The sequence below is a fragment of the Bos mutus genome, chromosome 7, assembly GCF_027580195.1.
Source record: "Bos mutus isolate GX-2022 chromosome 7, NWIPB_WYAK_1.1, whole genome shotgun sequence".
Classification (NCBI taxonomy): Eukaryota; Metazoa; Chordata; class Mammalia; order Artiodactyla; family Bovidae; genus Bos; species Bos mutus.
Window position 1 is genome coordinate 46,236,539 of NC_091623.1, and position 133,201 is coordinate 46,369,739.

A 133,201-nucleotide genomic window follows, 5' to 3' on the forward strand; every position below is an offset into this window, starting at 1 on the left:
TATATAACTGCATCACTTTGGGGTACACCTGAAACGGACACAATATTGTAAATCAACTATACTTTTTTCAAAAGCCCCATCAAAAACAAAAAACAAACAAACAAAAAAATAAAAAGCCCCATCAGCTGGAAACAGGATCCAGAGGAAGAAACAGCTGGCTGAGGATTTGTAGTTGACCCCAGGATGCAGCAGGTTTTACTTTGGGTTGCTATGACAAAAATACCAAAGATTGGGGAGCTTAAACAATAGACATTCATTTCTCAGTCTGAGAGGCTGGAGAGTCCAAGATCGAGGTACCGGCAGATCTGGAGTCTGGTGAAAGCCCACTGCCTGGTTTGCAGACAGCTGCCTCCTTATTGCATCCTCACATGGCAGAAAGCACAAAACAGGCTCTCTCAAGTCTTAGAAGGGCACAAATCCCATCAATGGGAGTTGCACCCTGATGGCCTGATTACCTCTCAAAGGTTCATCTCCTTATAGCAACACTCTGGTGATCGGGATTTCAGTTTATGAATTTTGGGGGCATATATCCCTGGTGGCTCAGACAGTCAAGAATCTGCCTGCAATGTGGGAGACCTGCATTCGATCTCTGGGTTGGAAAGATCCCCTGGGAAAGGGAATGGCAACCCACTCCAATATTCTTGCCTGGAGAATTCCATGGACAGAGGAACCTGGTGGGCTACAGTTCACGGGGTCACAAAGAGTCGGACACGACTGAGCGACTAACACACATGTATGTGGGATATAAGCATTCAGTGGATAGCAGCACCCACTTTTCCTTTTTAAAAAATTCTTTTAAAATTAATTTTAATGAATTTATTTGGCTGCACCAGGTCTTAATTGCAGCACTGGGGTCTTAGTCCCCTGACCAGGGAGGGAACCCGGGCCCCCTGCATTGGGAGCCTGGAGTCTTAGCCACTGGGCCACCAGGGAAGTCCCTCTTCCTTTCCCTTTAATAATCTTTTTTTCCTTTTGGTCACATCACACAGCATGCAATATCTTAGTTCCCTGCCCAGGGATCAAGCCTGTGACTCCTTCAATGGAAGCAAGGCGTCTTGACCACTGGACCACCAAGGAAGTCTCTTTTTCACTTTTGAGATGAGGAGATGAAAACCCAACATCTAGGGCCAGAATTAAGGCCACAGGACCCACTGAGGCATTTGTCTCTAGCCTCAGTAGTACTGGCTGTAAAATGGGACTTTGGCCAATTGTGGCTATGTGCAGGCAGACCCCTCACACCAGGCCCTGGGCTCACTCCGGGCTCAGCCAAGGGGGATTGTGGCATGACAAGTCCCCATGTCCCTCCAGTTCAATCTTTAACTCTGACTCTCTGTATCCAGTGGGAAAAGATGAATGAGCTCACTCAGGACTCATCACTTATTGTATACCTGCAGTCGGGGAGGAATTAGTTGTAAAAGGGGCCCAGTGGAATTTTGGGGGTTGTGGGAATATATCCAGATTGACAGTTCCAAGACTATGCATTTCTCAAAACTCATCTAACTGTACTCTATGGTATGTGAATTATAATCTAACCAAGCAGACCTTAAAAAATAGGTATATGCTGGGCTTCCCTGGTAGCTCAGTGGTAAAGAATCTGCCTGCCAAGGCAGGAGACACAGGATTGATTCCTGATCTGAGAAGATCCCATATGCCGCAGAGCAACTAAGCCCATGCACCACCACTGCTGAGCCTGCGCTCTGGAGCCCGGGAGCCACAAGAGAGGCCACGGCAGTGAGAAGCCCGTGCATTGCAACAAAGAATAGCCCCTGCTTGCCCCAACTAGAAAACAACCCGAAGTGGCAACGAAGACCCAACACGGCCAAAAATAAATAGAAAATTTCAAAATAGGTATGTATTTTATTTTGAGACTTTGGGGATGGGGGACAGGGTCGGGGGGGTGGTGAGGCAACATAAGAACAAAAACCTAAATGGATTATTATTGGAAGTCTGTGTAAGGAAGAAAAGTGATATCTTACTATATCTCTTGTAACAGTATTTTTATTTTATTTTATTTATGGGCCACACTGAGTGGCTTGCACTAGTCACCTAGTTACCTGCACCCTCATCAGTGAAAGACTGGAGTCCCAAGTGCCAGACTACCAGGGAATTTCCTAACAATCTTTATTTTGAAGTCTCTTTTGTCTGTATTGCTACTTCAACTTTCTTTTGATTTCCATTTGCATGGAATACCTTTTCCATCCTCTCGCTTTCAGTCTGTGTGTGTCTCTAGCTCTGAAGAGGCTCTTGCAGACAACATACATACGGGTCTCGTTTTTGTATCTATTCTGACAGTCTATGTCTTTTGACTGGCACATTTAATCTGCTGTACATTTAAGGTAATTGTCGATACGTATGTTCTTATTGTCATTTTGTTAATCATTTTGGACTTGTTTTCGTAGGTCTTTCTTCTTCCTTTCCTCTTTTGTTCTTTTCTCTTGCGATTTGATGACTATCTTTCATGTGGTGCTTGGATTCCTTTTCCTTTTCTGTGCGTTTATCTATTCTAGATTTTTTCATTTGTGGTTACCATGAGGTTTTGATACAGCAGTCTCTATGTTTCCATGGCTGTTTTAAATTTCTGGTCTCTTTATTTCAAATGCATTTCCAGTATCCTGCATTTGTACTCCATTTCTTACTATATACTCTAGCAGTCCAGACGGGCCAGCAAATATTCTTTTCCTCCCTTCAAAATAGAAGAATCTGGGACTTCCCTGGTGGTCCAGTGGCTACACGTTCCCAACGCGAGGGGTCTGGGTTCGATTCCTGGTCAGGGAACTAGATCCCATATGCCACAGCTAAGATCTAGTGTAGCCAAATAAATAAACAATTTTTTAAAAATCTGTATTTTAAGTTGTGTCAATAAAAACATGCTATATATGAAGCATTTGTGAAGGATATGTGAGCACACCATAATATAAAAACAGAAAAAAGGTTAAAAAGCAATCCATTTGGAAATAGAGACATTATAGCTGTCACAGCTGCCCTGAGACGCTGCCCTGATGAGGCAGCTCATCTGTACCATGGGGGTAATGACCCCCATCTGCTGCGTGGGGCTCTTGTGGGGATCAGGTGGGTTGGGAGTGATGCAGTAGGTGCCATCAGGATAGGATAAATAAAGCCTGGGCTGGATTGAGTATCTTTCTGATGCATTTATTTATTTTATACTAATGAAAGTCAGTTTAAAGTCTAGCTCACATATCTCACCATTGCCCAAATGCTCAGACTGTTAATGTACAGGCCCTGCGAGGTCAGGGCCACCCTCATGAGGCAGCAGCACTGTCCCAGCCTCACCCCAGTGCACAGCTGCCCCTGACCATGGTCTAGTCCTGGGGCTGCTTCTATTCTAGAACAATCTTGGGGGTGGTGAGGAGCCCCAGGCTGGTGCCCTGGGATCCTGGAGTCTTTGGATCACCAGGAGTTGGACTCAGGGCGACCAGTGGGGGAGCTCCTGGCCTGGCAAGGGGATCTGGGGAGGCTGCTTTGGGGACTCAGCAGTGTGACCAGCAGGATGGGGGAGGGGTTTCACAGGGTCAGGGCAAGGTGGCCAGGCCCAGGTTGGACCCAGTGTGTGTAATTCTGACCTCATCAGAAAGTCCAGCCTGTCAACCATTCTCTGGAGGTTCAACAAGAGCTTGTCGGTCTCTCTCCAGCTCAGACTGGAGGTGCCAGGGGAGAGGTAAGGGTTGCAGGGAGATCAGACAGCGGACTCAATAAACCTGCAAGACAGAGGGAGACATAGAGACAAGAGAGAGACAGGGATACAGAAAAAGAGGGAGCGCCTTCCAATCCACACAGGGGTCACGGGTTCGATCCCTGGTGGGGGAATCAAGATTCCCAAATGCCATGGTGCACCCCACAACTAGAGAGAAACCCTCGCACCACAGTGAAGAGCCTGCCTGCCTCAACTAGGGCCCAATGCAGTCAAATAAATTAATATTAAGCAAAAGAACTCTGCAATGACCTATGTGGGAAAAGAGTGGATATATGTATACGTATAGCTGATACTCATTGGAAGGACTGATGCTGAAGCTGAAGCTCCAATACTTTGGCCACCTGATGCAAACAGCCGATTCACTGAAAAAGACCCTGATGCTGGGAAAGATTGGAGGCAGAAGGAAAAGAGGGCGACAGAGGATGAGATAGTTGGATGGCCTCACTGATTCAATGGACATGAATTTGGACAAACTCCAGGAGACGGCGAGGGACAGGGAGGCCCTGTGTGTTGCAGTCCATGGGGTCGCAAAGTCAGACACACCTGGTGACTGAACAATGACAACAGTCGCTGCTTCACTTTGCTGGACAGCAAGAAACTAACATTTTAAATCAACTATACGCCAGTAAAAAAATTTTTTTAAAAGAAAGAAAGATAGGGAGAGAGACACACACAAAGAGTGAGACAAAGATCGTGAGAGACAGACACACACACACACATAGATAAGGAGTGAGAAGGTGAGAGAGACAGGAAGAGAGATATGGATGAGAGGCAGGGAAAGAGAGAAATGAGGAGAGACAGAGAAATGGAAATAGAGAAACAGACAGTGAGAGACAGATGGTGGAGAGACAGAGGGGAAAAAACAGAGAAGAAGAGAGACAGAGAAACAGTAGGAAGGACAGGGGGTGGGGAGAGAGATTTGGGGACATTAATCCCACCCTCCCGCATCTGGCCTGTGGGCCCCTCCCCAGCCCCAGCCAGACTGGTGCCCCTTTGACATACAGACGGGGAAACCGAGGCCCCAGCTCCCGACCTGCCGCTGTGACATAGGCTGGAACCCTCAGGATAGAGAGGTGCCAGTAGGGCCCCAAAGGCTGGGAGGCAAGGAATGAAAGGGACCCTACTGTCTGGTGAGTTGCAGGGGTCAGGCTTGTCCTGTAAGAAGAATTTCACATCTTGGATGAGGGGCATGACCTTAGGATAAACATGAATCTTATAAGGTCACGGCAGGGGTGGGTAGCGTCATGGACGTGGGGAGAGTGTGGCCTGCGTCACTGTGAATCTGGGGATGGCCCTAGGGCCACTGTGCATTCTTAACTGTAGGGCACGTTTGAAAGTTTCCATGACACAGAGCGTTTTTAAATGAACTCTGGGCTCCTGAGGCTGATCCCAGGCCTGATGTCCAGGATCAAGGAAAATCTCAGCTCTTCCTGGAGACTGGCCCAGAGGCACCAGAGTGGGGGATGCTGAGAAAATTCTGAGAATGACCAGGGCCTGAGATGGAGGCGCCAGACAGCCTAGAGGGGGTGGCTGGGAATTCTGTTCCTGGCATCCCCCCACCCCCGCTGTGGCCATTGCAAGAACACATTATGCACACCCCCACACCTGCTGACAGGGTGACCTGAGCAGGGGGCTGCCCCTTACCCCTGGGGAGGCACTTGCAACAGACAGAGTGGCCCCCCACCTCCCATCAGCTGCCTGCCTGGGAGATGCTGGAAGGGAAGCTGGAACTAGTGAAGGAGGGGAAGGGAGAAGTGGTGGCCTAAGGTTTCAGGGGACTTGGGGACTCATCTCATTGTCTGAGACTGGGGTACTGCAGCTGGCCTTATCATTGAGTGTTAGGTGCTCAGTTGTGTCCGACTCTTTGCAACCGCATTGACTGTAGCCCATGGGATTCTCCAGGCAAGAATACTGGAGTGGGTTGCCGTTTCCTCCTCTAGATGATCTTCCCGACCCAGGGATCAGACCCAGGTCATCTGCATTGCAGATTCTTTACCATCTGAGCCACCATTATTGTTGATATTCCTGAGAAAATGGGCTGGAATCAAAAAGATCAGATTTGGAGAAACCCATCATTTCACGAGGAAAAAATTCTGAACCATGGCTTCCACTGAGAGCGAGGGCAGAAGGTCAGATAGGCCCGGAGCTTAAAATGAGCTCGAAGTGCATCCCAAACTGGGCAGGAAAATATGCCGGCCATGTGAAAGTGGGCCCATCTGCACAGAACAAAACAAAATTCAGAAAAGAAACAGACAGAAATAAAAAATACCACGCATGAAAACAACCCTCAAAGTGAAAACAAGTAAGCTGTAGTAAAGCAGAAAATCAGATGGAGGGCCCGCTGCATCACGGAAGAGTAATAAATGAAACAACTGATGTTCTCAGCCCTTCAGGGAAACATAAACAGCAGTACTGAGATTCTAAGGAAGTGACAGGGATGGTGGGTGTACCATATTCATGGACAGTGAGATTGAGGCTCAAGATGCTGATTCTCCCCATCTGAAGTTTTAACAGCCCCAGTCAAATTCACAACAGGATTGTGACTCCCCCCTGGAACTGGATGAGTCAAATTTTTATCTAGAAGAACAGAGTTGCAAGGATGCTTCTACAGAAGAACAGAGTGGTGTTACCTGCCCTACCAGATACTGAGAGCCATTACAGAACCTATAATTGAGTAAGAGGCACAGGGAGAGACACATTGACAAATGGATTGGAATGAAATGCCTTCATACAGCCAATGCAGGTCAGAGATTTTGTTCCAAAGTGGAGAAGGTCTGTCCTAGTAGTGGGGAAGGGAGAGTATCTCATAAAAGAATCTGGGAAGTGAGAGTCCAATTAAGTTGGATCCTTACATCACACAAAACTCAGCTTCATGTGGGGGAAGGGACAATATGGGGGGAAAGAGCTTGAATAAAGCTTGAATGTCTTGGTAGGAAATATAGGTGAACTTCAGTAAAGAAAGATTTCCTTGTAAAGAGCACCAAGGCTCTCTATGTACATGTTAGTCACTCAGCTGTTTCTGAGTCTTTTGCGACCCCGTGGGCTATAGCCCATCAAGCTTCTCTGTCCATGGGATTTCCCAGGCAAGAATACTGGAGTGGGTTGCCATTCCCTTTTCTAGGGATCAAACCCAGGTCTTCTGCATTGCAGGCAGATTCTTTACCAACTGAGCCACCAGACAAAGCCCAAGACATTGTATACTGTACAACAAAATATTGATCAACTTGTATATATTAAGACTTTTTGTTAATCTTTTTGAAGAAAGTAGAGACAAATTGTAAACAAGGGGAAGATATCTGCAACGCAGTGGACTGACGGAGGAGTAGTATCAAACATATAGAGGGAACTCCTATGACTAATCATAGAAACGGTTCCCAGGTGGTGCTAGTGGTAAAGAACCTGCCTGCCGACGCAGGAGACACAGGAGACGAGAGTTGGGAAGATCCCCCGGAGGAGGAAATGGCAACCCACTCCAGTATTCTTGCCTCAAGAATCCCCTGGACACAGGAGTCTGGTGGGTTACAGTTTATAGGGTTAAAAGAGTGGGACTCAATTGAAGTGACTTAGCATGCACGCATGCCTGACTCATCAAAAATAGTAGGAAGAAGCCAAAGAGGAAACCATGTGGCGAGATGTTCAGAATCGATAGGAGATAAGGAAGATGAAAACTGAAACTCCAGTGAGATGCTGTTTGGTTGACAAAAGCTACAAAACCCAACAAAACCAGTGTTTCCCAAGTCACAGATTCACAAGAAACTCAGACTTTTCGACACTTTAGGAAACCATCTGGAGTTTCTACAACCCTGAAATCCCCAAAAGACACGCCTCTCTACTCCTGGTCAGAATGCCCCAGGGGTAGGCACCCCTGTCTCAGGGCTGGGAGACCTGCGGGAAGACAGGGAACAAGTTATTTGGATGAGAGGAAGTGTGGGAGTTTCCTGAGGAGAATCTGTCCAAGGCCTCTCTCCTGGCATCTGCCTGGCTGGCAGCAACGCTTAGCATCCCTTGGCTTATAGCAGCATCATTCCAGGCTCTGCCTCTGTCTTCATATGGCTGTCTCTTCCCCCTCCTTTCTCTCATTTTATTGGGACACTTGTCATTAGATTTAGGACCCATCCTAATCCAGGATGAGCTCATCTCAAGATCCCTACCTTAATTATATCTGTGCTCAGTTGCATCTGACTCTTTGAGACCTTATGGACTGTAGCCCACCAGGCTCCTCTGTCCATGGGATTTTCCTAGCAAGAATACTGGAATGAGTTGTTATTTCCTACTCCAGGGGATCTTCCCCACCCAGGGATCGAACCCTTGTCTCCTGATTCTCCTGTACTAGCAGGCAGATTCTCTACCACTGAGCCGCCTGGGAAGCCCTGCAAAGACCTTATTTTCAAATAAGGTCCCATTCATCGGTACCAGGTAGACATGTCTTCCAGAGGATAACCATTCCGAGTCTCAGGGGAGACTCTCAATCTTCAGATCACACCCTAAAGTGAAACAGCCATCAGCCTGAGGTTCAAAAGCTGTGTCCCTAATATTGTAATTCTTGTTCCCCTCTGTGTCCCCAGCTCCTGGTGAAGACTTGGCACAGAGCAGACTGGAGGTGATTCCAGAACAGTGAAGTGAATAGATCTTGGCTCCAGCAGCCTGGGGTTTAAGTCCTAGTTCTTCAAATCAGCGACCTGATATCTCTGTGGCTCAGTTCTTTGACGTATAGAGTTGATAATATCTGCTTGGAGAGGGTTGAATCATGGTCCCCCCAAAAATATATCTACCCAGAACCTCCGAATGTGACCTTACTGGGGACAAGGGTCTCTGCAGATGTAATTAATTGAGGATCTTGAGACAAGATCAACCTGGATTAGGGACTTCCCTGGTGGTCCAGTGGTTGGGAATCTGCCTGACAATGCAGGGGACACGGGTTCAATTCCTGGTCTGGGAAGATCCTACATGCCGCAGAGCAACGAAGCCTGTGCACCACAGCTACTGAAGGCCGCCCACCTAGAGCCTGCGCTCTGCAGCAGGAGAAGCCACCGCAATGAGAAGCCCAGGGACTGCAACTAGAGAGTAACCCCTGCTCCCTAAAACTAGAGAGAGGTCCATGCAGAGCAACAAAGGTCCGGTGTAGCCAAAAATAAATAAGCACATAATTTTTCTAAAAAGATCAACCTGGGCTAGGGTGACCCTAAATCCAATGACAGGTGTCCTTCTAAGAGACAGAAAAGGAGAAGACAAAGAGAGACGGGGAGAAGATGGAGACAGAGGCTGGAAGGATGCGGCTGCAAGCCAAGGAATGCCAAGGGTTCCTGGCGGCCACCAGCAGCCAGGACAGAGGCAAGGGGTAGATTCTCCTTCAGAACCCTCAGAAGAAACCAGTCCTTACCCCAGTCCACACCTTGATTTCAGACTTCTGGCCTCCTGAACTGTCAGAGAATACATTGTTATTGTATTAGGAACCAGGTTTATGGCCACCTGTTACAGCCACCACAGGGAGCTCAAACATTGCCCCAGAGGATTTCGGGATAATGTTTAAGCGAGTGAGCACCGGGTATACAGCCTGGCATGCACATAATATACGCTCACGGGGAAAATAAAATGTGCCAATACAGCAAACATGAAGTATGCGATAGCTGTCGATTGAATGAAGGATTGAGGCTGAATGAGGATGAGGGGTCAGCGCACCCCCAGGCTCCTGACCCCTGACCACCCCCAGGCCTCAGCAGCACCCTGCCTCTCTGAGCCAGTAGGTTAGGTGTGCCCTTAGCTCAGATACTCTCCTGTAGGCAGCTGTCCAGCAAAGCTCCCCGGCTGAAGCAAGCAGTTGGACCCGGACGCTATTTGCAAACTGAAACCCAGGCCTGCGGCTTTAGCCACCCACTTGTGCAACCAGCTGCTGCTGCTTCTTCCTCATGAGAAAGTCCCTTGGTGAGGCTCCTCGGTGGAAGGGCAGGGCGCCTGGAGGGGGCGGGCTCTGTTCCCAGGGGACAGTACCTCCGTGCCTCAGTTTCCCCATCTGCAACTGGGCCGCATGGGGTGTGTGTGGGGGGCAGGGAAGGGGATTTCAGGCTCCAGGCAGGGGAGATTGGACCTAGGGAGGCTTCTCTTCATATCTCTGAACCTCTATTTCTCTAGCTGTGAACGAGTAAGAGATACCCTGCCACCAGAGTGAGCGCACGCGGTCACGTCTTTACCTTGGAGACACAACAGTCCTCTGCCTTTGCCCCTTGAGATTCTCCCAGGGTGCCTGCTTGCTTTTTTTTTTCTGGCTGCACTGTGTGGCATGCAGGACCTTAGTTCCCTGACCAGGGATTGAACCTGCATCCCCTGCATTGGAAGCGTGGAGTCTTAACCATTGGGGCCAGCGAAGTCCCCACTGATTGTTTCTAAGGTAAGGACCATCACCCTGGGACTTCCCTGGCAGTCCAGTGGTTAAGATTCTGAGCTTCCGAGGCAGGGGATGCGGGTTTGATCCCTGGTGGAGGAACTAAGACCCCACATGCTGTGCGGTGTGGCCAAAAAAAGACAAAAAGAAAGACCAACAAACTCCCCATGGCCCTCAAGGTCCCATGAGGTCCAGCCCTCCTGCCCTTGCCCCATCATCTCACTCCACAGCCTCCCTGCCAACAAGCTCATTCCCGGGTCAGAGTCTTTGCCTCTGCTTGGAACCTTCTCACCACACTTCCTGCTCTCTCCTTCCCCTCATTCAGACCTGGACCCCAGTGTCACCTCTTCCAGGAGGCCCTCCACGACTGTTACTTCTGGAAAGACCCTCCCTCTGGTCCTGTGTCCCATTTTATCCGCTCTGTCCATCTCTCTCCCTTCCTCCAGATCTTGAGTCCCACAGGAGCATGGATGCTTCCACTGTCCCCAGCTACCAGCCCAGGCTTGACAGTAGGCATCTGAGTTGTGAGCTCATTAACCTGACACTGCCATGAAGAAAATCGAGACTCCTGAAGGCAGGAGAGGAAGAAAGGGCAGGTGGGCAGGAGTTGAGCCAAGACCTGAAGGAGGTTCAGAAAACACTTGGGTGACTCTGGGAAGATGGTCCCAGGTGGAGGTACTGCATGTGCAAAGTCCCTGAAGCACGAAAATGCCAGACTTATTGGAGGGGTTTTGAGGAGCCCGAATGTGACCAGAGCTTCTCTGGTGGCTCAGCAATAAAGAATCTGCTTGTCTATGCAGAAGACCTGCATAGGTTGGATCCCTGGGTCGGGAAGATCCCCTGGAGGAGGGCATGGCAACCCACTCCAGTATTCTTGCCTGGAGAATCCCACAGACAGAAGAGCCTGGTAGGTTATAGTCCATGGGGTCGCAAAGAGGGGGACACGACTGTGATTGAATCAAGGTTAAGGGGAGAAAGGAAGTGGGAGCAGCAAGACCAGCAGGGCCTTGCCATCTCAAGGAAGACTTCAGCTTTTACCTTGAGGGAGGTGGGAGTCATGGAGGTTCTGAAGAAAGGAAGGATGCGTCTGACTCGGGAAGAGACTACAGGGGAAGACGGCAGGAGTGGGGAGGACAGGGACGCCTGCGCTGGTCCCATCAATGATGGGGCTGGACTAGGTGGGGTGGGGGGGACTCTGGAGCACTTCACTGGTGCACGGGGGTGGGGGATGGAGAGTCAAGGATGCCTGCTTGGTCCCATTTCACAGATGGGGAACTGTTGAGGCTCTTGATCTAAGTAAAGGAGAGGCTGAAAGGGTCACCAGGAAGTCAAGAGGCAACCGAGTCTGGGAGGGAGCCTTACACCCCACCCTCCTTTCCCAACCAAGTGTACCAGCTTCCTTCTGATGCAACTACTCTCTTTCGGTCTCTGATTTTATCTCTATAATTTCAAACCTTGTCACAGGAGGAGGTTTACCATTCACAGTTGAAGACAGGCCTGACCCAGCTTCACACAGATTCACTTACTCCCACAACAACCCTGAAACAAGGGCACCATACCCATTTTACAGATGGGCAAACTGAGGTTCCGAGAAGCAAAATGGCGATCCAAGTCAATGAGTGACAGAGGCTAGATGTGAACCCTAACTTGGGGCTCCAGGGCCTGGGCCTGGGACTGCACCCCCTCCCCCCCCAAAGAAAGGAAGGATGCGTCTGACTCAGGTCTCCACACGGGGAAGAGACTACAGGGGAAGACGGCCGGAACGGGGAGGACAGGGATGCCTGCACTGGTCCCATCAATGATGGGGCTGGACTAGGTGGGGAGGGGGCAGGGTGGGGTGCAGATGGGCTCGTGTGTGCTGCATGCTTAGGTGTGTCCAACTCTTTGCAACCCCATGGACTGTAGCCCACCAGGCTCCTCTGTCCATGGAATTTTCCAGGCAAGAATATGGGAGAGTGTTGCCATTTCCTCCTCCAGGGGATCTTCCCAACCCAGAGATGGAACCCGTGTCCCCTGCATCTGGTGACTTCCTGGTGACCCTTTCCTTGGCAGGCAGATTCTTTACCACTGCGCCACGTGGGCGGCCCGGGGGCGCAGACACACACCGTCAAATGTCCTTCCCTCCCTGGAATGTATTATTCACTTCAGGCTTCAGACACAGGCTACAGTGGGAGCCCCTGGGGGGAGAGGGACGCTAAGAATTCCAGCTTCAGTGTTTAGGCCTACGTTTCCATGGTTCCAGGATGCATGTAAATCACGCGTTTGTTCACTCATTTGCTCACCGAGCCACCGTCAGGTACCTGCCTTATGCGGGTCAGTGTTCAAGGCCCCAGCTTGAGAGAGTCCCGGCCCAACACAGATACCCCCCACAGGGGTACCTATGGTTCCATGGGGTCAAGGCCAGCCCAGAGGGACGTACTCAGAGCTGGGGGTCCCCAGGAGTTTGGGAGGCAGCGGGAGATGCTTCCAGAAGAAGGGACCCTCAGTCTGCAAAGTGGCTCCCTCCCTGCCCCACCCCTGCACACATCATGATGAAAGCCAGCAAGAGTGGGAATACTGTGGGACCCACCTCAGACCTCACCCTCCGGTCCCCATTTCCAGCTGGCACTAGGCAGCTGCCAATGCCACTGGGACACAGCCCGAGCCATCGGCCAGCTCTGCCACCGGGAAACCAGCTCTGGGAGGTGGGAGTGTCACTGCCTGGCCTGTCTGGGTGGAACCAGGTCGATTACCATTCACCGGGCAGGCCAGGGGCAGGGGTGAAGAGGTGGACGAGGGGAAGGGGGACTGGAGGGCCGCCTGAGAGCCACAGACCCTAGAGGCTGGACAAGGATGATGAGTGATGGCCCTGGAGCTGGCGGCTCTGGACAAGAGTCTTCATGATACAGGCCTTAAAGTCAGTCACTCAGTCGTGTCCGATTCTTTGTGACCTCACAGGCTGTAGCCCGCCAGGTTCCCCTGTTATGGGATTCCCCAGGCAAGAATACTGGAGTGGGTAGCCATTCCCTTCTCCAGGGGGATTTTCTCAACCCAGGATCTAACCCAGGTCTCCCTCATTTACTATCTGAGCCACCTGGGAAGCCCTATACAGGCCTCAGTTTCCCCATCTAAACGAATCATGGGGGAGGGGGAGTCAGTGTGTCCAAGACTGTGGGTTTTGATCTGTTGGGCTTTGGGGGGTTAGAGAGAGACTCTTAAGTCTGTTTGGGTGTTCCAGGCAGCAAGTGAGGGCCCCAAGCTGCCTGGATCCTCACCCTGAGGCCATGGGGGCGGGAGTCGGGGGCGGGGGGAGGCTTCGGGGAGATTAGATTGGACCTTGTCTCACGGAAATGTGGGCTTAAGACACTGGTCAGGCCTAGGCTGAGCTGGCTGATGCAGGCCTGGTCTAGGGGATCTGGAGGAGATTTTAGGGAAAGACAGAGACTGTGAGAAATACAGAGAGACAGTGAAAGCCAGAGAAATGAGGTTGAGAGAAATAGGGAGAGATGAGACAGAAGAGAAAGGGAGGAACTTGCCTTGTGGTCCAGTGTCTAAAACTCTGGGACCCTGATGTGGGGTGGGGTGACTGGGTTGGATCCCTGGTCAGGGAACTAGATCCCACGTGGCAACTAAGGAAAAAGAAGGAGGAGAAGGAGGGCGAGAAACAGGAGAGCTGGGTAGACAGAGACAAAGAGAGAGGGAGGTGGGCAGTTAGGGAGACACAGGTGCCCCCACCTGGCCCCCTGTGCTCTTGAACAAACCAAGACTTTCATATTATTGAGGATGAGGTTATGGACAGCTTCCTAAGGTGTGTGCTTCCAGAGCCAGGTACCCTCTTCACCTCTCACAACACCCAAGGAGGGTTTTCTGTGTGTGTGTGTGTGTGTGTGTGTGTGTGTGTGTGTGTGTGTTAGTCAGTCGTGTCCGACTCTTTGCAACCCCATGGGCTGTAGCCCAACAGGCTCCTCTGTCCATGGGATTTCCCAGGCAAGAGTACTAGAGCAGCGTAGCCATTCCTTTCTCCAGGGGATTTTCTTGACCCAGGGATCGAACCAGAGTCTCTGGCATTGCAGGCAGATTCTCTACCGTCTCAAGCACTAACTACTCCCATCCCACCCATGGGGAAACGCGGCTGGAGAGCCCCAGGCTGCACAGCCAGCTGGAGGCAGAGCAGAACTCGGCCAAGACTTGAAAGACGTTTTTCCGTCTTCTGTGTGACACTGCACCCCTCCAGCCTCCCACCTGAGAGCGCACCAGGCTGGTAAAAAAACCTGCCCCGCCCCCGCTCCCCGCCGCCCGGCCCAGCTCGCCCGCCGCAGATTATTTTTCTTCTCTGCTCCTGGATGTTACGGTTTCATCCGGAACCGCCTTGCCCGCAGGCGGTTCCCGCCCGCCAGGGTCAGCTCAGGGCAGGGACCTGAGCCAGAAGCAGCTTGAGGGGGGCGACCTCCGCCATCACCCCAACCCGGGGACCAGGCCGGTTCCCTCCTGCTCCCTCCGTATCGTGGTTTCCCCACCTGGAAAGTTGCGGGCTCCCACGCGCGGCCATGGGGGAGCGGCGCTCGATGTGGCCAAGGGGCGGGTGCCTGCGGGCGGGGTTTCCCGCGTGGCTGCCAAGGTTCTGAGCTCTCCGTTATTAAGCACTGATGGGAGCTGCCCGGGTCTGCCAGGAGGCCTCCCAGTGCGGAGACAGGGTTGGACGGCTGATGCCCCAACAGGAATTGATGGGGGCGGGGCAGGTGGTGGGGAGGTCAGCGCTGGCCAGAGGGAGAGGCTGCACAGCGGCAAGTGTGTATCTGTGTGTGTGTGTGTGTGTGTGTGTGTGGATCAGTCGTGTTCAACACTTTGCAACCCCATGGACTGTAGACCCCCAGGCTCCTCTGTGCATGGGATTCCCCAGGCAAGAACACTGGATTGGGTTGCCATTTCCTTCTCCAGGGGATCCTCCTCACCTAGGGACCCAACCTGCTTCTCCAGCTTCTTCATCGGCAGGTGGATTCTTTACCACTGAGCTACCTGGGAAGCCCGTGCCTGCAAGAGGGGGCGTCAAAGACAAGGAGAATTCTTAGATACGAACCTAAAGCGCAAGGGACCAAACGAAAACACATAAATTGGACTCCGTGAAATGTAAGAGTTTTCTTTGATAAAGGACACTTAAGAGAGGGAAAAGCCAACCCACGGAATAGGAGAAAAGATTTGCAAATCATACATCTGACAAGAGATTAATATGCAGAATGTATGAGGAACACTCATAACTCGATAATAAAAAGAGAACCCAGTGAAAACTGCACAAAAGACTTGAATGGACATTTCTCCAGAGAAGATGTACAAATGGCAATATATACATGAAAAGATGCTCACCATCATTAGTCTTTGGGGAAATGCAAATCAAGCCCCCTGAGATACCACTTCACACTCACTAGGATGACCAGACTCAAAAAACAAACAAAAAAAAACTTGAAATAATAGATGTTGATGAGAACGTGGGGAAATAAGGAGCCCTCACACACTTCTGATGGGAATGAAAAATGTGCAGGCACTTTGGAAAACAATCTGGCAGTTTCTTAATCATTTAAACATAGAATTACAATGTGATCAAATAATTCTGCTCCTAGGCATTTACCAAGAGAATTGAAAATAGGTTTTCACACCAACCCTTGTATGCAATGTTCATAGCACCACTAGTCACAATCGCCAGAAGGTGGAAATAACCCAAGTGTCCATCAGTAGATAAATGGATAAACAAAACGCAGCCCATCCATACAATGAAATATTACTCAGCCATAAAAAGAAATGAAGTGGGGAATTCCCTGGCAGTTGGTTAGGATTCCAAGCTCTCAGGGCTGGCCTGGATTCAATCCCGGGTCTGGGAACTAAGATCTCGCGAACCTTGCAGTACCGGCAAAAAAAAAAAAAAAAAATGAAGTTCTGATATGCACTAGTGTGGATGAACCTGAAAAACACCAAGCTGAGTTTCTTTAACAAAAGAACAGACACAAAGATCACATATTATATGATGCCATTTATATGAAATGTCCAGGCAAATCCATAGAGACAGAAAGCAGATTAGCGGTGGCCTGGGGCTGGGGGAGTGGGAATGAGGGTGACTGGTCATGGGGTTAGGGTTTTCTTTTGGGGGTGATGGGAATGCTCTGGAACTATATAGTAATAATGGTTCCATAACATTGTGTATGCCCCTGAATTTTTCACTTTAAAAGCATAAGGGGACTTCCCTGGTGGTATAGTGGATAGGATGCCTGCTGGTGCAGGAGACACAGGTTCAATCCCTGGTCCGGGAAGATTCCACATGCCTCAGAGCAGCCATGCCTGTGAGCACAACCCCCGAGCCCCCGCTCTAGAGCCCTCAAGCCTCAAATGCCCTCATGGCGCAGCTACTGTAGCCTGTGTGTCTAGAGCCTGTGCTCCGCAACAAGAGAAGCCATGCAATGAGAAGCCCATGTAGGGGAACAGAGAGTAGCCCCCACTTGCCGCAACTAGAGAAAGCCTTCGCACAGCAACAAAGACCCAGTGCAGCTGAAAAAAATCAATCAATCAATAAAAGCGTGAGGGAATCCCCCAGGGTCCAGTGGTTAGGGCTCTCTGCTTCCACTGCAGGGGGCATGGGTTCAGTCCCTGGTTGGGCAACTAAGATCTCCCATACCTCGAGGCCAAAATAAATTTTAACAAATGAAAGGAGGTTAGATTTCCCTGGTGCTGCAGTGGATAAGAATCCACCTGCCGATGCAGGGGGCATGGGTTCGATCCCTGGTGCAGAAAGAGTCCATATGCCGTGGGCGACAAAATCCTATGAGCTGCAACTACTGAAGCCCGTGTGTGTCTAGAGCCCATGCTCTGCAATGAGAGAAGCCCCCACGATGAGAAGCCTGGGCACCACAGTGAAGAGCAGCCCTGAGCACTGCAACTGGAGAAAGCCCTTAATGAAAGGGTGAATAGTGTGGTATGTGGATACAGCCTTAAAAAAAAAAAAAAAAAAAGATGAATGGGCAAAGATGCACAGTTAGGGGAAGGGCATTTCATTTCAGGCCAAGGGCCTGGCATCTGCAGGGTGAGGGCAGGGTCACATAACAGGCCAGGCCAGGGTTGTTCTGTGTCACCTCCTGCACCCCAGAGATCCCTGATATCCCAGCCCCATCCTGGCTCAAGGGAAGAGGCAGAGACAACATCTCTTTATGACCAAACTACCCAGAGGCTGCTGGAGTGACAAAAGAAGCAGGTTATCTGGGGAGGTAAACTGAGGCAGCCTGTCTCCCTGATGGAAATGTGCATCTTGACTCATGGGGGGATAAGTCTCTTTGTCTCTTGAGATCCTTCACCTCTCTTGCTCCAGAACCTCCCCTCCAACCCCCCACAAACTTAGGTCCCCAGGCCGCTGGAGGCTGTGACCTCTATCCCCACCCCCATCTATTCCCCACCGACCACATCTGCCACAGGGCCTCTGCTCCTGCTGTTCTGGCCTCTCTTCACCATTTGGCCCCAGCACCACCTCTTCCAGGAAGCCCTCCCTCACTTCTCTTCCTCACACTTTCACTTATCACTCGCCCAGGTTTATTGTAACTCTCTTTGTGATGATTAGATTAGCTTTTGTCCTCCCTACCCAACCAGGAGCCCCTCATGACTAGATCAATTCTGACCCGTGCAGAACAGGAACTGGTATACGGTAGATGTGCGATACTGATTTCCTGAATCAAGGAAGGAAGGAGACCGTGAAACAGGGTCTACCACAGTCTTGATTCCTGGAACTGCTGGGAGCAGCTGAGGAATCAACACTCAGAGAAGCCCTAGAATGATGAAGACACAGCAAGTGCTCAGTTAACACTGGGCCAGGGCTCTGCTAAGTAGGATCGCCCAACCCACGGAGGTAGGGCCCTCAAGCCAGTGCCCTGAGCCCTCTCCTATTACACAGATGGGCAAGTAGAGGCCCAGAGAGGAACTTCTTATGGGTCATTTTCTAGCAGCAGAAACAGAGCTCAAAATGCCTTTAACAACAAGAAAAACCAGAATTTTGGGCTTCAGGCATGGCTGGATCCAGGAACTAGGACGCCCTCTCTCTGCGTCGCTGTCCTTTCCACAAGCTTCTCTTCCAGGCATGTTCAACCTTCCCTGAATACAAGCAGGGTGTTCATTTTCTCCATTCATTTCAGCAAGAATTTCCAGTGGTGCTCCATAAATATCAAACTCCTAACTCCATGGAACCAGGAGGTGAGTTTGCCAACTCCAAGGGCCACCTAAGTGGGTACAATACTGGGTCCCATACTGGGATGGCCAGCATGGGGGCATTTAGTTCCCTGAAGCACCATGTACATGTGTATGTTGGGTGAGGGAGAGGGGAACTCTGGACTTGAGTTTGGTAGCTCTGAGCCTCTGTGGGTCGGGTCACTCTGGTCTTTCTCATGAGGCTGCTGACCCAGTATCCCCTCTATCCTGTCCACTTGGTCCTGCCACTGTCCAGGCCTCCTCCTCAGGCTGCAGCCCAGCCCTCAGGAATGAGGAGGGCTGATCTTTAGGGGAGGGTTTATCTAGGGAGGGTTTATCTAGCGGAGGGCACAGGTTTCCCCATCCAGATGGGGAAACAGAAGACCCCAAAGAAGAAGGGCCAGGACCTCTTGATTCTCGACCCTACCGGCTGCCAGACCTTCTTCACCCAGAGGTCTCATCTTCTTTTGCCACAAAATTCAGTGGTTCTGAGTTTTAATCTCTGTCCCGTCCGTGTTTAAAACCGGAAGAGTGTGTTTTGCAAACTCTCTGGGAGGTGGGAGGGGGCTGGGCGGACTGGGCGTGGGAGACACGCGCTGCTGCTGCCACCTGGTGGCCATAGAAGGAATCAGCACCAACTTGTTTAAGAATGAGGGAAGGTCTGGTCGGGGAAAGTATCGGAAGCTGTGGTTTCAGGTGTGTCTGGGGAGTAAAAACTCTGCTGCAGGTGTTCGATGTTAGGATGAGCGAAGAATCCCAGGTCTCCGCCGGAGCCCTGGACAGAGGAATGGGGTTGGGAGCAACCAAACCTCCTCCTGTTATTTATTTATTAAGCCTTAGACACCCCCTGCCCCACCAGCCTGTGAGGTCTACATGATCATCACCCTTATTTATTTTTTAATTTTTGGAGTTTGGGTGAATTTTATTCTAAATGGGGTAAGAAAACTGAATAGTAACAAAAGCAGTTAACTATTAAACTTAATTACTGATTCAGTAAGTTTAAAATCCTATCTTTTTATTTTTTTAAAATCCTATCTTTTTAAAATCACTCAATGATTTTTAATATTTAATACAATCAAATCCAGTGAAAGCTCTTTTTATCTAAACCTTTAAAATGACTGGAAAACTAAAACTTAATTCCCATTCATGACTGCATTGCACTCTTTGCTAATGCAATAATCTATAGCTTCCTAAAGACGTTGTGGCTTATAGCAAGGTAGTTTCTTCCTCTCCACCCTAGGTTTACTGAATTTTCTCCTTAGTTTTCAGTTTTTCATTTTCTCTTACAATAACTTCATATTTCTCTTTCAATTTTTCCAGTCCTAGGCAAAGCAGCTCTATTTCTGGATTTTCTGGGGTAGCAGCTCCCGAGTGATGCTTTAAAAAAAAAAACAATCCAAAGCACTATTAGGTTTCTCTGGTTCTTCATATATGTCCAGGACTCCCAACTTTTCCAAGTACCTCTGGAACTGCTCAGCAGTTTTGTAATGAGATATAGTGACAGCAGCAGCGACCTCCCCATTTTATTATTATTTTTTATTTTATATTTTCACCCCCACTTTACAGGCGAGACATCTGCGGCCAGGGAGGGGCCATCACCTCCCTCAGAATGTTTAGCCTTCTTTCCCCCACATCTGGGTCATCCAAGCCTGGAGACCCTGCAGTGCAACAGAGAATTCAGCACCCAGATTCCCCATTCAGACAGGACGCCCAGCCCAGGATCTGGGATCACCCTGAGCCTCTTTGGGCCCCCCTTCAGTCTATCCCACACCCCCTCAACAGGCCAACCACAGCGCCCTACTCCGTGGATGCCAGGTCCTGGCCCTGGGCAGCAACTTCCGTTTCAAGGTGGTTTTTAAGGTTCCCACCATAGGATTGTGGCAGCTGGTGCTGGGCAGAGTCAGCGTCTATGGAGGGGAGTGGCTCCAAAGCCCGGGGAGTAAGGATGGAGTCTGAGCCACTGGGCGTGGATCAGAGTCTTGCGTGTGCTGTGTGGCCCCAGGCCAGCCACTAGCCCTCTCTGAACCTCACTGAGGCTCACTAAACTAGGTCCATAGGACAGCCATGTCACTCAGGGGCATCACCTGAGTGTCTGGAAAGAGCAGGCTGAGTATGCAGTAAACAATAACCAGCCGTCGTGGCGGCAGTCGTCAGGCTTCTCTGTAGGAGGAGGCAGACGCTCCTGTTTCTCCCTGGGAACCGAACCTGGGGGTCCACCCTAGGCCCCCCAGGAGCAGCAGTGGGGACCTAGCCGCCTGGGCAAGGCTGTCCTCCACCAGACCGTCCTGCCAGCCAGGCCCCGGAGCCCCAGCCTCAGGGCATCCTTGCATCTGCTTCCTGTCCTTCAAGTCCAGGGCTGGCTTAGGGGCATGCAGAGGCAGCTCCGTCTTCTCCTTGAGAGTCCCAAGTGTGCCCATGTCAGCTCCCTCGCCTTTTTCCCAGGATATATTCACCATCAGGGCCTCTTGTGGAGACACCTCCTCCGGGAAGTCTGCTGGGCTGGTCCACTGCCAAACCTGGAGAGGGAGGGCGGGGTCAAGGCTGTGGGCGGGGCCTTATTTCTCATCCACACAAGGATGGAGTGGACCAGGTCCCTTCCGGCTAAATTCTCTAAAATCCTGAGGCCAATTCAAGGATCAATAGGAAGGGCTCCCCATTTCTCTTTGGAAAACTGTCTCTCTTCCTCTGATGAGTGATGTGGTTGGGCAGGGCAGTAGCCCCAGGCTGATTCCTGCCATCAGCATGTGATCCTGGCCCAGTCGATCAGAGCATTCCAGCCCCCTGGTTCCAGTGATAGGCTCACGGATGGGCATGTGACCCAAGCTGGGCCAATCAGTGATGGCCCAGAATTTCGCTGCAGTTAATGGGAAAAAGGGATACCCTGTTTCCACAAGAGGAAGGCTGAACCTGCCTGGAAAAGAAGCCTGCAGGGAAGCTAGCACCCCAGAGAGATGGAGTCCTAGTTCCTGGATCCAGCCATGCCTGAAGCCCACAACCTTAGAGTTTTTTTTCCATCAGGTTATGTTGTGAAGTCATTCGAGTTCTGTTTCTGCTACTAGGAAATGATCCACATGAGGGTCACTTTGGGTTTCTATTTGCTTGTCTATAAAATAGGGTAGGGTTTTTGTGTTTTTTTTTTTGAGTCCTTGCACCAATGGTTTGGAAAGAATAAAATGAGTTAACGCATGGCGTTACTCTTCAGAGCCCTAATCCAGATACGGACCCAATAAACAAGACCTGGAATTAGAAAGAGGGGCCCTTACCTGCTTCCCCTGGCTGCCAGAGAACTTGATGGCAGTGCTGGCACCAGGTGTGGGCAGGGGTGGGCACAGGTGCCTTACAGCCCTGAGGAGAGAGGGGAACCGGTCAGTGCTTCTGTTTGTTCTTACTTTTTAATTGTTCTGACTTACTTTTTTCATCTCCATTAGGTTACAATAAGGCGAGTGAAGATGCGGCTGAGAGGTCAGAGCAGAGGGAAACTGGCAGACCCAGGTTGAAATTCCAGCACTGCTGGATGCCCTGGGCCTGACTATCTGGGCCTCAGTTTCCCATCTTGAAAGTGGACATAAAAACCTATTTGGGGCTAACAATTATTATTATTCATGCTACCACTATTACAGATCATCTCAGGGGAGGGGGTGCAAGTTACCTGTTCAAGCCGAGGTACCCAAAGATTCCCAGGAGAAGGATGCTCACGAAACTCCCCAAAGATGCGAGGAAGATGGACAGGTCGGACAACTCAGAAACCTGGACTTCTAGGAGCAGAAGAGCTTGGGCTGTGGGAGACACACCTTCTGCCTCTCGTTGAGGGGGGCACTGGCAGGGGCGGGCCCCCCATCAGCTAGCTCACTGCTGACCCTGGCGCAGCGCAAGCCGCTCTGAGCCTCAGTTTCCTCCTCTGGAAAGCGGGGCCCAGCCTGCCCTGTGACTGTGGGATAAAGCCCTGGGACACTAAGTGCTCGGGACACCGTAGTGCTGATCACCTGCAGGTGGGGCTCGTGTGGTTGCCCCCCTGGACCCAGACCTGCCCACCACACACCTAGTCTGACTCACTGCTTCTTTTACAACAAGATTTCACTGCGAGGACAACAGGTAGGGACTATGGCAAGAATAGGGGTCATTCGGTCCCCAAATCTCCCACTTCCACATGCCCCAAGACAGCAGAGCCCACCGACTTCCTTATGTTTATGATGAGACATGTTCATTCATATGCATTCATTCCCTCAATAAATACCCACCCCTGCTCCCTCCCTCTCCCCAATAGCTCCAAGGTTGGGGGAGGCAGAGCCCAGAAAGACACCCCCACCTGCTCCCAAGGTGTCAGGCTAGGTAGGCGGGGCAATCACAGCTGGAGGGGAGGGGGATGCCCCAGAAGGAAGCCTGGAAGGCTTCCTGAAGGAGAGAGCTTTTGAGCTGAGTTATGAAGGGTGAATAGGAGTTTGACAAGGAGACAAATATTCTAGGCAGAGGCCTGCAAGGGCAAGAACATGGGAGTGTGAGAAAAGGTTTATGGGAGGAAGATACAGCAGAGGAAGCTGGTGAAGGAGGTGGGAGCAGGTTAGCCTGTGACTTGCTCCTGAGGGAGATTCATGGGGAGCATGGAAATCTGGAGGGTCAGGGCAGAAATGCTTGTTGATGTGGGATGTGGGGCAATGCATGCTGGGTGAATACAGGGTCCACCCCCCACCCTCCTCCATTCAGGCTTCCCTAGTGGCTCAGATGGTAAAGAATCTGCCTGCAATGCAGGAGACCCATGTCCAATCCCTGGGTTGGGAAGATCCCCTGGAGAAGGAAATGGCAACCCACTCCAGTATTCTTGCCTGGAGAATCCCATGGACAGAGGAGCCCAGCAGGCTACAGTCCATGGGACTGCAAAGAGTTGGACATGACTGAGCGACTGTCACTCACCCCCTCACTCACCGATGCTGAAACGCAGGGGCTGGCTCCAGGCACCCCTCCGCTTGGCTGTATCTGCGCGAACCTGCACCTTGTAAGCTGTGCCAGCCCGCAGGCCTTGGAGGATGACCTGGGTCTCTGTGGGCTTCACGTGCAGCTCTGTGAACGGGAGGCAGCCGTGAGTTCCCAGACCCCCTTTATTCTGGGCTCCACCCTGGGAGGTGAGGATGGGGGTGGGGGCTCACAGACATTTTGTGGAAAACTCTTCCCTAAATGCACCCATTCACCTCGAGTTCATTTGGAAAAATATTCTTCATCAGAATCTTCAGCAAACGATGCTGTTTTTCTCAAATTCTGACCAATTCGCCCTTCCCCCACTCCTAGCCCACTCTCTGCCAGTCACGTGTGCCTTCTCCTCAGAGCTCCCTAAAGCCATCAGGTCCCATCATCAACCTCAGGGCCTTTGCACTGGCTGACTCCCTGGCCGCGTTTACCCTTTCCCCAGATGACTGCATGGTTTCCTCCCTCACCTCTTTCCCATCTTTCAGGTCAGGGTCGAGGTTACCTTTGTCTAAGTTGTTTCCCCACAGTGTCCCCAGCACCTTAGCACACAGTAGGACCTCAACAATTGTTTGTGGAATGGGCTGACTTAAAAAAATAAAGCACCTTATAAAAATCTTTAAAATGAGAATACAATTGGTGGTGGTTGTCCAGAAGAAAAAAATTCCTAGAACCCTAAATCCATATTCTTTGTAAATATCCACGAGGACTATTCTTCAAAAGAAATTTCAGGGAAGTCGGTACATTTGGCCAAATGGGCAGTTGGTGCATGAATCTTCAGCAATTTGGCTTTTGGCAAATCGGTTTTCAGCAAACGGGGCTGTTTCTGGCTGTGCCGGAATGCGTCACCAACTCCCATTAGGCTTTGTTTATCCCCTCTAAATCTACTTGTTGGAGATGCAAGAGATGCGTGTTCCATCCCTGGGTTGGGAAGATCCCCTGGAGTAGGAAATGGCAACCCACTCCAGTATTCTTGCCTGGAGAATCCCACGGACAGAGGAGCCTGGCGGGCTACAGTCCACGGGGTCGCAAAGAGTCGGGCACGACTGAGCGACTGACAGTGCATGCGCGAATGCACACTCCCTCTAAACATCACAGGGTGACCAGACTGGTGGCAGGACGTCTACGTCTGAATCTGGAGAGCCCCCATCCCCCCATCCCCCCTCCCCTACCCCTGGCATCATGCCTTGCCCTGTGCTGGGCTTGTGCAGAGAAGGCAGGAAGTAAACCCATGGTCTTGCTGGCCTGTTGCTGCAGGAGATGGGTGGATGAGGCTGTATCTGCAAGGCTGTGCTACCCAGTGGGAGAATGAGGCTCCCAGTGCAGGAAATGACAGGAAGATCCAGCCTTGGTGAGACCTGCCCTGTACATCCTCATTTCTTTCCCTCTTACGGGGCAGGAAGGGGCACCTGAGTTCAAATCCAATCTTGCTTAACCTTTGGGCAGGTGAATCCCAGGTGGGCAGGTGAAACTGGGCAGGCCTCAGTTTCCCCATCTGTGGAATGGGGACAGTCATTCCTGCTCCATGGGAGTTGCCGTCAGGGTCAATCAAACGATGAGTCCAACTCTATCATTTTATGGGTGGGGAAACCAAGGCCCAGAGAGGGACAGTGAGGTGCCCAGGGTCACATAGCAAGGCAGACTCCAGCCCAGACCCCTTCCCCCGCAAGCCAGGCCCGTGCTGCCTCACCTACCAGATACTTGGTTGCTGTCCTCCTCCTGGCAGCACACAACATACTCCTTCAGGACGCCAGGGCAGGTGCTCAGCAGAGATGGTGTCCAGTCCACAGACACCGAATCCTGGCTGAGTTTCCTCACCGACACGTGCTGTGGGCTTCCGGCCTCTGAGGCTGCAATCACACCATTGCCACAGTCATTTCCAAGGGTGCTGGCTCAGCATGTTCCGCCTCCCCAGCTGGTACCGTCCAGAGACCCAGGGAACCATGACCACCAAGTCAAGTGGGTCTGGGTTCAAATCCTGGCTGCACTACTCTGGTACCATCACTTCCCCTCTCAGAGCCTCAGTTTTCTTACCTATAAAATGGGGCAGTGCCTCTTGGGGTGTCTTAGAAGTCAATTGAGTTGACTTTTTTGGGTTTTTTTTTGGCATGTGGGATCTTAGTTTCCTGACCTGGGATTGAACCCACACCCCCTGCAGTAGAAGCAGAATCTTAACCACTGAACCACCAAGGATGTCCTGACTGAGCTGACTTCTAAGTGGCTTTTGGCCAGCCCTTGATAGACAGTAGGTGCCTCTAAATGGTATTCCCCATTCCTTATATCCAAGGACCACTGCTCAGTGGAGACCACCCTGCAGGTTTGGGCCACTCACCATTGCCTCCAAAATGGTAGGTGGACAAGACCGTAGACCATGAGGTTGGCTTCTCTGGGTGTGCAGAGGCAAAGATGGTGATGCGGTAACATGCCTTCTGTTCCAGTGCCCCAGATTCTTGGCTCCAGCTGTGAGTTGCTGGAAGAATAAGCAAGGGCCAGGCCAGTATACAGGTTGTGTCACCATCTTTGCACCTGTGCCATCTACCAGGAACTTTTAGAGCACTCCTACTCATGCCTCAAAACCCTTGCACCAATGTGCCTTCCTCCAGGATTCCTCCAGGATTCCTTTGTTTTGCCCTCTCCCAAAGCATCCCAGCACAGCTCTTACTCTGTGGTGCCAGGGATGTCTGTGTCCAGCCTGTCTCCCCTGGCTGGAAGCTCTTGGAGGGCCAGGCTAAGACTGAGGATTTTGGGGGACCTGGCCAAGACCAGGGCAGAGAGCAAGAGGCTGCCTGGGCCATTCAGTACCCCCTCTTTCCCTCCAGAGGCCTCATTAATTTGCCAGTAGCATCTTGCTAGTTGCCACCTTTCCTGGCACCAGTGAGTGTTTACAAACACCCCGGGACGTGAGACTCATTTCCTGCCAGGGTGCAACCTGCCCAGGGCTGAGCCCTGGCAAACCAGGATTGCAGCAGGAAACTCCAGACTTGTGCGAGTAGGAGGGTCTGACAGGTCTTGGCCTGTCTGTGTGACCTTGAGAAAGTAGCAAGAGCTCTCTGGGCCTCAGATACCCCACATGGAGGATGCCTATAGGTTTGAGTTGACTGGGAGTGGTAATGGAGGATGCAGGGTAACCAAAACTACGGTACCCGTCCCAGCAGCGTCCGGGTCCTGGGGGGCCGTCACGATGCAGGCGGCAAGGTTCTCCTCCTGGCCCTGGAGCTGCCACTCAATGCAGTACCTCATTCCCTGGGCCCGGGCTGGCCAACGTATGGTGGTCCCGTTGGCTCCGGCACTGATATTCAGAAGCCCTGGTTCTGGAAGAAAACAAGGGAGGCGCGTCAGACCAGGGGTCTTATGCCCCGCCCCCAACCACCCACCCAAGGCTCTGAGAGCCCCATCCCACTCTCTCGGCAAACTCTAACCCCCAGGGGGCCGGGAGTGTTTGTATCTGACTCTGTCTCCCCGCGCTGGGGGCTGCCGAGTTAGGGCTGAGCCCCAAGGGGACAGCAGCGGCCGTTTGAATGAATCGAATCCTCCCCCAGCCTGACCACGGGTTCTCTGCCAGGATGCCCACCATCAGAGCTCCCTATGCTGCCACTTCTACCCTGCCAGGCTGGTAAGCAGACGCTCCAGCAGATGCCTGGCCGCCCACCACCGGCCTCGCGCTGCGGCAGTGGGTGGCTGTGGTGGGGGAGGGGCCTCCTCATCGGACCAGCGCTCAGAGGACACACCCACTCAGCCCTCTTGGGCTCATCTCTGCCACTCCCTACAACAAGGGTATCAGCACCAACCTGAGAGGTGGGTACTGCTTCCAGTTCTAGAGAGAACAGCTGTCATTGATGGAGTTCTGACTGTATGCACCAGGCCAGGGCTGTTTTACAGTCACCATGATCAATGATATAAATCATATCAATATCATGCCACATCAATATCAAATTATATCAATGATATAAAAACTGAGGCTCAAAGACAGAGAGCCACCAGCTCAAGGTCACATAGCAAGGCCATGGCCCAAACCAGACCAGGAACTGACAGACTCCCTGATGTGCCGCCCTGGCAAAGTGGCTGCATCTGTCTGAGCCTCAGTCGTCCCATCTCTGAAATGGGGCATCATCGTAATCACCCTGCTGGGTGCTCAGCAGGATCATGACTAAGGTGAAGCAAGCAGGGCACTTATCTTGGGCATGAAATTTAAGGAGGTGTCAAAGAATTCAGTTATCAGTATCAATGCTCTTTTAATGCAATATTTTTTTAAAATAGAAATGAATGGAAAAATATGTACTGAGTATTGTTCAGGGTTGCCAAACAATGGAAACAGCTTAAATGTTCATCAGTGGACAAACAGATAAACTAAGTGTGGCCCATCCACACAGCGAAATATTACTCAGCCATAAAACAGAATGAAGCATGACACACGATACAATGTAGTTAAATCTTGGAGACATCAGGCTGAGTGAAGGAAACCAGACACAAAAGATCACAAAGCATAGGATCAGTTTCTATGAAAAAGCCCAGGAACATCCACAGAGACAGAAACGAGATCAGAGATAATCAGAGGCTGGGGGAGGGGATGGGAAGTCACGGCTAATGGGGCAGGGTCTCCTTTTGGGGGTGATGAAATGTCCTGGAACTAGATGAGGTGATGGTTGCATGACACTGTGAATGCGATTAGTGCACCAAAGTGTGCTTGTTAACATGGTTCATTTTGCCATGTGAACCTTTCCTCAATAAAATATATGTGTATATACATACACATAAATCTTGATTTTTAAAATTTTAGATTTATTTTTTATTGCGGTAATGCTGGTTTATACTGGAGAAGGCAATGGCACCCCACTCCAGTACTCTTGCCTGGAAAATCCCATGGTGGAGGAGCCTGGTAGGCTACAGTCCATGGGGTCCCTAAGAGTCGGCTGAGCGACTTCACTCTCACTTTTCACTTTCATGCATTGGAGAAGGAAATGGCAACCCACTCCAGTGTTCTTGCCTGGAGAATCCCAGGGACAGGGGAGCCTGGTGGGCTGCCATCTATGGGATCGCACAGAGTTGGACACGACTGAAGCGACTTAGCAGCAGCAGCAGCAGCTGGTTTATAATGGTATGTTTCATGAGTACAACATTATATTTCAACTTCTGAATACCCTACTGTGTGCTCACCATGGAAAATGTAGCTTCCATCTGTCACCATAGAGTTGATCTTCTTTACCCCTCCCCTCCCCCGTCTCTTCCCCTCTGGTAACCACTACTCTTTTCTCTCTGCCTATGTGTTTGTTTTGGTTTGTCCGTTTATTTATTTGGTTAGTCAGTTAGTTTGTTTGGTTTGTGGGGTGGTTTTTATATTCCACATCTGAGAGAAATTACAGCCTATCTTTCTCCATCTGACTTATTTCACTAAGGATAATATCCTCAGGGTCCATGCCTGCTGTCACAAATGCCAGCGTTTCACTCTCTTTACGGCTGAGTGGTTCTCCATTGTATACATGCACTGCATCTTTTTGCTCCATTGATGATCATTTAGGATGTTCCCATATCTTGGCTATTGTGAATAACGCTGCAATGAACATAGGGGTGAATATGTTGTTTCCAATTATGTTTTTCTTTTCTCTGGATAAATACACAGAAGTGGAATTGCTGGATCATATAGCTCAGATGGTAAAGAATCTGCCTGCAATGTAGGAGACCTGGGTTTGATCCCTGGATTGGGAAGATCCCCTGGAGAAGGGAATAACTACCCTCTCCAGTATTTTTGTCTGGAGAATTCCACGGACAGAGGAGCCTGGCAGGTCCATGGGGTCGCAAAGAGTCAGACACGACTGAGCAACTAACACTTTCACTTTTCATGGTAGTTCTAGTCTTAATTTTTTGAGGAATCTACATACTGTTTTCCCTAGTGGCTGCACCAACTTACATTCCTACCAATAGTGCGCAAGGATTCCTTTTTATCCACATCATCACCATTTATTTTTTCATTATATGTAAATATATGTATATATTTAATATATGTATGTGCCTGCGTGCATGCTAAGTCGCTTCGGTTGTGGCCGACTCTGTGACCCTATGGGCCATAGCCTCCCAGGCTCCTCTGTCCATGGGATTCTCCAGGCAAGAATACTGCAGTGGGTTGCCATGCTCTCCTCCAGGGGATCTTCCCAACCCAGGGATCGAACCTGCATTGGCAAGCAGGTTCTTTACCACTAGCGCCACCTGGAAAGCCCTTAATATACATATACCTGTATATAAAGTGAGCAAATTGCCTAGATTTTAAATGAAGACAGGATCAGCCCTGTTCTTGTACAACCCTGCCTCACTTGACACCCTGATCCTGCCTCTGGTCCCAATAAAACTTTATTTACAAAACCAAATGTTTGACCTGAGCTGTAGTTTGCCCGTGAGATTATTTTTTGAACCATTCCATTATAACACTATGCCTTTTTAAAAACACTATGCATTTTTGATGACTAACTTTTGATACACTCCTAAATTAGACACCCCCTTAAATTTTTGTGCTTCACTTGTCTGACCTAGTCTAGCTGAGGTTCAGATGCGCTCAGCTCCAAGGGGCCCTCCCACCACCCAGCCAAAGGCACCTGAGTGGATGCAGGCAGGAATGTGCCATGTCTGATTGGGGCCGAGGCCAAAGCGATTCCGGGAAACGACGGCCAGATCATAGGCAGCACTCGAGAGGACGAGCTTTTTCTTCAGGCGCAGAGTCCTCTTGGCCCTGGTCTTACATGGGCAGGACAGCATGTGCAGATGGATGTGGTAGGTCACCTCCATCCCAGAGTCAGGCCCAAGGCAGCCTTCCGGAAGCTCCAGTTGGGGCAGCTGTCATGAGTGTGAGAGATGGTATTTTGGGGACCTGAACATGCTCCTTGTCCCCATGGGTTGACATCAGGATTCAGCCCATGAACACAGACTCATCCACAGGCCCAGGTGATGACTTGAGCAAAAATTTACAAACTAGTAAACCTCAGTGCTGGCAAGACTGTTGGGAAACTGACACGTTCACTGATCGTTGGTCTGGGGGAAGGGGGGAATAATTTGGCAAAACCCACTGAAAGCCAGGGGAAAAAAAAAGTTTCCATCTTTGAACCCAGTTGCCTCAAGTCTGGAAATTTTTTCTAAGAAAAAGGATTCAAATTATAGGAAACCTAGGAAGAGAAGGAGCTTCCCTGTAACTTCACTGTGACAGGTCACTGGGGATCTGGCTGAATCAATTATGGTGAAATCAGGGGTTGAAACATATGTTTTTGCCCCTGACTCAGGCAGGAGACTTTTCCTCTGTACCTCGGTTTCCTTCTCTGTAAAATAGGTACATTTGACCATACTTAATGAGTTATTTGGGGGACTTCAAAGAAATTATCTCCCATCCAGACCAACTACAGTCAACTACTTCCTGTCCTCCCAGCTTCCACCTGAGCCCCCCACAATTTATTCTCCCAATGGCCACCACAGGGAGCCTGTGAACACCTGAGTCCAGCCATATTCTCAGCTCACACACCTACCACGGCTCCCCATTGCCTTCAGATTTCAACCTACAGTCTTTCCGGTCTCAGTCACCTTCACGGTTCATCTCCCTGAGCTTTACACATTTCCACTCTAGCCTCCTGTTGCCTTCTCTCTCTTCCCAGGCTAACCCACAGCCCAAGGACAACCCTGTTACCTGCTCATGCAGGGTCACCTGCCTCCTCCCATCTGGGCGAAGCTGCTCTACTGAGAACCTCACCTCAGCCTGTGGAGGGGTTTCTGCAATGAGACAGCAAGACAGTGACACTGGGGGTGGTGCCCTGGCTCACAACCTCCTGCAGACCCTGGATGAAGACATGGGACCTTTTCCCTCCCTCCCATGAAACACAGGATTCTGCGGGTTACATAGTTTTCAGAATCTGCAAACATGGAGATCCACCTCATGAGGGTGAATATACTTGATGCAACTGGCTAAAATGGTTCAAATGGTCAATTTTATATCATGTCCTTTTTTTAAATACTACAGATTTTTTTAGACAAATCTGGAAACAACTACTGGAGCTGTTTCCCAGCAGGTACACTCTTGGGCTGACAGGAGGAAGCTCCAGTTCAAAGGGTGGGGGCCAAATATTGACAGTCACCCCTTCTCTCCCTTGCACCCCCACCTTGGGCTACATGTCCACTCTGGAACTGCCCAGGCTCCAGCTTCCCGTGTTGTTTGGGAAAATCCATCTTCACAGCACAGCTACATGCACCCATCAACTCCCTGTTCAGCTTTCAGAGAACAAAACCCACCAAACTAACCGGAAGGAGAGAAGGACTGAGAAATGTTTTCTTTTGAGATGACAGGTTGGCTGCATTATATAAAGTGAAACTCTCTCACTGCCCTGTCACCTGGCACCAGGTTCCCCTAATTTGTCCTGCCAGCTTATTTCGAACACCCATCACCTTATTGCTAACACTCGCCACCTTATTTCTGATCCCACTACCATCTTTCGGATGCCTGTCTCCCTTCCTGTGGCCCAGGGTTTTCTCACCAGGGGGGATGCACACAGGGCTGCTCCAACTGCTCCAGGGACCTCTGGGGACCCCTGGCCCCAGACGCCGCCGCAGCTGGAATTCCTGGGCCATGTCCATCTCCAAGGGGCAGAGGCATGACTCTGAGGAGAAGCAGAACAAACTTCAGGCCAAGGGGCTGTCCCACAGCTAGCAGTACCCAGAGCTTGGGATGGTCACTTAGCCACCATGTACATATGAAGCGCCAACTGTATGTGCGCTTATTGAGCATCAACTGTGTCCATGCACTTATTGAGTGCCAACTGTGTTCATGCATTATTTGAGAGGTACCTGCGTGCCAGACCCTGGGGACAAGGACAGTCAGAATAGGCCAGGTCCTGTGCTCTGGGGCCTCAGGGATCACCCACTTCTTACACTGTCTGGGGTTCGAGTCTCAGCAATACCATTCCTTGGGATGTGACCTTGGCCTTGTTGGGCTTCTCAAGCCTGTGTTTCCTCCCCTGTGGGAATCATCCAGCATTGAACTACAAGGGGGCACAAGTCTACAAAGAATTTAGCACTGGGCCTATGACACAGTGGGGGCTTCTCCAGTGGCTCGGCAGTAAAGAACCTGCAGTAAAGAGATGCAGTTTTGATCCCTGAGTTGGGAAGACCCCATGGCAGAGGGCTTGGCAATCCACCCAGTATTCTTGCCTGGAGAATCCCATGGACGGAGGAGCCTGGTGGGCTACAGTCCATAGGGAAGCAAAGAGTCAGACACAACTGAAGCGACTTAGCACTAGCACACCGTGGGTGCCTAATTAGTGCTAACTTGCTGCTGCTGTCATTATTCATTATTATTCTCACCGAAGCCAGCATCATCCTGATGTCCACAGTCACCCTAAAATGAAATCATATTTATCCATGATTTTACACTTGGTGTTGAAAATATTAGTTAGCTCTTTTGAAATCTTCAACAATTATTTTGCTAAATGCCACACAGAACCCTGGACTGGATCTGGGAACAGAGAGAGGACATCCTTGGAAAAGCAAATGAAGGACTTCCATGGTGACCCAGTGCTTAGGAATCCGCCTTCTAACTCAGGGGATGCAGGTTCAATCCCTGGTTTGTGTGAGCAAGGGCAGTCGTAATCAGATCTTCAAGTCAGAGACAAACCCCAGAGGCTAACTATGGGGCAAGAGTGGAGGCCGGGTGGAAGGGGTGATAGATACAGAGACTGCAAAGCTGATGGGGGAAATGTGAAGGTGCCCTGTGGCCTGTCCAAACCGCTGATCTGGGGAATAAACTCACCAGCTTCCACGGGCTGCCAGGTGTGCGGTGCCGGAACTGTACCTGGGCACCATCCTGGCGGGCTGGGGTCTCCCACTCCATACGCAGCTTCCCTGCTGACTTGGACACCTTGATGTTTTCTGGGGGAGGGTCGTATTTAACTGGAAGCAGAGGTGGGGGTTGGGGAAGGGAAGCAGGCGTGTGTGTGAGTTGCTGGTCCTGAAAATCCCAGAAAACCTGCACGTGATCCTCCCGGTCCAGAGAAAGCCCCAAGGCCCACCCCAGCAAGACCCCTCTACGCCTGGGATTCTATGAGTCAAAGAGTCAAGATTCATACACAGGATCCTGTTAGTAAAAATATCTTTAAAATATTAATACTCATTGCTGGCAAAGCTATGGTGAGACATACTTCTGTAAATTGCTGATGAGAGAGTAATTAACTGGTTCTATGTTTCTGGAGGACTATCGGGGAACTCTTGCTAGCTTTTTAAACTCACTTCAGGGAGCCTGACCTAAGGAGAGACATCTGTCACCCTTCCTGTCTTTTGGTCAATGGTGTTTGATTCTACCTCAGGGCCTTGGCACTTTGCTGCCTGAACCACACTTCCCTATCTTTATTCCTGCTGGATCTTTTTCATCCTTCAAGGACTCAGCTTGAACCAGGGGCCTTCCTGATCTGCCAGCAGTATCTCATCATGTGTAATGATCATTCCCTGTCCATCACCCTATTTGAATCTGGGCTCCATGAAGCCTTGTTCATCACCCTACTTGAATCTGGGCTCCATGAAGCAGGGATAGGGTTTGGATTAGGGTGAGGAGAGTGAGGCAGGGTTGTACAAATACAGGGTCAGATCCTCTCTTTATTTAAAATCTTGATATTTTGTTCGTCATGGCTTCTTTTTTTTTTTTTGCATCAATATTAATTTTTTTAAACATTGCATCCTGATACCGTTTATCTTGACTACTGAGGTTTTTCGCCACCACCCCCCCTTAAGTTCTGTGGCCAAGGAGGGTGCCTCATTCACCCCTCCCTCGTCCCAGCCCTGGGCTCTGACCTCCTTTGGCCTTATCCGTGTCCTTTATGACTGAGCATGGCACACAGTGGCAGCTCAATACATCTAAACCAAGCGTGTGTTGTTGATTAACAAAAACAGATTCTAAAGACCCAATAGGATCTTGGGAGCATTACGGTATCAAGGAGAAACCAGAAGCTACCTAAATGTCCAGTAGTAGGGGATCGGTAAGGGAACCATGAAAGACTCTGCCAAGTCATAGGGCAGTGTTGGATGGGAAAACAGCTGGCACTATCCAACCCCTTGCCAGAGACCCAGAATCCCCCCAACCCCGGCTCAGGTCTTGGCTTGGGGACCAGAAGCTTCTCTGGGTGAGGAGAGGGTCGTGGGGAGGAGAGCAGGGTGCTGACCTGAGCTGTAGAGGTTCAGGGTAACGTTGGGGGACTTCTCTGTCCGGTTGGCGGCCCGGGATTCCACCCAGAGAGTGACATTGTGGAGCACGGATATGCCATCCTGGTCGGAGAACTGCAGCTTGGTGGCCGAGCCTGTGGCAAAGTAGCAACAGCGGCCAGACTGGAGGCTGCGGGAAGGAAGGTATTGGTGCTGGGTCTCGGCGGCCGCGGTGGATGACGTGCATCACAACCCACTGTCCTTTCCTGCCCCTTCCACCCCTCCTCCCAGCCTGGGGGCTTCTTGGGGATCAGCCTGGGACTAAGGGTTTTAGAGGACCCCAGAGTCTCCTAACAAAGCCTGTCACGGAGGGAAGGAAGAAATGAATGGGTGGATGAGTGAATAGAAGTATGAGTCAGTGAGAGGGCGAGGAGGAAGGAAGGACAGAGGGGTCCTAACTGCCGCCCAAACTGGGTACCCACCTGTGCTGAGCGCCCACAACACGGAGCCCCAGCCAAGGCCCAGGAAGGGGCACAGACCCCGAGAGCAGAGGCAGCCGTTGCGGAGCAAAGGGTAGGGTCCTCACCAGCATCTGAGGAAGTGGCTGACTCCAGCTGCAGGGCCCTCGTACTCCCAGGAACATTCATAACCAGCGCTGCTGAACACCCGGTAGCAGCTTGGGGCCCTGGGGCCTGAAGCTGAGCCTGGAGGTTTGAGAATAGGCTACAGTGTCAGGGAGGGGGTGTCCCCACACTGACTCAACTCAGGGAGGTATCTTTGTGACACTTATGTAACCCAGTAGTACCCCAGCTTAAACGCGCTGTGGCTTCCAGCACCTTCCACTGCCCTTCCCACCTGTCTCCTGCCATCTCCCCTGCACTTCCTGCTCCAGCCACTTCAACCTCCTCCCTGGTGTTCAAACGTATCGGACTCACTCCTACCTCGGGGCCTTCGCATGTGCTGTGCCCTCTGCCTGAAACACCCTTGCCCCAAATCGTCACATTCCAATTTCTCCTTCAGAGTCACCGCCTCAAACACTAGGTTATTTGAAGCAGCCCCTTCCCTCTCCACCTCCCACTCTGCTCTGTTTATTTCATAGCACATCATTATACACAGGATATGCATTAGTGTGACTGTCGTCCACCCCCTGCACTAGGCTGTGACCCCAGAGGACAGCTGGGTTCGCAGCTGATTCCTTCACATCCAGGACCGTGTCTGCACATAGTAACTGTTCAGTAAATATCTCTTGAACAAAAGAATAGATGAAACGCCTGCCCAGGGGCAGATCAGTGAATTTGTTATAAGCATGAGTGTTCCAGCAATGCTTGCTTCAGGGGAGGCAAAATATTTAGCGGCTGCTTAACCCCACATGCTGACCAGTCCGGACAGACACACAGTCCTGTGACTCTGTTAGGGGGCAGACAAAGCTTACAGAGGTGGATGACTGCACTGAGTTTGATGAGGACAGGCTGTCAGGACGTCAGGGCAGGGCTCCCAAGACCCCAGTCTTGGGCTGAGCAGGAAGGAGCTAAGGGAGGGGCTGCTAGGGAGGAGTCAGTCAGAGCCCAGCAGCAGCCCTCCCTTCCACGATGGGGAACTGCCCAGACCTGAGTCTGCATCTGGGTATGGTGGGTTCTGAAAACAGCATCCGACGGTACTGCAGGCTTCAGCTGCAAAGGCAATGAAGAGATAATGACAGTCTCAGCCTTTCACTGCAGAGGGAGAGGCGCTCACCCAGGGGTCATCCACACACCTATCCACTTTCCCACCTATGCACCCCCCACCCATCCATCCAGCTTTCTATCCATCTGTCCATCCTCCCATCCACTTATCTATCCATCCAGTCATCTATCCGTCTTTCCATCTACCTGCACATCCATCATCCATCCACCCACCCACTTGCCTATACATCCATTCATCCATCCACTCATCTATCCATTTACTCACCCATCCATGCATCTGCCCATCCATTCATCCATCCATTCAGCCATCTGCTTCTCAGGCTGTTCCTCTAAAGCAACTCGGTGTCCTCTGCCCCCTCCCTTTTGCTGGTCTCTAGGCCTGCCTGACTTCCAAAAGTCCCAAAACCTTGCTGATCTCCAGTTTACAGAGAGGGAAACTGAGGCACAAGGAAGTTATCCAAGTTTATGCAACAGCAGAGTTGGGATCGGAGTCCAGACTTGGCTCTTAGAAAGGGCTGAGTCCTTTCCCGTTGGAGTCCACAAGATGGAGAGAGAGTATGTATGTTACACACACTAGATACATATCTATTATATACATACTTGCTCTTTTTCCCTTCCTTAGCTACTCCTCACTAAACTCTGGCAAGTGGGAAAGATTCAGAGATTTAGCCCACTCCACCATGGTAGCTCAGCTGGTAAAGAATCTGCCTGCAGTTCAGGAGACCCTGCTTCGATTTCTGGGTCAGGAAGATCCCCTGGAGGAGGGCATGGCAACCCACTCCAGTATTCTTGCCTGGAGAAGCCCCAGTGGCAGAAGAGCCTGGTGGGCTACAGTCCATGGGGTCACAAAGAGTGGGACATGACTGAGTGACTAAGCACAAAATACAGCAGACAAAATTAAGACCGGAGAGGAAATGCCCAAGCCTGACATTAGAAGTCAAAAATTAAGACCGGAGAGGAAATGCCCAAGCCTGACATCAGAAGTCAAAATTACTGATGTCCCATTTGACAGAGGGAAAGACTGAGGCACAAAGACACGGAACTAACCCTGGAACTAGCCCTCCACATACACACAACCCCACCACCCCCAATAAGAAGAGGCGAATTGTCAGGGGAGGGGACTCACCGCCCTGTCTGTGGCACAAGAGGAGAAGGAGGGCAACCAGCCTGAACCCCCATTGCCCCATCCGGTCCTTGAAGAGGGCAGCAGCCCCAGATGAACTTCTGTGCTGCCGGTGAGGCCCCAGCCACCGGGTCTTTCCTCACCCAGGAACACGCTGAAGCTGATAAAGAAAGACTAAAGAGATTAAAAAAAAAAGTTATGAGACATGGCCCCTCCCAGGGCAAGTCAAAGTGAAAGAGAAACCCAGGAAGTCAGCTTGGGGGTGGTGGCCTCATCTAGGCCACAAACCCACCTGAGCCCTAGACCCTGAGCTATACCCCCTGAGGGTCTGGGGTCTTCTCTGCTGGCTCCAGACGGGAGCCGGACACCAGGTGAGAACCCCGTGGGTGGCCTGGGGCTCTGTGTACTTGGCTAGGTCTCCAGCTCTCTCTGAGAGAAGGCAATGGCAGCCCACTCCAGTGTTCTTGCCTGGAGAATCCCAGGGATGGGGGAACCTGGTGGGCTCCCGTCTCTGGGGTTGCACAGAGTCCGACACGACTGAAGTGACTTGGCGGCAGCAGCCAGGCCTCTCTGGCCCACTTCTGAGACCCAGGAGCTCAATGAGAGGCCAGGGGCCTTTGGACATCAGAGTTCACTCTGCTGAAAAATTGTTATGAAGTGTATTCTGTAGGCTGGACCCCCCCCAAAATGTCCACCTCATTGTTTCCCAGACTCAAACCTCAGGGCACCCTGGGTCCCGTGTCTGAAGAATTTCCTTGTTTCCTTTAGATTCAACTTAGTCTTTTCTCTGTATCTGTTTCTCTGCCAGAGACGGGGAGGCTGGGGACTGGGGTGGGGAGGCGTTGTCTCAGTTTCTGATCTTCTCTCCCCACTGTCAACAAAAGTCCAAAATGTCCACAGAGAAGAGCTGATTCATGTTACAAAAAGTGGATAGCACCCCCAAGCAACATCCTGAGTGGAAAAAGTCAGACCCAGCAGCCCACATGTTGTACGATTCTGTATATACGAAACGTCCAGAACAGGTAAATCCACAGAGACAGAAGGTAGAATGATTGCCAGGGGCTGGGGAGGGGATGAGGAGTGACTGTTCATGGGGATGGGGTTGCCTTTGGGGATGCTGGAAATGTTTTGGAACTAAATAGAGGTGATCATTGTACAATATGGTGAATGTTCTCAGTGCCACTGAATTGTATATATTAACACAGTTCATTATATGTTGTGTGATTTTCACCTTTAAAAAAAAAAAGCTGTTCTCAGAACCCAGGTGGACAAAAAAACAGGATAAGGATCTCTCCTGGGGAAAAGCATCTGGGGAAACTGAGGCCCGGGGTGGCTGGGAGGAAGCACTTTTTCTGAGAGCCAGTTCCGAGAGGCAGCTGGGCCGGCCAGGGTCAGGCGCCCAGCAGGCCATGAAGTCAGAGCCATTGGAACAAAGAGGCAGTGTTCCAGGCCTGGCACAGTGGGGACGGGGACCCTGTGATCCTGTACAGAACAGCCTTCACTGGCAGCAGGGCCCAGGCCAGGCCAGGGGCGGAGTAGCTGTGAGGTCTGGGGGAGGGGCAGAGACAGAGAGAGAGAAATGAGAGAGACACACAGAGAGAAATATAAAGATGGAAGAGACCACTGGAGATAGGGTAAATCAATGGGCCCCCCCTCAGTGATCCTGAGACTCTTATCCCAGGCGCCCCATTTTACAGATGGAAAGACTGAGTCCAGAGACACTCAGCCTACTCAGGGCCCTGGCTAGAGGTAAAGACATAGATGCAAACCGAGGCAGAGCCCCCCACACAGTGGGGCTGAGCTTCCATGAGCAAGGCTCATGCCCTAGGGCTACTTCCTATCCCCAGGAAAGTCAGGCCTCCCACGCTTCAGCTTCCTCATCTGCAAATGGGCTAAAGTGAGGATAAATGGGGCTTCCCCAGGGGCTCAGCGGTAAAGAATCCACCTGCAATACAGGAGACACAAGAGATGCAGGTTCCATCCCTGGGTCAGGAAGATGCCCTGGAGAAGGAAGTGGCCACCCACTCCAATATTCTTGCCTGGAAAATCCCATGGATGGAGGAGCCTGATGGGCTGCAGTCCATGGGTCACAAAGAGTCAGACATGACTGCGCAACTGAGCCCAAGGATAAACAAGGGTTGCTGCCCACCAGACAGCCAGTACGATTTGTCATTCTTTGGGGGCTCTCAGTGACCTCTGCTCTTATCACACCTCTTTCCCATCCCCCCAAAGCTAAAGCAGCCACTGAAAAAACATCAAGGGGGTGGAGCAGAGCTAGACACAGATGCTCGCAGCTCCTTGGGGGTTAGGGGCTGGCTGCAGGGAGGGGTAGAGGTTGGGGGGCTCTGAGGGGGACCAGAGAGGGCTGCCCAGAGAAGGGAAGTATTAAACTGGCTTTGTAGAGCTAAAGGGCATTCCCAACAGAGGTCAAAGGAGAAGCAAAAGTCTGGGGGACGCGCTTTGGGGAACACCAAGATGAACTGGCAGGTCTGGGGCTCCATGTGAGAGATGAAGATGGCAGAGTGGACCAGACCCTTGACTGCTGAGCTGAAGGGCTGGGCTTTTCCCCAAGGAACTGTGGCAGCAGTATGAGCAGGAGTCCAGCCACGTGTGAGGTGTTGTTTCTACCCTTATTGAGGTCACAGTTGGAGGCTCACCCTGAGGTTCACCGCAGCCCACCTTCCCCGTGTCAAATCTTTGTACGCCCACCTCTCTTGGCCTGCCTTGCCTGCCTGCCACCTACTTCAGGAAGCCCTCCCAGCTGCCCCAGAAGCACAACTGAGGTACGTCCCCAGCACCGTCCCACTTTCAGATGCCCCACAAACTGAGGAGGGGCAGGAAGGATAGGTCATAGCCCCGCCCCCCCCCCTGCCCCCCGCGGCCCCTGCCCAGGAAATGGTAACAGGAGGAACCACAGAACTTCCCCACCCCCTCAGCTTCCGTCTTCTGTGGGGAGGGTGGGTAGTGACCTTTAGCCTGAGAAGAACTGAGCTACCCTCTATGTGGTCAAGAGATCTGATGCCCTTGAAGGGTATCTAAGGAGGATCTTGAGAGATGAGTAGGAGTTGGCAAGAAACGATCCATTAGCTCATTTAACAAACACATTTATTAATAAGAACATCTTTTCCACCAATAAGAGCATTTTTCATTCACTCAGCCAGGACTTTCTGATGCCTCCAGAGGATCATTTGAGGATGTTTTAAAGGATACATAGTGGTGACCATTTTGTAAAGTATAGAAATATTGAACTAATATATATTATATTATATATGTATATTATATACTGACATAATGCTGTAGGTCAATATTTATTCAATTTTTTAAAAAAACATTTATTTAATTTATTTGGCTGTGCTGGGTCTTAGTGGGCTTCCCCCTGGCAGACTACAGTCTACCGTGTCACAAAGAGCTACTTAGCAGACACAGGTGTCACTCGTGGTAAAGAACCTGCCTGACGATGCAGGAGACGTAAGATACGTGGGTTCGATCCCTGGGTCCGGAAGATCCCCTGGAGGAGGAAATGGCAGCCCACTCCAGGATTCTTGCCTCGAGAATCCCATGGACAGAGGAGCCTGGCGGGCTGCAATCCCTGGGGTTGCAGAGTCGGACGCGACTGAATGACTAAGCCCAGCACGCGATGGGTCTTAGTAGAGGCATGTATGTGTATGCCAAGTCGCTTCAGTCGTGTCTGACTCTTTACGACTCTATGGACTGCAGACCACCAGGCTCCTCTGTCCGTGGGATTCTCCAGGCAAGAATCCTGGAGTGGGTTGCCATTTCCTCCTACAGGGAATCTTCCCGACCCAGGGATCGAACCCGCATCTCTTGCGTCTCCTTCGTTGGCAGGCAGGTTCTTCACCAGTAGCACCACTGCGAAGTAGCGGCACGTGGGGTCTTTTTTCAGCCGTAGCGTGTGAACTCCTAGCTGCACGTGAGATCTAGCTCCCTGACCAAGGATCAAACCCAGCCACCCTGCATTGGGAGCATGGAGTCCTAGCCACTGGAACCCCCAGGGAAGCCCCTCATTCATTTTTTATTTTTAAAGAATACATACAAAGTGTGTGTGTTGGTTGCTCAGTCATGTCTGACTCTTTGCAACCCCATGGGCTGTAGCCCCCCAGGCTCCTCTGTCCATGGGATTTTCTTGCCTGGAAAATCCCATGGAGTGGGATACCCACTGGAGTGGGTAGTCATGCTCTTCTCCAGGGGATCTTCTTAACCCAGGGATCAAATCTGGGTCTCCTGCATTGCAGGCAGACTCTTTACCATCTGAACTACCAGGGATGCCCATTTGCATACACATTATTCACTCCCTGATGCCCCTTATGGAGACATTTGAGGAGGGTTTTGATGAATGTGTAGAAGATTGCAAGGAAAAAAAAAACATTTATGTCCATTCAATAAATGATCTCTGATGTTTCTCAAAGAGAATTTGAAGTGGATTTTGAAGAATAGGTGTTCACTGTGGGAAAATTGCATTCAGTCAGCCCATCAGTGTGTCAGTCAACAAATGCTGCCTGTTGCCCGTTGAAGTGGTCTTTCAGAAAGGAGTTTTGGGAAGGAGTTCTTCAGAGGGATCAAGGACATTGAGACCTCTCTGGTGGCTCCCCCTCTACTAGCTCCTCATCTGTCCACCCAACCACCTCTGGTACATGAGAGTAACAGGGAGGAAGGCCAGAGGTCCCCAAGCGGCAGGAGGAAATAAACTTTAAGTGGCAGACATTGTCTTCCTTCTCTACACAAAATTAAAAGAGGCTTCTTTAACTATGTGTTGAGGACACCTGGTTCTGCCTTGACCTAACCAATGCGTTTTTCTTAGAGATGTTTTTCTTAAGCTATGTTAATGAAACAATGTATTTGTTTTAGAATCTGCCTTTCTTTATCTGCCTAAGACTAACTTTTTTTACTCTTCTCAAATCTTGGGCTGATAATGGCTCAACAAGCCAGTTTTCCTGGCAATTGTTTTATGGCCGGGGGATGGCACACCTCATGTCATCCTATTTTGAAAATACATATTGTTGGAGAGGGGCCTGGTGAAACTCTCTCAGCCTTGAGGTGTCTCTCTTATCTGATTAATAGTTTTCTAACAGACATAAATGGAGAAGGCAATGGCACCCCACTCCAGTACTCTTGCCTGGAAAATCCCATAGACGGAGGAGCCTGGTAGGCTGCAGTCCATGGGGTCTCGAAGAGTCGGACACGACTAAGCGACTTCACTTTCACTTTTCACTTTCATGCATTGGAGAAGGAAATGGCAACCCACTCCAGTGTTCTTGCCTGGAGAATCCCAGGAACAGGGTAGCCTGGTGGGCTGCCGTCTATGGGGTTGCACAGAGTTGAACACAACTGAAGCAATTTAGCAGCAGCAGCAGCAACAAACATAAAACACCTTGCTAAAAACTATCAAGGGGGCACTCTTTCTGTCCACTTCTGATGTCTGTGTCAGAAGTTTTCCCTATCTCTATTATACTTTAATAAAACTTGGCTACACAAAAAGCTTCAAGTAGTCAAGCCTTATCTCTGACCCCGGATAGAAATCCTCTGCTCCGGAGGTCACGAAACCTGGTGTAACATGCAGCTCGCAGCAACCTTTCATACATGGAACCTCTCCACCTCTGGATTCCGGCCAAGGTCCCAGGAAAGATACTGATTGGCTGAATTTGAGTCACATCTCCATCTTGAACCAATCACAGTGGCTGGATGCAAGACTCTAGGTCACATGTCCACCCCAGCCTGGACTACAATAGAACTTTTAGGCAGAACTAGCCAGAGACAGCCCACTCCAGTACTCTTGCCTGGCAAATCCCATGGATGGAGGAGCCTGGTAGTCTGCAGTCCATGGGCTCGCTAGGGGTCAGACACGACTGAGCGACTTCACTTTCACTTTTCACTTTCATGCATTGGAGAAGGAAATGGCAACCCACTCCAGTGTTTTTGCCTGGAGAATCCCAGGGATGGGGGAGCCTGGTGGGCTGCCGTCTCTGGGGTCACACAGAATCGGACACGACTGAAGTGACTTAGCAGCAGCAGCAGCCAGAGACAGAAAGTTGGCTATTTTAGGGCATGAGTTTACGATTACCTGGGTGTATGCAAGCTCCAACTGAAGCCCATTTAGTGTAGGGTTGTCAGATAAAATACGTGACCCCCCCCCCCCCAGTTAAATTGGAATCTCAGATAAATGAAAGTGAAAAGTGAAAGTCACATTCAACTCTTTGGGACCCCATGAACTATACAGTCCATGGAATTCTCTAAGCCAGAATACTGGAGTGGGTAGCCTTTCTCTTCTCTAGGGTATCTTCCTAACCCAGGGATCAAACCCAGGTCTCCCACATTGCAGGTGGATTCTTTACCAACTGAGCCACAAGCGAAGCGCAAGAATACTGGAGTGGGTAAACTGTCTCTTCTCTAGCAGATCTTCCTGACCCAGGAATCAAACTGGGGTCTCCTGCATTGCAGGCAGACTCTTTATCAACTGAGTCATCAGGGAATCCCGATAAATAATAGAGGGCTTTTTGCATACTTACATCCCAATTATTGTGGAGAGTAATATACTGAAAAAGTATTCATTGTTCATCTGAAATGAAATGTAACTAGGGGTCTGTATGAGTTTGGTAGAACTGCCATAACAAAGTATCGTAGTCTGAATGACTTCAACAACAGAAATTTTCTTCCTTATAGTTCTAGAGGCTAGAAGTTTAAGACCAAGGTGTTGGCAGATTTGATTTCTTCCAGGATCTCTCTCCACAGCTTGAAAATGGCATCTTTCCCTCCTGTCTTCACATAGTCTTCCCTCATACATATTTGTATACTAATCTCCTTTTCTTGACTATCTGAGCCCTCAGGGAAGCCTCTTCTTATTAAAATATCAGCCATATTGGATTAGGATCCACCCATATGACCTCATTTTACTTTAATTACTTCTTCAAAGGCCTTTTCTCCAAGTACATTCAGAGGTACTGGGGGATGAGGATTTCAACTTACGAATTTGGGGAGAACACAGATCAACCCCTAACAGTGAGTGCTTTGGAAAACAGTTTGGTAGTTTTTTTAAATATTTAAAAGCAGGGTTACCACGCATGCATGCTAAGCCCCTTTAGTTGTGCCTGACTCGTGACTCTATGGACTGTAGCCCACAAGGCTCCTCTGTCCATGGGATTCTCCAGGCAAGAATACTGGAGTGGGTTGCCATGCCCTCCTCCAGGGAATCTTCCTGACTCAGGGATCGAACCTGCATCTCTTCCATCTCCTGCATTGGCAGGCAGGTTCTTTACCACCAGCACCACCTTGGAAGCGCACGCGACTATAGGACCCAGGAATTCCACTCCTAGGTATATTCCCAAGAGAACTAAAAGCATATTCATATCCACACAAAAGCTTGTAATACAGGTAATACATGAATGTTCACAGCAGCACTCTTCACAAGAGGCAAAACGTAGAATAACTCAAATGTCCATTAATGGATAGATGAATAAACAAAACACTCTCCATGCAATAGAATATTATTCATCCCTAAAAAGGAAAGGAGCAGCATTTGCTGCAATGTGAATGAATCTTGACAACACTGTGCCAAGTGAAAGACGTCAGACACAAGAGACCACACGTTGTGCAAGTCTATTTGCGTGAAATATCCAGAAAGGCAAATTCACAGAGATGGAAAGCAGATTGGCATTTACCAGGGGCTGAGGGGAGGGAGAGTAGGAGGTGACAGGTCACTAGTATAGGGGTTCTTTTGGGGTTGATGAAAGTGTTGCGGAGTTAGATAGTGGTGCTGATTGCACAACTCTGTGAATATGTCTAAAAACCACAAAATTGTACGCTTTAAAAAGGTAAACTTTAGGGTAGGCAAATTACATGCCAATTTCAACACATGTATGAGAAAAGCAAATTTTGCCTTGGAGTCCTGTATTTTTTTTTTTTTTAACAGGCTTCCCTGGTGGCTCAGTGGTAAAGAATCCACCTGGCAATACAGGAGACATGGGTTTGATCCCTGTGTCAGGAAGACCTGCTGGAGAACGAAATGGGAACCCACTCGAGTATTCTTGTCTGGGAAATTCCATGAACAGAGGAGCCTGGCGGACTATAGTCCATAGGGTTGCAAATTGTCGGACACAACTTAGCGACTAAACAACAACCACCACCTATATTTCTATATGCTCAGTCTGGCTACCATAACTTGGTGGGATCTTACAGTACCACACAGACGATTAGCCAGGTCACCTCCAACCTGAGAATGTACAGTCATGTCAGGTGGAACATTAGGGTAAACGAAGGAACCTGCGGCTGCAGAGACAGTGGGAGTTCCAGGGAAAGAGAGAATGCAGATGCCACCTTGGGACTTCAGGCTTTTTCCAGCCTCCCTTTCCCTTCTACAAACTCAGGTTGAACAATTACCATCAGATACCTATGAGGGGAGGTCTTCATGAAGCATTTAGTTGGGTGCTCAGTTGACACTCAGCAAAGGCAGTCATCATCAAAAAAGAAACTGACAACTATGGTGGTTGCTTATTCTTCTAAATAAAGTTTTATTGGGACAAGGGCCAGGATTGGAGTAAGGCAAGCAGTCGGGGTTGTGCAAGGGCAGAGTCTGATCCTGTATTTAAAATGTTGCTGTCTAGTTCATCATGCGTTTTTGCGTTAGCTTTGATTCTTTACACTATTGTTTTTAAAATGTTGTGTATCTTAAGGATTTTTGTGTGTGTGTGTGTGTGAGTCCTTGTTAAATTTTGCACAGCAGTGAATACCCCACCCACCTCACCTTTGTTGTGTGCCCCAGGCACATGGATCCTGAGCCTCAGTTTCCTCGTTTGCAAAATGGGGATAATTCTCTCTTCTAGGAAGATGTATTGCAAAGTGTTTACTTCTAGGCTCTAGGGGCGGGGCGGGGCCTGGAAGGGCGGGGCAGGCTCTCCCGAAAGGGGCGGGCCTTTCGCAACCAGCTCCTGGAGAGGGGCGGGGTCAGGCCTCGTCAGCTGACCAGCTTGGCCAATGGCGCGGGGTGGCGGGGCCTGGCCGGCTGAGGCGGGGCCGGGAGCCGGCCGGCAGTGCGGACTAGCGGGCAATGGACGAGCCGAGCCTCCTGCGGCGCCGTGGGCTCCAGGTGAGGCCCCGTGCGAGCGGGCAGAGATCGCTGGTGGAGTGAACCTGCCTGGGTGCAGGGTGCGGGATCCGGGCTTGGACGGACCAGGGGGGAAGCCGAGGCAGAGGGAGGGGCGCGCTCCGGGGTCTCCCGCTTGTGCACTCACATCTCAAAGTGCTTTTCGCTAGGTGAGAAGAGGGTATGCCCATTTGCCATATGGAGAAACTGAGGCTCCTTGGGGGAAAGGGGCTGAGGGTTTCGCTCTCTCCAGCAGGAGCTCTAATAATACGAGCAACGACAGCCTTTGAGCGCTCATCGTATGTTCATGTCGTTGGTGTTAATCCTTTTACTAGTGATATGTTGTATTAATCTTTTTACTAGGGATATAGTAATATTAATTAACGTGTATTAATACGTGCTTCGTGCCTTCGCAGCGCCATCGCACCCCTGTCTCAGCTCACCCATAAGGCAAGATGGGGAGGCTGGGGCTGTCAGGCAGCCCTTTCATCAGACGAGGAAATTGAGGCTCCAGTCTAAGAAAGTCACAATCCCGAGGTCCCCCAGCGGCATGTAATTTGCCCACGCTTAACCAGCTCTCTGGTGCACCAGTCACTGCCAACTGGCTGTGTGGCCTGAGGTGTGGGGGCAGGGGCGGTGGGAGGCACTCTTGCGTCTCCGGACTTCAGTTTCCCCATTCACTATAAGGGCCCTCCTTTTCTGACCCCTGGCCTCGGGTTTGTGTTGCGGAGGCTGCGCCACGAAGAGATAAGAAAAAAGGCGTCACAGCTAGCAGAGGCTGACCTTCCGATGTGGGTGACCTCAGGCGGCAATTCCTTTGATCTCTCTGGACCTCAGTTTCCCCGTCTGTTCAATGGGAATTTAGACAATCTAGCCCTTTCCCTGGAGCTTAGACCACACATGTAGAAGCCACGAGTTGCAAGTGGGGAAACCGGGATTCATCATTTATCCAACAAACATTTATTGAAGAGGCAGCGGTGGTGGTGAGGGGTGTTCACCCCTGGAACTGCCCTCCTGGATCTCCCAGCTTGTTGGGGGAAATGAATGCCTGAGCAGCAGTGACCCTGCCGAGGGGTCAGGTGCCATGGGGCACCCTCAGGCACCCCTGGAGAAGGTACCTGAACTGATGGTTGCCAGTGGCTTTGGGACAGAGAAGGCAGCCCCTGGTGGCAGGGCAGGGGGTTGGTTTTTGGGGAATGAATGAGGCTGAGAGAAGCCAGAAAGGACAGGGGTGGGGAAATGGGCACTGAAGCTGAGGAGAATGGGGAAAGGCAGGCTTTGAAACTGGCTGCCAGACTGTGAACTTGTCTAAAGGTGAAGGGGCTGCGGTCACCTGGATTTGGGTTGGGGAACAGGGAGGGTGTGCGTAGAGCTGCAAGGCAGAGACCCTGATGGCATGGGGAAGGAGGGGCAGGAGAAGGGCAGGGGTCATTGCCCAAGGCAAGAGTGGGGGGGCCCTGAGCATAGACGAAGGGGTGCAGCTGGACTAGTGAGCACTGGGGAACCAGGCCCCGCCCAGAGCCCCAGATAGATTTGAGCCCCGCCCACAGCCTCTTAAAATAGAGAAACTGCCTTTGGGTAGGCGAATGGGGGTGCAACTGACGTCAGAAAGTGGGGGCCTGTTCCATGGGGAGGAGGTACCCATTCCCTGAGGACAAATCCCACGTTACAAATGGGGAAACTAAGGCTCATAGACTCATAGGCTCTGTCCAGGTGTCCTGGTGGGTATCAGAGTCAAGATCTGAACCCACACAGACCTGGCTCTCCCTCCAGACCAACCCCACATTGGCAGGACTCCATCCAAGGAGGTGGAGGGACGAGTAGGGATTGCCCAGGTGAGTGAGGGCAACCTGAGCAGGGGGAACAGCACGTGGAAATGCTCAGAGGTATGCAAACATATGTGTTTATGGATCAACCAGAAGCCATTTCTTAGCGCTGAAACTGGGCACGCGAGATGGATTCATCTACTTCCAGGGCTTCTAGCGCTGATTTTGAAGAGGTTAGACTTTCTCCCTAGGGTGATTAGGAGCTGTGGAAGGTGCTGGAGCAGGGGAGGTTATGTCAGATCTGAGAGCTTTGAAAGACTCCTCTGGAGCAGGTGTGGGTCTAAAAAAGAGCCAGAAACAAGGAAAGCAGCTACAGTAAAGGACCAAGTAGGAGATACAATGAAAATATTTTTTAAAATAACAGTAGGAGTGTAAATAACTGCTCACATTATGCGGCACCTACAAATGCTAAATGCTAAGCATGTATTTAAGTTTCCAACAGCCCAGGGGACTATTAGCTTTATTTATCAGAGGGGGAAACTGAGGCTCAGAGAGGGAAAGTAACAGCCGGGAAGTCAGAATTGAAATTCTAACTGGTCTGGCACTTGAGAGTGCAAAGATGTTGAGGGCTTCGGTTTGGGGGATCAGTCACACACTCCTTTAATTGGAGCCCTGAGAGCCACCCCCCACCCCCAATCAGGGGGCAGCCTGCTGATCAGAGTCAGTCAAGTCAATCATTTATCCTGGAGGCTAATCTTTGCCACAGGTCAAAGAGTCAATTCATAAAAGTTTGAGAAAATCATGAGCTGATTGAGCAGTCCAGACAATACATGGAGGTGTCCTGGCCAATCTGACTGTGGCCATGCAGGGTATGCTGTTGGTTGAGTGGTTTTGTTGTTGTTTAGTTGATAAGTGTGTCCAGCTCTTTGCAACTCCATGGACTGTAGCCCAACAGGCTCCTCTGTCCATGAGATTTCCCAGGCAAGAATACTGGAGTGGGTTGCTTTTTCCTTCTCCAGGGGATCTTCCCCACCAAGGGATCAAGCCTTTGTCTCCTGCATTGGTGGGCAGATTCTTCATCGCTAAGCCACCAGGGAAGCCTGACTGAATACTAGGAGGTCATAAATAGGACCTGGCTTGGCCCATGGGCCACCAGTTTGCCTTGGCTGTGGGTAAAGGGAACAGGAGACTGGCTCTTCCTGGTTTGGGTTAGGCTCAGCCTCTGTGTAGCGATTGTCGGCGCCAGTTAACATAAGCTGTTATTACTAGGATTACTACCACTATTATCCTATCATTATTTTCATTTCCCATTTGGCCCTTTGCTTCACAAATGACAGAATTTTATAACACCAGATCCCCAAACAGAGCACGCAGGGACAGAGAAATTGGCCAGTCTGTGTCTGGACTTTGTCTCTTGTTGCTGCTGGGGAAGCTCCCTGGAAGGACCATCTGGCATTCTCATGGCCCAGTTCCAACTATTCTCCTCCTCCAGGAAGTCCTCTGGCTGGTGCCATGTGGTCCCTACTGGTCTCTCTCTCTCTCTGCTCCAGCTGCCATCTCCCCGTGAGACTTGGTCCCACTGGGCTGAGTCCCACCTCCACCCTACTGTCTCCCATTAGCCTGCTGGTCCAACTTGAAGACCCCTCCAGGAAGTCTTTTGGCTCCCCACTCCCTCCAGCCCCTTCTCTTCCTCTGGGTCCATGCTGGTGCCTCCAGTATGGGGGTGTCCATGCCTTCCCCTGTCTCCTTCAGACTGGGGATTCCTCCAGGTGGAGCTGAGGCTTCTGGTGAAGAGGCAGCATCACCCAGCCCAGAAGCGGATACCATAAATATTATCTTTAAAGGGCGGTTCCAGGGGGTTGGACCCGCCACACATACACACCTCCACCCCCTTTCTAGGCGAGAACCACTCCCTGAGGAACAGCTGGCAAAGAGGAGGCTGAAGGCAGAAGCAGATGGTTCAGGGAGCAGAGGGTCCGGGGGTGGTTCCGGGTTCCGGGAGAGTTCCATGTGGGCCCAGTGTTCCACTGAGCCTATGCAGGGGGCTACTGACCTTCCCTCATTTCTCTTTGCCACTTCTCACCTTTTTGTATTTTGGAAGTAAATTAAAATTTGTGGGTTAATTGTGATTTATCAACCTCACAAAACAAGTGTCTTGGCTTCTTTTTATCAAAGCCTCCCCCAGCATCAGGCCCTGAGCCTGCTGCTTGACTCCTTCAGGGCCCCATGTAACTGGACCATTTCCAAACAAGGAAACTGAGACTCAAAAGGATGAAGTTGTTTGGAGGAGATCATACAGCCCAGATTGGGGAGCCAGACTGGGAACCAAGGACTGTCAGGGTTTTAGAAGGAATTGGCTGGGATGGAGGGTGTGTGTGTGTGTGTGTGTACACGTGTGGGCACAGCAAAAACCCCTGAGCTCAGATCCCAGCTCCCCACGTTTTGTGGGTTAGTAGGGGAAGGAGGAAGCTGGCAAAAGAACTCACAACAATTGGAGGGGGCCAATTAGGGGAGCCCCTAATGGTGGTGGGTCTGGGACCCTTTGCCCTGCACGATACTGAGCTCTCCATCCCCAGAGGTATTCAAGCAAACAAGGAGACCTCAGGTTGGCAAATGAGCCTCCTCCCATCTTGAAGGGCTCTGACTTGGTTTTCTGAGCTCAAGGTAGTCGGGGTCCAGCCTCGGGGCTTCGCCCCACCCCTGCAGATCCATCTCTTCCTCCGCCTGGAGACCCTGTCAACCTTTCCCAGCCCTGTCATCTCCGCGCCCAGCAGCTTCCGGCCCCCTCCAATTGGCAGCGGGGGCTGATGACGTCATTGTTGCCATGACGAACGCCCAACTCTAGATGTGGGCAGCCCTGAACCCACCGAGATAAAAATAGTTGTGCATCCTCGACGCTACCGCCCCAGCGTGTGTGTTTGTGTGTGGTGTCCAGAGACCTGGATTCCCGACCCTACCTTAGTCAAGAGATGTGGACAGCTGCTGCCCTCCGCGCCTCAGTTACCCTGCCTCTAAAAAGGCCTCTGCTCCTGGTACGTAGTAGAGTCTCAGTGAATGTGAGTAAAATTTAGCGAGTATTGAGATAGTCTGCGAAGGCCCTTGCTAAGTTCAAAAATAACACAACAACAACACACGACGGTAATAATTTCTGATCATTTTTACCCCAGACCCCGTTTTACATTATCTCCACATTACACGTGGGGAAACCAAAGCACAGGGGGTACCAACCCCTTGGCTCAGGGTCCCACGGACAGGAAAAAAGAGATAATAGATCTGAACCCAGGTCTGAGTGTAAACTTGGGCTACACAGCCTTTTGAGAATTAAAAAGTCCTCTTGGGCAAACCACATTTCAGGGTGGACTCTGGAATCACAGTGGACCCCAAGCATAGGGATTTCTTGTATATGGTAAGGACACCCAGGATTGGTGCAGATCAGCTTGCTGAGCTCTGCATCTTCAATAGGGTTTGTGCCCCCAGCCCCCATTGATGACCAGGACCCAAACCTGCCTGGATTTTGCAGAGGGTGAACAGAAATAGCTTTCAGATCTGGGAGGGCACAGGGTAAGGATGATGCAGGAATCTCCCTTTCCTCAATTGTTGTTGTTCAGTTTCTAAGTTGTGTCTGACTCTTTGCGACCCCATGGGCTGCAGCACACTAGGCTTCCCTGTCCTTCACTATCCCCCAGAGTTTGCTTAAATTCATGTCCATTGAGTCAGTGATGCTATCTAATCATCTCATCCTCTGCCACTCTCTTCTCTTGCCCTCAGTCTTTCCCAGCATCAGTGTCTTTTCCAGTGAGCCAGCTCTTCGCATCAGGTGGCCAAAGTATTTGAGCTTCAGCTTCAGCATCAGTCCTACCAATGAATATTCACAGGCTGATTTCCTTTAGGACTGACTGATTTGATCTCCTTGAAGTCCAAGAGACTCTCAAGAGTTTTCCAGCACCACAATTTGAAAGCATCAGTTCTTCGGCTCTCAGTCTACTTTCCTCAGTAGAATATTAGTATTAATATTTAGCCACTACCGATAGAGTTCTTTGTTAAATCAACTAATTTATTTTAAATAATGAAGTTATTTTTAATGTAAGGAGTCTGAGAGGGCTTCCTGGAGGGAAGGATGTTTGAGCTGAGACCTGAGGGATGAACTTCAATTAACTAGCACCAAAGGGAGGGAAAGTGGTCCTGACAGAGGATACAGCTGGTGCAAAGGCCCTGAGGCAGGGCTGAGTTCAGTGTATGGGGTGAGCAGAAAAGAGGCATTGGTTGGAACAGGGTGAATAAGGGGCCAACTGGGAGATGAGGTGAGTGGAAGGCTAGGGAAGTGAGGGGTTTGTCTCCTTGGGAATGACTCCTGTTTTCTTTTCAGAAGGAGCTGAGCCTACCACGCCGGGGACGTGGGTGAGTTCACCTGGGGCCAGTTGGCTGGGTGGAGCCCTATGGTTCTGGGCACAGATATTTCAGTGGCAGCATCTGAATTGTGAATTTATTTAATAATTACTACAAAGCTTCTCACCTTGATCCTGCCCTGCCCCCTTTTCCCCCTGGTGTTTGCAAAGTGCTTCACAGGCACCTCACCACAGGCTGGGAGGTGAGGTACAAATCATGCCAGTTTGCAGATGGGAACCTGAAGTGCCTAAGAGTTGCATCACTGGCTCAAAAGCACCCAACTTGAAAGGGTGGTATCCAGGGTCCAGACTATAGAATTCCAATCTGGTGTCCTGGAATTGGCTTGCATGCCTCCCATGACAGAAAGCTCATTCTATTTCAGGGAACATTGGTGGAAAATCATACAATTCAGGGTCACATTAATGTTCCTGGTGGTTGGCATTGTGAGATCCCTCAAACTCAAAGAAGATTTGTTAAGTGTCTTCACTGGTTTGTTGATGTTGTTTAGTCACCAAGTTGTGTTCTACTCTTTGTGACCACCTGGACAGTAGTCCACCAGGTTCCTCTGTCCATAGGGTTTCTCAGGCAAGAATACTGGAGTGAGTTGCCATGCCCTCCTCCAGGGGATCTTCCTGACCCAGGGATTGAATCTGCATCTCTTGTGTGTCTTGCATTGGCAGGCAGATTCTTTATCACTGAGCCACCTGGGAAGCGCCCAGGTTTACACAGGTTTATGTGTGAGCTACCCTGGTAGCTCAGTTGGTAAAGACTTCGCATGCAATGCAGGAGACTGCCTGCAATATAGGAGACGCAGGATTGATGCCTGGGTCAGGAAAATGGCTGAGAAGAGAATGGCTACCCACTCCAATATGCTTGCCTGGGAAATCCCATGGTCAGAGAGCCTGGTGGGCTACAGTCCATGGGGTCACAAAGAGTTGGATATGAGTGAAGCCACTTAGCACACTTAGCAGCATTGGTGGGAAAACCAAAGTCCAGGAAGAGGAGGAGTTTGCCTTGTGCTGGTGGTCTGGGGCAGTGTGATGGCAAACACTCGCTCTTTGGAGGCTTGGAAGCTGTGTTGGCCTGAGTTGAGGGTGGGAATTCCCTTGCGCCTCAGTGAAATCACTCCCTCAGCAAACTTCTTTTGAGTATCTACTGTGTACTAGGTTCTGTTCCAGGCACAGGCGACAGGGTGAGAAGTCAATGCTGGACCCTGTCATGCAGCTTGCACTCTCTTGGACAAAATGATGAAGTGATGTTCTATAGCACTGTGTGTGTGTGTGTGTGTGTGTGTGTGTGTGCTCTCTCAGTCATGTCTGATTCTTTGAAACCCCATGGACTGTAGCCTCCCAGCTTCCTCTGTCCATGGGATTTTTCAGGCAAGAATACTGGAGCAGGTTGCCATTTCCTACTCCAGGCTATCTTCCTGACCCAGCGATTGAACCCGTTGTCTCTTGGTCTCTTGTATTGGCAGGCAGATACTTTACCACTGTGCCACCTGGGAAGTGATGTTATACAGGGGAGAGATTAGAGGCAGACAGAGGGGGCTGGGGGGTGGCTTAGAGGAAGTGACATTTGAGACTAGATATGGAAGAGGAGGGAGAGAGGCCAAGGGAAAGGGTAGGGGGAACCGCATTCCAGGTAGAGAGAACGGCATGGTCGAAGGTCCTGAGATGCAAACCTGCTTAGTATTGGAGAAACAGCATGGAGACAGGAGTGGAGAGAGAGGAAAAGGGGTAGATCCTGGCGGCTGGATGAGAGTTTTAAGTCTGGTGGTGGGGCTGGTGTCAGAGTAGCCCCCAAGTTCAGACCCTCTCTTGTTGGACAGAGGGTAGTGCAGCAGGTGGGGAGGGACCTGCGGGCCCCGGTAGGGGCAGGGAATGGACGCCGCCGGGAAGGCCGGCACTGTCCCCAGCCTTTGCCCAGGCTGGGGGCGGGTGGTGGGCGGTGAATCAGTCCAAACTGCAGAGGGCGAAGTCCGGGACCGCTGCGTAGGACCAGGACAAACACTCCCTGAAGGCGGTCTACTCTTAGCCACCTGCGGTGTGCCTGACTCGTTCTAACCAGGATTTCTAGGGGCCTGCGGCCAAGCACAGACAACCCCAGACTTTCGGGAGTCTGGGCTGGGCAGGACGGAGGCTGGGGCTCGGAGCGCCGGAGGTCCACTTGTATTAGGGAGACTGGTGGGGCTGAATTCGGATATGAATGAGGGCGATGACGGTCCTGGCAGAGGGAATCCAGGGAAGCAAAGGCCCGGAGGCGTAGTCGGGGCCTCCGGTGTTCGGGGAGATGCTGACACCGGCTGTGGGTGGCTAGGGACGTGGGGCTGAGCCCCTGCGGTGGTGGCCAGTGGGAGGATAGGGGCGGGGCACGCTCAATCCCGGGTCCAGAGACGCCCCCCCCCGAGGGCGGGGCTCGGCGAGGGCCGGGTCTCCTCCGGGAAGGGGCGGGGCCAGTTGATGGAGCAATGAAACTGGTTGAGAAGGCAGTGACCGCCTTTCTTTCCGACTGTGCAGCTCAGTGACTCGAAGCCCGGCACCCTCGCCGGCCCTTCCTGGGAGAAGGTGGCACGGGTGCCTCCCGCCTCCCGCAATCCGATCTTTCCTGCTAGGCTGGGCCTGCGCGTAGGTGCAGGGCTCGGAGCCCCGCCCCTGGGCGGAGAGAACCCGCCCTCCCCGCCCCCCGCAGCCCAGCCCCCACTCCGCGTCCGCCTCGCCTGCTAGGCGTGCTGTCCTGGCGTCCTGTGTCTGTCCGTCCGATTGCGACACGATCAGGGCGGCCACGAAGGGGGCGTCAGTACTCGGTCGCGGTCGCATAGACGCGGCCTCGGCATGAAGTCCCGCAGGGACAAGCTGCACATCCCGGCGCTGACCCTCGAGTGAGTGCTTGACCCTGGAAGGGAGAGGGAGGGGAAGAGGGACAGGGTGACAACCACTCTTCCTCCGCGTCTCTGTTCAAGTCGCCCCGAATCGCACCACCGCCTCCGGGGAGCCCTCCCGGCTCATCGATCTGGCCCTGCCCTCGTGGCCTACGGTAGACCCAGTATCCCCAGCCTCAGGCCCCTTCTCCCTAAGGGAACCACGCCCTGGTCCGTCTCCAGCCACACGCAGGGGCTGTTGGCAGGTTCACCGTCCCCGGCCTCTTTCTTTGCAGTCTGTCTCCAAGCAGCCAGAGCCCGTCCTTGCTGAGTCCCAGCAGCCCCTGCAGCCCCTGCAGCCCCTCGCTGGGCCTGCACCCCTGGAGGTAAGTGACCGTGCACGCGGGCGGGGCACGGACATTGCCCTGGCACCCCAGAGACTTGGAAGCCGCCCAGATCCAGCTCCCTCCCCCAAGGTACTGTGGGCTGGTGACTTGGACTCTCTGGGCCTCAGTTTACCCCTCCATAAAATGACACTGTGATCCACACTAGGACCATGATGGGAAAATTCCATATTCACTCAGAGCCAGCGGGTCCCCCTTCTGGCAGATGGCCAGGAGGAGGCCAGAACTTGAACTGTTGCCCAAGGACTTCCTTGAGACAGGTGCTGGGTTCCCAGCCTGTTCAGGGCCTTGATGAATTGGCCTGGCCTCCTGGGCTGTGACCCAGCTGAAGCTGGCCTGAAAACTCCTCCCTCTAAATGTACACACACACACATACACACACTCACTCACTCACTCACTCACTCACCCCTAAGGCTGAGAGTCCACCTTTGGAGCCCTGGCACCGAACTTAACCAGGCAGAGTAGTGTAGGGAGAAAAGAACCAGCTTGACTGAGCACCAGCTCTCTACCAAATGCCTTCTTTTCCCCTCCACAACCTTGGGAGAGAAGCGCCCTTTCTGATCCCATTTCCGAGCAGAGGAAACTGAGGTTCAGAGAGGAGACATCAGTTCTCCTGGTTCAGTATGTCTGGGGGCTAAGTGTCTGGACCAGCTTTGCCATCAGAGTCTGTTAAGGGTTTGAACTACCCTCTGTAACTGGCATCACCGACTCAATGGACGTGAGTTTGAGTGAACTCCGGGAGTTGGTGATGGACAGAGAGGCCTGGCGTGCTGCGATTCATGGGGTCACAAAGAGTCGGACACGACTGAGCGACTGAACTGACTGAACTGACTGTAACTGGAGAAGTGGGTGTCTCAGGCTCTTGCCCCTGTACAGGAAAGAACATCAAGGTTATAATGGGCTCCTCGCACAGCGTGGGCAAAATTTAGGGAGGTGACAGAGGTATAGGTGAGTGATGTCTAGAATTTGATGGCCTATCGACTATTTACACATTAGTATGAATGGGCTGCTCGGACTCTTTCCCTGGGCCTTTAATGGAGAGAAGAGAGAGCACCTTGGAGCCCACACAAGGTGCTGGGCACCTACTGTGTGCCAGGTGCTAAGGGCATATCTGTGAACCAGAGGTGCATAGTTTCTTCCTCTTGGGGCTCTCAGTCAGTTCTTAGGCATCAGGCAATGAACAAGGGGATGAGCTAACAAGACGCATTCAGGGGGAGACCTCTGAATATGGTGTCTGAGCCAAGGCCTGAGCAGAGCTAGGGGAAGGAGGGCGCCAAACAGAGCGATGTGAACATGCAGAGGTCCTGAGGCAGGACCAAGACTTTTTGTTTTATTATTTATTTATGGCCACGCTCCCCGCACTATGTGGGATCTTAGTTCCCCAACCAGGGATCTAACCCACACGCCCTGCAGTAGAAGCACACAGTCATAGCAACTAGACCACTAGGGAAGTCTCAGGACCAAGATGTTAAAGCCTCTGTGGCCACCTTGGGGAGAGAAAGGTTGGCTGGGGACAGGAGATAGGAATGGAGGTGACAGAGGCAGAAAAGTGGCTAGGGCAACATCCAGGTAGGAGATGGTGTGGTCTGGACCAGGCTGGGGTGCCTCAGTGGAAGGCAGAGATGGTGTCGCCCCCTGTTTAGCAGAGGAGGCGATTACAGCTTAGGACCTCTGAGTGTGTTGTCCAGGGGCACCTTGGGAGAGAATATCAGGCCAGATCTGACTCTTGAGTCTTTGGCCTCAACCCCAGGTGAGGACCGGATGAGGGGAGGGACCTGTGGAAAGCAGATAAGCCAGTTTTACCAGGAGGAAATGGAGGCAGAGAGCTTGGGGCCCAAGCTCAGTCCGCCGGTCCCCTTTCTCGCCACCGGGGGGCAGCAGAGCCGCATTGCCTTGGGCCAGGCAAAGAACTGGGTCCTGGTCTCCTCTGCTCTGAGCACTTTAGGAATACGCCCACTCTTATCCCCTCAGCCTCCAAAGCCCTGTGGGTCCAGCCCACGGTGTGCCAGTAACTGTGTAAATAGGATAGTGTTAGGTGGACACAGTGATGCACCCCGCCACCCCTGCCCATCCATCTCTCTCCGGAGCTCACCTGACTACTCATGTGGCTTCCTGGACTGCCATAGTATAAGCTGGTCCAGCCTCAGGGCCTTTGCATTTGCTGCCCACCCTCTGCTTAGAGCTCCATTTTCTCTATTTACTCTTTTATTCATCTGTCAAGTCTCCGTCAAGCTCTCAGATAGGAAGCCTTTCCTTACCAACCCTCCCCGCCCCTGCCCCCCCATAAGGGCCCCAAGCCCCACTTACATTCATGTTGTACATCCTGACCCCCCCCATGAGTGTGTGATGCGGCGGGCCTTAGTTACAGCACTCAGGCTCCTGGTTGACGCATGCGGGATCTTTCATTGCAGTGCACAGGTTTCTCTCTAGCTGTGGTACTCGGGCTCAGGATGTAAGCTCAGTAGTTGGGGCGGGGTCAGTTGCCCCACAACATGTGGGATCCCAGTTCCCCAACCAGGGATTGAACCCGTGTCCCCTACATTAGATGGCAGATTCTCAACCACTGGACCACCAGGGAAGTCCCTCTATGTTTTCTTGTGTGATTATTGGGTTGTTTTTTTTCACCCAAAGGTTTGGGAGTCCCTTGAGGGCCTGACTTCATCTGTCCTGGTCATCCTATAGCCTCAGGCACAGCCTGGTAGACAGCAGGTGCTCAGTTAATGCTTGGGGCACAAATAGGAAGCGGCTGGGAGGGCCCCACCTGTGTTGGGGTGCAGGGAGCAGATTGAAGAGAAGGTCTTGAGTTGGGTCCATATGGCCAAGGGGACAACAAAGAGGCTGTTCCAAGCAGGAACAGCGTTGTCAGAGGAGGGTTCCCTCTGGCCTTAGATACCAAGGACAGGAAGATTTTGGATTTTCTACTGAGGGTACTGGGAACCCCACAAGGTATGGAGCTTGGAGGGGTGTGGACAGCTCATGGGCAGGTGGAAGGGGCTGTGATCGTCCGACCGATGTGGGGTCAGGAATGGGGGTCTGTATGTCCACCAAGGGCTTTCCTGTTTACACAGTTACTGGCACAGGCAGAGAGAGGCAACTCCCTAGACAGAAAGCTAGGATCTGAGCTCTAGGAAAGGGATTAACCCAGGAGTGCAGATTTGCTGTAAAATGAGGAGCCATGGAGGGTGTGTGAGCAGGGGAGGACCTTGATCTGGTGGGCAGTGGGCTGGTGCTGGAGATTACTGGCTCAGCCAGCCTTTCACGGGAGGTCTTTGCCATGGCCATGGGTCCCCTGGATTGCCAGCTGTGGCCTGGTCTGCAGAGGAGGAAACTGAGGCCAGATGGGCGTGGGAGAAGCAGCTGCTGGGGATGCCAGTGCCGTGGGCGTAATGGGAGGCAGGCAGGCGGTGCAGGCTGGGAATGATGGGCAGCTCCTTTCCTAACTGTGTGCAGAAGTGTTCCTGGCACATGTGGTGGTGGTGGTGGGGCGGGGGGGGAGCTTGTGGATACAGCGTGTTAGCATATGGTGCATGAGACTATGACTTCATCCCCACTTGGGTTCCTAGACCTATGGGACCCCGAATTCCTCCCAGGCAGGAGGCTCTGTTTCCTGTACGTGGCTCTGGCTAAATACCTGAGGATCCTGGGTGACCTCTCTTATCCTCATCTCTTCATCCGACCCCCTTAACAGCACCTCTTCTTTAGCCTCAGAATACATCCAGAATTTACCCACTTCATTCTATGGCCCCACCCTGGTCCAACCCTCAGTATCCCCCTCCCAGGCCCTGTTACAGCTCCTCACTAGCCTCCTGCCACCTTCCACTCTTGCCCCAACAGCTCCTGTTCCCCATGGCAGACATGAGGGAGGCTATTTTACAATAGTCCGGATCACACCCTTCCTCTGCACACACATCCTCCATGGCTCCCTATTGCCCCTGCAGTAAAACTGCCATCCTCCCTGCAGCCCACAAGGCCTGTATGGAGAGTCTTGCTGGTGTCTTCCTGTCAGCCCTGCCTCAGGGCCTTTGCATGAGCTGTGCTCTCTGCCTGAGATGCTTTTTCTCCATGGCTGGCCCCTCTGCCTTCTCAGTGTGTGGCTGGCTGCAGTGTCACTTCAGAGAGGCTAAAGTTGTCTTTTGCCAGTGTTGCCCCTGTTCTTTGCCTTCCTTGACTTCAGAAATTAACTGGTTCACGTAAGTGTTTCATGTCTCCTCTCTGCCTCCTGAGTCCCCAGACTGGGGACCCTGGCTGCAGGGATTATTTGTGTCCTGCATCCCCCGTGTCCAGTACAAAGGGTGTATTTTTTTTGAGTGAACGAGTGGCTAGGTATGTGTTGTTTGAGCCTCAGTCTGGAGGGCCTGGGGAGACACTCAGCAATATCTGGGCCACCTGAAGGTGACACCGGGCTTAGAGGGAGCAAGGTGGGGATTCTGAGAGAGACTTGAGAAGCAAAATCAGTGGCACGATGGATGCACAGGGTTAGGGCTATAGGGCTATGTACCAGGCAGCAACGCCCTCTGTATGCCTTGGTTTTCTCAGATGTGGGGTCAGGCTCCAGGTCAGTCCTGCCTGGGGTAGTTCCCAAAGTGTTGTATGGCCTGTGGAGGGTTCACCTTCAGGGTGACACTGTCCCTGATTTCCGGGGGGGCTGTCATGAAAGGAGGAAGCATTAACTCACAGTCTGCTGTGTGACACATTATGTAATGAAGGTGATCTGTGCCCCAGCTCTGTACCAGGCACTTTCTGTGCCTCTGATTTCGTTGTTATTCAGTCGCTAAGTCCTACCCGACTCTTTGGGACCTCATGGACTGTAGTCCACCAGGCTCCTCTGTCCTCCACTGTCTCCCAGAGTTTGCTCAAATTCATGTCCAATTGAGTTGGTGATGGTATCTTCGGCCGCCCCCTTCTCCTTTGGCTTTCAGTCTTTCCCAGCATCAGGGTCTTTTCCAATGAGTCAGCTCTTTTATTGCATTTTCACAAACAGACATGTGTAGATGGGGAAACAGGCCTGGAAGTTTACCTAATGCTAACATTGATCAAATGTTTACCAAGCACTCTTGGAGACACAGAGTAATCTTCGTGTCAGCCCCATATTCCTCCCATTTTACAGTTGAGAATACTGAGGCTTGAGAAGTTAAATCAGGTGTCTGATTCCTGATAGTAGCCAGGCTGATGGCCTTTCCTGTCATACAGACAAGAAGAGGATATCAGGTGCTCTACTCAGTTTGCTAAACACGTCCACTATTGGAAGATGCTGGGACAAAGAATCCCAAGCCAGGGGAAGACAGAGCTGGACAGACACAAGAGAAGTCTTCCTGGACGAGGGGGACACTGGATTTTGCCAGACAGGAAAGGCATTCCAAGGAGTAAAGCTAGCGTGGGCGTGGTAGCATGAGCTGAACCTGGCCACTGGATGGGTCTGAGTGCCACACTCCCTCCCGAAGGGCTTAATGCCTAGGGAATGGGTAGAGGGAGAAGCTGTCGTATTTACATTTTGCTGGAAGAGAGCCAAGTTCCAAGGCCCTGCATCCAGGTACCGCCAACGCCCCGCCCCTGCCGCCTGCAACCCTGGCAATGTCCCGCCCCTCCGCCCGCGGCCCTGGCAACGTCCCGCCCCTCCGCCCGCGGCCATGGCAACACCACGCCCACTCGCCAGCACGCGAGTCCGCCGGCCTGGCTTCCGAGTCGCTCACCCCTCCCAGCCAGGCCAGGCCCCGCCCCCGCGCGGTCCTGGGCGGGGTTCCCGGCCTCGCTCCCGGGCGCGCGCTTCCTCCTCTCCCTATACCCCCAGCCCCGCGGCGCGCCCCCGCCCCTCACCGTGGGGCTCCGGGAGCAGATTCCACGGTGAAGGTTCGCGCCCCGCCGCCGCTGGTTGCGCCCCCGTGCCTCTCGGGCCTCTAGCGGCGGCGGCGGCACAAAGGGAAGCAGCATGTCCGACCCCAGCTACTGGACGGCGGTGGCGGCGCCCGGCCACCGGAGCCGCCTGGCCAAGGGCGCGTTGCTGCAGCGCTCCAAGAGGTAGGGGGCTTCGCGCGGACCTACCGAGTGGCGCGGCGGCCGATCGAGCAGACACGAGTTGCTGAAAGTGCGTCTCGGCAGCGTGGCGAGGGCCACAGTGTGCGGCGGTGGGGGGAAGTGGGAGGATGCTTTGGGATCTAGGTATCCCCTGGGGTCCCAGGTACCCTCCTGTTACCGCTCCTTACCCAGACTGGAGTGTCTGTCCGCCAGGGTCAGCTCAGGTGGTGACAGAGGCTGTAGGGATTTGGGACTGAATCAGGATTCGAACCTAGGTCAGTCCTCTGGCCAGACCTGGGGAGGAGCTTCTTGGAAAAACTGAGACTCTTTGGTCCTTGGGGCCCAGTCAGCGGAAATGTTGGTTCAGAAGTAAACATTTGCTGCAGGAGGCTGGTGTGCATGTCGGTTATCAGGCGGGGGTGAAAAATCACTTCGTTCTATACAGAGCAAAGTGGAGTCTCAGTTTCTCCTTCTGAAAAGCAGAGAAGCTAAGTGAGGGCTGTGAGCCCTGCTGGACCTATGTGGAAATTCCAGCTCAGCCAATGTCAGGATATGTGACCTCAGGCAGTTCCTTAACCTCTCTGTGCTTAAGTGTCTCACCAGTGCTTGGTCTAGGCATTCCCAGAGGGAACACAGGCAAAGGCTGAGTAATGGGACCAGCAGCTGAAGGACCTTGAATGCCTAGTTTAGGATTCAGGCTCTTCTTCCAGAACCCGGGGAGCCGCAGAAGGCTCATGGGCCCCTCAGGGATCAGGTGCCAGAAACTGACCTCAGGCCCCTCTTTTCTAACATACTTCTCACTCTCTGTTGAACCACAAGGGTGATTCTTGAAAAACTAGGCAGCTTCTTGGGGTCCTGCGCCTTCTCCAGGAATGGCTGAGCAAATAGTTGGGGCTCAATAGATGCTCAGGAATTGAACAGAGGATGCCCAGATCCCCTTTGAGAGCTCAGATGTAGCTGTTTTTGAGAAGGCCCTGCCTGAGAGCAAGAGGGAGGAGGCCAAGTGTTTTCCCCAAATGCTGTTGGAAGTGAAAAACGATGCGTCGGAATGAAGAGTCCGGTGAGGGGTTGGAAGAGGATGTGGGCTGTGAGTGTGTGTGTGTGTTGGGGTGGGGGGTTGACAGGAAGTTTTGCAGGAACCTGTGGGTTTCACTTTTGCTTCTGCGCCTCAGACTAGAGGACAATCTCTGTGGCTGGTGACATCTGTGGCCTCAGTTTTCCAGGCTGGGAAATGGGTGTAGCCTGTCTCTCCCTCCTCTGGGCTTATTGGTATTGGTGAATGCTGGTGATTTCTCTGGCGAGTCATTGTCTTCTCTCCCACCATGCACCAAACCCTGTGAGTAATGGATACGTACCCGCCACACTTCACCCTGTGCCCCGCCCAAAGCTGAGAACTGTGTATGCACCTTGCAAGGTGTACAGATGGGGAAACTGAGGCTCAGGGGGGCAGCGGCAAGTACAGCAGTGGGTAGGCGGAACCCCTCCTCCCTATGCATTGAGTCTCCTGAGCGGGTTGCTGACCTCGCCTTCCTCGGCCTGCATTGTGCCTCTGCCTGGAACACTGTTCCTGGCCCCGCGAGGCCCCAGCGTTTCATCTCTCCCTCTCTACGCAGTTCTGCCGAGGCCGGGCTGCGTTGGCAGCTCTGGCTGCGTGGGCTGATGCACTTGTCGGGCGAGCAGAGCCGTTGCCAGGCGACTGCCAGGGTTGGGGGGGGGAACCATGTTGCTCGCAACTTCCCTATGCCAGGGCGGGGGCTGGGGCCAGGGCCCAGGTGGGAGAAACTGGGCCAGGGATCTGGTGGCCAGGAAGGAGCTGGGATGAAGGGAGGAAAGCACGTGGGCCAAAGTTTGGCAGAACAAGATGCAACTGTGCATGATGCCGGCTTTAGGGTTTCCAAGGGTCACATTGACGTTTTAGGGGGGTCTCAGGGGAGGGGATTGGCCAGGAGATTGGAGCAGTGGTCCTGGGAAGAGATGCTTAATATGGAGTAGGGGATCTGCCTTAACCCCTCTGTGGGTTCCAGGGTCCTCTTCACCCTCTGTCTTGTCTGCCAGTGTTCCTGGCAAGGCTCTGGGAGTGGGACTGTGAACACAGAAGCTGGAGAAGCAGGGCCAGGGGCTCCCAGGCTGAACTCAGGGCCATGGGGGAGTCCACCTGGGGAGCAGAGAGGGCACAGTCATGTCCCTGAAGCTGCCGCCCATGGGCTCCCGGTTGGGCATGTGGTTCTCTGAGCCAGGAGGTCCAGGTCTGACCTTATCCCCCCTCCCCCAATAGCTGCCGCAGCGGGAACCGCAAGAGCCTGGTGGTAGGAACACCCTCGCCCACCCTTTCCCGGCCCCTGTCGCCACTGTCCATCCCAACAGGTGAGTGCGGGACGGGGCAAGCGGGGTGGAGTGGAGGTGTCCTGTCTCCACTCCCGCTGACTCAGTTTCCCCACCTCCTCCTCAGCAGGCAGCAGCCCCCTAGATAGTCCTCGGAATTTCTCAGCTGCCTCTGCCATCAACTTCCCTTTCGCACGGAGGTGAGTGGTTGCCAGTTTTGGGGGATGGTGGCTGATACCATGGGCAAGGGGCCAGGCAGGGGCCTGCTCTTGGTGGCTGGACCTGCCTCCTCATCAGCCTTTTTTCCCCCTCCCCTGGCCTCTGCCCTGCGGTGGTCCCCCCTCTGGCTCCCGCCCCTGGCAAACGCATGCATGCACGACCTCTTACAGCCACATCACACGCACAGACAGGTAATTTCTAGGAGCCCTTGGGGAGGGGGTGGGGGTGGGGGTGGCATGGCCTGGTCCAGGAATCTCACTCCCTGAAAGTTATTAATTCACCTAACAAGAGCTGGTGGAGGAGCTGTTGTGTGCCAGGTGTTTAAATGCCGCTTATTCATTCAACATTTATTGCGTTCCCGTTGGGTGCCGTGCCCTCCGCTGGGGGGCTGAGGAATGGGAGGCTGGACTTTGGCCCTCAGGGCATCCTCAGGCTGGTGGGAGTGGCCAGCATGTACCCTAGCAGCTGTAACTCAGAGAGCAGCTTTGATGGCAGCTGGCATCAGGGAGCACTTCCTGGAGGACGCGTCTGGAGAACAAGGAGAAAAACACAGTGGATTCGCTCACCCTGTATTCGTGTTCTTGGCCTTTGCAGAAGATCCTTCCTCCGGCGGGGCCAGCCATAGTTCCTGCCCTTGGTCCCCACAAACCACAGGGGCCATGCTTCCCTTCCAACGTCTCCTTCTCCTCCCCAGGGCCGACGGCAGAAGATGGTCCCTCGCATCACTCCCGTCTTCTGGCTATGGAACCAACACGCCCAGCTCCACTGTCTCGGTACACACAGTCCTACCTTAGCAGGCAGACCAGGGAGTGCCAGGTTGGGGGTGGGGGAGACACATCTTTGTTTTGTTTTGGTTTTTTTAAGGTGTTGAATAGTTGTCTAGTCAGTAAACATCCTGACTTCCCCCCTCTGTGCTCCATTTTGAGCGATGTGGGGGTCCCAGCCTTGGCCCAAAGGGTTCCTGGTCGGGTATACACAGATATCTGCATCCTTGTGTGGTAAGGGAAGGTCTGGTCAGAGGGGGTCTTGGAGTTGCCAAGGAAGCAGCGAGGGCTTCCTGGAGGAAGGGGCATCACAGCTGGAGTTTTGAAGCATGCACAGGAGAGAGGCAGGAGAGGTACCATGTTGACCGATAGACAGCTGGGCCTTGAGAGTTAGGATAATGCTGGGGTCCTGGCTGTGGTGCTGACCGTGAACGCGTGGCCCTGATACCCCCTCCTGCCAGTCGAGCTCATCCTCTCGGGAGCGCCTCCACCAGCTTCCTTTCCAGCCGACGCCGGACGAACTCTGCTTCCTGTCCAAGCATTTCCGCAGCTCAGACAGTGTGGCTGATGAGGAGGGCGGCCACCGCTCACCTCGCCTCCGCCCCCGCTCCCGCAGCCTCAGGTGGGCCTCCGCCTCTGACCCCAGCCCCAGCCCTTCCCTGGGCGCAGCTCCTCCTCCTCCACCTCCGGTCCTGACCCCACCCAAGCCTGGCCTCTAGCCCTGCGCCCTCAGTCCTGGCTCAGCCACCCTTCCCTGGGCTGTGTTTCGGGTCCCGTGTCTTAAGCCAGTTGTCCCCTCCTTCAGCCCCGGACGCACCACAGGGACCTTCGACAATGAGATCGTGATGATGAATCATGTGTACCGGGAGAGATTCCCCAAGGTGGGCAGCACCTGGTGGCTGGACCAGCCCCAGCTCCGCCCCCTCTGTTGTCCCTCTGTGGTGCGCGCTGCCCTCTTGGTTGTGTCCCTCTCCCCATCTGTGCGTTTCTGTTTTTCCCTGTCACTCTGTCTCACGCTGCACCCCCCGCCCCCTCGGCATCTGTGCACATCACTTCCTCCCCTCCGATCCTTGGACCCCATCGTCACACCTTCTCTCTCTCCTGCCCCCATCTGCACACGTTGCTCCCAGGCCCTGTCCAATGACCAGGTCGCCCCATCTCCCCCCCGCCCCCCACTTCTGCCCAGGCCACAGCACAGATGGAGGGCCGTCTGCAGGAGTTCCTGGCCGCCTTCTCACCCGGCGCCCGGCTGGCACTGGCTGACGGCGTCCTGGGTTTCATCCACCACCAAATCATCGAGCTGGCCCGCGACTGCCTGGCCAAGTCTGGAGAGGCGCTTGTCACCTCCCGCTACTTCCTGGAGATGCAGGAGAAGCTGGAGCGGCTGCTGCAGGATGTGCGTGGGGGTGGGACGGGGGGGAGTGGATACAGGGTTTGGGGTCCCCAGACAGGGCAGGGCAGGACCAGGGGCTGGTGTATGATGCTACCATCCATCTGCTCCCAGGCCCACGAGCGCTCAGACAGTGAGGAAGTTGGCTTCATTGTCCAGCTCGTCCGGAAGCTGCTGATCATCATTTCACGGCCAGCGAGGCTCCTCGAGTGTCTGGTGAGTGTCTTGGCATGTGGCCGGGTGCAAGGCTCAGACCAGGCCCTCAGCAGTCCTGCAGAGGTTAAAAAGAGACAGTCCCCATCGTGTAGGGCTTTGTCAGGAACACTGGGGGCCACCAGACTCGGGCGGGCTTCCCAGAAGAGGGACCAGGAGCTAGGATCCCAGGGACAAGTCAGAGCCACCGGTAAAATGCTTCAGACAGAGGTCAGTGGGGGGAGGTGTGCAAAGGCCTGAAGGTGGGACCAGGCCTTGACTGACCAATCCCTCTGCATCCCCAGGAGTTTGACCCCGAGGAGTTTTACCACCTGCTGGAGGCTGCTGAGGGCCAGGCCCGAGAGGGCCAGGGCATCAAGACTGACTTGCCACAGTACATCATTGGGCAACTGGGCCTGGCTAAGGATCCGCTCCAGGGTGAGCTGGAGTGGGGGCAGGGCCAAAAGAGGAAACTGGGGTGAGAATGCGGACGGGCCAGGGTTCCAGCCTATGCCCGTGTGGCTGCAGCATGCGCCATACTGTCCTTCCCCTCTGTCTGGCCCTGTCCTCAGCCACCTGCAGGGCACATTTTGGGTAAGGTGCCCAGGATTCCAGGGTAAGGTGGCCACAAGTTGGACCCCCTGACCTGCCAGCTGCCTTGGAGCCTCAGCTTTCTCAATGCTAAATCGAGTTGGGCCAGAGTGCCAGGGAACCACTGTGAGCAGTGGCATTCACTTGAATTCCAAAGCACTTTCCCAGTTTCTTCTGACTGTGGCCTGGGAAGTGGGACACGGAGTCAGACAGGGCAATCCATGGGCACAACTGAAACAGCCAGGAACCTCCCCCAAACAGTCAGGACAGGGAAAAAGACATGGTGCTGGGGGAAGCATTGAACTTGAACCTGGCCTGGTCTCGGGGTGGTCAGGGGAGCTCTGGGGAAAGATTGTATTCAAACTGGGGCCTGGAGGATGGAGAAGCGACCGGGTGCGGATCTAGGGGAGAGAGGAAGTGAACCAGGCAGGGGAACCGTGAAGGCAGAGGTTGCGAGACAGGCAAGTGTCTGGCCTTTTGGAAGAGCCGTGAGGAAGGGGTGTGGCTGAGGAAGGGGCGACGGGGTCAGCAGGACCCAGCCGCAGTGGCTGGCACCCACGGGGACCAGGCTGCCACTGTCCCATTTGAAGTTGCAGAGACTGAGGCTCTATGCTGTTCAGCTGGATTCAGGTCCAGGCGTGCCCAAGGCCGGACCACGCTCAGACTAGCTGTCTGGCCGAGACTGTGCTCTGCCAGCGGGGCTGTGGCCGGGGTGGGGCCCCAGTGACGGAGGAAACGGGAAGTGGCCAGGCAGACAGGTGGCAGCTGAGGCTGAGTGCAGATCACCCGCCCAGTGCCGCAGGGGGCCCTCTGAGAGCATGAGGGGCTGCATCAGACCCTGGGCCTCGCTCACCCGAGGCTGTGCTGCCCCGTCTCAGCCTTGCTCTGTGACCATGAGACACTGTCTTCATGGTCACCGTCACCATTGATGTTCACCAGCTGCTGACTCTCACTCAAGACTGCCCCTGCTAAACCCCAGCTGAGGCTGGAGACTAAGGGGGCTCCCCCGGGCCCTGCCCCGAGCTGAGGAGCGTATCAGCCACCACCTAGAGGGCCTGCGTCACAGCGGGTTTTCACGGCCCCGAAGCATGGAGCCAGGATTCAAGATAGCCAGAGCAATCAGAACCTGGGCTTCCCACTGGCCCGTCTAGAAGGTTCCTCAGTCGTTGCTCAGTCCAGCCTCCTGGATTTGACTGAAACCTGGACGCAGTAGGGACTCAACAACAGGATCCTGGGAGCTGGTCAGGGGAGGCACTGTCTCCCCATTCCAAGATGAGCCCTGGAGGCCTCAGGAAGTCTCTGGTGGAGGGGCCGCACTCAGAAACCCCATCTGAGGCTCCTCCCACATTTTACAGAGATGGTGCCTCTGAGTCACCTCGATGACAATGGAGGACAGCCACCAGCACCAGAGGAGTCCCCTGAGGTAAGACAGCATGGAGCTTTAGAGCCCCCACGTGTCTTGTTCTTTTGATGGTAGACCAGGTGGCCCTGAGAGGGGCTAGGTTTGCCAGTTGCTGAGGGTTTGTATGTAGTAGGTGCTTAATGAATGCCTGTGACTTTGGGAGAAGGTGGGGGCAGGTGAGATTGCCCTGCTGGGAAGGTTGGGCAGGGCAGGGTTGGAGGGGGCACTGGAAAGTGGGATTTTGCAGGCTGTGTAGGAGTTTCCTGGTAGGAGGGCATGCATGGCTTCAGCTAAAATCTCAAACTTGGAGGGTGAGTTTGAGAAGTATGTACAGAAGAAGTAGCATTAGGTGCCAGCTGGGACTTGAGGGCAGGAAGAACACAGCGTGCTCTGAGCTGGGGCAGGACCCTGACCCCTGTTGCCCCACCAGAGTCGTGCCCTGGTCGGTCCTTCACGGAGGAAGCCATGTGAGAGTGACTTCGAGACTATCAAACTCATTAGCAATGGGGCCTATGGGTGAGTCCTTGGGTTCCCCGTAGACCCATTTCTCAGATGCCCTTGGGGATGACTGACGCCCACACAGCCCCTGAGTATGTAGACAGAGAAATAGACCTGCAGAGGGAAGTAAAGGCACAGCCCAGCAGGGACATGGCTTGGAAGGGTTCATCCATGATCTCGGTCCTTACTCGCCCCGAGTGTAGGGTTCTAGGAGTTTGGGGGCTGAGCAAGCGATGGCAGTAGTGCGAGCATTATTTAAATGCCACTTTGACAGATTTGCTTTGGCAGAGGTGGTAGGGGGGAATCCCTCATAGCATAAGACTGTCGTGTGGGGGAGGGCGGAGGGGGAAATTACAGAGGGGGCTTATGCATCCAGGCTAAAGTGTTAGCAACGCGGTGGGGAGTTGCTGAGTCAGAGAGCTCCATCAGGCGGAAGCAGCTTGGGGTTTTCATAGCCCCAGCATTTACCTTATCTGAGGGTATGCAAAACCAACAGGCTCTAAATGGCTAAAAATCTGCTTATTTGAGTTGTAATGGACACAATTTGAGTTTGTGCCAGTGAGGCTTCTGAACTAACGGGTCTCAGTCAGCTGTGAAGAAATAAACAACCTAGGAGCTGTCTTTGACTCTTCATATGACACCAGGGAGTGTGGCTTAAACCCTCGGAGAGGCTGCCTGGGTGGAGGGCACAGGCCAAGGCATGGCGTGTGGGCTTCTGGACCCAGGTCAGGTCCCGGTGCCTGCCGGGGCTTCAGCAGGCCCCCCACCCCCGCTGCAACCCCACCCCAGGGCCGTCTACCTGGTGCGGCACCGGGAAACGAGGCAGCGTTTTGCCATCAAGAAGATCAACAAGCAGAACCTGATGCTGCGCAACCAGATCCAGCAGGTCTTCGTGGAGCGTGACATCCTCACCTTCGCCGAGAACCCGTTCGTGGTCAGCATGTTCTGCTCGTTCGAGACCCGGCGCCACTTGTGCATGGTCATGGAGTATGTGGAAGGTGTGGTCACAAGGGCTTGCCTGCCTCCAGCAATGGGGAGCTCACCCCTTATCCAGGAGACAGTCTCTTCTTTGACCCAGCTAGAGTCTGCTCTGTCCTCCATGGGGTCCCAGCCTGCCTTGGTGAGAGGAAGGGCTCAGTCTGCAGTGGGGGACCCAGCAGTGGGGTTGGAGATGGGGAAGCCCAAAGACGAGTGTGAAGGCAGAAGCCTAGGGGATAGGGTAGGGGTAGGATGGACAGCCTAGGCAGAGGGGACTGGTGGGCAGAAGCTTGGAGGCTGGAATAAAAGCAAGGGAGGTCAGGAGGTGTGGGTTGGAAGGACTAGGATGGTTGGAAGCCAGGCTGAGGAGTTGTAGGATCAGGTTTCCAGCTCAGGAAAGAATAGTATCTTCAGGTAATGGCAGGAACAAGCATTTACCAAGGTAGCTGCCAGTCAAGGAGAGGGAGCATGCACTTAGGAGGCACCAGCTCTGTACAAGGGAAGGGGCTGTGCACTTAACAAAGCTGCTGCCTGCCCAGGGCAAATCAGAAAGTAGGGTCTGCATCCCCTCCTGCCCCTACCAGCTCCCCACCCCAATTCAGGACAGACTGGGGACACTGTGCCGGAGGTGGGGAGGGCAGGTGGGTACAAGTCTAGGCACAGCTGCAGAACCAAGATTCTCTGCAAGCGTGTCCACGCTTCTGCAGGTGGCGACTGTGCCACGCTCCTGAAGAACATGGGCCCGCTGCCTGTGGACATGGCACGCATGTACTTCGCCGAGACGGTGCTGGCACTGGAGTACCTGCACAACTACGGCATCGTCCACCGAGACCTCAAGCCTGACAAGTGAGTGACGGGGACCCCGGGAGCGGGGCCTCTGGAGTGGGTCTGGGGCTGCTCGGAAGCACCATTATCTGGATCCCACTGGCATCATGGGGCCCCGGCGGCAAGCAGATAATTAATAGATGCCTGCTATGTGCAGGGGAAAGACAGTGCACTTATGGAGGTGCTCTGGCAAAGAGGGTGCCCATGCACTCGAGCACTGCTACAATGTAACGGAAGTGAACTTGACTATATGAGGCACCAGCTGTATACAAAGGGCAGGGCCATGCACTGTGCAAAACCTCATGTGTGAAGAAAGGGACTGTGCGTGTCTTGAACACCTGGTGTGTACTAGTGCAGGGAAGAGAGTCTGGGGCTGTTTATTTCAGTCTAGCGTCTAGTAAGCATCTATTGAGTGCCAGGCCCTCTGTGAGTGGCTGGAAAACACGCGTGTGAGTGTGAATGACCCCTCAGGCTTTGTAACTCCTCCATAATTTTCAAAGCACTCTCCTCCTGCATTGAGCACCTGCTGTGTACACAGGAAAGGGCTGCTCTTATATCAAGTACCCTCTGGACATCAGGCAGGACATGCGAGTCTCAGGTACTTGCTGTGTGGAGGTGTGAACGTAAGCATCAAGAGTCGGCATGTTTTAGACTTACTTTCCTGGTGGCCCAGTGGCTAAGACACAGCACGTCCAGTGCAGGTTACACAGGTTCGTTCCCTGGCTGGGGAACTAAGATCCCACGTGCTGTGCTGCGCGGGGTGGCCAATGATTAGTTAATTCAGAGAGTCTGCATGTTTTCAGGCCATCTTGTATTTTGCAAATGGCTTAGAAAACAAAACACATGTGTTTGCACTTGCTGTCTACCTTGGGCCCAGATGGCGGCATAACTGACTCCTCACACACTGATGACTTTTGAGTTTCTAAAGCGCCTTTTTTTGCTGGTGTGTATTTATTGGTCACCAGCTGTGTAGAGGTGATCAGAACACCTCTGCTTAATAAATGTGTTATTAAGCGAGGACTGCGGAGAAGGCCATGGCATCCCACTCCAGTACTCTTGCCTGGAAAATCCCATGGACGGAGGAACCTGGTAGGCTGCAGTCCATGGGGTCGCTAAGAGTCGGACACAACTGAGCGACTTCACTTTCATTTTTCACTTTCATGTATTGGAGAAGGAAATGGCAACCCACTCCAGTGTTCTTGCCTGGAGAATCCCAGGGACGGGGAAGCCTGGTGGGCTGCCGTCTGTGGGGTCGCACAGAGTCGGACATGACTGAAGCGACTTAGCAGCAGCAGCAGCAAGCAAGGACTGTGTGTCAGGCCCTGAACACTGCAACTATCTTTTTATATGAAGTGTTTATGTTGAGGTCAGCATGGAATGAACACCTGCTGTATACTGGGGACAGGGGCCCTTTTCTCCAATGAAGGTACTTGCCGTGTGGAGTTGTGAACCTGAGTCTTAAGAGCCCTGCATGTTGTCAGGGCATCTTGTAGTTTGCCAGAGGCTTAGAACAGCAGTGCCCAGCCTTTTTGGCACCAGGGACCCATTTCATGGAAAATAATTCTCTCACGGACCAGGGTGGCACGGAATGGTTCCGGGGTGATTCCAGTGCATTATATATGTTGTGCACTTCACTTCTATTACTACATCAGTTCCACCTCAGATCATCAGGCGTTAGATACTCGAGGTTGGGGACCCCTGGCTTAGGAAACAAGCAAATGTGTAGTTGGCGCCTGTTGTATACCTAGGCCTCCATGCTCCATGTCCTCTGGCTGCTTGCTTTGTGCCCATCAGACCTCTTTGCGATCATCCTGGACTGGGGTCTTCCCAGTGTTCCCGAGGCAGGACTGGCCCCTCCCATGCTCACGACCCTCATCTGCAAAACGGGATGGGAAGGGGTCCAGCCCCAGAGGGTTCAGGGAGGGATAGGTCCCCACAGTTGGTGCTGGAGATAAATAATTTTTCCTTTGCAGTTCAGAAAATTTCAGGTACACCCCAAGTCAAGAGAAGGTGCATTCATTTGCTAGGGCTGCCCTAACTAAGGGCTTAAACAACAAGAAGTTTATTCTTGGGACTTCCCTGGCTGTCCAGTGGTTAAGACTCTGCACTTCCACTACAGTAGGCGTGAGTTCGATCCCCGGTTAGTGAACTGAGATCCCACATGCCGTGCAGTGTGGCCAAAAATAAATTAACTAATTCAAGTTTTTTTAAAAGAAATTTACTCTCTCAGTTCTGGAGGCTAGAAGTTCAAGATCAAAGGGTCAGCTCCCTTTGAAGGTACCAGGGAAGGATGTATCCAGGCTTCTCTCCTGCCTTCTGGTGGTTCCTAGGCTGTGGTGGCATAATTCTAACCTTTGCGTGGTGTTCCCCACCGTGTGCAAGTCTGTGTCCAAATCCCCGCTTTTTATAAGGACTCCAGTCCTGCTGAAATTGTGGTTACCTGGTGGCACAGCGGGCAACGAATCTGCCTGCAATGCAAGAGCCTCAGGAGACGCAGGTTCGATCCCTGGGTCAGGAAGATCCCCTGGAGGAGGGCATGGCAACCCACTCCAGTATTCTTGCCTGGAGAGTCCCTGTGGACAGAGGAGCTTGGCGGGCTACAGTCCATAGGGTGTCAAAGAGTTGGACACAACTGAGCGACTAAGCACAGCATAGCACAGCAGCTAGCTATGTACTCCAGAATGACCTCATCTTAAGTAATGACATTTGCAGTGACCCCGTGCCCAGATAAGACCCCATCATAGTTCCTGGGGGTTAGGAGCTCAGCATGTGAAGTTGGGGGATACACAGTTCAGTCCATAACGGAAGAGGGGTACAGCGTCCCACCCCCCACAGCTGTCAACATTCATCCAGTCCAGTTTCCTCCCAGGCCATTCAGTCCTCCCCACTGGGTGAGTTGAAGCAAATTCCAGGCATTGTCTCATTTTCTCTGTGACAAGGAAACAAATTTTTAAATACCACATATAGTCAACATTCAAGAAATGAACTTTTTAAAAAAGATTTATTTATTTGTTATTTTATTTTTATTTGGCTGCACCAGGTCTCAGCTGCAGTTTGTGGGATCTAGTTCCTTTAGCAGGGATCGAACCCGGGCACCTTACATTGGGAGCGTGGAGTCTTAGCCACCCGACCACCAGGGCAGTCCCAGGAAATGAATGTCTTTGAGGCAGGGACATGCCCATAGGCACTCAGGAAACACTGGTTTGTCTTAGCAGAGCATGGCCAAAGGCCTGCTATGAGGCCTTGGTTTTTGGAGGGAGTTGGCTTAGCTGGTAGCTACACCAAAGTGTTTCTTCCACAGCTGGTATACACAGTAGTTGCTTAAGAAGCATCATTTTAAAAAACAAACAAGAACCAGCAGAGGCATGGAGTGGGCACACAGAATTGTTTCTTTCTAGAGTTGAGGTATGCAGTAGGTGTCAAATAAATGACTCCTGCGACTACTTGGATACAAACAGTGAATTCTCCAGAAATTTATTTACTTATTTTAAAATACATTTTCAAATACTTGTATTTACTTATTTTTGGCTGTGCTGGATCTTGGTTGCTGCATGGGCTTTGCTCTAGTTGCGGCGAGTGGAGGCGCCTCTCTAGTTGTGCTGCTCAAGCTTCTTCTTGTGGCGGCTCCTCTTGCTGCGGAGCACAGGCTCGAGGGCTCACGGGCTTCAGGAGCTGCAGTTCCCGGGCTCTAGAGCGCAGGCTCAATAGTTGTGGCGCCTGGGGTTAGTTGCTCCGTGTCCTGTGGGATCTTCCTGGACCAGGGATCAAATCTGTGTCTCCCGCACTGGCAGGCAGGTTCTTTACCTCTGAGCCACCAGGGAAGCCCCTATTTATTTGTTTCTCATTTTATTTATTTTTGGTTGTACCTTGTGGTATGCACAATCTCAGCGCCCAGACCAGGGACTGAACCCATGCCCTCTGCCCTGGGGGCACAGAGTTTTAACCACTGCGCCACTGGGGAAGTCCTGCAGATATTTATTTTTAAATGGGCAGGTGTACCCAGGAGGTGCATGAAAACATGACTTTATAAAGCTGATGCATGTGATTTTTATCACTTAAAATATTTATATATTTAAACTTGCAAGAGAACAGGAACAGCAGCGTACATGATAGGTGTGTGAGTTTTAAACAACTGGTGCACCCATGAGGGGCACAAATATTTCTGTATATAGCAAGTGCTAAAGACATGTTCACTTCACAGTAGGTGCTTGCACAATATTTAATTTGTTAAAAATAATGGCTGTAGGTACAAAAATATGCTGTAGCTCTCCTGCTAGGAGGTGTTCAGGACATGTTTTATTGCCTAGTAGGGAAATGCCATGATTCTCAGGAACTTGATTTTTGCACAGCATAGTATACAGTAGGTGCTCAACGGTAATACCCGATGCACCCAGAAGGTGCACAGAGATGTTTGCCAAATTTGTAATGTTCCCCAAGAACCTCTGTTTCTTTCAGTAATGTAATCAGGCGTAGGACGTGTGTTCCGACCCTTGGTGGGGTTGGGCTACCTTGGATGGGACAAAGTTCGTGATGGGGGGCGGCAGGAGCAGCCAAGTACCCCCCAGCCCTGAGCGCCCCACCCACCTGCCCACAGCCTGCTCATCACCTCACTTGGCCACATCAAGCTCACTGACTTCGGCCTGTCTAAGATTGGGCTCATGAGTATGGCCACCAACCTCTACGAAGGCCACATCGAGAAAGACACCCGGGAGTTCGTGGACAAGCAGGTGGGCAGCCTCCCCCTGCCCAAAGCCCAGCCCCGGGCCATGGGGAGACTCTGCAGCAGAAAGGCGTATGTGAACCCTTCCCGTGATTCTCCCCACCCTCCCTTCCCCGACTGGGAGCCGCCCTCAGTTTCCCTGTCCCGCCCGGCCCAGGTATGCGGGACGCCTGAGTACATCGCCCCCGAGGTGATCTTCCGCCAGGGCTACGGGAAGCCAGTGGACTGGTGGGCCATGGGCGTCGTCCTCTATGAATTCCTGGTGGGCTGTGTGCCCTTCTTCGGCGATACCCCCGAGGAACTCTTTGGCCAGGTGGTCAGTGGTGCGTTCCCCACCCCCGTGGCCCAGGTTTCATCCCTGTGTCGGGGAGGGGAGCAGCCCCCGTGTGGATAGATTGGGCACCTTTGGCATGCCAGGCCCTGGCTGAGCACTGGAGATACAGCCAAGGGCAAGATGGACAGTAAGGGAGATAAATAAGCGAACTATGGAGGGACTTTCCTTGCGGTCCAGTGGTTAAGACTCCACCTTCCTGTGCGGGGCTAGGGGTGGGGGGTTCGATGCCTCTCGGGGAGCCAAGATCCCGAATGCCCCCCTGGTGTGGCCAAAAAAAAAACAAAACTGTAGAACAATCAGAGGCAAAAATGCAGAGGAAGAAAAGAAGCAGGAAGAAGGGAGGGCGTGGGGTGGCAGGTGTGGGGTGGTTAGTCACTCAGTCACACCTGACTCTTTTGCGACCCTATGGATTGTAGGAGCCCAAACGGGCTCCTCTGTCCATGGGATTTTCCCAGGCAAGAATACTGGAGTAGGTTGCCGTTTCCTCCTCTAGGAGCTCTTCCCAACCCAGGGATTGAACCTAAGTCTCCTGGGTCTTCTGCATGGCAGTGCAGGGAAGCCCCAGGTGTGGGGTAGAGGAGCTGTATTAAAAGAGTCACAGAGAATGACACTGGGGTGACATGTGAGCAGAGTTTTAAAGGAGCAAGAGATGGAGGAAAGGAAGGTGCTCAAGGCAGAGAGCGTGGCCAGAGCAAAGGCTGTGAGGGACCAAAGCTGGAATGCTGAAGGAGCAGAGCAGGCTGATGGCTTGGAGTGCAGAAAGCAGAAGGGCTAGGAGATGCTAGGAAGCACTAGCCCAGCTTCCTCACTCTCTCCTCTCACTTCAGACGAGATCATGTGGCCAGAGGGAGAGGAGGCCCTCCCAGCCGATGCCCAGGACCTCATCACCAGGCTGCTCCGACAGAGCCCACTGGACCGCCTGGGCACTGGTATGTTGGAGTGGGTGGGCCGGAGGCTGGAGTAAGCATGAGCTCTATTTGAGAGGCTGCATAGAGGAAGGGGACTTGAAGCTGGGGTTTTGAAGGATGCATATGAGCTCACTAGGAACTTGCATAAGACTGAAAGTAGCTGGGTCTAGTGCAGACATGGGGCACTGAGGCTGTGTATGGGAGCCCGCCAGGTCACCATGGGCTGTGTCCTAAGGTCCCTAAGGACCAGCGCAGTGGGTCCCACTGTCCAAGTTTCCCCAGCCACCAAAATGGTGATAAGAGGATTATTTAATACTGATGCAGCCACCCAGTATGTGGCCACTACGGATCACTTTCAGGATGAAACTTGGCCACTGGAGAGGACCACGAGCGCTGAGGTTGGGGAACAGGATACATTTGTGCATTCGACTCTGCTCGTTGGGGTAGAAACATGTGGACAGGGGCCCTGGAAGGAATCTCTCCTGAGGTCCTGGGGTTTCTCCGGGCGTTGGGATCTCAGAATCCAGCCGAGGGAAGATCAGGGCCTAGGTTTTAGCCCTACCTTGGTTCCCCTCTGGGCTCTTAAACGATGGCTGTTTTCCCTTCCCATCTTTGTGGCTCTGCGCTGGCCAAGTTTGGGTTCATAACTGGCCTAGGGGGTCGTGGGGGGTGGGGCCCAGCAGGGCTCAGCCGGCTTTGTCTGCAGGAGGCACCCACGAGGTGAAGCAGCACCCCTTCTTCTGGACGCTGGACTGGGCCGGGCTTCTGCGACACAAGGCCGAGTTCGTGCCGCAGCTGGAAGCGGAGGACGACACCAGCTACTTCGACAGTAAGCGGGGGCCCAGGAGACGGGCTGTGCTGTCCCGTACTCTCCTAGGGCAGCAAGGGGTCTCTGCCAGGGTCCCCATCCCAGCTCGGCGCCTCACACTGGGCCTGGAGCTTCTGACTTGCTGAGCTTTCCAGGACTCTGGGCATATGTGTGCTGGCTGCCCCACCCCCTACCCCCCCACACACACCCCCCTGCTAGGATTTCCTTTGCATCTGAGCTCAGGTACTGCAGCACCCCCTCAGGTTGCAGGAGGGGACACCAAGCTACTTAGGGTGGCAGACCCTTTTCTGGGATCCCGCATCAGGTTCGGCCTCCTGAATCTCAGTCCTGACCAGGCATGGAACCTTGCCTGTCATACAAGAGGGTGGGCTGCCTCACTCAGCTTGGGTGGAGGTGCTCCCCTCAAGCACTTCAGATGGGCTCAGACAAATCTCCCTCTTCCTATGTGGGGCTCTGGCCAATCCCAGAGTAAATGCTCTTGGCTTCCAGCGCCTCCTCCAGAACTGGATGTGTGACCTTGAGCATGTCAGAGGTCCTCTGTGAACGTCTGTTTCCTTTTCTGTAAAATGAGGAACGTCTTTTATGTTTGAGCTGTGCAGTGTTACCTAGCTCTAGGGGACCCATCTCAAGAGTGAGGAAACTGAGACACAGGAATTCCCATCCACAGCCCCACAACTTTTAGGGACACACCTGAGATTTATTCCCAGACACTAAATCTGCCAGGGGTTCCCTGGTGGCTCACAGGTAGAAAATCCACCTGCCAATTCAGGAGACGTGGGTTTGATCCCTGAGTCGGGAAGATCCCCTGGAGGAGGGCACACAAACCCTTCCAGTACTCTTGCCTGGGAAATCCCATGGACAGAGCAGCCTGGCAGGCTACAGTCCACGGGGTCGCAAAGAGTCGAACATGAATGAGCAACTAAACAGCAGCTGAATCTGCCACCCAAGCCTCCTCTGCCCTTAAACGTACCAGGCATAGTCCCACCTCAGTGCCTGTGCTCTGACGGTGTCTCCCCACCCGGGAGCCCTCCCCACATCACCCCTGTGTCCACCTCCGGGGATCAGGTGGGTGATGCCTTTCCCTCCTGCAGCCCGCTCGGAACGTTACCGCCACCTGGGCTCTGAAGATGACGAGACTAACGATGAGGAGTCATCCACAGAGATCCCCCAGTTCTCGTCCTGTTCCCACCGCTTCAGCAAGGTGAGACCGGGATCCTGGGTGTAGCTGGCACTCAGGAAACAGGGCAAGGTGTTTGTTTGGGGTTGTTTTGTTTCTTTGGGCTGTGTCAGGCCTTAGTTGCGGCATGTGGAATATTCACTGCAACCTGTGGGCTTCATCTCTAGCTGAGGTGCACGGGCTCAGCAGCTCACGGGCTTAGTTGCCCTGAGGCATATGGAAGCTTAGTTCCCCATCTTGGGAATCAAACCCGTGCCCCCTGCATTGCGAGGGGATTCTTAACCACTGGACCATCAGGGGAGTCCCTGTTTGGGTTTTTGGTTTTTTTTTTTAATTTTTGTTTTCATTGTAGTGAAATATATATAACATAAAATATACTATTTTAACTTTTTTAAACTGTACAGTCCAGTGACATTTAGTACATTCACAGTGTTGTGCAACCATCACATTTATCTGGTTCCAGAACATTCCATCATGCCCAAAGAGCAACTTTGTACCTGTGGGCAGCCACTCCTTACTTCCTCCTCCTGTCTCCCCCTCCCTCACCCCTGCTTTCTGTTTCTATGCATTTACCTGTTCTGGACATATCACATACATGATGTATGTATGTGATACATATCATGTATCACCCAGTCCAGCGTCCAGAAGAAGGGGTGCTGCTTCACCTCGTGGGTGCCTCCTGCAGACAAGGCTGGCTGAGCCCTGCTGATCCCCACCCCCCACGACCCCCTGGGCCAATTATGAGCCCAAACTTGGCTAGCACAGAACCACAGAGATAGGAGGGGAAAACCAGCCGTTGATTAAGAGCCTGGAGGGGAACCAAGCTAGGGCTAGAACCTAGGCCCTAATCTTCCCTTGTCTGGATTCTGAGATCCCAACATGCGGAGAAACTGCAGCACCTCAGGAGAGGTTCCTTCCGGGGCCCCTTTCCACGTTTCTACTCCATACACTCTGTGGGCTTTCGTGTCTGGCTTCTTCTTCTTCTTTTTTTAATATTTATTTATTTGTCTATGTGGGCTCTTAGTTGCAGTGCGTGGGATCTAGTTCCCTGACCAGGGATCAAATCCGGGCCCCCTGCGTTGGGAGCTCAGAGTCTTAGCCACTGGACCACCAGCCAAGTCCCTGGCCTTTTTTTTTTGGCTTCCCTGCATGGCTTGTAGGATCTTAGATCTCTGACCAGGGATTGAACCCAGCAGCAATGAGCACTCGGAGTCCTAACCACTGAATCACTAGGGAAGTCCCTGTTTCTGGCTTCTTAAGGCTGATCTACGTGACAGCGTGTCAGTACTTCACTCCTAGTTATGGCTGAGTAATATTCCACCGTGTGACTGGACCACAGTTTTGTTTATCCGCTCATCAGTTGATGAACCATTTTGCCTTTTTCCACTTTGGGGCAATTGTGAATAGACCTGCTATGCTAGGTGTTACTTTATAGCGTCATTAGCTTCACTCAAGTTCCTTCCTTTGTTTATAATTGGATCAGAAAACCTGCACAGGGACTTCCCTGGCAGCCCAGTGGTTAAGACTCCAAGCTTCCACTGCAGGGGGCATGGGTTCAATCCCTGGTGGGGGAACTAAGAGCCTGCATGCCGTGCAGCATGACCTAAAAAACCCCCCAAAGCCTGCACTGCTTATGGGCCTGGGGCCCACGGGTGGGAAACTTCAGCCGGGGCCCCTTGGTAACCAGGCCTGTCAGAGCCTCAGTCTCTCCATCTGTACAGTAGGGTAAAGACACTGTGTCTTTAAAGAAGTGGTGAGAAAGGATTTGAGGAAATGACTCAGAAGCGTCAGGCATGTAGGAAGCACTCAACTGAGCCATCCCCCAGGGATGCGGTTGTTGTGACTGTTATTTTTAATTGCTTCCCAGGTCTATAGCAGTTCTGAGTTCCTGGCCGCCCAGCCCACCCCAACCTTCGCTGAACGGAGCTTCAGTGAGGACCGGGAGGAAGGGTGGGAACGCAGCAGCGAGGGGAACTATGGGCGCCGGCTGAGCACCACTGAGGTCCGGTAGGTGGGCTGGGGAGTGGAGCCTGCTGGGAGGTGGAGCCACCAAACCCAACATTGGAAAGAGCTGCCCAGTGGCCCAGTAGAAAAGGGTCACACATATTGGCCAGCCTATCAGACCCCTGCCAACCTGGCCTCTATCATCACTCCCTTTGGATTTGCATTCCTAACCATACTAAAGGTAAAAGCAGCCATATACCATCATGCTTCTAGGCTTTTGCTTGTTTCCTCTGCCCAGAATGCTCTTTGCTTATGCTCACGAAGTCTCATTCATCTGTCAAAGTCCAGACTCAACACAAATAATCAGTGTCTGTTTGAGGAGGGGCATTGGAAGCTGGGTTTTAAAAGATGAATAGGAGTTCTCTGGGCAGTCACAGAGGATGGAGCAGGCACAGGGAGCTCACTTTGTCTTTACAGATTACCTCTGACTCTAGGCTGAGGGTTAAGATGCAGCCACTAGAGGAGACTGGGTGCTCTGGGGTGAGGGCACCAGGCAAGTGTGACACAGGCTGTTCCCCACTACAGGCTGAGATCCTGCACATCTTCTGGTTCATCTTGCCACTCATCCTCCTCCCAGCCTGAGCGGGGCCCTAGCCCATCTCTCCTGAACACCATCAGCCTGGACACGATGCCCAAGTTTGCCTTCTCATCAGAGGATGAGGGAGCTGGCCCCGGTCCTGTGGGCCCCAAAAGGCCCATCTTCATTCTCGGGGAGCCCGATGCTCCCCCAGAAACCACCCCAGTGATACCCAAGCCCTCCAGCCTTTCTGGTAGGTAGAATCCAGGATGGGAGCAGTAGTCTTATGGCAAATTTCCCACAGGAGGGACTATTTAAGATGGGTTTTGAAGGATGAGTAGGAGTTCTCTAGAGAGAACATTCACTTGTCTAACACAGGCCTCAGTCTAGGGATGATACCCTCAGCTTCAGTGGATCAGGACAGGAGAGAGGAATTGAACTGGGGAGCTCTGAGAGTGGGAGTAGGGATCTAACTGGAATGAGGGGAAGGTTTCGTGAAGGAGGGGACCTGAAGAATGGAGGTTCCCAGGGAGAGCAGTGCAGGAAGGGTGTGCAAGAAAAGGGAACAGCCTGTGTAACAGCCAGGAGACTGGACCGTGTGCATGCCGACCAGGAAGGAAGGGGCTTTGCCTTCTGAGGGCAGAAGGGCCACATGGTAAGCTGGAGGGTGGGGCAGACTAACCCCCGACCCTGTTGTCCCTCACAGCTGACACCGCCGCCCTCAGCCATGCGCGCCTACGAAGCAACAGCACCGGTGCACGACACTCCACGCCACGGGCCCTGGATGCTGGCCGGGGCCGCCGCCTCGGGAGCCAGAGAGACTCTGCCCCCGAGAAATCCAGGACCTCCCCCAGCGGAGGCCGCGTGCCCAAGTCAGCCTCGGTGTCCGCCCTGTCGCTCATCATCACAGCAGGTAACACCCATGGCCCAGCCTTGTCTTGGTGTGCCTGCCCACGTCCATTTTTAACCACAGGGTGGAGGCAGTTTTGGCCAGTGGTAGCTGGCAGGGGTCCTTCCAGGTGATGTGGGGGCTGCTGTTTACGGCTGAGCCCAGGAGAGGGGAAGCAGCAGGGGGAGGGGACTGGCATTCTTGGCAGTGGGCACTGCATGTGCCAAGACTTGAAGGGGAGGGGGAGGGGTCTGGGGGCATTGAAGCAGCAGCAAAGCAGCCAGAGTGATCAGTACGGGAACTTCCCTGGTAGTCCAGTGATTAAGACTCTGTGCTCCCACTGGAGGGGCATGGTTCGATCCCTGGAAGGGAACTAAGATCCTACAGGCCGCGTGGTGGTCAAAAAACAAAAACATGAAACAGCCATCAGTGTGCAGGGGGAGGGGAAGGTGCCTTGTGAGGGGCCCCCCAAGGCAGTGACCCCCTCCCTGAACCTTGTCCCTGCAGATGATGGCAGCGGTGGCCCCCTCATGAGCCCCCTGTCCCCACGCTCACTGTCCTCTAACCCATCGTCCCGCGACTCCTCTCCAAGCCGAGACCCTTCCCCCGTGTGTGGCAGCCTGCGGCCCCCCATCGTCATCCACAGCTCAGGCAAGAAGTACGGCTTCAACCTGCGGGCAATCCGCGTCTACATGGGCGACAGTGACGTCTACACTGTGCACCACGTGGTGTGGGTAAGTTGGCCCTGGGATGGGCAGGAACAGCCGGACCTGGTTGGAGTCCAGCTCTGCCCTGGTGCGGGGCTTTCCTTGCAGAGCTGCGTTTGTTAGTCTGGGAAAGCTGGGAAACCAGGCAGAGTGGAAGCATCAGCTTGCTGGGGGCCCGAGGCTGACTCAGCTGGGCTGGGGTCTCTGTCTGTGGGGCCCAGACCACTGACCGTCTGCCCCCCGTGCCCCGCTACCCCCACCCCAGAGTGTGGAGGAAGGAAGCCCTGCCCAGGAGGCAGGTCTGCGAGCTGGGGACCTGATCACCCACATCAATGGGGAGTCCGTCCTGGGACTGGTGCACATGGACGTCGTGGAGCTGTTGCTGAAGGTGCAGCCCTCTTCCCCCTACTCCCACCACCCACCCCGGCCTACCCATAGGGCTCTGAGCCCCCACCCCTGGTCCATCCTCAAAGTACCCTGATCTCCCCGCGCTGCTCCTGTAACCCCCGTCCCCTCCCCTTTGTCTCAGGTGCCGATTCCGTGTGGTTCTCCCCCTCCAACCACAGCATTCCACTTGGGCCCTACATTCTTCTCCCTTCTGCTTCTTTCTTCTCTTTTTCTTCCTTCTTTTTTATTTTTTTGGCCAAGTGGCATGCGGCATCTTAGTTCCCTGAACAGGGCTCAAACCCGCACCCCCTGCAGTGGAATTGCAAGTCCTAATCACTGGACAGCCAGGAAAGTCCCAGCTTCCTTCTTTAGCCCTCTTATATCACCCCTCATAGCCATTCCTCCAGGAAGCCCCCTGGGGCCCCACTCCTGACCTTCCCTCTGGCCCACCTTGACCCTGTGGGGGTGGTATCTGGGCCATCTTTGCCTCCTGCCTCCTTGAGGGCTGAGGCCCAGGGGAGGAAAGGTGGGCACAAGTGAGGAGGCAGGCCACTGGTTGGATAGCTCCTGGGACCAGTGGGTGAGTCGATGGCTCATTGGATGGATGGACAGATGGCACACATCCATCTTTGGCCCAGTGAGTGCGGAGGCCATTAGTTGAGAAATGGGTGGTTAGGATCCAGGGCTTTTGATGGACGAGTAGGTGGGTGGAGGTATCACTGGCTAGGAGGCACACTGGCGACCCCTCGCCATCCTTCCTGCAGAGTGGCAACAAGATCGCCCTTCGGACCACAGCACTGGAGAACACGTCCATCAAGGTGGGCCCCGCGCGGAAGAACGTGACCAAGGGCCGCATGGCGCGCAGGAGCAAGCGGAGCCGAAGGCGGGAGACACAGGACCGGTGAGCGGTGGGCTGGCCCCCGTGGAGGGTTGATGCAGGACGCGTGGCATGGTTGGGCAGCCCCGGCCACTGGGGGGCGGGACTTGTGGAGAATCTGGGTTTCTAACCCCTAGGCGGAAATCACTCTTCAAGAAGATCTCAAAACAGTCGTCCGTGCTGCACACCAGCCGCAGCTTCTCCTCTGGCCTCCACCAGTCCCTGTCGTCCAGCGAAAGCCTCCCAGGCTCCCCCACCCACAGCCTGTCCCCCAGCCCCACCACACCCTGCCGCAGCCCGGCTCCCGATGCCCCAGCAGGTGGGTGCACCCCCCAGAACCATCCTGGGAAGAAGGACCACACGGGGCTGCAGTGGTTGGCCCAGGGAGGGGGGGCGAACAGAGTTGGAAGGATGAAGTGACGTGATGAATGACTGCCTCAAAGGCAGCCTGGGGTGGGCAGGGCGGGTGTGAGGGCAGGGAAAGGCGTGTCCAGCAGAAGGGAACATCACAAGCTATGGGCGTCTAGATAAGAGGGATGCGGAAGCTAGAGGGAGGCTAGGCAGAGGGGATTGGGGGATGGATCAAGCCAAAGAGCTGGGCTTAAATTGGGGTGGGGGGCAATAGGTAGCCACAGAGAGTGAGTGAGCCAGAGAAGATATGGAAGGATAGTTCTAGAGCAGGAAAGGATGGTCCCCCTGAGGTTCGCCAGTCTGTGAGAGACAGCCAGAGATGGACATCCCTGTTTCCACTGGGTTAGCATCAGTCTAGAGGGAGAGAGAGACAGGCTGAGGCAGTCCACAGAGGAAGGAAGGCATCCTAGAGGAGAGCCACAGAGCTGCTCTCCCAGGAAGCCCTCCCTGCCTTCTGAGGGCCCCACTGCTGTCTCTCTCTCTAGCCTTCCCTGACTTCAAGGGGCTGGGGTTATCTATGCCATCGTTGCCCTCCTTAGACCCCTAGACCAGCCTCTGAGGCTGAGGCCTAGGGGTGGAGAGTGGGTACAGGCAGAAGCAGGGCCCTTATTGGATAACTTCCTGAACCAGTGGGTAGATGGCTCATGGGATGGACAGTGGACAGGTACCTTTGGCCGAATGATTTGGTGGGACATTTCGATAAGAAGTGGGTGAAAAGGTGCTAGAGCTTTGATGGTTGAATAGGAGTTTACCAGATCTAAGCCAAAGGAAGAACCCGTGCAGACAAAGGGAAAACCAGGCCTGATAGGTGACCACATGCCTGGAAATGATATGGGCTTTGCAGTCAGTCCCAGGGCCCACCTCGAGGCTGGGACATTGAGACTGGTGGCCTGACCCTCCGCTGTCACCCGCAGACACAGCGTCTCCACCCAGTATATCCCCAAGCTCCAGCAGCCCTGCATCTCCAGCTGCCGCTGGCCACACCCGCCCCAGCTCCCTGCATGGCCTGGCCGCCAAGCTCGGGCCACCTCGCCCCAAAGCCGGCCGCCGCAAGTCCACCAGCAGCATCCCACCCTCCCCACTGGCCTGCCCACCTGTGCCTGCACCCCCACCCCGCTCACCCTCACCCCTGTCAGGGCACCCGCCTGTGCCTGCCCGATCCCCAAGGCTGCGCCGAGGCCAGTCAGCTGACAAGCTGGGTACAGGTGAGCGACTGGACGGGGATCTGGGGCGCCGCAGCCGAGGGCCGGACTCTGAGCTGGTGATCATGCGACGGCTGCATCTGTCTGAGCGCCGAGACTCCTTCAAGAAGCAGGAGGCTGTGCAGGAGGTGAGCTTTGATGAGCCACTGGAAGAAGCCACTGGGCCACCCACCTTGGTGCCGCAAATTGCCGTGGAGGGTGCTGAGGCTGTGTCAGGAGCCCTTGGACCCTCTGGGAAAGACTAATCTACCTGGCCTCCCCCTGGCCTGGCAGTCAATGCATTTTCTGTGGAATGTGTTTTCCATAAACTGACACCTGGATGGAGACTGAGCCACCAGCCTTTGACATCTGAAAGAAGAGAGGTCATCGCAGTTCTTGCCGGAAGGTGTAGACAGTGCCTCCTTAATGTCCTGGAGCTGGTCGATCTGGGGCCCGTAGGGGCAGGAATGGGAGACTAGGGTGGTATTGTAAATAGCAGCAAATCCCTGCAACTAATTTATTACTTTTTATAAGCGATAGTCAGACTGAGTCGCCACCCTTAAGGCGGCTGCCCGGGTCTTGCCCCAGGCACCTGGGACCCATTTGTAAACCCTGCCCCCCTGGGCTGAGAAGGAAGCACTTTGGACAAGTCAACGCGTGTTCATGTTTTATGGTTTTTCTGTTCTTTTAAAGTTTTTTTGTGTATTGTGTTACTTAACCCATCCCTGACTTAAGACCCATACATTTGAAGGGATGCAGCCTAGCTTATCAGTCCAGGCCCAGTTTGGATGACTTGGAGAGTCTGTAAACAATTCCCCTCCACCACAAAACGAAGTAATTCTGATGATGGACTGGATTCTGCAGGCCACTTCCCACCATCATGGCCTCCATCTCCAGGCCAGCCTTGCTAGAGTCTGCCTCCAGTTCTGTAGGCTTAGGGGTTGTGGGAACTGGGGCTTTGATGTATGAGTAGAAGTTCACCAAATATAGACAGAGGAGTCATGCACTTCACAGGCAGACACTGATGCCCCAGGAGGCAGAGGCCTCAAAGGGCACTGCCAGGGTAGGGGAAGAATGTCCACCCTGGACAAGATTGTTTTGTATTTGATGCCTACCAGGGTGAGAACTTGACCATGATGTGTCTAAAACACCCCCTGGGAAGTGCCCTCGATATGTCAGAGCCTTGCTGGGATGAAATCCGAATAAGAAAATCCAACTGGGGGTCAGTGAGGCCCAAGTTGCAATCTTGGCTTCACTGGCTCTGGGAAAATGGCTTCCCCACTCTGTGCCTCAGTTTCCTTGTGTTTACAAAACTAATACTAATGACTATTTATTAAGCACCTACTGTATGCCAAGCGCTTTTACTTGTGGCTTCTCCCTCAGTCAGTCTTCAGAAGGCTGGAGGTGGTGGTGTCCTCCCCATAACTAAGGCCTGGCAAGGGGCACAGACATGCCCCACACTTTCCTGGTAAGAGTCATGCAGCCAGCCCCTGTCCTGGGCATTGTCAAGGGAGCTGTGGAGAATTTGTTGTCAGATACAACAGACTCCAACTCCAAGCCTCTCCCCTGAAATGCTGTGTGACCCACCGGGCATCTCAGAGCCTCCATTTTCCATTGGGAGATGGCTAACGTAATGGCTGTGTCCCACATGATAAGGGCACTTTCCAGGCTCTGCAGCCCACTCTGCGTTCCTTCTGGAGACACCCACACAGCACTGCCTGGTGTTGGAGCTAGATCAAGGCTGTGCATGACTTTTGCTCCCGCCTTCCATCCTGGAGCTGACAGTGAATAAAAGCTCACATTTACAAAGAGGAGGTCCGATGTCTGGATTTCTGAGGGGGTGAGAAAAGGGTAAGGGAAGAATGGGGTGGGGTTGGGATGAAAATGGACCCTTGGCTCAAAGTCACCTGAAGTGGGTTTTGAAGGCTGCTGGGAGTTCACCATTGAGATCCTTCTTGATGCCTTCTCTGATCCAGGGCTCCTGCTACCCTCTCCCGGTTGAGTACCTATCAGGGGCTCTGTCCCTAAAAGCTTCATACAGACACCGTCTGGGCCTTGAAGCCGTGATAATAAATAAGCCATCTTTGCGACCTTTTTATACTGGTCTTCGCTTGGGCTGTGCCCTAAAATTCCCCTCACCACGTCGGAACCCAGCCTGAGCGCGTTCAGATTACTTCTGAAGTGTTAGGAAGGGTCGGAAAGCTTTGGCCACGTCCCTTGTCTCCGAGTGTCTTCGGCTCTTTCCGGAAACAGTCGTACGCCTGTGGGCCGGCATTGGGGTAGTTCTCTCCGCCCGCGAGTTCAGTTGTTTCTAGACGCTCTGGGCTACCATGGAAACCCCGGCTTTGAAGCCTGATCCCTTCTCGGCCCTCCCTTCCACCTAAATGCCACCTTCAGTTCCTTGAGCTCAGGGCCACCTCACTTGCTCTCGGGAGCCGTCCCTGCTTCGGCAGTTTCCAGAAGTGGGTAGTCGCCTCTGGATCTAAGTTCTCAGGGCCTCATTTGAGGTCAAGCCCATTTGGTTCTTTCCAGTAAGTTTCCGAAGTTTCGGGGGCCAGCCTGTTTTGCGAGTCCGGCTGGAGAGCGCTCAGCCGTTTCCACAATCTCGGGCATCTCAGTACAGCCGAGCCTAGCCGAGCCCAGCCTCCGAATGACTCATCTGACCCGATTGTGTTCGACTATTTCCGGAAATGATCGGCTGTCTCGGGGCACGTTCGCCCCACAGCACCCTCCAGTCCCGCGGGAGTACGTTCGGCTCTTTCCGGAAGCATTCGGGCGTCCTCTGGCCCCGTCTCGGTCCCAGAGCACTCGCCCGGCCCGAATGCACTCGGCCGTTTCCGCCGGGGGGCGGACCCGACCGTTCGGAACCGCGGCGGCAGCGGCGGAGGCGGGGATCCCGCGGCTGCGGCGACGGCGGCCGCGGTGAAGCCACGGGTCTGGCTCGGTTCGGCGTGACGGTGGCCGCGGCGGCAGCGGTGGCGGCTGCGACCAGGTAAGTGTGAGCTGTCCGCGTGGCAGGCCGGGTTAGGGGTGCGCTCAGATGCGGGGCGCCCAGGCAGAGTATGGGGCCGCGGTGGAAGCCGGAACGCGAGCAGGGCTGCATCGGGCCCCGCGGGAACTGGGGGCCGCAGGGAGCGGGAGGCCTCGGGCTCGACCTGGCCCTGGTGCAGCCTGCCCTGGAAGATGAGGGTGGAACGGCGAACTGTAGGCAGAGATAAGGGGTTGGAGCCGCGGCCCTGAATTGAGGGAGGCCCTGCCGGGAGTGGGGCGTCGAGCAGTAAAGAGGGGTCGCCCAGGCATTGTGTGGGGCACAGTGGGGTGGTGGGGTGCAAGACGGTAGAGGGTCGACTGCGCTTCCGGCCCCCGAGCTGGGCTTCGGGGTCCACGCAGGCCCGAGTGCGCGTTTGCACACGCGTGAGCGCGCAGGCCCTGCGTCCCCCGCCAAACCCCCAGCCTGGCCCCTCCACCCCGCCTCTTGGATTCGGGGAGCGCTGGTTCCCAGGCGCGCACACCGGGGCGTGTGCAAACGTGTGCACGGCGGGGCGCGGAGGCGGGCAGGCAAGCGGATTCAGGCGGTTTTCTGGACGTCCCTGTCGCTGGGCCTCAGTTTCCCCATCTGTAGAATGGGGCGCCAGGGGCCAGGGAGCGGATAAGTTGGGGCGTCCTGGAATGTGGAGCTTGTGCCCAGTACTTGGACACCTCTAGCGGTTCCCCGCGGTCCACGGATAAAGCCTGACCCTCTACCTGGACCCCAAGGCCTGCATGGCCTGTGGCTTTAAGGCCACTCTGAACTCTTGACAAGTATTTCTGGCTATCCAGCCTTTGCCTGTACTAGTCCTTCTGACCAGTGCTCCTCCTGTCCTCTGTGAGGACCCGCCTTTTGGAAAAGCACCGCCCCCCACCCCACCCCACCCCCAATCTCTCAGGAAGACCCAACCTGCAGGGCTGTGATTGAGAATGTGTCTGTGCTGGGCTGTGTCTCCTGAGATTGGTGGCTCCTTGGGGGTGATCATTGCCCCTGCATACAGCAGCCACCCACTTGGCAGCTGCAGTGCCCTCCTTCCTTCTACCGTTTCCCAGCTCCATGTCTGTTGTGGGGCTAAGGCCCTCTTGGCCTCCCACCAACCCTCTTCTATTTTAAGTACCTACTGTGGGCCTGAAGCTGAGACATGTCAGGGACCCCCACCACCACCGCCCCGTTCTCTCCTCCCCCTACAGAGATCAGAGATCCATTTGCTTGGACTCACCTTTGCTTGTGCTATGACATCTGCTTGGACTTCATCCCCTATCCCTTTTGGCCCCTGCAGCCACTTACTGCACTCAGCCATCACAGCCCCTCCTCAGGGCTCCACAGCACGCTGAACATCATCACCCATTATGCTCTGAGCATTCAGGGTTTAACTGGCCATTTGGGATGGATGCATCCTGGGCCTTGTGAAAATGGGCAGCTCTGAGCTTTTCAGTCCTGGCTTCCTGGCCCATTGAATGTCCAACAGAGACCTGCCTACTCTGAGCCTTAGTATCCCCATTTCTAACAGGGGCGAAGAAGAACTTGTTTACTGAACTTGCAGTATGCCCAGAACAGATTCTTGGGAGCTCTGCCCCCAACAACCCCAAGGGAGGGCCATTCACCCATTTTACAGCTGGGGAAACGGAGGCCCAGAGAGGTGCAGGGACTGACCCAAGGGTACCCAGTTAGGGGATTCTAACCTGGGATTTGGGTTTGGCTCTGAATTGAGGGTGGCAGGAGTTCAAACCGACTCATGCTGCCCCACCCCTCTCCCCCTAGGTCGGTGTCCCGAGCCGAGCATGGTGACAGCCCGTGCCCTCGGCCCCCTCGCCTGGCGCAGCTGGAAGAGCCGCCAGCCTCGGGAGCCGATGGCCCCCCACGTGAGGGAGTGAGCGACCTGGCCCCGCCCTACGGATTGAGGGGGGACGCAGCAGCTGAGTGACCTGAGATCAGGCTGCCGAGCCCCTCCCACCAGTTGACGAATGGTGGACAAGCAACGAGTGACCCTTGTTAGGGTCATGAAATAATGGTGGGAAGCAAAGCGTGAGCATCCCGGGTGGTCACCTGTAACTTCTTGGTGAAAATCGAAGCCTGAGTCCCCAAGCCCTCCCAGCGGACCCTCCCGGCCCCCCACCCGGGGCTGATGGGGCCACTGGGGCCCCAAGCAGCCACCTGACCATCCAGACCCCACCCCGCCAGCCATGGCTGGCCCTGAGGGCTTCCAATACCGTGCATTGTACCCATTCCGCCGGGAGCGGCCGGAGGACCTGGAGCTGCTTCCGGGTGATGTGCTGGTGGTGAGCAGGGCCGCCCTGCAGGCGCTGGGCGTGGCCGAGGGCAACGAGCGCTGCCCGCAGAGCGTAGGCTGGATGCCTGGCCTCAATGAGCGTACCCGGCAGCGCGGCGACTTCCCTGGCACCTATGTGGAGTTCCTGGGGCCCGTGGCCCTGGCCCGGCCTGGCCCTCGCCCACGTGGCCCCCGCCCACTGCCCGCCAGGCCCCGAGACGGGCCCCCTGAGTCAGGTGAGCAGCAGACTGGGCCCCTGGCAGGAATGAGGGAAACCGGGAGTGCCCGCAGAGCCTCAGTTTCCTCTTGTTTCCCATGAGGCAATGGTGCTTCTCCCCGGAGAGGAGGAATGAGGATATCTGATTGGTTGGCAGGTATCAATTACACTGCTATGGAGGACTGGGTGCAGTTCGTGGCTGGGCACCCAGAGGCGGACACACTAGCCTCACCCTGCTCTCATGGGGCTTCTGGTTCAAGAAGTGAGAAGAAGGTGATTAAGTGATGACAGATGCCAAGAGAAAGCAGCCTCTCAGAGAGTAGGGGGAGAAGGCAGCAGGCAAAGCAAAGACAAAGGCCCTGAGGGAATGTCACAGCGGGTTCAGGGAACCAGCCCTGACAAGTGGAGCCGAGTGAGGAAGGGGCAGGGTCCTCACCTTGGATTTCATGGGATTGATTCTGAAGATAATAGGGAGTGTCCGGGAAGATTCAGAGGCTCAATTTAACTTCATCTTGTGGTTTGCAGACGGAATCCCTTGAGAAACCCGCCCCCTTTGTTATAACCCTGGTTTTCTGATTTCCAGAATGATGGGAGCCAAAAAGCCCAAAGGTGGGCTACTCAGTTGAGGCCACACAGCACAGTGGCATGTGAGGATGCTCCGTCCCTTTCAAAGAGACCCTCGGCCCCCCCTCCCTCCAAAGAGCATGCTCGGAATGGAGAACCAGGACACTGAACGTACATTGTGACTGCATGCCGGCCTGTATGCTGGGCAGAGAAACGAGGCACAAGTTGTAGGAAGGAGGCTGATGAGTGCTGAGCACCCAGCATGGTCTGCCTCATCACTCACAGTGGCCCAGCGTGGTCCCGTGTACACATAGGGAGACCAAGGTGCTAGGGAGTCAAACCACTCGCTCAGGGAGTCACCCAGTGAAGGCTAAAGCCTTGAGAGGCACCATGGCCCCTCCCAATGGCCCACCTGGTTTTGTGCCCAAGGGACTCTGATGCCCAAAGAGGGTCAGCCCAGAGTCCCCATGGCGTGGGGTGGGATGGCGGGGTGCCGAGGCGGCATGCTGCAGGCTTGGGCTTTGCAGCATCTGGTGTCTCCGGAGCCTGTGCCTGCGTCCCGCCTCAGCCTGGAGGAGCAGGAGGCGGCCCCATCCGGGCTCCCCGCCAGAGTCTGCCTCTCCCCCTGGTAACAGCCGCCTCCCTCCTCTGCCTGGCCTGGGTCCAGCCACCACACACATCCCCACTCCCAGGCAGCCACCCAGCTCCGCCCTCCCAATATCCCAATATCCACGTGACATGGGTTAGGGCCAGCCCTCTCCAGGCCTCGGTCTCCTCATCTGGAAATGGGGGGTATTGGTCCTTCTGTTCAAGCCCTGACCCTCTGAGGACCACTAGGCAACACGCTGTAGCTGCCTGCCTTCCCTCCATGCAGCTCTGCACAGGGAGCTGCGTGCCGAGCCCTGATGTCACCTGGGCCCCCGCTGGCCTGTGCATCTAGGGGAACTTGCTCTTTTCCTGAAACTCAGTTTCTCATCCATAAAATGGGGGGTGACATCTATTCTAATGGGACCTCCCTCCCTGCGTTGCAGACAGGCAAATTTCAGAGTGGAGTTTCGGAACTGTGGCCCCCTTACCAGCTGGATGTCACCCACCTCCCCTTGTTTGCTCTTTTTTTTTTTTTTTTTTTTGCATTTTTGACACAGCTGGGCCTTTCTGCAGTTCAAGCACCACCTGGCCCATCACTCAGGGAGGCCCCACAGGCCCTGGCTTGCCCCTGCTGTGTGCCAGGGCGTCCCCGCCAAGGGCCAAAGCTGCATCAAATGGTGGCTGTGCCGGCAGAGAGCGCCTGCACACAAAAGGTTGGGTGGGGCGAAATGGGGCCAGGAGGGGCTGGGACAGGGAGGGGGCCAGCATTTTTAAAAGGGGGGACTTTTTTTTTTTTTTTTTAAAAACAAAGTGACTTAGAAAATGGAGATTTTTCTTGGGATGAGATGTCCTGACCCCGATGAGATATTTTCCGTTTATTCTTTTCAACTGCTTTGTTGTTCCCGCTAAGAAAGGAGAGATGATGCCATTGACCAGTTTCTCAGCTGCAGGATTCAAGGCACAGAGAGGGTATGTCCTGTGCCCGAGGTTGGCCAGCAAGCAACAGCAGAGTCCTAAACCTGCTGCATGAGTGTCCTGTGGCTGCTGTAATGAACTGCCACGAGCCAGTGGCCGTTCAAACGACGGGAGCATGTTCTCATGGTTCTAGAGACCAGAATTCTAGACCAAGGTGTGGGCAGGGCTGTGCTTTCTCCAGAGACCTTAAGGGAGGAGCTTTCCTTGCTTCTTCCAGCTTTTAGGGGTTCCAGGCATACTTTGGTTTAGTGCTACATCACCCCAATCTCTGCCTCTCTCTTCAGATGGCCTTCTCTTATAAAGACACCAGTCCTTGGGTTTAGGACCCTTAATCCAAGATGGTCTCGTCGTGAAACCCTTATCTTCATTATATCTGAGAGATTAGGAAGTGGACATCCCATTTGGTTGACACTGGTCAATCCGCTCCACCTCATGTCTGAAGTTGTGTGAACTAATCTTTTAACCCAGAACACTGCTTCCCACCAGCTCAGCCCTCCCAGCTCCACCAGCTGGGCCTTCTGTCTCCCCCAGGGTAGTGGGCCAGATGCCAGGCCCTTGGGCTGAGATGCAGCAGGCAAAGACGGGGCTGGGGTCCTTCTAGGGACCCTGCCAACACTGCGTCCCCTCCTGCCAGGCCTTACACTCCCTGACCTACCCGAGCAGTTCTCCCCCCCTGATGTGGCTCCCCCTATCCTGGTGAAGCTGGTGGAGGCCATTGAACGGACAGGTGAGCCTTGGCCTGCCTGCAGCCCCTGGATTCTGCTTGCTTACCTCTGGGGATGGGCAACTCATCCTCTTCCCTGGGCTCAGGTTGCATGGAGAGGCTGAGTCTGGATGCTCTGGGTCTCCCTGTTGAGTTGGGGAAGGAATAACTCCCTAGGGAACGTGGACCCCTGCATAGCATGTGCCGCGCCCTCTGCTACCATTTCCCTCCCCTCCCTCTGCTCTTACCTCTGGGGGGTTGAGTAGCCACCCCAGACCCCACATGGGGTAGAGGCAGCATTTGAGAGCTGGTCTTGGCACCTAGGGTGACGCTGACCTACCCCATCCCTTCCCCCCAGGGCTGGACAGCTACAGGCCTGAGCCACCTGCCGTGCGCACAGGTGAGGGCAAGCTTCAGTGGGTGAGTGGGAAAGGAACCTGCCCTGGACGGATGTGTCCCCTCCCTGCGCCCGCCTTGGACCGAGGTATCCCTCTTGCACCCACAGACTGGTCCCTGAGTGATGTGGAGCAGTGGGATGCGGCAGCCCTGTCAGATGGTGTGAAAGGCTTCCTGCTGGCGCTGCCAGCGCCCCTCGTGACACCCGAGGCTGCGGCCGAGGCACACCGAGCCCTGCGGGGTAAATCTGGAGGGAAGCCCGGGCTGGGGAAGGCATTGGGCAGGCGGGCTCAGGCCCTGGCTCACTCAACCCTGGCCATCTGTCCACAGAGGCTGCGGGGCCCGTGGGGCCGGCCTTGGAGCCCCCGACGCTGCCACTGCACCATGCGCTCACGCTGCGCTTCCTGCTCCAGCACCTGGGCCGGGTGGCCGGGCGCGCCCCAGCCCCGGGCCCCGCGGTCCGTGCCCTGGGCGCCACCTTCGGGCCGCTACTGCTACGCGCGCCGCCGCCGCCCTCTCCGCCGCCAGGGGGCGCACCCGACGGGTGAGAGGCCGATGCTGGGGGGCGGGGCTGAGTCGAAGCAGAAAGGGGTGGCCGGAGACGTAGCCAGGGAGGGGTCTAGAAAGGAGAGGGGAGTGTGGATGAGGGTCCCATGGGGAAGAGGCCAGAGCTGTCGTGATGGGCGGGCTAGGAAAGATGACTGGGGGTGAGACTTGAGCTCCAAGAAGACTCCATCAGGGCTTGGGACAAGGCGAAGGGGCTTGGACGAGAGAGCAGGCAAGTGGATTGTGTCTGTTCTTTCTGCTTCCCCACCCACGTGCTGGACTCCTGTTGTTTGTTGCATGAGACTTACCCATCGCTTGCTGTATGTGCAGAGACAGTAGTGGGTCTCCCACGCCTGCCTGCAGCATCTACTCTTCTTCCACTCGCGTGCTTTCACACATACCCCCTGCCAGTTGTGCAAGCACACAGAAGGCCATGTGCACACCAGCACTCACCACACTCCCCTTCCCCCTAGGACCGAGCCCACTCCTGACTTTCCGGCGCTGCTGGTGGAGAAGCTGCTTCAGGAACATCTGGAGGAGCAGGAGGTTGCCCCCCCAGGTGACCCCCACCCCCTTGGATTAGCTCTTTTTGTTGGGGATGAGAATGCTGACTCGGGGCCCTGCCTGTATCAGCAGGCTCAGTTGCCAGGGGAGCTCACCCTGGGATACAGTTGGTGCTCAATGCATATTTGTTTTCCTGTCCCCCAGCACTGCCACCAAAACCCCCCAAGACAAAGCCAGCCCCCACAGGCCTGGCCAATGGGGGCAGCCCACCCTCCCTGCAGGACGCCGAGTGGTACTGGGGTGACATCTCCAGGTAGGACTGTTGGGTGGGGCCGCAGAACCCAGGGGTGGGGCAGGGCCTCCCAGCAGGCACCCATCCCGGCTGTCTCCACAGGGAGGAGGTAAACGAGAAACTTCGGGACACGCCCGATGGCACCTTCCTGGTCCGAGATGCCTCCAGCAAGATCCAGGGAGAGTACACGCTGACCCTCAGGTGGGGGCCCATCCCTTCAGGGAGACTGGGGCGAGGGGTGGGAGTGGGCCACTCAGGTCAGAGGACTGGGGGTCACACAGGCAGTGCCACACGGATGGACCTGCCGCTGGGCACTGACACCCCCTCACCCACCCCAGGAAGGGCGGAAACAACAAGCTGATCAAGGTCTTCCACCGAGATGGGCACTATGGCTTCTCGGAGCCGCTCACCTTCTGCTCTGTCGTGGACCTCATCACCCACTACCGCCATGAGTCACTGGCCCAGTACAACGCCAAGCTGGACACGCGGCTCCTCTACCCGGTGTCCAAGTACCAACAGGTCGGGGGCTGGGGTGGGCGCTGGGGGTGGGGGTTGGCGATGCCCGGCTGGCGCTGGGCCTCAGTTTCCCAGGTAGCTTGCCTGATGGCACCGGGTATTCCCAGGACCAGATCGTCAAGGAGGACAGCGTGGAGGCGGTGGGTGCCCAGCTCAAGGTCTACCACCAGCAGTACCAGGACAAGAGCCGCGAGTACGACCAGCTCTACGAGGAGTACACACGCACCTCCCAGGTACCACGGCAAGCACACCCCAAGGAGGCCTGGGCACAGGGGCAGTGCTGAGGTCGCAGTGCCACACGTCCACTTCTAGGTCACGAGCAGGCTCTTAGCACCAGGGACTGACTGAAAATATAGAAATCAATGCGGGGGTGGTTTAGTTGCTGAGTTGTGTCTGACTCTTGAGATCCCATGGACTGTAGCCCGCCAGGCTCCTCTGTCCATGGGATTCTCCAGGCAAAAATACTGGAGTGGGTTGCCATTTCCTTCTCCAGAGGATCTTCCCGACCTAAGGATTGAATCTGTGACTCCTGCATTGCAGGCAGATTCTTTACCAACTGAGCTCTGAGGGAAGCCCAGAAATCAATATATATGATTCTAAAAAACAAAAACACAGATGAGGAGGTACCCAGCAGCCTCACGAGCGGCTGAGCCATGGGAGGCATCTTGGTTGAGCCTCTGGGCCTCAGTCTCCCCATCTGGAAACTGGGACCATGAGTTTCAGTTCCTTTTCTTCTCCATCCCCTTCAACCTGGATGTTATCAAAATGATGGTAACCACCTCACCAAGAGTTGCCTAAGACAAAGGGTCAGGAGGTCATGGGAAACAGCAGTATCTTTTAAAAACAGGCAAGTGGGGAAAGGTTTTATCACTCCAGGACTGTGTTAATCAACTTCTTTTGTAAGTTGAGATGCAACTTATTCAGATTGAACATCCCATCTCCATCAGGGAGTTTCTCTGTCTCCCCTGTAATCTCTGAGCAGTCTCTTTCTTGTCTCCTTTCTAAAGACAGGTTACCTGAGGTTCTGAGTGGACAGGACAACTGTCTGGGATCAGTTAGGAGCATCATGACCTTGGAAATGGCTTAGGCCTCCCAAGCCTCAGTTTCCCCATTAACAATTCTGACTTTGTATAGGCTGTTGGGAGGTTTGATGAGAGGATGCATGAAAGGGGCTTGGTGCAGCATCTACCCTGAGAAGGAGCCCCACGAATTGTAGCAACTAGATTTATCATTAATTCTGAGCAGCGCTCACGCACTCAGTTGTTTTGTAAGATGCCCAAAGGAGAATCTAAAAGAAGAGTGGGTTGGGGGATGTGGGCTTTGAAGGCGGAACAGGAGTTCGTTTGGTGCAGCTGGAGGAACGGTGCCCTTGGTGGAGGAACCAGCTTGAACAGTGCCTCCACATCAGAGTTGGGATCTGCCTTTACCTCTCATGAGGGATTTGCCGGGAGTCCCAGGAGGTGCTCAGACTTACCCCTCTTCCAGGAACTGCAGATGAAGCGCACAGCCATCGAAGCCTTCAATGAGACCATCAAGATCTTTGAAGAGCAGGGCCAGACGCAGGAGAAGTGCAGCAAGGAATATCTGGAGCGCTTCCGACGTGAGGGCAATGAGAAAGAAATGCAGAGGTGAGTCCAGTTCCTCTTCTCTGCCCTACCGCACCCTGCTCCAACACAGCTCAAGTGGGGAAAGAAAGGAAACAGGGTGGGCAGCCTGGGTTCCAAGGTGGGGAGAGGGTCGGTTGAAGTGGACTTTGAAGGACGAATAGGAGTTTGCCAGAAAGAGAACTCAGGGAAGCAGCCTGTCCAGAGGCTTAGAGACTGGGAGCCAGTCTGAGGCCTCTGAGCCACTCCTCCCACAGGATCCTGCTAAACTCGGAGCGGCTCAAGTCTCGCATTGCCGAGATCCACGAGAGCCGCACAAAGCTGGAGCAGGAGCTGCGGGCACAGGCCTCTGACAACCGAGAGATCGACAAGCGCATGAACAGCCTCAAGCCAGACCTCATGCAGTTGCGCAAGATCCGAGACCAGTACCTTGTGTGAGTGCCTGGCTCTGCGCTTGCCTGGGGGGGGTCCCCCCTGTTAATGCAGGGGCACCTGGAGCAGTGACCTCTGCATGTATCTCACTTTCTCCACCAGGTAGTCCCATCTACCTCCCTACCCCATTATCTGTCCACCAGCCCCCTTCCCTCTCGATCAGGCCCCTCCTGGCCCACTCAGAAGGGCTCTTGGACTTCCCTGGTGATCCAGTGGTTAAGATTCTGTGCTTCCATGGCAGGGGGCACGGGTTTGATCCCTGGCGGAGGAACTAAGCATGGTGCTGCCAAAAAAAAGGGCTCCCTGTACAGCAGCTCCATTCAGCCTCAGCTGTGAAATGGGAGCGCTGCTGCAACACGGCGGAGTCACTGGGAGCCCCGGATAAATGCCGACTCCGTGACCCAGCATGCAGTGCCCAACCCGAGCCCCAGATCCCGTCTCTGAGGCTTCCCCCTCCCACCTGGACCTTTGACACTTGTGTGCACCTAGTGTGTGCTGAGCACCGTGCATACATTAGCTCACTTGGTCCTCTGAAATATTGTAAAGTTTCTCTTTTGCAGGTGGGGGAAACTAAGGTTCAGAACAGGCAGCTGCCATGGGCAAAGGCGTACTACCGTGCAGCCCCCTGGACTGAGCTTCTGATGCTGATAACACCTGTGATGGCACAATCTGGGGTCTCAAAAAGTGTTAACAGAAACATAATAAATGGCGGCGGCACGAGTAGCGGGGGCAGAGCGGGTTTCCCTGGCATAGCCTGGGGCATCCACCTGAGTTGAAGCTGTCCTTGCCCTGGCCAAGGCTGACCCCTTGTGGTAACCGGGGGTACTGCACCCAGAACCTACTCTGGTCAGCCCTTGCCTCCAGCCTGGCTGGCCAGGACCACGGAGGGCTTGCCTTTCCTATGCTGCAGCCTCTGTTCCCCTCCCAGCCAAGCAGCAGGAGCCCACCTTTCCTCTTCCCTCCAGGTGGCTCACTCAGAAGGGTGCCCGGCAGAAGAAAATCAACGAATGGTTGGGGATCAAGAACGAGACTGAGGAGTGAGTGACCACTTCAGCCAAGGGGTGGAGGGGTTGGAGGGGTGTTCTTAGAGGAGGGGCCATTTTGCGTGGGTTTTGCAGGGTGAATAGGAGTTCACCAGGGAAGGAGCGTTGTCCAGGTGACAGGGGGACCTTGGAGGCTGGTGAGTAGGTGACCAGGGCTCCTCCCTGCCTCCTCCACAGCCAGTACTCACTGATGGAGGATGAGGATGACCTCCCCCACCACGAGGAACGCACCTGGTATGTAGGCAAGATCAACCGCACCCAAGCTGAGGAAATGCTGAGTGGCAAGCGGGACGGTACCTTCCTCATCCGTGAGAGCAGCCAGCGGGGTTGCTACGCCTGTTCTGTGGTGTGAGTGCCTGGCCAGGGAACTGAGAATGGCTGAATGTTGGGAGGGGGATCTACCCATTCCTTCTGAGGGCTCTCATTGAGCACCAGCTGTATGTTCGGCCTTGGGAGACAGCCGGGAAGAAGCCCTGGGTTCTTGGGGACAGGGGAGGAAGCTGGGGCAGGATCAAAGCAGGGTCGGGGCCTGGTCAGCAGCCAGCACCCAGGAGATGGGGAAGTAGGGGTCCCAGGCAGGGTCACCTGAGAGGAGCCGTGGGGCGGAGTTGGGAAAGCCTGCGGGGGCGGGCGCCCTTCTGACCCAGCCCGCCCCCGCAGGGTGGACGGGGACACCAAGCACTGCGTCATCTACCGCACGGCCACCGGCTTCGGCTTCGCGGAGCCCTACAACCTGTACGGGTCCCTGAAGGAGCTCGTCCTCCACTACCAGCACGCCTCGCTGGTGCAGCACAACGACGCGCTGACCGTCACGCTCGCCCACCCCGTGCGCGCCCCCGGCCCTGGGCCCCCGCCGGCTGCGCGCTGAGCAGGCGCGCCCCCCGGGCCTGGGCCCCGCCGGCTGGGCCCAGAGCGGAGCCGCTGCATCTGGAGTCTGTCTGTCTAATCTGTCTCTTCCTTGGGTCTCCTCCGCCTGTCTCTTCTTTGTGAATCTCTCAAGGTGTATCTGTTTTTCTTTTCCTCTCTCCGCAGTTCTGTCTGTCTCTCTGTGTCTGCCTCTCTCTCCATCTTTCTCTGAGTCTCTTTCTGTCCCCTGCTGTCACTCTGTCTCTTTCTAGCTCCATCTGTCCGTCCCCCCCCCGTCTCTGTGTATCCGTGTTGGGGGTCCCGCCTCCCCAACTCCACAGCCCTTGCCCCCACAATCACTGCCCTCCAACGGCTCTGGCCACCCACAACCTTGTGCCCTGTCCCCCACGGGCCTCCGGGGGTCCCCAGAGCCCCACCTGGCTGCACCTGCCGTGTTTACAGAGGCCCCTGGGCTGCGTGGCCCCCGCCTGGGTGCCCCCATTTTTAAGCCATAGACCTGGGGTCAGGGCAGGAAGGAACTTCGCTTGGCCACTTCCAAGAACCTCAGCCGTGACGTCTGGGGCCAGGCGGGACCTGCCCCATAGACCCCAACTTCCCCTTCAAACCCTGAAGTGAAACCCGGCCCCAGGTTGTCCCCACCTTGGGGCTGCTGCCAAGAAGTACCCCTGAAAAAGAAAATAATTAAAAATAAACTCACAGGCTGACCCCAGGCCTCCCAGGAACTGAGGCCACCAGCACCTCCGGGCAGTCGGCACATAACGGTGCCAGCACCCTAGTCAACGCAGACTCAAGGCTTCTCCATCATGTTGGGCTCTGGTTTCATTTTCCCTCAAGTGTACCTAAAGCCCTCTTTTCTCTCCTCTTTTGGGACGAGAGCCCTGATTTTCTATGCCACCCACGGACCCTACCCCCCTTTTCCTGCCTGTCTGGCTAGGCTGGCAGGCGGGTTTTGTATGGTACGTTGATACTGATAATGGATATAAAACATTGAACTCGATGGACGCTTCTGTTTTCAGTGACAGGCTTTAGCTCTGGGCTGCCGAATGGAGGCTGCCAGCCCCTGCCTTGTCCCCCACCTCCCTCGCCATTGCAGCTTAGATTGCTCATGTGCAGAGAGATTGAGACCTGCCTGAGGTCACACAGCAGAGAGTCTCAGACCCCAGCCTCTGCTGCAGGGACCCCAGGCCATAGCTCCCAAGTTTTGAGTTTGAGTTTGAATTCTGACACTCAGCCACCATCCCTGGCCCCAGAAAATCGCCACCCCTCTAATGTGCAGCTTCCTCGTGGCCAAGCAGAAAAGACTGTCACACCCACTCCCATGCCATCCAGAGGGGCCTCCTGTGTCCTGGATCCCCACAGTGTCAAACCCCTCTTCTCCACACCTGCCCAATGCGGCCTGCCGTGGCTCTAGGGACACTGAGCTGGGTCCTCATGGTGGCACTGACCCGGACTCAGTCACCATTCCCTGGCTGCCCTCCCCTCACATACCCCCAGGGCTGGGAACCTCCTCTCCTCCCCAGCCCAACGGCACCTGTCAGGACCCAATGTGGCTGAGACAGCCCCCAGGGATGAAGGAGCCGCTGTCTGATCCATCTCTCCCCTGGGCTCTCAGAGGGACAGGAGTTACCTTCCTTGGCCTCAAAGCTTCGGTCCTCCAAGCACTGTCCCCACTTGAGTGACTGACCAGTCAGGAGGCACCCTCTAAATAACTCCAGCCCAGACTCTGCCCCCACTGAGGGCTTCCCCAACGCCCTGAGTGGAAGCACGGTAAAGCTCACCTTCTCAGTCCCATGAGCCCAGCCGGGTGGAGCCTGAGCACAGAAGAGAACGTCCCACATAGCCTCTAGCTGGTCTCCACACTCAACCAACTGTGTCTCCTTGGGAACATCACCTCCCGTTTCCGTCCCATTTCCTCTTATCAAGTAAGGCCAACAGTCTCTACTGGGCATCTCTGAGGATTTCATGCTCAAATGGGTGAGGTTACCTTTAGGAATTCCTCCAAATAAGGCTGGTGATTAATACCCACTGGAAAAATTGTAGCAATTATATTTATTGCTATTTCTTCAGCCCAGTACAGGACTGAATACAGACTAAGTTCCCCAAAGCCGTGTCGCTTAGCCTTGCAGAGGCTTCACAAAGGAAAGGGGTTCTGCGAAGAGTTCAAAAGAATGAGGTGGGATCTTCCAGCCATGGGGACTTCAGGGGAACCCCAGCACCCGAACCTGCTGCTATGCATGTAGCCATGTGGGCTGGGGTTTCCCCAGAACTGGAGGGGGACCTGGGCTGTGGAGCTGGGGGCTAGACTGATTTCCCGGCAAGGGTGGGGAGCGTTTCCTCCCGTGGGGCCCAAATCTTTGCCATGCAAAGTCTGAATGTGTTGGTTCCTTCCCCAACACTCCTAGCCTCCAAGCCTTTATCTAGGTTATTCTCTCTGCCCAGTCTGCCGTCCTGCAAATACCTCCCACCCTACCCCCAGCCTGGGGCAATTCTCTCTGTTCCGAGCCCTTCATGATAGCTTTAGTCCCTAAACCTCACTTCTCCTACTTTATAGAAGGAGAAGTTGGGGCTTCATCACCTGAGGTGTCCAGCACAGTCCTGGAGCAAACCTGGGTCTGCCTGATTCCCCTGGATTTGGGTCCTACAGGGCCACTCCCACATCCCATGTATTAATACATCACACAGGCTTCAGGTAATGACTGCTCCAACCCAGGCTTCTCTTCTACCAAAGGAGCTGGCAGAGGGCAGGGGTGCACCCCTCCTCAAGCCTGGGAGAGCGGCAAGAAGGAAGACCAGCTTTCTCTTCCCACCCTCCAGCCAGGGATGGGGGTGCCGAGGGAAGTGAGGTGCCCCTCCCAGCACTGGCTTCTGCTTTCTGGCCCTGCTGTGGTCAAGCCTGAGTCAGCCCCACGCGACCACGCTGTCCGGGTTGCGGGGGGAGCCTGAGAGGGGGAGGGGTGAAGCTTGGGAATGAGGAGGGGTATGGGCCAAGCTAGGAGAGGGGGCCTGGCTGCCCACGCCGGGGCAAGGGATCACCTCCCGTGGGAACACAGGGTAGGGAGGTCGGAGAGTTGGCTCCATGGGCTAGGTCCGGGGTGGGGGCGGGGCAGGGCTGCTCTAACGGCCCCTCGAGGAATCCGTGGACGCATAGAGACCTCCTATCTCTCGATCTCTCTGTTTCTCTGTCTCTAAGCCCCCACCTCACCTCTGCTCGAGGTGCTCAGCCTCAGCTTCACAGGGCTGGGCCGGGCTGATTGCGGGGAAGGGTTGGGGGAGACGGAAGGGCAGCGCGTTGTTCAGGTAACTGGGGGGCCCAGCACCTGGCGGGGAGAATGGGGCTGGGGTGGGGTTGGGATGGGAAGAAAGACCCAGAGAGAAAAGTAGAGATACCCAGAGGCACCAGCCCGGGCCCCCGAAGGGCGTGGGCACCGGGAGGCGGGTTCCGCCTGGGGGCCGGGCCACCGCCGAGTTAAAGGCGGCTTCTTCCCGGGGCCACGGCTCCCCGCCGTCGCGTGTTCGCCGCCGCTGTGATGGCCTCGTCGCCTCTCCTGTTCGTGTTGCTGCTGCTGCTGCCGCTGGAGGTCCCCGCCGCAACGCGGTGGTCCTTGCTGGAAGCACTCCCCGAGGGGGCGGCCCCCTGCCAGGTAGCGTCGGCGACGCGGCGGGCGGGCCAGCCGGGACCCGCGCCCAGGTCGGGGGCCGGCCACTCCTCTCCTCTCACCACCCCGCCGACTTCGACGGGGACCACCGGGGTCCGGAGAGGATGCTACACGGGGGGGAGGGGAGTGGCGAGCCCCTCCCCAACCCCACCCTTCAATCCGGCACTTTGGCCATACTTTCTTTTCCCTTTCTCTTTCCTATCTGGAGTCCGAGTCCCTCAGCTGTCCCCCACCCCATCCTCCCGCAACTCCCTCCTCCCCCCAAGGTGCACTGAGCACCAACTGTGTACATCTGGAGCGAGAATCAGAGTCTCCTCTTTTAGGCCAGGGGAAGGAAGCCCAGACTAGCTGAGCTGCCGGCCCCTGGCCACGGGCATTCATCGAGGGTGCGTTTCGTTCCGGGAAGAGCGCGCGTTTTTGTGGTCCGGAGTAAACAGATGCCCCGGAGGCTAAACCACTTGCTCACAGACTCGGCCGCCCGCACCCCTCAGCTGGAGCCGGAAGTCAGCACCTATTAGGCGCCGCCTCTGCAGTAGCCTTGGGAGGAGTTCAGTGGGCTGGTGGAGAGGAAGAGTAAATAAGGAGTCAGTGAGGTGTAGGGCCTTGCTCAGCCCGGGGCCATGGCTCGAGGGGATGAAGTGGCCACAAAGGAGCAGGCGGTGGTGATACACACCACCGGAAGTCAGGGCTGACCCGCAGTGACCCAGGCGGGTGAAGGCCATGAATTCTTCCACCCTGTCTCCCCCTGGGTAAGAAGTTTCATCTCTGGAGGAAAGCAAGTCTTGTGCCTCCATTAACTGCCTACTGTTTGCAAATCTGTGTCACATCCATCTTGCAATTTGACTGATATTTAGGAAGATTTAGGCTTTCGGTGAAGCCTCAGCATCAGACTCCCACCTGGCAAGGTGGGGAAGGAGTGTGAGATAGAACACCTACTGTCTGCAGCTTCCTTCCTCCGAGAGGGTTTAACTTGACTCACACCCCTTTCTCCTGTGCAGGTCGGTGAGCTGTGCCTGCAGGCATCGCCCCAGAAGCCTGATGTTCCACTGGTCAACGTGAGCCTCTACTATGAGGCGCTGTGCCCTGGCTGCCGGGAATTCCTGATCCGAGAGCTCTTCCCGACGTGGCTGATGGTGTTGGAAATCCTCAACGTCACCTTGGTGCCTTATGGGAACGCTCAGGTGCCTGGGGACCAAAAGGGAGGCACGTGGCCACAGGAAGGAGGTCTGGGGGAGGGGCCAGCCAGCACTCACCTCTCTTGTTTTTCAGGAAAGAAACGTCAGTGGCAAGTGGGAGTTCACATGCCAGCATGGCGAGCGGGAGTGCCTGCTTAACAAAGTGGAGGTGAGCAGCTCCCTTCTCCCCCAGTTCCCAAGGGAGGGGCACAGAGGCTGGGGCGACTGCCCTGATAAGGAAGGTGAAATCGTGACTCAGAAGGGATTGCAGACAGCTCTGTCCCTTGCCTCTGTGCCTCCATTTAATCATGTCTTTGTTCTCCACTTGATTGGTGGACACCTCGTGATTATTCCTGGGGTGGTCCTTGGGGTGGAGGGTGCTCTGAGCCATTCACATCCTTGCCTGCCCGCTTCCACCCCCAGGCCTGCCTGCTGGACCAGCTGGAGCAGAAAGTAGCCTTCCTGACCATTGTCTGCCTAGAGGAAATGGATGACATGGAGCAAAACCTGAAGCCGGTGAGTAGCACCCCTCATTCAGCCTGGGTTGGGGGGCCCTGGCCTCCCTGCATCCAGACAGACCCAAGCTCAAGTCCTGGCCCCAACTGCCACTCACTGTGCAGTCCCAGGAATACAGCCTCCTTTCTCAAAGATTCAGTCTCTGAATGGAGAGAACCAAGATCTTCTGCGGGCCTGCCTGATAGATCAAGGAGGGCTTCCTGGACGAGGTGCCTCTGAGCTGGGCTTGGTTGAACAGGAATATACAAGGATACAGACAGTGATCCTTCTCTGGGGTATGGAGATGACACATCTGGCCCACCTCCCTCCCTGGAGGATTATGAAAAAGAACTCCCAAAAGGGTGACTCATCTGCCCTGATTGTTTGTTTATTCATCAAGCATCTGGGCCACCCAAGAGACCTGAAGCCTCCCTGAGACACCTCCAAGCCCTGCAGAGTCATAGTGTGGCTGGGGGTGTGCAAAGGAGGAGGGAACACTCAGGAGACTCAGAGGAAGGAGGAGGAAAAGTGTTCCCGGCAGAGGGAACAGCGACTACGGATGCTCTGGGGAAAATAAAACACTGCAGGGGTGGGGCTGCAGGTCTGGTCTTCTTGGAGGCAGCCTGAGCCCCTGCCCTGGGGCCTCCACTCAGGCATGTGTTAAGCACTTGCTGTTTAGGAGCCTTGCTGCATCCCTGGAAACCACAGTCGTAAGTGAGGAGGCAGAAACTGGGCTTGAGGGCGTGGGGGTTGCTAGAAGGAGGACCGTTGGGGAGATAGCAGGGAGGAAGCTGAGGCAATGCCCCTGCTGATCAGCTCCCCATCTGCCCTCAGTGCCTGCAGATCTATGCGCCAAAGGTGTCCGCGGATTCCATCATGGAGTGTGCTACGGGGAACCGTGGCATGCAGCTCTTGCACATCAACGCTCAGCTCACGGACGCTCTGCGGCCACCCCACAAATACGTGCCCTGGGTCGTCGTCAATGGGGTAAGAACTCTTGGGGCCCCCTGGCAGGGACTGGGCTGATGGGCATGTACATTGATCTGGGAGGCAGGAGGCAAGGGCCAGACTGGGAGCCAGTGGAACTTTTAACCCCCTGTCTTGCTTGTTCAGGAACACATGAAAGATGAGGAACATCTCCTACACCTTGTCTGCCGGTTGTACCAGGTAAGCCAGGCAGGGAATGGAGGGATCTGGCTAGTGGGGGTAGGGTAGGGTCTCCTTTCAGGACCCCAACTCACGGCCACCTTCTCCAGGGCCAGAAGCCAGATGTCTGCCAACTCACAGCTGAGCTGTCCAAGGAAGTCCACTTCAAGTGACTGACAACCAGTGTCCTGGGAGGGAGCTGGTGCAAGAAGAACGAAATCACACCTGTCCTTGTTTTTTGATCCCTGACTCAGCAAAGCCACTACTTCTACCTATTCTATGAAGCCCAGACTCAAAATTCTGCCCCAGGATCAAGAATCTTGTCTCACTGTGAATGGTGCTACGTCAAAACTCACTTAATAAACACTTTTGGATTTTGTGATTCAGCAAATCTCCTTTTTCCAGATATGCACAATGCTGGGACCCCTGAGAACCTCCCTGTCCTGGGGATGAAGAGCCAGACAGATAGCCCTAGTCCCATGGGGCAAGGATGGGCCAGAGTGGGAGGCACCAGTACTAGAGGAGCCCAGAGGAGAAATGAAGGTTCTTCATAGGAAGGAGGGACATTAGGGCTGGGGTTTTGAAGGGTGACTAGGAGTTCATTAGGCAAAAAATATATCTGTTACATCAACACACATCCCTAGCTACTCTTTTTCGCTGCCCCACACTAGGTGTTATGGGTTAAGCCAGAAGGTGGTAACTGGAGTCATGCAAGGCCACAAGTGGGGCAGTGACCTTGTCTGGGGAGTTTGAAAGAATATGTTTACTGGGGAGAAGTCATGGAGTTCCAGGGAAGGGGAACAAGTGTGAAAAGACCCAGACAGCAGCAAGATCTGGAGTTAGAGTGCCAGGCTGAGGCATCTAAGAACAACAGGCCATGTTACAGGATAACTTTCAAAGAAGGGGAACAAGTCATGGTTCTCACGCTGGTGTAAAATGATTGCATGTTAAAGATTTTCTCTATTTCATGATTTATGAGGGGCAGCTGGTCAGATAGTCAAAGAACAAACAGGTTTATAGATCAGGAATATTGAAATGATTGGGCAAACTGACTCACAGGGGCAGAGAAATGATCAGCTTTCCCTTTTTTTGCGCCCAGTTTTATGATGTTTTTATAATCTTAATACAGTTGACCCTTGAACAACACAGGCTTGAACTGCATAGATCCACTTCTACACAGATTTTGTAAAATAATTTTATTTATTTATTTTTGGCTAAGCTGGATCTTTGTTGCTGCGTGCAGGCTTCCTCTAGTTGCGGCGAGCTGGGGTCTACTCTTCACTGCAGTCCATGGGCCTCTCATTGCAGCGGCTTCTCCTGTTGCCGCGCACAGGCTTGAGGGCGTTCAGGCTTCATGGCGGCTCACAGACTCTAGAGCACAGGCTTGTCGTTGTGGCGCAAGGGCGTAGTGGCTGCTCAGCATGTGGGATCGTAATAGACCAGAGATGGAATCAGTGTCCATACACTGCAAGGCGGACTCTTAATCACTGGACCACCAGGGAAACACCCTACACAGATTTTTCCCCCCAATAAATACAGTCCTGCATGATCTGCAGTTGGTGTGTGTGGTTAGAATGCTTAAAACGTACTTGCTTAGCAACTTTCACATGTGACAATACAGCACTCTAACTATAGTCACCATGCTGTGCCTTGGATCCTCAGGGCTTATGGTAAAAGTTTGTACCCTTTGACCAACGTCACCCCATTCCTCACCCCATCCCCTAGCTCCTGAAAACCGGCATTCTTCTGTTTCTGTGAGTTGGGCTATTTTAACTTCCACACATAAGTGAAATCATGCAGATTTTAATCGTTCTCTGTCTGGCTAATTTCTCTTAGCATGACACCTACCAGCTTCATCCACGGTGCCACAGATAGCAAGATTTGCTTCTGTTTTTTTATGACTAAATAATATCTGAGCTGTCCCTTTTGTTAAAAATAATCTCAAAGAAAGACCTTCCTTGCCAGGTCTCATCGAATTTGCCCTGATTATTTTACATGGGTACAGCAAGAGTTCAGCTTGCTTTACTGGAAGTTTCCATAAGGAATCTCAGAGTGGACTTCCAAAAGCCTCTATCCTTTGCTAACTGAAGATACGAGCCCGAGCTTCACCTGCTATATCTATGCCTTTTGGTGAATTTGGCTCTTCTTTGATGTCCCCGAAATCTGCAAAGCTTGGCCTGGCTGGATCTGTAAGGCTTACCCTGCAAGCTAGGGACAAGCCAGCTTTCCTGAGAGGGTTTTGTAGAACTTGCTGCCAAAAGTCGAACTTAGTCTCTTGACACTGGTTGATGAAATCCTATCTGGGGATGGTCTCTCTTCCAGAAAGTGGAGCTTAATTCCACCCCCTCACCCCAACCCTGAGAGTGGGCTGGATTCAGGGACTCAATTCCAAAGAAGGGAAAGTGAGAAATGGTAACTCGATAGTGGAGCAGAAACAGCTGGCAGACAGCCCCTGAACTACGTGGTCCAGGTGAGGGTCACATGCTTCAGACGAGCGTCACCAGGAGTAAGTCATGCAGTATCATGCACTTTCTCACAGACACCTTTGTGAACCCCAATCTAACCACGAGAAAACAGCACCTGAACCCAGATGGAGGGACATTCTACCAAATGCCCCACCGGTCCTCTTCAAAGGTGTCATGGTCATAAAAAGCAAGAAAAAACCCTGAAGGACAAGAAAAAAACCAGAAAGATCAGAGACCAGAGGAGCCTAAGGAGAGGGATAGCTAAATGCAATATGGTGGGATCATGGCCAAGTTTACATTTGAACAAATAACTGGAATTAGGACTGATAAGTCTGTCCTGTGGTTCCCTGATATCAGTAAATGCCCCTTCAGGAATCTGCCCCATAGAAATGTTTCACAGAGCTAAAAAACGACAACCTGCTAGTAAATATACCAAAAAAGAGGCAGAGTCCCAGATATAGAGAACAAAATAGTGATTACCAGTGGAGGGGGTAGAGGGGCAATATAGAGGTAAGGGATTAAGAGTATACAGACCATCAGGCATAAAATATGCTACAAAGGGGCTTCCCTGGTGGCTCAGTGGGTAAAGAATCTGCCTGCAGTGCAGGAGATGGAAGCAGATGAAAGTTCAATCCCAGGGCTGGGAAGATCCCCTGGAGGAGGGCATGGCAACCCACTCCAGTATTCTTGCCTGGAGAATCCCATGGACAGAGGAGCCTGGTGGGTTACAGTCCTAAGGTCCCAAAGAGTCAGACATGACTGAAGTGACTGAACACACACACACGCACACCCTACAAGGATGGGCTTCCCTGGTGGCTCACACAGTAAAGAACCTGATTACAATGCGGAAGATCAGGATTTGAATCCCCCAGTCAGAAAGATTCTCTGGAGAAGGGAATGGTTTCTCACCCCAGTATTCTTGCCTGGAGAATTCCATGTTGCCATCAGACACGACTGAGCGACCAACACACATATTCTACAAGGATACATTGTATAACATGGAAACTATAGCCTGAGCGACCAACACACATATTCTACAAGGATACATTGTATAACACGGAAACTATAGCCAATGTTTTATAATAACTACAAATGGAGTGTAACCTTTAAAAATTGTGTATCTTTATATTGTACAACTAATTTATATACTAGGATATATCAACTATACATCAATGAAGAAAAAGAAATATGTCACAAGGAGGGCACTAGCCAAGCTCCTTTTTAATTAACTGACTAGAGTAATTACGACTACAAAGTCCCTTCTAAAAATTAATACAGCATTGTAAAGCAACCATACTTGAGTAAAATGAAATTTTTTACAAATTCCTTCTAAAATACAACATCACATCATATTCGCCATTTTATCATATTCACAAGTTCTACCTACACTTAAGGAGGAGGTACAGATATGCATCTGAGGCAGAAATCTTGGGACCATATCTTAGAATGCTGCCTTTCACACTTCCTGATACAGAAAAATATACTCACAGTGAGAAGTAAAGGCCTCTCTGAATTACAGACACGACTGAGTGACTTCCCTTTCACTTTTCACTTTCCTGCATTGGAGAAGGAAATGGCAACCCACTCCAGTGTTCTTGCCTGGAGAATCCCAGGGACGGGGGAGCCTGGTGGGCTGCCGTCTATGGGGTCGCCCAGAGTCGGACACGACTGAAGCGACTTAGCAGCAGCAGGCAGGCAGATGGTGGCTCATTCGGTAAAGAATCACCTGCCAATGCAGGAGACCTGGGTTTGATCCCTGGGTCAGGAAGATCCCCTGGAGAAGGAAATGGCAAACCACTCCAGTATTCTTGCCTGGAAAATTCCATGGACAGAGGAGCCTGGCGGGCAACAGTCCGTGGGGTCTCAAAGAGTCAGACACGACTGAGCCACTAAGCTATCACCAGGCATGCAGACAGAGTTTACAGCTTCAAAAAGTTCAGCTGCGGCTCAAGAGGAAACAACATAGGGGAAGTAAAATTTAGAATTCGATTTTGGGAAGCTTGTCCAAAACAGCAAAGATTTGAACACTTGGTTAAAAAGTTCATAGATTACTATGCAACCATTCTTCAGTTAAGTTCATTCGCTCAGTCGTGTCTGACTCTTTGCGACCCCATGAATCGCAGCACGCCAGGCCTCCCTGTCCATCACCAACCCCCGCAGTTCACTCACACTCACGTCCACTGAGTCGGTGATGCCATCCAGCCATCTCATCCTCTGTTGTCCCCTTCTCCTCCTGCCCCCAATCCCTCCCAGCATCAGAGTCTTTTCCAATGAGTCAACTCTGCACATGAGGTGGCCAAAGTACTGGAGTTTCAGCTTTAGCATCATTCCTTCCAAAGAACACCCAGGACTGATCTCCTTTAGAATGGACTGGTTGGAGCTCTTTGCAGTCCAAGGGACTCTCAAGAGTCTTCTCCAACACCACAGTTCATTAGTAACTCTAATTTCCAATAAAAACTAGGAAGCAAGCAATTGTAAACTGTCTGTGGCCATACCAACATTTATACTAATGTCTATACCAATATTCTGCAGTAGACTCACAAAATTATGAATATATCATTTAATAATCTGTAGAGACATATGCTTCCTTATAATACAATTTTTTGATGTGGCAAAGGACACATTAGTAGTCTAAACATCATTAGTGCCTCTGTAAAAATTAAGAAGCCAAGGAGATAAGCTTATGTTTATTAATTAATATTGTAGTATTTTCCCTTATTTGAAAATGACCTACATATTCAATGATCCATCATTTCTTAACTTAGTGTAACTCCAAGGTTTCAAGCTTCCAAAATGATTCTGGAAGTTATTTTTAAGCACACATATTGTAACACATAATTATTGTTGAAAAGCTCACTTATAAACATGTATCTCATTTATATGTATTACTTGTTTTCTAACAATTATACTTAGATTACTCGTGAAATTTTCATGAGTCGTTAAATAGCTAGCCATGACCTTACCCTGTTTTTCTTGTTGATAAATCAGGCAAGTGTCAAAAATTACAGAAGCAAAGAGTATAAAAAGTTAAATATATGACTTCCTTTATATAAAATTTTAATCGATCGATTATTTTTGGATCTGCAGGATCTTTGTTGCTGTGTGCAGGCTGTCTTTAGCTGTGGTGAGTGGGGGCTACTCTTTGCTGCCATCCCCAGGTTTCTTATTGTGGTGGCTTCTCTTGATGCAGAGCACGGACTCTAGAGCACTGGCTCAGTAGTTGCGGCACACAGGCTGAGTTGCTCGCCAGCAAGAGCGATCTTCCTGGGCCAGGGATCGAACCCATGTCCCCTGCGGTGGCACGTGGATTCTTATTCACTGTGCCACCAGGGAAGGCCAGACTTCTGTTATTTTAAAATTTACTGTTGCTATATGTCAAGCAACTCACTTTTATCATTTGTTTTGTCCTCAAGTTGAGTTCATGGTTTTAAAATCTTAAACATTTAGCCAAGACAGCTAAATTTGTTTGTTTGACTAATCATTGTAAGTACCTTTTTTAAAGCCAACTAAATAGAGCTCTTTTACAAGTTAATTTTTAGCAATACTTCCTAGAGGTAAAAAAAAATATTACATACATGCAACATAGTGTCAGGAAACGTTTAACAGGAGGATTCCTGTGTGCTGTTTTCTATCTCTCATAAATCCTTGTTCCTTATCAGTTCCTGATAATGGGAACGAGTGGAGTGGCACGCTGCTCCCAGGAATGAGGTCATGAGATAAAACACATTTGTGGAATTCCTTCAGTAAACATTCTCCTTACGACAAAATTGCTTGTTCACGACTCTCTTTCTTGACATATAGATTGACTTCTTACTTATGACCATTGCTAATTCCTTGTTTCCTTGATAACGGTTGTTGTACGTTTGGTTTTCTGATCTTTATCGTTGTCGAAAGAAATTCCTTGTATACCAGCCTATATATACTCACAGAAAGATCATTAAAGCACACTTGCTCCACCACAGACCTGGGTCCCGTGTCTTTCTTTCTCTTTCTCTCTCCCTCTCTCCCTCTGGCTAATTCTCTGGAGTGTGGAAACCCACCGAGCTCACGCTCCTGCCCAGGCTTTCAAGACCTCCTCAAGAGGACACCCTGTGCCTTCGTAATCGGTGCAAGCCCTGTTCTAGGGTTTTATTGGTTCTCTGCGTAAACCAGGAAATACTAGCTTCTTTCTCTCTTTCACTTTTATCGTTGACTCTGGACCACCAGGTTCCAGTCCATTAAAGGACCATAACAACATAGACAACATAGACAATCATAGAGACAAAAGCAAACAGAGAGTTTGTAGCTTTTATTTTTAAAGTTTAGTCATGAAACAAGTATAAGAATTTTAAACTCATTATTTAAGAAAAAACAATTGGATGCAAATTGTGTTTCTGGCAGATGGAATAAGTTTACTAATATTTGTGAAGAAGGCTTTTTGAAAATAATTTTATTTATTTATTTATAGCCATGCTGAATCTTCATTGCTGCAAGGGCTTTTCTCTAGCTGCAGAGAGTGGTGGCTACTCTCTAGTTGATTCTCTAGTACATTCACAAGCTTCTCATTGTGGAGAAGTTCTGGACATGGGCTTAGTTGCTCCAAGGCACTTGGGATCTTCTTCGATCACGGATTCAACTCATGTCTCCTGCGTTGTCAGAGGGATTCTTTACCATTGAGCCACGAGGGAAGCCCTTGAAAAAAGGCTTTTAAAACTTTTTTGCTTGCCAGTATGTTTCCAAATAGCCCTCTGATATATAATTCCATTTTAGCTTAGGAGAGAAGGCCTTGATTATCCTTTCAATCAGACTCTGAATATATCTCCAATTAAGCCAATTTCTCCAAATAAGCCATGCTGCTGCTGCAGCTGCTGCTGCGTCACTTCAGTTGTATCCGACTCTGTGCGACCCCAGAGATGGCAGCCCACCAGGCTCCCCCGTCCCTGGGATTCTCCAGGCAAGACCACTGGAGTGGGTTGTCATCTCCTTCTCCAATGGATGAAAGTGAAAAGTGAAAGTGAAGTTGCTCAGTCGTGTCCGACTCCTAGTGACCCCATGGACTGCAGCCTTCCAGGCTCCTCCGTCCGTGGGATTTTCCAGGCAAGAGTACTGGAGTGGGTTGCCATTGCCTTCTCCACCAAATAAGCCTAGACTTCCTTTAAAAAAAAAAAAAAAATCCTTTCAATATCTGGTTTCAGCTCAGACAAACAGTAAAATTTCCCAACAGTACTGAACTCATTTTTTTCCTACTATTTTTAAACCAAAAGCATACTTATTTCAAGTGATTCAAAATCAGTCAGTCTCCTGTGACTAAACCATGGGTGCATGAAGTGAAGTGAAAGTGTTAGTTGCTCAGTCTAGTCTGACTCTTTGTGACCCCGTGGGCTGTAACCCCACCAGGATTCTTAATCCATGGAATTCTCCAGGACAGAATACTGGAATGGGTAGCTATTCCTTTCTCCAGGGAATCTTCCTGACCCAGGTCTCCCACATTTCAGGCAGATTCTTTCCTATCTGAGCCACCAGAGAAGCCCTCTCATGGATGCATGAGATTTTCCCAAAGAGTGCAAAAAATAGCACCCTCTCAAATCCAGCAAGTATGCTAAATCATGTCCAGCTCTTTGGGACCCATGGACTGTAGCCCACCAGGCTCCTCTGTCCAGGGGATTCTCTAGGCAAGAATACTGGAGTGCATTGCCATGCCCTCCTCCAGGGAATCTTCCCGACCCAGGGATCGAACCCACATCTCTGCTGTTTCCTGCATTGGCAGGTGGGTTCTTTACTACTAGTGCCACCTGGGAAGCCCCTTCAAGATCCAGACCCTCTCTCAAAGATGACCAAAAGAGAGAAAGACTTGGACAATTTCCCTCAGAGGCTGGCAACAGGGCCCAGTGGTCGGTAGGACCCTATCCACAAATGGGGTGCAAAATACATTTGTGTGTGGCCATCAGCATATTCTCAGGGTTCTCACCTGCGGGTCTGACACTCAGGACCAAACATGCCGGCATGTCCCCGCAGACAGAAAGCCAAGCCAAGCTCTCAGCACACAATAGGAAACAAAGAGGAAACAGCTGTCCCTGGAAGGGAAAGGGTTAACAAATGGGTACCCCACACAAAATTTACAAGAGTTCTGGGAATTTCCTTGTGATCTAGTGGTTAGGACTCAGAGCTTCCACTACCGGGGGCACAGGTTCCATCCATGGTCAAGGAACTAAAATCCTGCTTTCCTTACAGCACGGACAAAAAAAGAAAAAAAGCTCACAAGAGTTAACTACCCAAAGAACTAATCCTTTCAAATGCTTTTCTCTGGCCAATCCACCCGGGAAAGAAAAAAATAAAGAGAAATTGTTTACCATCCTCTCTCTGCGAGGTACCACAGACAGCAATCAGGGAGACAGATATGGTAAGGATTCTAGCTTCTGCTCCAGCCTGGTCCTTGGATCTCTAAGTTGCAGACCCAGAAGTCAATTGCATCCCTGCCAATGCTAGCCCATTCTTGTCTCCAGAACCATAGTGGATGTAGAATTTTCCTCCACCTTCTAGGGTCTCCAACTGAAACTGACATACAAGACAGATTAACAGGGGGGAAAGCATACAAAATTTATGTGTATGTGGGAATCTTTGCCAAAAAAAAAAGAAGAAAATGAAGACCAAAAGACTTGTTATTTACTAGGTTGAACAGAGGAGCAACTACAGAAAAGCTATTGAAATACCTGGGGAGACAAGGAGGATAAGTTATTTCAAAAGACCTGTTAGTACGGATTGTCCTCATGGAAAAAAATCTTTTGAGAAAAATCTGACTCTGTCTCTGAGGATAAAAGGTTTCTTCCTGCCAGTATAGGGAAGAAAACTTTCCCATGGGAAGTTTATTTCTTGCTTTCAGGAAGAAAAAGGAAGTTCCCAGAGCCCTTCTTGCATCTTGCTGTTATACTAATGCCTTGAACTCAAAATAATCAGTCTGCTAGAGTAGCATATTGGTGGAGGGGTGGCATGTTCTGAACTCTTTCAACAGAAACACCCAAAATCATGTCCAGACATCAAAAGCTGTTCCTCCTGATGGGCGCTAAATTCTTTTGACATTTTGACCTTTAAGAAAAAACTTTGTCCACACCATGTGGATTCTTGGTTCCCCGACCAGGGATCAAGCTCAAACCCCCTGGAGTGGAAGTATGGAATCTTAACCACTGGATAGCCGAAGAAGTCCCTAACTCGTCCCTGGGCACTAAATCCTTAATAGACCTTCCATTTCTTTTCAACCAGAAATCAGTAATCCATTGATAGGGAATGCCAAATGGTCATATAAAGCCAAATTCCCAGTCCCTAATGACATTGTGTGGGAGAAGGCAATGGCACCCCACTCCAGTACTGTTGCCCGGAAAATCCCATGGATGGAGGAGCCTGGTAGGCTGCAGTCCATGGGGTCACTAAGAGTTAGACCCGACTGAGAGACTTCACTTTCACTTTCCATTTTCATGCATTGGAGAAGGAAATGGCAACCCATTCCAGTGTTATTGCCTGGAGAATCGGAGAAGCCTGGTAGGCTGCAGTCCATGGGGTCGCACAGAGTCCGACACGACTGAAGCGACTTAGCAGCAGCAGCAATGACATCGTGTGTGTGCATGCTAAGTCATTTCAGTTGTGTCGGACTCTTTGAGACTCTATGGACTGTAGCCTGCTAAGCTCCTCTGTTTATGGGATTCTCCAGGCAAGAATACTGGATTGGGTTGCCATGCCCTCCTTCAGGGGATCTTCCCTACCCAGGGATTGAACCCATGTTTCTGGTGTCTCCTGCATTGGCAGGTGGGTTCTTTACCACTAGCATCACCTGGGAAGCCCTGCCAATGACATCATCCATCAGCTCAGACTGTGGGCTTCCCTGGTGGCTCAGATGGTAAGGAGTCTGCCTGTAATGTGGGAGACCAGGGTTTGATCTCCGGGTTTGGAAGATCCCCTGTTAAAAGGAACAGCTTACCCACTCCAATATTCTGGCCTGGAGAATTCCATGGACAGAGGAGCCTGGCAGGCTATAGTCCATGGGGTTGCAAAGAGTCGGACACCGCTGAGCAACTTTCACTTTCACATCACTTTCAGCTCAGACTAGGACTTGAACCCATGGGGCTGGGACTGGAACACAGCCAAAACCCAGTCTTCCAACTGAGATCACAACACCCGGTTTCAGGACCTAATGAAGCTCAGGTTCTTGATGTCTCGTCGCATCAAGGCCTTCGAGTTTTAGGATGGAAAATAAGGCTGAAGATAAGTATCAGAGTTGCTGTGGTCTTACATTCTTCTCCTCTTCCTGGGGCCACTGAGATCATGAGGCATCATGTGATTCCAAGACAGGTTCTGGTAGTCTTAGAAGTCATCCTCCTGTAACATTCTTTCTGGAATGAAGAATGCTCCCAGAGGAAAGGACTGGAAAGAATTCAGTGAGAGACAAAGTGATAGGTAAGAAGTGGATTTGTTTAGAAAGAAAGACATCCCATAGACAAGCGTGTGGGCTGTCGCAGAGGGTGAGTGTGGCCTCAAAATGTGGTGTGGTTAGCTTTTATGGGCTGGGTAATTACATCAGTTAATGAGCAGGTTATTCCAACTATTTGGGAAGGGGCAGAGATTTCCAGGAATTGGGCCGCTACATTCTGATCTTTAATGATCAGCCTGGGAACTGTCACGGCGTGTGCGAGAGCGTGACTTAGCTTGTTGATGTGTTACAGTGAGCGTATACTGAGGCTCAAGGTCTAGTGGAAGGTGGCTTGTCCACCGTCTTGAACCCATTTGGTTCTTATCAGTTTGTGTTGTGTCCTTGGGCTATGTCATTCTTTCAAAAATTGTGTCCTGTCTCCTCCCGTCCTGATTTGTTCTCCCCTCAGAGATTTTACTCCCATGTTCTTATGAGAAGCAGGACAACGGTGGTATCTTCTGTAACTGCTTCAAGGCTGAATAGGGGTGTCGACCCTCCTGTCAGTGAGTAAAAATCTCCAGATACCTGAGCTAGGGGCCCCGGTCCAGGACAGCTCCTTGTTTTAATCTGTATGGACTGAAACCCCCACATAGGCAGCATCTTCATGTGGAACTGATGCCACTGTGTCACAAAAAAAAAAAAAAAAAAACTGGGCTCTGTTCACCGATGCCGAATATGAATATGGAATCAAGAGTTTTGGAGGAGTAGAAAGGAGTAGGTTTATTACTTTGCAAGGCAAAGGGGGACCACAGCAAGCTAATGTTTTCAAGACCATGCCCCACCTCCTGGGATGTTAGAAAAGGCCTTCAAGTTTTAGGATGGAAAATAAGGCTGAAGATAAGTATCAGAGTTGCTGTGGTCTTACATTCTTCTCCTCCTCCTGGGGCCACTGAGATCATGAGGCATCATGTGATTCCAAGACAGGTTCTGGTAGTCTTAGAGGTCATCCTCCTGTAACATTCTTTCTGGAATGCAGAATGCTTCCAGAGGAAAGGACTATTAGGGAGTGCTGTCTTGGGAGGATACACATCAAGTGTAGCTAGATGGCAATCATTTTCAGAGTGCAGTTAAGCAAGAAAGAGAGGGAGAACAGACATCTGTAGGTTAAATGGGTGGAGAGAAGAAGGAATGGATAAGCGCTAACATAACAGGGTCCTGCAATCAGTATTGGCTACAGCAAACACTTCCTTAGCCTTCTAAGAATCTTCTGGGTGATGAAGCACTTTTTGTAACAGCACCAGAGTACAAAAATATCTATAAATGACAAAAGACTCAAAAGGCATAGTTAAATATCTGATTACAGTATACTTGTAAAGAATCCGCCTGCAATGTGAGAGACCTGCGTTCGATCCCTGGGTTGGGAAGATTCCCTGGAGAAGGGCATGGCAACCCTCTCCAGTATTCTTGCCTGGTGGGCTACAGTCCACGGGGCTGCAAAGAGTCGGACAAGACTGAGCAACTAAGCATGAAACAGTGTAATTGATAAAAAAAAAAAAATCTTGGTTACAATAACCATTTCCATTACATGACATTACAATAATATTTAACATATCATACCAAATATGTGTGTGTTAAATATTTCTCTTTCAGAGACCCTCCAAAGCTGGAAATCAGAACTTTAATTAAAATTTGGTATTCCAGACGTTTGTCAAAAAGTTTTAAAACTTGTCAAATAAGACTATAGGTCACTGTCAAACAACACTTATTCCTTAACCAAAGTTACAAAAGCTCTCACAAGCACATACAAATCAATTAAAGGCCAAGAAACTCACACAATCTGTTGTGAAAAGCAGCATTTCAAGAATACTTTGGAGGGAGAATCCAAATCCAGTCTTGTCCTAGCCCATTCCCAACAAAATCCATTTACCCAACTAAGTTTAATCCAATCTTAGAAAATCCTGATCATGCATAATTCTTTTCAGTATTTTTTCATTCCTCACACCTTTTTTTTTTTTTTACTGAAAACACATATCTGATTTTTCTTAAAAGTTTTTTTTCCATGTTACTATTCTTGCTGACAAATTTTCGATAGATATAATTAGATCTAGTAGACCTAGGGACAACAGAAGTATCATACTTAACATTGATGACTCTAAAGACATGTCTGTATTAATCAACCAACAAGTTTAAGCCACCTGCAATACCAGATATCAGTTTTACCCTGAATACTTTCCAGATAACATGAACCTGAAACTTATTCTGACCAGATTATTTTGTATTTCTGAATATACATATGTGCTTAATTTCCTTTAAGTTAATCAAATAGAGCCATTTTATGAATTAATTTTTGGCAATACTATATGTCTATAACACACACATATACACATATGGACGCACAAGCAAACACAGAGGCATCATAGTTCCTGTTTCAACATTTTAGCCACGATCTTAGGGACTTGAACCATTTTCCCAAAATAGTTCCTAAATCTGGGAGAGGGTCATTTACAGCCTCTATTTTTTGTGCAATGTGACTTAGTAATTGAGATACATTAGTAGAGTTATCTGGAATAAAAGCACAACATTCTGCCTTTGCAGTAAATTCCAAAGAGCGTCACATTTATCATGGATGGTTTCAGGTAAAGCCTTGATTACTTTCCATCACTGAGTTTGTGGGATCATAATCTTTTCATCTAACATATACCATATCTTTTGACTTATTAACCCCCTATTTTTAGCCCAATCTTCCTCCTTCATATAACAAGGTTGTGGCATTTCCTCTATCAAGCCTGGGACGTGTAAAACTGCTTTTATTTTATCTGTTGGTGTGCACGCTGCTTTCTTCGCTTCTTGGTCAACGTGGTGATTTCCCTTTCCAATTTCGGACCCGGGAATCTGAGACTGATGTCCCCTACAGTGAACACCAGCCATTTCTTGAGGGTCTTGTTTAATAACCACTGGCTGGATATCTTCGGCCAGGCCTGGATCCTCGATACTCCACACTCCAGGGTCTAAGGCTTCCATCTCAACTTCAGATTCAGTCTGCTGCTTTCTGTTTTCTGTTAGAGCCATTTGGTGATAAGGGTGGTTCCCTTGCCCTTTGAGAAACGGAATGACCCTAACTTAGTTAAGAAATCTCTTCCCATCAAAGGAATGGGACAATAAGGCACAAATTGAAAGGAATGTAAAAACAGCTGGCCATTGACATTGCACAAAAGGGGCTCCAGGAAAGTGTGCCCCTATTTCTTCCCTGACAACCTCATTATGTATTCCTTATGATTGCTAAGTTTTCCAATCCTTGGGTTAAGATCGAGAAGGTTGTCTACAAGAAATTCTATCAAGTAGCCTGGCACATCAATAACCACCTGAGGCTAGTTATGCAGATAGTATCTCCAGGAAGAGCCCCTTTTAGCTTCGGGCTGGTAAGTCTGCTGACTGTGAAACCAAGGGTGGAAGGCCTCCCCACCTCACTCTCTGGCCCCTGCGACATCCATCTGCCAATGCCCTGGCTATGTGCAAAGGGCACATTGATCACAGTCTTCCCTCCAGTGTCCCTTTTGTCCACATAGGATACACCTTCCTTGTTTGGGTACCCGTGGACCTAGTGGTGTGCCAGGGCCAGATTGGCCGCAAGAAGCAGTCTCCCAGTTGGTCGACTCTGAGCAGACAAAGCCACTGCAATCATCTGGGCCTTATGCATATTTCTCTGAGCTCGTTCAGCCTTTGTGGCCATATCCCAATTATTGAAAACTAAATAAGTCAATTGGAGTAATGATCGCTCATTGGAGTCTGAAGACCAGCAGTTGCTTTTTGAATCTTCTGTGTTGACTAAAAAACTAGTCACAACCTGAAAGCAGAGAGTTATGGGAATACCAGACCACTTTACCTGCCTCCTGAGAAACCTGTATGCAGGTCAAGAAGCAACAGAAGCAGACATGGGACAACGGACTTGTTCCAAATTAGGAAAGCGCTACGTCAAGGCTATATATTGTCACCCTGCTTATTTAACTTACGCTGCATTGGACGAATCACACAAGCTGGAATCAAGATGGCCAGGAGAAATATCAACAACCTCAGATATGCAGATGACACCACCTTAATGAAGAGTAGGAACAGTATGAAAAGGCAAAAAGATATGACATGGAAAGATGAACTCCCCAGTTCAGTAGGTGCAATATGCTACTGGAGAAGAGTGGAGAAATAACTACAGAAAGAATGAAGGGACAGAGCCAAAGCAAAAACAACACCCAGATGTGGATGTGACTGGTGACTGAAGTAAACCCCGATGCTGTAAAGAGCAATATTGCATAGGAACCTGGAATGTTAGGTTCACGAATCAAGGTAAATTAGAAGTGGTCAAGCAGGAGATGTCAAGAGTAAACATCGACATTCTAGGAATCAGTGAACTAAAATGGACTGGAATGGGTGAATTTAACTGAGAGACCATTATATCTACTACTGTGGGCAAGAATCCCTTAGAAGAAATGAAGTAGCCATCATAGTCAACAAAAAAGAGTCTGAAATGCAGTACTTGGATGCAATCTCAAAAATGCCAGAATGAACTCAGTTCAGTTCCAAGGCAAACAATTTAGGAGACCTGGGTTCGATCCCTGGGTTGGGAAGAGCCCCTGGAGAAGGAAAAGGCTACCCACTCCAGTATTCAGGCCTGGAGAATTCCATGGACTGTGTAGTCTACGGGGTCGCAAAGAGTCAGATATGACTGAGCGACTTTCACTCACTCACTCACTCACTCACTCCAAGTATATGCCCCAACCAGTTGTGCTGAAGAAGCTGAAGTTGAACAGTTCTATGAAGACCTACAAGACCTTCTAGAACTAACATGAAAACAAGATGTCCTTTTCATCATAGGGGACTGGAATGCAAAAGTAGGAAGTCAAGAGATACCTGGACTAACAGGCAAATTTGGCCTTGGAGTACAAAATGAAGCAGGGCAAAGGCTAATAGAGTTTTGCCAAGAGAACGCACTGGTCATAGAAAACACCCTCTTCCAACCACACAAGAGAAGACTCTACACATGGGCATAACCAGATGGTCAATAGTGAAATCAGATTGACTATATTCTTTGCAGCCAAAGATGGAGAAGCTCTATACAGTCAGCAAAAACAAGACCAGGAGTTGACTGTGGCTCAGATCATGAACTCCTTATCGAAAAAGTCAGACTTAAACTGAAGAAAGTGGGGAAAACCACTAGACCATTCAGGTATGACCTAAATCAAATCGCTTACAATTATACAGTGGAAGTGACAAATACATTCAAGGGATTAGATCTGATAGACAGACTGACTGAAGAACAATGGACACAGGTTCATGACATTGTACAGGAGGCAGCTGTCAAGACCATCCCCAAGAAAAAGAAATGCAAAAAGGCAAAATGGTTGTCTGAGGAGGCCTTACAAATAGCTGAGAAAAGAAGAGAAGCAAAAGGCAAAGGAGAAAAGGAAAGATATACCTATTTGAATGCAGAGTTCCAAAAAAGAGCAAGGAGACGTAAGAAAGCCTTCCTCAGTGACCATTGCAAAGAAATAGAGGAAAACAATAGACTGGGAAAGACTAGAAATCTCTTCAAGAAAATTAGAGGTACCAAGGGAACATTTCATGCAAAGATGGGCTCGATAAAGGACAGAAATGGTATGGACCTAACAGAGGCAGAAGATATTAAGAAGAGGTGGCAAGAATACACAGAAGAACTGTACAAAAAAGATCTTCATGACCCAGATAATCACGATGGTGTGATCACTCACCTGGAGCCAGACACCCTGGAATGTGAAGTCAAGTGCGCCTTAGGAAGCATCACTATGAACAAAGCTAGTGGAGGTGATGGAATTCCAGTGGAGCTATTTAAAATCCTGAAAGATGATGCTGTGAAAGTGCTGCACTCAATATGTCAGCAAATTTGGAAAAGTCAGCAGTGGCCACAGGACTGGAAAATGTCAGTTTTCATTGCAATCCCAAAGAAAGGCAATGCCAGAGAATGTTCAGACTATCTCACAACTGCACTCATCTCACACGCTAGCAAAGGAATACTCAAAATCCTCCAAGCCAGGCTTCAACAGTACGTGAACCGTGAACTTCCAGATGTTCAAGCTGGATTTAGAAAAGGCAGAGGAACCAGAGATCAAATTGCCAACATTCGCTGGATCATCAAAAAAAAAACAAGAGAGTTCCAGAAAAACATCTATTTCTGCTTTATTGACTATGCCAAAGCCTTCGATAGTGTTGATCACAAGCTGTGGAAAATTCTGAAAGAGATGGGAATACCAGACCACCTGACCTGCCTCCTGAGAAACCTGTATGCAGGTCAAGAAGCAACAGTGAGAACTAGACACACAAAAAGAGACTGGTTCCAAATTGGGAAAGGAGTACATCAAGGATGTATATTTTCACCCTGCTTATTTAACTTATATGCAGAGTACATCATGCAAAATGCCAGGCTGAACAAAGCACAAGCTGGAATCACGATTGCCAAAATAAATATCAATAACCTCAAACAAGCAGATGGCACCACCCTTATGGCAGAAAGTGAAGAGGAACTGAAGAGCTTCTTGATGAAGTTGAAAGAGAAGAGTCAAAAAGCTGGCTTAAAACTCAACATTCAAAAAATGAAGACCGTGGCAACTGGTCCCTTCACTTCATGGCAAATAGATAGGGAAACAGTGGAAATAGTGAGCGACTTTAATTTCCTGGGCTCCAAAATCACTGCATATGGTGACTGCTGCCATGAAATTAAAAAACACTTGCTCCTTGGAAGAAAAGCTATGACCAACCTAGACAGCGTATTAAAAAGCAGAGATGTTACTTTGCCGACAAAGGTCCATCTAGTCAGAGCTATGGTTTTTCCACTAGTCATGTATGGATGTGAAAGCTGGACTATAAAGAAAGCTGAGCACCAAAGAATTGATGCTTTTGAACTATGGTGTTGGAGAAAACTCTTGAGGGTCCCTTGGACTGAGAGGTGATCAAATCAGTCAATCCTAAAGGAAATCAGTTCTGAACATTCATCGGAAGGACTGATGTTGAAGCTGAAACTCCAATACTCTGGCCACCTGATGCAAAGAACTGACTCATTGGAAAAGACCCTGGTGCTGGGAAAGATTGAAGGCAGGTGGAGAAGGGGACGACAGAGGATGAGATGGTTGGATAGCATCACTGACTTGATGGATATGAGTTTGAGCAAGCTCCAGGAGTTGGCGATGAACAGGGAAGCCTGGCATGCTGCAGTCCATGGGGTCACAAAGAGCTGGACACGACTAAGTGACTGAACTGAACTGAACCACCTTAATGGCAGAAAGCAAAGAGGAACTAAAGAGCCTCTTGATGAAGGTGAAGAAAGAGAGTGTAAAAGCTGGCTTAAAACTCAACATTCAAAAAACAAAGATCATGGCATCTGATCCCATCACTTCTTGGAAAATAGATGGGGAAATAATGGAAACAGTGACAGACTTTATTTTCTTGGACTCCACAACCACTGCAGATGATGACTGCAGCCATGAAATTAAAAGATCCTTGCTACTTGGAAGAAAAGTTATGACCAACCTAGACAGCATATTAAAAAAGCAGATGTCACTTTGCCTACAAAAGCCTGTCTAGTCAAAGCTATGGTTTTTCCAGTAGTCATGTGTGGATATGAGAGTTGGACCATAAATAAGCCCAAGTGCCAAAGAATTGATGATTTCAAACTGTGGTGCTGGACGATACTCTTGAGAGTCCCTTGGACAGCAAGATCAAACCAGTCAATCCTAAAGGAAATCAACCCTGAATATTCATTGGAAGGACTGATGTTGAAGCTGAAGCTCCAATACTTTGGCCACATGATGCTAAGAGCCGACTCACTGGAAAAGACCCTGATGCTGGGTAAAATTGAGTGCAGGAAGAAAAGGGAAAGACAGAGGATGAGATGGTTGGATGGCATCACTGACTCAATGGACATGAGTCTGAGCAAACTCGGGGAGATAGCAAAGGACAGGGAAGCCTGGTGTGCTGCAGTCCATAGGATCACAAAGAGTCAGGGACAGTTGATTGGTAACTCAGGCTGCTGTGAGTGCTAGCTAGACTGAGGATGGTCCCTTGGGTAACTCAGGGTACAAAGAAGAGGTTCCTGAATGTGGGTGGGGTCTCTTTTCTTACCCAGCTGTGTCTTCTCTTTGGCCAAAAGCCTTGGCGGAGGAGGGCCTCCTGTCGGAGGGGTGGCCTCTGTTGCCACAGCTGCTGCTGGTACCGTGGCCTCTTCTGGGGCAACAGCTACTCCCAGAAGGCAGGGAGTAGCTCCTCTTTGCTTGGATGGCCCCATCGGGTAAATTAAAATGTCATCCGTGTCCTTACTAGAATTCTCCCCCTGAGCTACACACATCTTAAATTCCTTTTGGGTCTCATAGTCTAAACTCAAGGCTATGAAAATTTGAATGTACAGAAGCTCACTCCATTTAAGTTTCTTTTTACAACAAAATCTAACAGCAATATAGTATCATAACTCAGGGATCCATTTAATTTAATTCAGATATCATTATATCTACTACTGTGGGCAAGAATCCCTTAGAAGAAATGGAGTGGCCCCCACAGTCAATAAGACTCTGAAATGCAGTACTTGAATGCAGTCTCAAAAATGCCAGGATGAACTCGGTTTGTTTCCAAGGCAAACAATTCAGTATCACAGTAATCCAAGTCTATGCCCCAACCGGTTATGCTGAAGAAGCTGAAGTTGAATGGTTCTATGAAGATCTACAAGACCTTCTAGAACTAACATGAAAACAAGATGTCCTTTTCATCATAGGGGACTGGAATGCAAAAGTAGGAAGTCAAGAGATACCTGGAGTAACAGGCAAATTTGGCCTTGGAGTACAAAATGAAGCAGGGCAAAGGCTAATAGAGTTTTTCCAAGAGAATACACTGGTCATAGCAACCCTCTTCCAACCACACAAGAGAAGACTCTACACATGGGCATAACCAGATGGTCAATAGTGAAATCAGATTGACTATATTCTTTGCAGCCAAAGATGGAGAAGCTCTATACCGTTAGCAAAAACAAGACCAGGAGTTGACTGTGGCTCAGATCATGAACTCCTTATCGAAAAAGTCAGACTTAAACTGAAGAAAGTAGGGAAAACCACTAGACCATTCAGGTATGACCTAAATCAAATCCTTTATGATTATACAGGGAAAATGACAGATAGATTCAAGGGATTAGATCTGATAGAGAGAATGCCTGAAGAACTATGGACGGAAGCTTGTGACATTGTTCAGGAGGCAGTGACCAAAATCATCCAAGGAAAAGAAATGCAACAAGGCAAATAGTTGTCTGAGGAGGCCTTACAGATAGCTAAGAAGAGCAGAGACGTGAAAGGCAAAGGAGAAAAGGAAATATATACCCATCTGAATGCAGAGTTCCAAAGAAAAGCAAGGAGAGATAAGAAAGCCTTCCTCAGTGATCAATGTAAAGAAATAGAGAAAAACAATAGACTGGGAAAGACTAGAGATCTCTTCAAGAAAATTAGAGATACCAAAGGAACATTTCATGCAAAGATGAGCAGAATAAAGGACAGAAATGATATGGACCTGATTTTGGACTTGGGCAGCAGTAAACAGCAGCTTGAAGCAAGGGGTAGCTGGAAGCAAGGCGTTAGTTTCCCAGACCTGGAGTCTTAACCACTGGACCACAAGGGCGAGCAGCTAGGACTAGCGTCCTTAGTCCTTTTCTGCCTAGTCGGGAGCAAATTCAGGCAAGGAGGAAGAAGGTAAAGAGTAAAGTAAAAAGTTTATTGAAAAGAAAAGCATACGCGGAAAGGCATACAGGTGAGCTCAGAAAGAGAGTTGCAGCTTTGGGAAGTTAAAAGCCTGTGTAAGCTTTTAAGTTTAATTAGGTCCCATTTGTTTATTTTTGCTTTTATTTCCAATATTCTGGGAGGTTTGGGAGAATGGCATTGAAACATGTATAATATCATGTATGAAACGAGTCGCCAGTCCAGGTTCGATGCAGGATACTGGATGCTTGGGGCTGGTGCACTGGGACGACCCAGGGGGAGGGTATGGGGAGGAGGGAGGAGGGAGGAGGGTTCAGGATGGGGAACACAGGTATACCTGTGGCGGATTCATTTCGATATTTGGCAAAACTAATACAATATTGTAAAGTTTAAAAATACAATAAAATTTTTAAAAAAAGAGAGAAAAGAAATAAAGCCACAATTAACATTCTTATTAAAAAAAAAAAAAGCCTGTATAAGGGGGCAGTCCTCTAGATGTTTGTCTTCACTCAGGCCAATCATCTTGCTCTGTCCCCTCCCTGGTTAATTTGTCTCAGGACCCTCCCCTGGGGTGCACAGGCACACCCTAGCCAAGATGGTTCTCCAAGTGAGAGCTTCTGGGAGGAGCAAGACTCATTATGGTTTGGAATTATCCTCTGACTTTTGACTCCATGGAGCCTTTCTGCGCAGGTGTAGTGTCTCCCTTATCCTTTACTGTGAGGGGTTTTTTCTTCCCTCTCTTTGTCCTTGCCATGATTATTCCCATGAGATGTTTACAAGAGACAAAGACTAGCTATTTACCCAGTTTCTGTGGTTATTACCATTTCAGAGAGCAAACAGGAGGCTGGTTGTAAATTCCTCCACTTGAGTCCACCTGTCTCTTGCCTCAGGAAATGCAAACAGGAGGCTGGCTGATGGTAAAGTCCAAATGGGAGCCCGTCTATTTCCAACCTCAGACCTAACAGAAGTAGAAGAGGTGGCAAGACTACACAGCAAAACTGTACAAAAAAGGTCTTAATGACCTGGATAACCATGATGGTGTGATCACTCACCTAGAGCCAGACGTCCTGGAATGTTAAGTCAAGTGGACCTTAGGAAGCGTCACTATGAACAAAGCTAGTGGAGGTGATAGAATTCCAGTTGAGCTATTTCAAATCCTAAAAGATGATGCTGTGAAAGTGCTGCACTCAATATGCCAGCAAGTTTGGAAAACTCTGCAGTGACCACAGGACTGGAAAAGGTCAGTTTTCATTCCAATCCCAAAGAAGAGCAATGCCAAAGAATGTTCAAACTACTGCACAATTGGACTCATTTCACATGCTGGCAAAGTAGTGCTCAAAATCCTTCAAGTTAGGCTTCAACAGTATGTGAACCAAGAACTTCCATATGTTCAAGCTGGATTTAGAAAAGGCAGAGGAACCAGAGATCAGATTGCCAACATCCACTGGATCATAGAAAAAACAAGGGAATTCCAGAAAAACATCTGCTTCTGCTTCATTGACTGTGCGAAAGCCTTTGACTGTGTGGATCACAACAAACTGTGGAAAATTCTTAAAGAGATGGGAATTCCAAACCACCTGACCTGCCTCCTGAGAAACCTGTATGCAGGTCAAGAAGTAACAGTTAGAACCAGACATGGAACAATGGACTAGTTCCAAACTGGGAAAGGAGTACATCAAAGCTGCATACTGTCACCTTGTTTATTTAACTTATATGCAGAGTACATAATGCAAAATGCCAGCTGGATGAAGCTCAAGCTGGAATCAAAATTTCTGGGAGAAATATCAATAACTTCAGATATGCAGATAATATCATTCTTGTGGCAGAAAGCAAAGAGGAACTAAAGAGGCTCTTGATGAAGGTGAAAGAAGAGAGTTAAAAAGCTGCCACAAAACTCAACTTTCAGAAAACAAAGATTATGGCATCCAGTCCCAACACTTTATGGCAAATAGAGAAAAAATGAAAACAGTGACAGACTTTATTTTCTTGGGCTCCAAAATCACTGCAGACAGTGATTACAGTCATTAAATTAAAAGATGCTTGTTCCTTGGAAAAAAAATTATGACAAACCTAGACAGCATATTAAAAAGCAGAGACTACACAAAGTTATAGCTAGTCAAAGCTACAGTTTTTCCAGTAGTGAATGGATGTGAGAGTTGAACCATAAATAAAGCTGAGCCCCGAAGAACTGATGTTTTCAAACTGTGATGCTGGAGAATTCTTTGGACAGCAAGGAGATCAAACCAGTCAATTCTAAAGGAAATCAACCCTGAATACTCATTGGAAGGACTATGCTGAAGCTGAAGCTCCAATACTTTGGCCACCTGATGCAAAGAGCTGACTCATTGGGAAAGACTGAAGCTGGGAAAGATTGAGGGCAGGAGGAAAAGTGGGCAACAGAGGATGAGATGGTTGGATGACATCATCAACTCAATGGACAGGAGTCTGAGCATGAAGGAGGAAACAGAACAGGCTCTGTCTTGAAAGCAGGGCTCCATCTTGGGCGGACTGTGGACTTTGAGCTATATGCCCATTATCTATGGAAACAACATACCAACTGGAAAACCAGGCCCCTGGAAGGAAGAGCCCCAGGGCTCTCCATCATCTAAAAGAATACCCTAATTATCTGTGTAACCGAATAGACATTTGGTTATAATACATTAACGTGTTATTAATGTATTATTAATGTAATACATAATACATTCTATTATGCTTATTGGGTTATGACCATAGGCCTATTGATAATTGTCCACAGTTAACTACCTAGGCTTAAGGCATAGAATCACAGGTTAACTTTGATTGTATCTTTCTTTTTCCTTTGTTCAGACTAGTTTCAGGGAATGTTTTCACAAAAACTGGGTGGGGTCCTTGGCTAAGAGGAGTCCTTGGGCCCGCCGGTGTAATAAACTGCACTCCACTATCTGCATTGTCCTTCTGAGTGAGTTTGTTTTCCGGAACACGTGGCTTCAACGAGCAGACTCTGGGAGATGGTGAAGGACAGGGAGGCCTAGCGTACTGCAGTCCATGGGTTCACAAAGAGGTGGACATGACTGAGCAACTAACAGCAACAAAGAGTTGGCACTTGGAAGGGCCAGAGGGAGAGGAGCAAGAGGAAAAAGAGTACGCCTTGGTGGTCACACAGGTGTTCTGGGGTTAACAGAAGAAAAAAAGAAGTGGAGCAGGGGTGAACAAGAAAGCAAGAACGTAGGAGAAAAACCGAAGAGTCAAGGAGAGGAGTGTAGATATTAACAATTCTGTCCTAGACCTGCTGTTGGATGTGTAGACTACAAAAAAAAAAACAAAAAACACAAAAACCAGTCACAACCTGAAAGTAAAGAGTTATTTTATTTTGTGGGAATGTTAAGGACTCCAAGCCCAAGAGATAGTATCTCAGTAGCCCTGTAAAACTGCTCCAAGCAGGCAGAAGAGGGAGTCGGGCTATTTACTAGTTTGCAACAATGGGGGCAAGCAGCCTGAACATCAAACATTATTGTTAAGTAAGGAAAACCAGTTATCAAGTTAAGGAATTTAGAGTTATTCTATGCATGGAACGATGCAAGAGTTTCGGATTATTGATGTGATTCCTTTCATATGTATCTCAGCTATCTGGGGCCAGCATCCTGCATTTTTATAGCAGTATTCTTCTCTTCTTGAATTCCCTTAGGTCACACTGAAGGGCTGTAGTCATGTAACTGTGACATCCTTAAGTTCTTTGTGTAGGAAATGGCACCACTTGCCCTTGTCCTAATGGCTCAGAAATTCAGAATATCGGATAGCTGTGACATTTCTTGCCCTACAGCAGGAAATATTTCACAGATGTGCAAAAGCATATGGATTTTACCCACCAGGTCAAAAGTGAGCAGATGTTATTTGCCCCAAGAGTTCTTTTCCCATGTACTCATGTGCATATGTCGGAGAAGGCAATGGCACCCGACTCCAGTACTCTTGCCTGGAAAATCCCATGGACGGAGGAGCCTGGTAGGCTGCAGTCCATGGGGTTGCTAAGAGTTGGACACGGCTGAGCGACTTCCCTTTCACTTTTCACTTTCATGCATTGGAGAAGGAAATGGCAACCCACTCCAGTGTTCTTGCCTGGAGAATCCCAGGGACAAGGAAGCCTGGTGGGCTGCCGTCTATGGGGTGGCACAGAGTTGGACGTGACTGAAGCGACTTAGCAGCAGCAGCATGTGCATACGTGGATGTGCGCGTGCGTGCACACACACGCACACACTTTTCCACCCTCTCTGATATTGTGAGTTTAAATCTAGACCACCATTGAAACCCTCATTGTGTTGGTATTCACGGCAGTGGTGAAGGTTACCTTGGCAACGTGTCCATTGCTTTTTTGATGTTTATTATACGTGTGTGTACGTTTAGCCGCTCAGTTGTGTCTGACTCTTTGCAATCTCATGGACTGTAGCCCACCAGGCTCTTCTGGCCATGGCATTCTCCAGGCAAGAATACGGGAGTTGGGAAGTCATTCCCTTCTCCAGGGCAAATTCCTGACCCAGGGATTGAATCCAGGTCACCTACATTGCAGGTAGATTCTTTACTGTCTGAGCCACCAGGAAAGCCCTGGTGGCTTTATTGTACTATAAATTCTCTGTTTTGAGTTTTGTAACTTTGTAGTATTTGAGACGGGCTTCCTTTGCGGCTCAGCTGATAAAGAAACTGCCTGCAATGCGGGTAGACCTGAGTTTGATCCCTGGGTTGGGAAGATCCCCTGGAGAAGGGAAAGGCTACCCACTTCAGTATTCTGGCCTAGAGTCACAAAGAGTCGGACACCACTGAGCGAGTTTCACTAGTCACTAATATTTGAGATAATGTTATGTTTGTATTTTGTTGTGTAGAGTAAAGTAATTGTGTTGAATAAACCTAGGATTAGAGTTGGGGGCAGGGTGGGGAAACGAGTAGACAACAGTAAAAGGTCCTCTCCTGTATACTTGGCTCATGGTTTCCCAAGGGCCTCTATAGGACCAGGCCTAACTCTAAACCTCTCTTACCTTTTCACTGTCAGTTTGTGGTTGCCAGCTACAATCATTCACCTCAGACTGGGAGTTGAACCCATGTGCCAGGACTTGAGCTCGGCCAAAATCCTGCTTGGGATTTAAACCCAAGGGGCTGGGACACAGACCCAGCCAAAACCCACGGTGCCTGGTTTCAGGACCTAATGAAGCTCAGGTTCTTGATGTCTCATTGCAGAAAGAAGTCAGTAAGAGACAAAGTGATACGTAAGAAGTGGATTTATCCAGAGAGAAATACTCCACAGACAGACTGTAGGCCATCTCAGAAGGCAAGAGTGAGAGACACACTCCCCAGACAAAGAGTGTGGGCTGTGGCAGATGGTGAGTACAGCCTCAAGTGTACTGTGGTTAGCTTTTATGGGTTGGGTAATTTCATAAACTAATACACAGGAGGATTATTCCAACTATTTTGGGGAAGCGGGCAGAAATTTCTAGGAATTGGGCCACTGCCCACGTTTTGGTCTTTGGTTTGCCTTGAAACTGTCATGGTGCCTGTGGGTGTGTCACTTAGCCTGCTGCCGCTAAGTCGCTTCAGTCGTGTCTGACTCTGCGATTCCATAGACGGCAGCCCACCAGGCTCCCCCATCCCTGGGATTCTCCAGGCAAGAACACTGGAGTGGGTTGCCATTTCCTTCTCCAATGCAGGAAAGTGAAAAGTGAAAGTGAAGTCGCTCAGTCGTGTTGGACTCTTAGCGACCCCATGGACTCCAGCCTACCAGGCTCCTCC

At 51.9% G+C, this 133,201-nt stretch overlaps 4 protein-coding genes and 1 long non-coding RNA gene across 20 annotated transcripts; 3 read left to right on the forward strand and 2 right to left on the reverse strand.

Annotated features, from left to right (window-relative positions):
• Positions 1-1,867: 1,867 nt before the first annotated feature.
• On the reverse strand, positions 1,868-14,741 carry LOC138988488 (uncharacterized). Its single transcript, XR_011464727.1, has 3 exons — positions 14,588-14,741; positions 3,582-3,716; positions 1,868-2,802 (listed from the first exon to the last, which is right to left on the reverse strand). It is a non-coding gene; the product is annotated as an uncharacterized lncRNA (long non-coding RNA).
• Positions 14,742-19,841: 5,100 nt separating this feature from the next.
• On the reverse strand, positions 19,842-37,356 carry IL12RB1 (interleukin 12 receptor subunit beta 1). Of its 2 annotated transcripts, XM_005897908.3 has the most exons (16): positions 37,203-37,356; positions 36,002-36,064; positions 34,981-35,098; positions 34,415-34,584; positions 33,013-33,152; positions 32,568-32,601; positions 31,742-31,864; positions 30,901-30,983; positions 29,825-30,062; positions 26,384-26,551; positions 25,573-25,710; positions 24,935-25,090; positions 23,205-23,339; positions 21,934-22,039; positions 21,548-21,629; positions 19,842-20,800 (listed from the first exon to the last, which is right to left on the reverse strand). In XM_005897908.3, exons 1-16 carry the CDS (start codon positions 37,261-37,263, stop codon positions 20,435-20,437), a joined length of 2,181 nt encoding a protein of 726 aa, XP_005897970.2. In that variant the 5' UTR covers positions 37,264-37,356; the 3' UTR covers positions 19,842-20,434. The 2 variants fall into 2 exon arrangements, with proteins under 2 accessions (XP_005897970.2, XP_070229402.1); XM_070373301.1 differs by lacking the exons at positions 36,002-36,064; positions 37,203-37,356 and adding an exon at positions 35,827-35,991 and having other exon boundaries at positions 34,877-35,098.
• An 86-nt stretch (positions 37,357-37,442) lies between these two features.
• On the forward strand, positions 37,443-87,663 carry MAST3 (microtubule associated serine/threonine kinase 3). 15 transcript variants are annotated; one of them, XM_070373302.1, is made up of 29 exons: positions 37,443-37,570; positions 38,084-38,221; positions 52,426-52,457; positions 63,994-64,082; positions 64,168-64,240; positions 64,430-64,450; positions 64,954-65,032; positions 65,485-65,645; positions 65,829-65,904; positions 66,210-66,419; positions 66,528-66,629; positions 66,911-67,043; positions 68,552-68,619; positions 69,029-69,114; positions 69,886-70,094; positions 70,782-70,920; positions 75,494-75,626; positions 75,777-75,942; positions 76,781-76,882; positions 77,568-77,690; positions 78,782-78,891; positions 80,735-80,874; positions 81,397-81,641; positions 82,095-82,301; positions 82,785-83,011; positions 83,250-83,372; positions 84,136-84,272; positions 84,386-84,567; positions 85,574-87,663. In XM_070373302.1, exons 2-29 carry the CDS (start codon positions 38,114-38,116, stop codon positions 86,104-86,106), a joined length of 4,014 nt encoding a protein of 1,337 aa, XP_070229403.1. In that variant the 5' UTR covers positions 37,443-37,570; positions 38,084-38,113; the 3' UTR covers positions 86,107-87,663. The 15 variants fall into 15 exon arrangements, with proteins under 15 accessions (XP_070229403.1, XP_070229405.1, XP_070229408.1 ...); XM_070373304.1 differs by having other exon boundaries at positions 64,171-64,240; XM_070373307.1 differs by lacking the exon at positions 64,430-64,450.
• Positions 87,664-88,675: 1,012 nt separating this feature from the next.
• PIK3R2 (phosphoinositide-3-kinase regulatory subunit 2) lies at positions 88,676-101,381 on the forward strand. Its single transcript, XM_070373317.1, has 16 exons — positions 88,676-88,832; positions 90,630-91,373; positions 94,116-94,208; positions 94,543-94,584; positions 94,690-94,821; positions 94,911-95,124; positions 95,600-95,685; positions 95,835-95,943; positions 96,025-96,123; positions 96,261-96,441; positions 96,546-96,671; positions 97,924-98,066; positions 98,300-98,476; positions 99,440-99,511; positions 99,695-99,865; positions 100,178-101,381. The coding sequence occupies exons 2-16, from the start codon at positions 91,052-91,054 to the stop codon at positions 100,383-100,385; spliced, it is 2,175 nt and encodes a 724-aa protein (XP_070229418.1). The 5' UTR covers positions 88,676-88,832; positions 90,630-91,051; the 3' UTR covers positions 100,386-101,381.
• Positions 101,382-103,841: 2,460 nt separating this feature from the next.
• IFI30 (IFI30 lysosomal thiol reductase) lies at positions 103,842-107,247 on the forward strand. Its single transcript, XM_070373318.1, has 7 exons — positions 103,842-104,025; positions 105,039-105,221; positions 105,310-105,384; positions 105,639-105,731; positions 106,545-106,697; positions 106,824-106,877; positions 106,967-107,247. Exons 1-7 carry the CDS (start codon positions 103,912-103,914, stop codon positions 107,027-107,029), a joined length of 735 nt encoding a protein of 244 aa, XP_070229419.1. The 5' UTR covers positions 103,842-103,911; the 3' UTR covers positions 107,030-107,247.
• Positions 107,248-133,201: the final 25,954 nt, after the last annotated feature.

What these genes read in the sequence shown, in the direction of transcription:
- IL12RB1 (XM_005897908.3), bottom strand. Translation starts at nt 37,263, where the DNA reads ATGGGGCAATGGGGGTTCAGGCTGGTTGCCCTCCTTCTCCTCTTGTGC. An exon ending in CTTGTGCCACAGACAGGGCG is followed by an intron (nt 36,065 to 37,202) that starts GTGAGTCCCCTC and finishes TTGCCTTTGCAG; the next exon opens with CTGAAGCCTGCAGTACCGTC. An exon ending in ATACCCAGATGCAGACTCAG is followed by an intron (nt 35,099 to 36,001) that starts GTCTGGGCAGTT and finishes TCAAACCTCCAG; the next exon opens with GCTCAGCTTCAGGCCCCAGG.
- MAST3 (XM_070373302.1), top strand. Translation starts at nt 38,114, where the DNA reads ATGTTACAAAAAGTGGATAGCACCCCCAAGCAACATCCTGAGTGGAAA. An exon ending in AACTTCCCTTTCGCACGGAG is followed by an intron (nt 64,241 to 64,429) that starts GTGAGTGGTTGC and finishes GACCTCTTACAG; the next exon opens with CCACATCACACGCACAGACA. An exon ending in CGCCCAGCTCCACTGTCTCG is followed by an intron (nt 65,033 to 65,484) that starts GTACACACAGTC and finishes CCCTCCTGCCAG; the next exon opens with TCGAGCTCATCCTCTCGGGA.
- PIK3R2 (XM_070373317.1), top strand. Translation starts at nt 91,052, where the DNA reads ATGGCTGGCCCTGAGGGCTTCCAATACCGTGCATTGTACCCATTCCGC. An exon ending in AGACGGGCCCCCTGAGTCAG is followed by an intron (nt 91,374 to 94,115) that starts GTGAGCAGCAGA and finishes CCCTCCTGCCAG; the next exon opens with GCCTTACACTCCCTGACCTA. An exon ending in AATGAGAAAGAAATGCAGAG is followed by an intron (nt 98,067 to 98,299) that starts GTGAGTCCAGTT and finishes CTCCTCCCACAG; the next exon opens with GATCCTGCTAAACTCGGAGC.
- IFI30 (XM_070373318.1), top strand. Translation starts at nt 103,912, where the DNA reads ATGGCCTCGTCGCCTCTCCTGTTCGTGTTGCTGCTGCTGCTGCCGCTG. An exon ending in AGGGGGCGGCCCCCTGCCAG is followed by an intron (nt 104,026 to 105,038) that starts GTAGCGTCGGCG and finishes TCTCCTGTGCAG; the next exon opens with GTCGGTGAGCTGTGCCTGCA. An exon ending in TGCCTTATGGGAACGCTCAG is followed by an intron (nt 105,222 to 105,309) that starts GTGCCTGGGGAC and finishes CTTGTTTTTCAG; the next exon opens with GAAAGAAACGTCAGTGGCAA.